The 131,632-nt window shown below is 48.5% G+C and overlaps 8 protein-coding genes, 1 long non-coding RNA gene and 1 pseudogene across 15 annotated transcripts in view; 5 read left to right on the top strand and 5 right to left on the bottom strand.

Moving 5' to 3' along the window:
• LOC306815637 (leucine-rich repeat-containing protein 14-like) overlaps window positions 1-4,359 on the top strand; it is a 21,324-nt gene extending 16,965 nt beyond the window's left edge. Inside the window, exon 5 of the mRNA XM_079332207.1 lies at window positions 3,654-4,359. Coding sequence (XP_079188333.1) covers window positions 3,654-4,212 — 559 coding nt within the window. The 3' untranslated portion in view covers window positions 4,213-4,359. The remainder of the gene's footprint in view (window positions 1-3,653) is intronic.
• A 5,391-nt stretch (window positions 4,360-9,750) lies between these two features.
• Window positions 9,751-23,366, top strand: LOC306815632 (leucine-rich repeat-containing protein 14-like). The gene is made up of 4 exons (XM_079332199.1): window positions 9,751-9,771; window positions 11,272-11,577; window positions 11,678-12,307; window positions 22,583-23,366. Exons 2-4 carry the CDS (start codon window positions 11,285-11,287, stop codon window positions 23,142-23,144), a joined length of 1,485 nt encoding a protein of 494 aa, XP_079188325.1. The 5' UTR covers window positions 9,751-9,771; window positions 11,272-11,284; the 3' UTR covers window positions 23,145-23,366.
• Window positions 23,367-33,517: 10,151 nt separating this feature from the next.
• On the top strand, window positions 33,518-37,600 carry LOC306815627 (leucine-rich repeat-containing protein 14 pseudogene; annotated as a pseudogene). Its single transcript, XR_013777872.1, has 3 exons — window positions 33,518-33,996; window positions 34,097-34,726; window positions 37,045-37,600. The product of XR_013777872.1 is annotated as a leucine-rich repeat-containing protein 14 pseudogene (transcript).
• A 3,615-nt stretch (window positions 37,601-41,215) lies between these two features.
• On the top strand, window positions 41,216-42,175 carry LOC306815644 (leucine-rich repeat-containing protein 14-like; the record flags this gene model as incomplete). The annotated part of the gene is made up of 3 exons (XM_079332215.1): window positions 41,216-41,508; window positions 41,589-42,092; window positions 42,169-42,175. The coding sequence occupies 3 exons, from the start codon at window positions 41,216-41,218 to the stop codon at window positions 42,173-42,175; spliced, it is 804 nt and encodes a 267-aa protein (XP_079188341.1).
• A 6,826-nt stretch (window positions 42,176-49,001) lies between these two features.
• Window positions 49,002-62,181, bottom strand: LOC306815631 (uncharacterized protein). The gene is made up of 8 exons (XM_079332198.1): window positions 62,030-62,181; window positions 61,145-61,481; window positions 60,433-61,065; window positions 58,762-59,313; window positions 57,224-57,299; window positions 51,732-52,030; window positions 51,032-51,652; window positions 49,002-49,960 (listed from the first exon to the last, which is right to left on the bottom strand). The coding sequence occupies exons 2-8, from the start codon at window positions 61,435-61,437 to the stop codon at window positions 49,396-49,398; spliced, it is 3,039 nt and encodes a 1,012-aa protein (XP_079188324.1). The 5' UTR covers window positions 61,438-61,481; window positions 62,030-62,181; the 3' UTR covers window positions 49,002-49,395.
• Window positions 62,182-65,828: 3,647 nt separating this feature from the next.
• On the bottom strand, window positions 65,829-68,640 carry LOC306815626 (leucine-rich repeat-containing protein 14-like). The gene is made up of 2 exons (XM_079332197.1): window positions 67,934-68,640; window positions 65,829-66,400 (listed from the first exon to the last, which is right to left on the bottom strand). The coding sequence occupies exons 1-2, from the start codon at window positions 68,623-68,625 to the stop codon at window positions 65,836-65,838; spliced, it is 1,257 nt and encodes a 418-aa protein (XP_079188323.1). The 5' UTR covers window positions 68,626-68,640; the 3' UTR covers window positions 65,829-65,835.
• A 4,228-nt stretch (window positions 68,641-72,868) lies between these two features.
• On the bottom strand, window positions 72,869-90,594 carry GPT (glutamic--pyruvic transaminase). Of its 4 annotated transcripts, none has more exons than XM_079332211.1 (12): window positions 90,539-90,594; window positions 86,672-86,840; window positions 82,918-83,007; window positions 82,727-82,835; window positions 82,521-82,654; window positions 80,965-81,208; window positions 79,595-79,674; window positions 79,385-79,521; window positions 77,515-77,689; window positions 75,838-75,993; window positions 74,111-74,223; window positions 72,869-73,094 (listed from the first exon to the last, which is right to left on the bottom strand). In XM_079332211.1, the coding sequence occupies exons 2-12, from the start codon at window positions 86,828-86,830 to the stop codon at window positions 73,004-73,006; spliced, it is 1,488 nt and encodes a 495-aa protein (XP_079188337.1). In that variant the 5' UTR covers window positions 86,831-86,840; window positions 90,539-90,594; the 3' UTR covers window positions 72,869-73,003. The 4 variants fall into 4 exon arrangements, with proteins under 4 accessions (XP_079188337.1, XP_079188336.1, XP_079188338.1 ...); XM_079332210.1 differs by lacking the exon at window positions 90,539-90,594 and adding an exon at window positions 88,710-88,732; XM_079332212.1 differs by lacking the exon at window positions 90,539-90,594 and adding an exon at window positions 87,001-87,024.
• A 1,324-nt stretch (window positions 90,595-91,918) lies between these two features.
• Window positions 91,919-115,385, bottom strand: PPP1R16A (protein phosphatase 1 regulatory subunit 16A). Of its 2 annotated transcripts, none has more exons than XM_079332195.1 (11): window positions 115,262-115,385; window positions 110,650-111,155; window positions 108,302-108,372; window positions 104,325-104,470; window positions 102,083-102,186; window positions 100,119-100,243; window positions 99,411-99,536; window positions 97,779-97,854; window positions 95,529-95,658; window positions 93,686-93,818; window positions 91,919-92,355 (listed from the first exon to the last, which is right to left on the bottom strand). In XM_079332195.1, the coding sequence occupies exons 2-11, from the start codon at window positions 110,918-110,920 to the stop codon at window positions 91,984-91,986; spliced, it is 1,554 nt and encodes a 517-aa protein (XP_079188321.1). In that variant the 5' UTR covers window positions 110,921-111,155; window positions 115,262-115,385; the 3' UTR covers window positions 91,919-91,983. The 2 variants fall into 2 exon arrangements, with proteins under 2 accessions (XP_079188321.1, XP_079188322.1); XM_079332196.1 differs by having other exon boundaries at window positions 115,297-115,384.
• A 6,845-nt stretch (window positions 115,386-122,230) lies between these two features.
• Window positions 122,231-122,962, top strand: LOC306815643. Of its 2 annotated transcripts, none has more exons than XR_013777432.1 (3): window positions 122,231-122,601; window positions 122,667-122,748; window positions 122,853-122,962. It is a non-coding gene; the product is annotated as an uncharacterized lncRNA (long non-coding RNA). The 2 variants fall into 2 exon arrangements; XR_013777433.1 differs by having other exon boundaries at window positions 122,832-122,962.
• Window positions 122,963-123,098: 136 nt separating this feature from the next.
• ZFTRAF1 (zinc finger TRAF-type containing 1) lies at window positions 123,099-131,470 on the bottom strand. The gene is made up of 2 exons (XM_079332214.1): window positions 131,254-131,470; window positions 123,099-123,506 (listed from the first exon to the last, which is right to left on the bottom strand). The coding sequence occupies exons 1-2, from the start codon at window positions 131,351-131,353 to the stop codon at window positions 123,115-123,117; spliced, it is 492 nt and encodes a 163-aa protein (XP_079188340.1). The 5' UTR covers window positions 131,354-131,470; the 3' UTR covers window positions 123,099-123,114.
• Window positions 131,471-131,632: the final 162 nt, after the last annotated feature.

The following is a 131,632-nucleotide window of genomic DNA, read 5'->3' as shown; positions in this document are numbered from 1 at the left end:
CCCCGTGTCCCCTCCTTTCACCTTCTGCCACCCAGGGACCGTCGGGAGTGTCCCCCTGGGCTCCAGATCCCCTCCTGTCCCCCTGTATTCTCTGGGAATGTTCCCTCGTGTCCCGCCCTGTCCCCCCGTGTCCCCAACCCCGGATCCGTGTCCCCGTTCCCAGATTTTGGCCGCCTGCGCTTTTCCCGAACTTTTGGACTCTCCCTCCCAGCGCTCCAGCAGCACCTTCAGCTCCTGCTGCCGCTCCATGGCCGCGGGAACCGGGATCGGGGATCAGAGATCGGGATCAGGGATGAGGGATCGGGATCGACATGGAGGGAGACTCGGCGGGGACCGCAGAGTCACCTCAGAGCGAAACTCTCGCACCCGCCCAGCGCCAACCAATAGGAAAGCAGGGACTGGTGATTGACAGAGGAAAGAACCAATGGAAAGGCTGAAATCAAAGCGCTTGCCCACGCCGCTTCTGCGCCAATGAGAATTAAATGAAACAATGACAGACAGCTGTAAGATCCAAGTAATTCGCCTCCAGGGTGTGACTCGTTCAATAATTAGTTGCGACAAAAAGCAGAAACGAACGTGACGGTTCCGTACGGGCGCCATTTGGGGCTGCGGGCGGTGAGTGGGGGGCGCCGTGTTTGGGGGAAGGGAGCAGGGCCGGTTTTGGGGATCCCTGAGGGGACTTTGGGATAATATTGGGATGCCTGGGGGAATTTCGAGCTTCTAGGAGGGGTTTGGAATCCTTGGGGGAATTTGGGGGTGGCCCTGGAGGAGTGGGGGGTACTCCGGGACCCTCTTTTTAGGAGCATCGCTGGGGGCACCCTCACAACACCGCCCTCACCTTCTCCCACAGCTTCCCTTTTCTTCGGGATATCCCTGGATTCCGAATTTCTCTGGAATTCTCCGGGGTGCTTTGTCATTCTAGGACTGAAGCACAGAAAACTCTCTATAACCAACCCACAAAAGAAGTTATAAGAGTAGGTATGTATTTATTCAGTGCTGAGGTGCATGGGGGATGGCTCCTCCAAAACCATGCACACCTTTGGCAACCTGCGCCTCTCTTTTTATTCTCTACAAACTGGACTACATAATACACCGAATACACACATTCACTTTGTCTCCTTGCCCATGCTTTTTCGTCTTTTGGTCATCATTTGGACTTTGACACCAGTTTTCCTGGTTTCAGAGTTTTGTGCCTTTTTCCATACATTCTGTTTGTGCACTCCAGCTCTTGACCTCACCTTGTAGCCTTGCTGTGCTTCTGTTCTTGTCAGCACTGTAAATTACAGTAAACACACAGTTCCAGCAGCCCCGTTCTAGTCAAAGCATTTCTTGATGCTTGTTTCTTAATTCTCAATTTCTCTGTCTCAGGGGTCACCTCTATTTCTCCTATCTCCCACAGCCCCCAGAATCCATGGATTCTGTCTGTTTCCTCTGCGTCCGCCGTGTCATCGCCCAGCGCCCTCTTCCTGCCCTTGCCCCCTATCTCTATCCTGAACTTTTCAAAGTAGCATTCCAGGATGGAAGAGCCCTGGCCCTGCAGGAGTTGGTGGCTGCTTGGCCATTCCCTGAGCTCAACTTCCAGCAGCTTGTGAAAGACCTGAAGCTGCCCTCGGATCATCCTGCCATCGAGTGTAACCTGGCCATCATCCAGGGCGTGGTATCGCAGCTCCGACAGCAGCTGGAAGAGCCCGGCCGCCAATCCAGGTGGGTTTTAGGAATTCCAGCATGGCCACAGCCTCCAATATCTCCAGGTATTTTGAAGGTTTCTTCCTATTTTTTTTCCAGTGGGTGCCAGCTGCGTGTGCTGGATATGACTGGACTCTATGATTACATGTCCAGCTGCACTCCTAACGGGTGGACCTCCTGGTCCAGAACCAAGGGTTTGGCTGAGGCTTGTGTGGAGGTGTCCAGGTACCAGCAGCAATTCCAGAGGCGCGGATCCAAGCGGCACAAAGGATGCCTGGAGCCACCACGGCCGAGGCTGCTCCACAGCACCCGGGCGTGGATGTCCACGCTGACCTGGTTGTCTATAAAGAGTCCTATCAGATCCTTCGTGAGGCGCTCCAGATCGGAGCCGCCGGCCTGCTGCGCCTCAAGTGCCGTGAATTCAAAGTTGAATACACCTTTTCACACGAGCTTGTGCCTTTGTTGGAGTCTCTGGATCCATCCTGTCTGCAGAGGGTGGAACTGTGCAGTTTGGGATTGACCGGGTTCTTGGAGATCTGCCACACCGCTCACGCGCCCCCCCCCCTTCCCGGAAGCTTGAGGCCGGCTGCGCCTAGCCTCAAGCTCTGGCCACTCTCCAGCAAGGGCAGCACCCGACACCTGAATCGGCCATGAGAATCAGTTGTGTGGCCGGGCAGCTGGGAATGCTGCCCAGCCTCCAGGAGCTGAACCTGAAATCCGCCTGGCTGCCTGGCAATCTGAGCCAGATCCTCTGGTGAGTTCCCCATGGAGCGGAACCTTCTTTACTCTGGGGGGATTCTCAAGGATCTGAGGGGTCATTTCCAAGCTGAGTGATCCTATGGTTACAGGATTTAATTATTCTGATGTTCCCATGATCCTGTTATCCCATCAGTTCATTACTCCATTGTCCCAAAAATCCACAATCCCAGAATTCTGTGATTCCAGGATTCTGAAGGGCTGAACTTCAGGATCTTGAGGTCTTTTCCAACCTTAGTGACCCCATGATTCCAGGATTTCATTTTGCCTATGTTCCCATGATCCCATGATTCTGTTATCCCAGTAGTTCATGACTCAATGTTTCTATTTTCCCCTAAACTCATGATCCTATAATTCCTTGATTCCAGGCTTCCCAAAGTTGTTGTTCACTGGTCTTGAGGATCCTTTCAGCATGAAGGATCCATTGATTCCAGGAATTCATTATCCCAGTGTTCCCATGATCCCATGATTCCGTTATACAAATGCCTCATGACCCTATGATTCCATCATCCCATAAATTCCATGATCCCAAAATTCCGTAATTCCAGGATTCCCAAAGTTCAGGATCTTGGAGATCTTCTCCAATCTTAGTGACCCCCTGAATCCAGGATCTCATTATCCCAATATTCCCATGATTCCAGTATCCTAATCCTTAATTCTACAATTCCCAAAGTTTGGGCTTGAGGGTTCCTGAGATCTTTTCCATCCTGAGTGATCTTTGGTTCCCATGATCCCATTATGCCAATAGTCCAGTACTCCATGATCCCTTAATTCCTTGATTCCAGGATTTCCAAAGGTTGGATTTGATGATCTTGAACCTTTTCCAACTTTACTGGCTCTGTGACCTTGTAATTCCATGATCCCATAATTCCATAACTCTGTGATCCCAAGAGCCCATAACTCCACAGTTCCACATTTCCTGAGCTCCCTGATCCAATAATTCCAGGATTCTCAAAGGCTGAGCATGGATGTGTTTCCCAACCTCAGATACGCCATTAATTCTTGACCCTGTAATTCCAAAATCCAAGGATTTACAGGAGTCAAACTCTATCATCTTGAAGCTCTTTCCCATTCTCACCCATTCCACAATCCTGTGATTCCACAGGTGCAGTCCCAGCTTTCATACCCTTTGCTTCCCCCCAAGATCCCGACATTCCCTGCTCCCACCAATCCTTCCTTGGGCCTCACCTCTTCCTTTTCCCTCCCACCAGCGACCTGCAGGCTCCGTTGGAAAGCTTGGATTTGAGCTACTGCTCCCTCCTTCCCCCCGACCTCGCCTTCCTCTCCCAAAGTATCCACGCTCCAGCTCTCAAAAGGTTGGATCTGAGTGGCCACAACATCTCCCAAGGCCTCCTGGAGCCGATCCAGCTGCTCCTGGAGAAAACCTCGGCCTCGCTGCTGCACCTGGATCTCGGGTATTGCCGCATGGCCGATTCCCACCTGGCCGTGCTGCTCCCGACGCTCCTGCGCTGCTCCCGCCTGCGCTTCCTGGGACTCTACCGCAATCCCCTGTCCAAGGCTGCAATCAAGGATCTGCTCCAGAAAACCTTGGAGCTGCCAGATCTCCAGCTGGTCATGTATCCCACCCCCCTGGATCACCACGTGGAGGACCCGTCAGAATTTGATAATTATTATTTTGATGTGAATGAGGAGTTTTTGTCGGCAGCTAGAGCAGAGATTTCCCAGCTGCTGGTGGATTCTGGGAGAAGCGACCTCATCTGGACTGACAAACCCTACAGCCACAAAGCCCCAGACTACTTCTCCTTGTGATTTGGGAAAAGCTCGAAGCCTCCGTTGGGAAAAAGTGCTGCCACCTCTTTCGCAAAATCTGCGTGTATTCTGCCTTATCCTGATGCCTCATTCCAGTGGATTTTTCCTTTCATTTAAGTTCTTTTATATTGACGATTGAGAGAGACACAAGGATTACTGACACTACTGTGCTCAGAATCCCAATTTTACTGTGAGCTACATATGCATATATACAATTTTCAGGAAAAACAGTAAGTTTTTAATACATTTATTGGGTAAACTTCACACAGATAAACTTTACATTTCTTTACATTTCTATTTAGTTAAATTGTCTTTCCTGTCTCCAGTCTTGATCCGATCATCTTGTAATTTTCAAAGCTCTGTTAGCTTTTGCCAAGATATCTTGATTATCAAATTGCATTGACTAATTAAATTTACAGTGCTATCAGTCTCAGTCTCCACACTGCCTGGTTTTGTTAGTTTTCCACCTCATCCTGATGTTTTTCCTACCCATCCCGAGATTTTTCCCTGGTTTTGTAGCTTTACTGCCAGGTTTTGAGGTTTCTTTCTCACCATCCCGATGCTTTCCCTCTCATCCCAATATTTTCCCCCTCATCCAAATATTTTGCTACCACATCCCAGTATTTTCCCCCATATTTAATTATTTTTCAGCCCATCCTGGTACTTTTCTGCCTCATCCCTTCTGGAGGGATTGAGGGAAAGCTCAGAGAGTGAATTGGGGGAGGGAAATTTGGATTTAAGGTCTGGTTATCCTGCTCTGATCCTGTTGGAAAGAAACTCATCCTATTCCAGATCCTGAGTCTGTCGTGCCCAGATGGGATTTCCTGAAGGATCTTTCCTGATCCTTATCCTGATCTATGAATCCTCCACAATTTCCTTCCTTTCCACCTTACCTTGGAGTTTTCCATCTAGTTCTGGTGGTTTTCCACCTCATTCCAGAGTTTTCCCTCCCCATTCTAGTGTTTTTGCATCTCATTTTTCTGTTTTCTACCTTGTTTTAGGATTTCCCCTCATCCCATTCTTTTTCCCCTCATTCTGATGTTTTCCCCCCTTCTTTTTGGCTGTTTTCACCCCGTTTTGAATTTTTTTTTCTCTTCTTCCAATATTTTCCCTCTCATTCTGGTGTTTTTCCACCTCATTGTGGTATTTTGGGCCTTATTCTGCTGTTTTCCACCTTTTTTCATTTTGCTATTTTCCACTCATTCCAGTGTTTTCCTCCAAGTCCTGGTGGTTTTCTGCCTCACTTTTCTGTGTTTTTTCATCATGTCAGTGCCATTCCCTTCATCCTGGTGGTTTTTCCCCTCGTGTTCATATTTTACCACCTCAACCCAGTGATTTCCCACTGAATATTAGTATTATGGACCTTAATTCTGTTGGGGTTTTGCCTCATTTTTGGTGTTTTTACATCAGACTTCTCTTTTCATCCTCATTCTGATGTTATCCAGCTCACTTTGGTGTTTTCCCCCCTCATCGCGATATTTTCCCACATAATTTTCTTGGTTTTTCTCCGTCATTTAATGTTTTTTCCCCCTCATTAGTTTACTTTTTCCCTCATTCCGCTGGTTTTCCAACCCATCCCAGAGTTTTTCTAACTCTTCGTGATATGTTCCCACCTCATTTTACAACGTTTTTCCTAATCCCACTGCTTCTCCTGGTTACTGTGGGGCCTGGAGGGCGTAGAGAGGAAAATGGTGAGAAAGTGAGGGTGGGGAATCTCTAAGGAATCAGTGAGGGCATGCAGAACCAGGATCCCATATGGTGGATTTCTAGGGGTTTGCGAAGTCCCTTCAGAGGTCTGAGACCCTGTAGGGAAGCCCTGGGGGGTCTATTGGGCAGTCTGGGGAGTTCCATAGGGTACCCATATAGTGGCACACGTCTCCCCCAGCCCCTCTCCTTCCACTTCTCCTTCCCCCAGACCCTTTTCCCCCCGCAGCACCCGAGGTGTGCACACATTCCGCTCCCCATTGGCCACATCCGGGTGGCGCCGGTGGCGCTGCTGTCACTGTCGCCTGTCGCGACAGGGAGGTGGCCCGGCCGTGCCGGGGGTCGCCGGTGGCTGTCGCCATCAGGGTGGGGGCGCTGCTGCTGCCAGGTCAGGCCCTGGAACCAGCGAGTATTTTTATTATGTGGATCACTATGGAAAGGACAGGAAGGATGGATAGATTCTTCTTTCTTTTTAGAGGTTCTGAAGCTCCAAAATGCACAAATTCTGCCCCAAACTCACTGTGGCTTTCCTGCATAGCCATCTCAATGTCGCCCTGGAAGAGAAAAATAGTCTGGAATTCGGGATTTGGGAAATACGGGACATGTGCAGTTTTTAGGATGTGGGTTTTTAGCAGAGACTTGGGGTTTTCACAGAGGAGTTGGGGGTTTTTGTGGATTTGTAGCGTGTTTGGTATTTAGGAGTTTTTGGAATATGGAATTTTCAGGGTTTGGGGCATTTTTGAGGTGGAATATGAGACTTAGGGTGTTTAGGAGAATTTGGGGTTTTTGATGGAAGAAGAGGTTTTTTGGGGATTTGGGATTTTTTGGGATTTGAGGGACTTTTCACAGAATTCACAGAATGTACAAGGCTGGATGAGAACTTAATGATCATTGAGTCTAACCCCTGACGTAACACTTAAACTAAGGCACTAAGTACCACATCCATCTTGTTTTAAACACCTCCAGGGATGCTGACACCACCACCTCCTTGGCCAGACAATTCACCACCTGATCATTCTCAATGAAAACTTTTTTCCTAATATCCAATCCAGTTTTTCCCTTGACTCAGTATGAGGCTGTGTCCTCTGGTTGTGTCAGTTGTTCCCTGGAGAAAGAGACCAACCCCACCTGAGCACAGCCACCTTTCAGGGAGCTGTAGAGAGTGAGAAGGTCACCCCTGAGTCTCCTTTTCTCCAGGCTCAACAAGCCCAGCTCCCTCAGCCGTTCCTCACAGGGTTTGTGTTCCAGCCCCTCACCAGCCTCGTTGCCTCCTCTGGACGCGCTCGAGCGTCTCAACGTCCTTCCTAAACTGAGGGGCCACAACTGGACACAGCACTCAAGGTGTGGCCTCAGCAGTGCTGAGTTCAGGGCAAGAATGACCTCCCTGCTCCTGCTGGCCACACCATTCCTGATCCAGGGGCCATTGGCCTTCTTGGCCACCAGGGCACTCTGCTGGCTCATGTCCAGCTGCTGTCCATCAGTGTCCCCAGTTTCTGCCTGGGCACTGTCCAGCCACATGACAGATGTTATCATTCGTGCCATGAGGATCAGAAGGCAACTATTTCCTAATTACAATCCATGAGAAACGTTTCTTGGCCTATCAGCTTTTGTTACATCCTGCTGTCAAATGCCTTAAAGACAATTATCTGAAATCACCCCTTGTGGGTTCCATGACAATGCATCTTTCATAGTTCTGTTTCTCCAAAGTGTCCACTCTGATTTGCAATGCCAGTCATTGAAATATTTTTCTATCTCCATTTCTCTCTCAACAATCTGTCCAATTCTGTGGCATTTCTAATTCAGCATTTCTTATCTCCAAGTTTGCACACACATGCACACAGTCTGAACCTACAGGCAGGCCCTGAGAACTCTCTACAAATCCATTTCCCACATTCCCCCCTCTCTGTGTCGAACAGAAAAAGCTTCGTGGATGGTTTTGTTAATTTTTCACCATGCACAGTGACGTGCACAAGGCACTATCACTAACATTGCCACTATAACAATCCTTGCATATAAACCTATTTTGCAAAGCTCCTTTAGCCAAGGTGAAAAACTCCCTCCTTCCAACAAGTCATCCAACCACGATCCATTGTTTCTTTTAATTGGATTTGTTCAATCTGTCCATTTTTGAAGTTGATTGTGGATGGACACTGAATGGTCAGACAAGTTTATACAACAGAGTCTTTCTAAATCCTCCCAATCATGCCCATGTGCCAGTTAAAGAAAATCCATGGTGGCTCTGTGACATTTCATGTCTGACAGGACTGGCATCTATCATTATGTCCCCAATTGCAATGGAAGTAGCACTGGCTTCCTTACTCAGCCAACTCCCCACTTGGTAGAATTCAATTAATGTCTCTCCTGAGACAACTTGAGACAGAAATAAAGGTGCCATCACTTGTTTTGCATGGCCCCAGGGTTTGAAATTGCTATTCCAGTTTTTTTATAAAGATGGGCAAATCTTTTTTCTCTATTTCAAACCTACCCCATTCCAGCGACTCCCAAAACCAATCCCCTCAGACCCCAAAACCACCCCAAAGAGCCCCAACACCCCAAAAATCACTCTCAAGAACAACCCCTAAAGCCCCAGTACACCTCCAAACCAGTTCCCCCCATTGCAGGGATCCCCAAATCCCCCTAAAACCCCCTCAAGGACCCCCTCAATCACCCCAAGGACACCCCAAAAATCCGATTACACCACTAAACCAATTCCACTCATTCCTGGTATCCCCTACAACTCCAAAGACTCCCTCAGACCATCTAAAACACCTCCAGAAATCCCAAAAATGACCTCTCCCATTGAAGGGGTACCCCAAAAACATTCAGGACTCCCCTAAATCAAATCTGGCCCATTCCAGGAATTCCCTAAACCACGCTGAAGACCCCAGAATCAGCCCAAGAAACTCTAAAAAGCCCCAGGACTCCCCCAGACCAAATCCCCCAATTCCAGAACACCCCTCAACCACCAAAACCATCCCAGCACCACAAAAACCACTCCATGGAAACCCCCAAAACACCCAGTACCTCCCAAACCAATCGCTCTTATTGCAGGGATCCTGAAATCACCTCAAAAACTCCGCACGCACCCCAAAACCATCTCAAGGACACCCTCAACAATCCGAAGGACACCCCAAAAAGCTCCAGAACCCTCCTAAAACAATCCCCCTCACTCCACGGATCCTTAAAAAATCCCAAAGGCCTCCTCAGACCAGAAATGCTTCACGTCCCCACTGAACCAAATCTCATTATTTCAGGACATCCCTAAACAACCTCAAACATCCCCAGCATCCCAAAATCATCCCGAAAGCAGCACCCCCACTCCGACCCCCCCACATTCCAGGGATTCCCCTCAGGGATTTCCGCCTCACAAATCCCCGCCGCGGCCCCTCAGGAGCACCTGGCTGGGATCGGCCGCCGCTCCCGCAGGAATTCCGCTTCCCAGCGCTTCAGCAGCACCTTCAGCTCCTGCTGCCGCTCCATGGCTGCGAGAACCGGGATCGGGGATCAGGGATCGAAGATCTTGGATCGGGATGAGGGATCGGGATTTAGGGAGACTCGGTGGTGACCGCAGAGTCGCTTCAGAACGAACCTCCGGCTCGCTCTAAGCGCTAGCCAATAGGAAAGCAGGGACTAGTGATTGACAGCGAAACGAACCAATGGAATGGCAGACGTCAAAGCGTTTGCCCTCAACGCTGTTGATCCAATGAGAATGAAATAAAACAATGATTGACAGCTGTAAGATCGAATTAATTCGCCTCCAGGGCGGGTCTCGCGCACTGAGTGGTTGCGACAAAGCGCAGAAACGAAAGTGAAGGTTCCGCACGGGCTGGGGCGAGCTGGGGCTGCGGGCGGGCGGTGAGTGTGGGGGAGCCGCCTTGGGGGGGCGGCAGGGCCGGCTCAGGGGACTTTGGGATAATTTTGGGATCCCTGTGGGAATTTCTAGATTCTCGGATGGGTTTGGTGTCCTTGGGGAATTTGGGGGTGGCCCTGGTGAGGTAGGGGTACTAGGGCACCCTCTTTTTAGGGAGCAGCTCCGGGGGCACCCTCATAACACTGCCCCAGACCTTCTCCCACAGCTTCCCTTTTCTTCGGGATATCCCTGGATTCGGAGATTCCCGGGAATTCACCCCTGGTGGTTCTGCATCCTGAAGCTCGGAAAATTCCCTGTAATCCACAAAATACTTGTAAGAGTAGGTATGTGTTTATTCAGTGTTGAGGTGCATGGGGGATGGCTCCTCCAAAACCATGCACACCTTTGGCAACCTGCACCTCTTCTTTTATTCTCTACAAACTGGGACTACACAATACGCCTAATACACATTCATTGCCTGTCTGTGCTTCACATTAAAATTAACTCCACGTCTCTTTCTTTCTGTGCATTGTTCCTTTTTGTTCGCTCTGGTGTTCATATGGGGGTGTTTGGAATGAATTAAATAGAATTGCTCTATATCCATGATATGTTGTTGGCTCTTTGCAAGTATTTGGATAAATGCTATATGTATATGTAAAATAGCATTTCTATATGGATATAATCTTGGTTAATAGTGAAAGTTACACATAAGTTTTTTAGAGATAGTATGCTTAAACTAGTACTATTTTTTAGAGATCGTATGCTTAGTCAAAGATAACACCCTGTGAACATGTGATGGGGACCCCTGCAGCTGGCAAGACAATTATCAACATTTACCGGCTGGACCACCACCAAAATTAAAAGGGATGGGAAGAATAAAACCACAAGCCAAGAAACACACATGCTCTAAAAAGGGGGACCCAAGGAATGGCCATGCTAAACAGTTCCCAGAAATAGTTGACTATGCATGAGGGTCTATAAATATGCAACAAAGGGATGGGTTGTAAAACATATTTAAAGGGGTGTTCCCAAAGCAGCAGCGGTGTGCTCTTGGCAGCACGCCAAGCACATGCCTGTTTTAACCCTTTGCTTTATGTATGTCTCCTATTGTCTTTTTTATTAAACCTTTTAATTCTCCCAAAACAGTGAACCGTGTTTTTCACAGTATTCTTCTTAGATGGAATTTTCACTTTGCCTCTTTGCTCATGCTCTCTTTTTCTTCCTTTGGTTATCATCTGGACTTTGATACCAGTTTTCATGGTTTCAGGGGTCTGAGGACTCCCTTATCCTGTGGTGCCTTTGTCCTTGCATCCTGTCTGTGCACTCCAGCTCTTGACCTCACCTTGTAGCCTTGCTGTGCTTCTGTTCTTGTCAGCGCTGTAAATTACAGTAAACACACAGTTATGTCAGCCCCCTTTTAGTCAAAGCATTTCTTGATGCTTGATTCTTAATTCTCAATTTCTCTGTCTCAGGGCTCCCCCCCCAATTTCACCTAGTTCCCACAGCTCCCCAGAATCCATGGATTCCCTGGCTTTACTCTGCGCCCGCCGTGTTGTTGCCCAGCGCCCTCTTCCCGCCCTTCCTGCCCATCTCTATCCCGTCCTTTTCCAAGTGGCATTCCTGGATGGAAGACTTGGGGTCCTGCAGGATTTGGTGGCCACTTGGCCTTTCCCGGAGCTCCGCTTCCAGCGGCTCCTGGGGTGCCCAGAGATGCACCATTATGATACCGGCATCAAATGTGTCCAGGCTGTCATCCAGGGCGTGGTGGCGCAGCTCCGGCGGGAGCTGGAAGAGCCTGGCTGCGATTTCAGGTGGGTTCTGGGAATTCCAGCATGGCCACAACCTCCAATTCCTCCAGTTCTTCCATCCGCCCTTGTGGGTTTTCCTGATGGGTTATTCCTGTTTTCTCAGCCTGCGCGTGCTGGACATGACCAGACTCCGGCATTGCGAGTCCTGCCACATTCTCACCGCAATGGACCTCTGGTCCTCCAGCGAGGATTTGGCCAAGGCTTGCACGGAGGTGTTCAAGCACCAGCAGGAATTCCAGAGGCGCAGATCCAAGCACCATGAAGCCTGCACCGGAGATGACACGGCCACAGCAGCTCTGCAGTGTCTAGGTGTGGACATCTACACCGACCTGCGCGTCACTACATGGTCCTTTGGGATCCTGCGTGACACGCTCCAGACTGGAGCCGCCGGCCTGCTGCGTCTCAAATGCCGCGAACTCTACGCATACTGCATGTCGGTATCCGATATAGTGACTTTGTTGGAATATCTGGATCCATCCTGTCTGCGGAGGGTGGAACTGTGCTGGAATGATTTTGGATTGACCGGGCTCTCGATGATCCTGCCACACCTCTTGTGCCTCCCGGAGCTGCGCAGCCTCAAGTTCCAGTGCAGAAACGTGGACGTGTGGCACCTGACGCCGGAATCAGCAATGACAATCCGCTGTGTGGCCTGGCAGCTGGGAATGCTGCCCAGTCTCCAGGAGCTCAACCTGGAATTTTCCTGGCTCTCTGGGAATCTGCACCAAATTCTCTGGTGAGTTCCCCAGAGTGGGACCTTCACGCTCCAAGGGGATTCCCAGGGGTTGGGCTTGGAGATCTTGGGGTCTTTTCTAACCTGAGTGATCTCATGTTTCCAGGATTTCATTATCCCAACATTCCCACGATTCCGTTATTCCAATAGTTTTTGACTCCATTGTCCCATAGGTCCATGATCCCGCAATTCTGTGACTCTCAAAGGCTGAACTTCAGTATCTCAGAGGTCTTCTCCAACCTTAGTGATCCCATGATTTCAGGATTTCATTATCTTAATAATCCCATGATTCCATTATACTAATCCTGATTCCAGAATTCTCGCAGTTTGGGCTTGATGGTCCCTGAGATCTTTTCTAACCTTAGTAAACCCAGGTTCCCCCAATATCATTATTCCAATAGTCCAGAACTCCATGATTCCATGATCCCATAAGTCCTTCATTCCAGTATTACCAAAAGTAGGACTTGATGATCCTGAAACCTCTTCCAAACTTTAATGGTTCCACGATTGTGTAATTCCATGATTCCATAATTCCATGACTCCCTTATCCCAATATCCAATTATCCCGTTATTCTAAACCTCTGTGATTCTAAGACGCTGTAACTCAACAATTCCAGATTCTCAGGCTCCATGATCCATAATCCCAGGACTGTCAAAGCCTGAACGTCACGATCTCAGAGATTTTGCACAACCTCAGGAATTCCATTGATTCCATGATTCCATGACCACATCATTCCAAAATCCCAGGATTCTCAGGTGTCAAACTCGATGTTCTTGGAGCTCCTTCCCAATCTCACCCATGTCACAATGCCACGACTCCTGGGATGCAATCCCAGCTCTCATTCCCTGCTTTTCCCCCAGGAATCCCGACATTTCCAGCACCCACCAATCCTCCCTTGGGCCTCACCTCTCCCTTTTCCCTCCTGCCAGTGAACTCCAGGCTCCATTGGAAAGCTTGGATTTGAGCTACTGCTCCCTCCTTCCCCCCGACCCTCGCCTTCCTCTCCCAAAGCTTCCACGCTCCAGCTCTCAAAAGGTTGGATCTGAGTGGCAACGACATCTCCCAAGGCCTCCTGGAGCCGCTCCAGCTGCTCCTGGAGAAAACCTCGGCCATCGCTGCTGCACCTGGATCTCACGGATTGTGACATGGCCGATTCCCACCTGGAGGCGCTGCTTCCGACGCTCCTGCGCTGCTCCCGCCTGCGCTTCCTGGGACTCCGTGACAATCCCCTGTCCATGGCCACAATCAAGAATCTACTACAGAAAACCTTGGAGTTCCTGCATCTTGACTTGTTCCTGTATCCCCTCCCCCTGGATTGCTACATGTGGGACTGGCCAGAATTTGATTGGGATTTATTTGATGAGTCTGTGGATGAGGAGCTTTTGTCGGCAGCTGAGGCGGAGATTTCCCAGCTGCTGGTGGATTCTGGGAGAAGTGACCTCATCTGGACTGACAAACCCTACAGCCACGAAGCCCCAGACTACTTCTCCTTGTGATTAAGTAAAAGCTCGAAGCCTCCATTGTGAAAAAGCGCTGCTGCCTCTTTCCCGAAATCCACGTTTTCCACCTTATCCTGGTGCCTCATTCCAGTGGATTTTTCCTTTCATATTGGTGCTTTTCTATGACGATTGAGAGAGACACATGGACTACTGAGTTGTGCTCAGAATCCCAATTTTACTGTGAGCTACATATGCTCATATGCCCTTTTCAGGAAAGCCAGTAATTTTTTACTACATTTATTGGGTAAACTTCACACAGATAACTTCACATTTCTTTACATTTCTATTTAGTTAAATTCTCTTTCCTGTCGCCAGTCTTGATCCGATCATCTTGTAATTTTAAAAGCTCTGTTAGCTCTTGCCAAGATATCTTGGTTAACAAACTGCATTTGCTAATTAAATCTACAGTGCTATCAGTCTCAGTCACCACACTGCCTGGTTTCGTTTGTTTTCTACCTCATCCTGTTATTTTTCTCGACTATACCAAGATGTTGCCCTGGTTTTGTTCTTTTCTGCCAGGTTTTGAGGTTTTTCCTCCCCATCCTGAGAGTTTTCCTCTCATCATGATATTTTCCCCCCCATCCCAGTATTTTGCTGCCTCATCCCAGTATTTTTTCCTCCATTTCATTAGTTTTCAGCCCATCTTGGTATTTTTCTGCCACATCCGTGCTGGAGGGATTGAGGAAAAGCTGGGAAAGAGTGAATTGGGGGAGGGAAAGTTGGATTTGCGGTCCTGTGATCCTGCTGAGATCCCATTGGGAATAAACTCATTCTACTGCGAATCCTGAGGCGGTGGTGCCTGGATGGGATTTGCTGGGGGATCTTTCCCGATCCTTATCCCGATCCATGAATCCTCCATGATTTCCTTCATTTCCACCTCATTTTTGAGTTTTTCCATCTAATCCTAGTAGTTGTCCGCCTTATTCTGGGGTCTTTTCACTTTTTACCACTGTTTTTTTGCCTCAATTTGGCAGGTTTGGCATCCTGGTGCTTTTCCAACTTTTCCCAGTGTTTTTTCCACCTCATTTTTCCCTTTTCTATTTCTCTGATTTCTGTTTTCCACCTCATGTCAGGATTTCCCCCCATTTCATTTTCCATTTCCCTTCATTACCTCATTTTTGTTGTTTTCTATCTAATTTCTTTTTTTTTCCCCCTTCTCCCAATATTTTACCTCTTTCCTGGTGTTTTTCCTTTTAATTTTGGTATTTTGATCCTTCTTCCGTTGCTTTCCCACCTTTTTTCATTTTTGTATTTTCCTCCTCATCCCAGTGTTTTTCTGCCAAGTCCTGGTGCTTTCCCCCTCACTTTCATGGGGTTTTTCCTCATGTCAGTGGCTTTCCCTTCATCCTGGTATTTTTCCCCTCACTTTGGTCTTTTATCACCTCATTCCAGTGGTTTTCCACTGAAGTTTAGTATTTTGGGCCTTATTCTGTTGATTTTTTTCCCTCACCTCTGGTGCTTTTCCACCTCATTTCTCTTTTTTCATCCTCATTGAGAAGTTTTCCACCTCACTTTGGTGTTTTCCCCTCATTTTATAACACCCATATTTTCTCACCTCACTTTGTTGCTTTTTTCTGCCACATTTACATTTTTTTTCCCTTCATCGTGGTACATTTTCCCTCATCCCAATATTTTTTCACCCTTTCCTATGTGTTTTTGTAGCAGATCCTGGTGCTTTTTTCGTCATCCTGGTATTTTTCCAGCTCATTTCCCAACCTTTTCTCTCATCTCGCTGCTTCTCCCAGTGCCTCTGGGGCCCTAGAGAGAAAATGGTGGGAAACTGAGAGGGTGGAGGGGGGGCATCTATAGGGGATCTATGAGGGCACACAGCACCAAGAGCTGCCCATAGGGGAGTTTTACAGGGTTATTGAAGCTCTGTAGGACTGTGAGACTGTATAGGGAACCTGGGGGGTCTATAAGGCAATCTGAGGGGATCTATAGGCCTGGAGATCAGTAGGTGCCCCTATAGTGGTGGGACAGCCGACTTCCAGCCCCTCTCCTTCGTCTTCTCCTTCCCCTAGACCATTTTCCCCCCGCAGCACCCGAGGTGCGCACACATTCCGCTCCCCATTGGCCACATCCGGGTGGCGCCGGTGGCGCTGCTGTCGCTGTCGCCTGTCGCGACAGGGAGGTGGCCCGGCCGTGCCGGGGGTCGCCGGTGGCTGTCGCCATCAGGGTGGGGACCCCGGTACCTGCAGGGACATCGGCCGGGGCCTGGAACACGAGAGTGTTTTTATTACCTGGATCACAATGGACAGGTCAGGGGATATGGATAGGTTTATATTTGTTATGGAGGTTTTGAAGATTCAAAAATCCCTACATTTCCCCTAAAAGTCACTGTAGGTTTCCTGCGGACTCGCCTTGAGATCATCCTGGAAGAGAAAAATGGCCTGGAATTGAGGATTTAGGGATTATGGGGGATTTGGTGTGCTTTTGGGATTTGGGGTTTCAGGGCATGGGGTGTGTGGGAGTTGGGATTTTTTCAGGATTTGAGGATTTTTGGAATTTTGGGTATTTCTATTTTTTATGGTTTTTTATGCCAGTTGAATATGGGATTTGGGATTGTTGGTGGGGGTTTGTTTTTGACGGGATTAGAGGTTTTTGGGGGCTTTGGCTTTTTTGAAATTTTGGGTTTTTTGGGATTTGAGGGTGTTTTCACACAATCACTGGATTGGAAGAAACTTTCAAGATCATTTAGTCCAACCCCTTCCCTCGTACCTTAACAAAATCCTGCCACTGAGTGCCACATCCAGACGTTTTCTAAACATATCCAGGGATGGCGACACCACCACCTCTCCAGGCAGACCATTCCAGTACTTGATCACTTTCCGTGGAAAAGTTTTTCCTATTTCCTAACCTAATTTCCTCTTGACACAAGTTGAGACTGTGTCCTCTGCTTCCCTTAGTTGCTGCCTGGAGAAAGAGACCAACCCCACCTGAGCACAGCCACCTTTCAGGGAGCTGTAGAGAGTGAGAAGGTCACCCCTGAGTCTCCTTTTCTCCAGGCTCAACAAGCCCAGCTCCCTCAGCCGTTCCTCACAGGGTTTGTGTTCCAGCCCCTCACCAGCCTCGTTGCCTCCTCTGGACGCGCTCGAGCGTCTCAACGTCCTTCCCAAACTGAGGGGCCACAACTGGACACAGCACTCAAGGTGTGGCCTCACCAGTGCTGAGTCCAGGGCAAGAATGACCTCCCTGCTCCTGCTGGCCACACCATTCCTGATCCAGGGGCCATTGGCCTTCTTGGCCCCCAGGGCACTCTGCTGGCTCATGTCCAGCTGCTGTCCATCAGTGTCCCCAGTTTCTGCCTGGGCACTGTCCAGCCACATGATAGATGTTATCATTCACACCATCACAATCAGAAGCCAACTATTTCCTGATTACAGTTAACTGGAAGCGTTTTTTGGCCTATCAGCTTTTGTCACATCCTGCTGTCAAATGCCTTAAAGACAATCATCTGAAATCACCCTTCCTGGGTTCCATGGCAGTGCATCTTTCATAATTCTATTTCTCCAAAGTATCCACTCTGATTTGCAATTCTATCCTTTGAAACTTCTTTCTAGCTCCATTTCTCTCTCAACAATATCTGTCCTACTCCATGGCATGTCTAAATCAGCATTTCTTATCTCCAAGTTTGCACACAGATGCACACAGTGTGAGCATTCTGTCAGTCCCTGAGAACTCTCTATAAATCCATTTCCCGCATTTCCCTCTCTGTCTCAAACACAAAACACTTCTTGGATGCTATTGTTAATTATTCACCATGCACAATGAAGTGCACAAGCACTATCCCTATAATTGTCGCTATAACAATGCCTGCATATAAAGCTAATTTGCAAAGCTCCTTTAACCAAGCTGCAAAACGCCCTCCTTCAAACAAGTCCTGTAACCAGGATGCATAGTTTGTTTTAATTGTATTTGCTCACTCTCTTAGGTTTTGAAGTTGGTTGTGGATGGACACTGAATGGTCAGATAAGTTTATACAACACAATCTTTCTAAATCCTCACAACTACACCCATGTGCCAGTAAAAGAAAATCGATGCCAGCTCTGTTCTCAAAGATTTCATGTCTGACAGGACTGACATCTGTCATCCTGTCAACTAATTGCAATGGAAGCAGCATTGGCTTCCTCATTCAGCCAACTCCCCACTCTGTAGAATTAATTTTAATGCCTCACCTGAGGCAAGCTGAGGCAGCAATAAAGCTGATGTGAGTCGTTTTGTATGGCCCCAGGGTTTGAAATTCCTATTACGGTTTTCTTTATAAAGATGGGAAAATGTTTTTTCTTTATTTCAAACCTGCCCCATTTCAGCAACTCTCAAAACCAACCACTTCAGACCCCAAAACCACCCCAAAGACCCCCCAGTAACCCAAAAACCTCTCTCAAGAACAACCCAAAAATCCCCAGTACTTCCCCAAAGCAGTTTCCCTCATTGCAGGGATCCCCAAATCCCCCCTAAAACCCCCTTTGGTACCGCAAAAACAATTCAAGGATCCACTCAACCACCCCAAGCACAGCCCAAAAAATCCAAAGTCACCCCTAAACCCATTCCCCTCATTCCAGGTATCCCCTACAACTCCAAAGACTCCCTCAGACCCCCTAAAACATCTCAGAAAATCCCAAAAATGAGCTCTCCCATTGAAGGGACACCCCGAAAACGTCCAGGACCCCTCTAAACCAAATCTACCCATTCCAGGGACTCCTTAAACCACCCCAAAGACCCCAAAGCCAGCCTAAGGACACCCCGAAAAGCCCCAGGACTCCCCTAAAATAATTCCCCCAACTGCAGGACACCCCTAAATCACCAAAACCACCCCAGCACCACAAAAACCACTCCTTGCACACCCCAAAAACACCCAGTACCCCCCAAAACATTCCCTCTCATTGCGAGCATCCTGAAATCGCCTCAAAAACTCCTCACGCACCCCAAAAGCACCTCAAGGACACCAACAACAACCCCAAGGAAACCCCAAAATATCCTGGGTCGCCGTAAGTCAATCCCACTCATTCCAGGGATCGCCAAACTAACCCAAAGTTCTTCTCTGACCAAAAAATCACCCCAAAAGCACACAAGCACAGAAAAAAAAAAACCACTCTCAGGGACACCACAAAATCCTCAGGACCGCCGTGAACCAAATCTCCCCATTCCAGGGAGATTTAAAACCCTAAACCACCCCAAAGGCCCCCAGCACTCCACAATCATCCCGGGGTCCCGAAAACCAGCATCCCCCAATTCCGGGGATTGCCCTCAGGGATTTCCCCCCTCACAAATCCCCGCCGCGGCCCGTCAGGAGCACCTGGCTGGGATTTTTCCGCCGTTCCCGCAGGAATTCCGCTTCCCAGCGCTTCAGCAGCACCTTCAGCTCCTGCTGCCGCTCCATGGCGACGGGAACTGGGATCGGGGATCCGGGATCGGGATCAGGGTTCAGGATCGAAGACCTTGGATTGCAATGAGGGACCGGAGAGTCGGTGGGGAACCCAGAGTCAGCTCAGAGCGAAGCTCCGGCTCCGGCCGAGCGTTAGCCAATAGGAAAGCAGGGAATAGTGATTGACAGAGAAAGGATCCAATGGAAATGCGAAATGACAAAGCGTTTGCCCGCGACGCCATTGAGCCAATGACAATTCAATAAAACAATGACAGGCAGCTGTAAAATCGAATTAATTCGCCTCCAGGGTGGGACTCGCGCACTGAGTGGCTGCGACAACTCGCGAACACGAAAGTGAAAGTTCCGTACGGGCTGCGGCCGAGTTGGGGCTGCGGGCGGGCGGTGAGTGGGATAATTTTGGGATCCCTGTGGGAATTTCGAGATTCTCGGAGTGGCTTGAGATCCTTGGGGGATTTTGGGGTGGCCCTGGTGGGGTGGGGGTACTCCCGGACCCCCTTTTTAAGAAGCAGTTCTGGGGTACCCTGACAATACCGCCCCCACCTTCTCCCACAGCTTCCCTTTTCTTCGGGATTTCCTTGCTTTCGGAGTTTTCCTGGAATTCTCCCCTGGTGCTTTCGCATCCTGGGGCTGAAGCGTAGAAAAACCCATAAAAGAAATTATAAGAGTAGGTATGTATTTATTGAGCACTGAAGTGCATGGGGGATAGCTCCTCCAGAACCATGCACACCTTTGGCAACCTCTGGTTTTATTCTCTACAGACTGGGTCTACACAATGCGCCAAATACACATTCATTGCCTGTCTCTGCTACACAGTAAAATTAGCTGCACTCCTCTACACCGCTGAGCATTGCACCTTGTACGCTCTGGTGTTCACCTGAGGGTTTTGACATGAAATAAATACTCTTCCTCTCAGATGAACTTTACACCTTGCCTCCTTGTCCATGCTCTCTTTTTTGTCCTTTGGTCATCTTCAGAACGTTGATATCAGTTTTCCTGGTTCCAGGGTTTTGTGCCTTTTTCCTTGCATCCTGTCTGTGCACTACAGCTCTTGACCTCACCTTGTAGCCTTGCTGTGCTTCTGTTCTTGTCAGCACTGTAAATTACAGTAAAAACACACTTTTGCCAGCACCCTTTTAGTCAAAGCATTTCTTGATTCTTAATTCTCAATTTTTCTGTCTCAGGGGTCACCCCAATTTCACCTAATTCCTACAGAGCCCCAGAATCCATGGATTCTCTCCGTTTCCTCTGTGCCCGCCGCATCGTCGCCCAGCGCCCTCTTCCCGACATTCCTACCCGTCTCTATCCCATCCTTTTCCAAGTGGCATTCCTGGATGGAAGACCTCTGGCCCTGCATGATTTGGTGGCTGCTTGGCCATTCCCTGAGCTCAACCTCCAGCAGCTTGTGGGGCATCTGGAGATGCGCAGGGATCATCCCGGCACTGGCTGCGTCCAGGCCGTCATCGAGGCTGTGGTGGAGCAGCTCCGACAGCAGCTGGAAGAGCCCGGCCGCCAATCCAGGTGAGTTTTGTGAATTCCAGCATGGCCACAGCCTCCAATATCTCCAGGTATTTTGAAGGTTTCTTCCTATTTTTTGCAGCAGGTGCCAGCTGCGTGTGCTGGATATCACTGGACTCTCAGATTCCGTGTCCAGTGACACTGCTGAGGGGTTGACCTCCTGGTCCAGAACTCAGGGTTTGGCTGAGGCTTGTGTGGAGTTGTCCAGGCTCCAGCAGCAATTCCAGAGGTGTGGATCCAAGCAGCACAAAGGATGCTCTGGAGCCACCACAGCCGAGGCTGCTCCGCAGCACCCGGGCGTGGATGTCCACGCTGACCTGGTTGTTGATATAGGGTGCTATGGGATCCTGCGCGATGCGCTCCAGATCGGAGCCACCGGCCTGCTGCGCCTCAAGTGCCGCGAGTTCCAAACAAAGCTCATCTCAGCGTTGGAGATTGTGATTTTGTTGGAATCTCTGGATCCATCCTGTCTGCGGAGGGTGGATCTGTGCATTTTGGGCTTTGGTGATTTTGGGCTCTCGTTGATCCTGCCACACCTCTCACGCTTCCCAGAGCTGCGTGGCCTCAAGCTCTGGCACATGGACAGGCAGCACCTGATGACTGAATTGGCCATGCATCCCGGCCTCTGGGCGATCATCTGGGGACCTCCCCAGCTCCCTGGGAATCTGAGCCAAATCCTCTGGTAAGTTCCCCATGGACCGTCACCTTCTCTCCTATGGGGGCATTTCCAAGGGTTGGGCTCAAGGATCTTGGGGGTCTAGCTGAATGATCCTGTGATACCACGATTTCATTATCCCGATATTCCCATTATTCTGTTATCTGAACAGTTTGTGACTCCATTGTCCCAAAAATCCATGATCCCAGAATTCCGTGATTCCAGGATTCCCAAAGGCTGAACTTCAGGATCTTGGATGTCTTTTCCAATCTTAGTGACCTCATGATTCCACGGTTTTGTTATGCCAATATTCCCATGATCTCATGATTCTTTTATCCCAGTAGTTCGTGACTCAACATTTCCATTACCCCATAAACTCATTATCCCAAAATTCCTTATTTCCAGGATTCCCAAAGTTTGGGCTCAATGGGTCTTGAGGGACTTTTCCAGCCTGAAGGATCCATTGATTCTAGGAATTCATTATCCGATGTTCCCATGACCCTCTGATTCTGTGATCCCAATAGCTCATGACTCAATGATTCTGTCATCCCATAATTCCAGGATTCCCAAAGGCTGAACTTCATGATCTTGGAGATCTTCTCCAATCTTATTGACCCCATGATTCCCGGATATCATAAGCCTAATAGTCCCATGATTCCATTATCCCATTTCTTGATTCCAGAATTCCCAAAATTTGTGCTCGGTGGTCCTTGAGATATTTTCCAACCTTAGTGATTCCAGGTTCCCATGATCCCATTATCCCAATACCCCAGAACTCTGTGATTCCATGATCCCATAATTCCTTGATTCCAGGATTCTCAAAGGTTCCTGAAACTTTTTCCAGCGTTAATGGCTCTGTGATCCCATAACTCCATGGTCCCATAATTCCAAAACTCTATGATCCCAAGGTCCTGTAGGTCCACAATTCCCGAGCTCATTGATCCAATAGTCCCAGGATTCTCAAATCTTGGAGATTTTGCCCAACCTCAGTGATGCCATTATTTCATGATTCCATGACCCCATCATTCCAATACCCCAGGATTTTCAGGGGTCAAACTCAATGTTTTTGGAGCTCCTCCCCAACCTCACCCATCCCACAATCCCATGACTCCACAGAAGCAATCCCAGCTCTCATTGCCCATAATTCCCTCAGGACTTCTTACATTTCCAGCTCCCACTAATCCTCCCTTGGGCCTCACCTCTCCCTTTTCCCTCCCACCAGTGACCTGCAGGCTCCGTTAGAAAGCTTGGAATTGCCCTTCTGTGGCCTCCTTCCCGTCGACCTCACCTTCCTCTCCCAAAGCATCCACGCTCTGGCCCTCAAAAGGTTGGATCTGAGAGGCCTCAATGTCTCCCAAGGCCTCCTGGATCTGCTCCAGCTGCTCCTGGAGAAAACCTCGACCTCGCTGCTGCACCTGGATCTCGCGCATTGCTGCATGGGTGATTCCGACCTGGCCGTGCTGCTCCCGACGCTCCTGCGCTGCTCCCGCCTGCGCTTCCTGCGACTCTACCGCAATCCCCTGTCCAAGGCTGCGATCAAGGATCTGCTCCAGAAAACCTTGGAGCTGCCGGATCTCCAGCTGGTCGTGTATCCCACCCCCCTGGATTGCCACACGTTGGACCCATCAGAATTCGATTTGGATTTCTTTGATGAGCATGTGGATGAGGAGCTTTTGTCGGCAGCCAGGGCAGAGATTTCCCAGCTACTGGTGAATTCTGGGAGAACCGACCTCGTCTGGACTGACGATCCCAAACACAAAGCCCTGGACTACTTGTTCTTGTGATCTGGGAAAACCTCGGAGGAGGGAAAATCTCACAGCCATCATAAAAAAGCGCTGTCGCCTCCTTCGTTTACTCCAGGTATTTTCCGCCTTATCCTGGTGCTTTTCTGGCACATTCCAGTGGATTTTTTCCTTTTGTTTTGGTGCTTTTCTATTGATGACTGAGAGAGACACAGGGACTACTGACTCGTGCTCAGAATCCCAATTTTACTGTGAGCTACTTATGCTCATTTTCTAACTATGTTTTATTGGTTTGAACTTAACACAGATAAACTTTCTATTTCCTTATATTTCTACTTAGTTAAATTGTCTTTCCTGTCACAGTCTTGATCCAATCTTCATGTAATCTTCAAAGCTCTGTTAGCTCTTGCCAAGACATCTTGGTTATCAAACTGCATTTGCTAATTAAGTCTACAATGCTTTCAATCTAAGTCACTACAGGGCCTGGGTTTGTTTGTTTTCCACCCCAATGTTTTTCCGCCCCATCCCAAGATGTTTCCTTGGTTTTGTAGCTTTTCTGCCGCGTTTCCTTCCCATCCTGATAGTTTCCTCTCATCCTGATATTTTCCCCCTCATTTCAGGATTTTGCTGCCTCATCGCAGTATTTTTCCCTTCGTGTCATTATTTTTCTGCCTCATCCGTGCTGGGCGGATTGAGGGAAAGCCAGGAAAGAATGAATTAGGGAAGGGAAAAGTTGGATTTGGGGTCTTGTTATCCTGCTCTGATCCTGTTGGAAAGAAACTCATCCTATTCCAGATCCCGAGTCTGTCGTGCCCAGATGGGATTTCCTGAAGGATCTTTCCTGATCCTTATCCCGATCTATAAATCCTCCATGATTTTCTTCCTATCAACCTTACTTTGGAGTTTTCCACCTAGTCCTGGTGGTTTTCCACCTCATTCCAGTTTTTCAGTTCTTATTGCTGTTTTTCCATCTCATTTTGGAGCCTGTTGCCTCATCCCAGTGTTTCTCCACCTTTTCCCAGTGTTTTTCCCCCTCATCCGTGTTTCCCCTCCCCATCCCAGTGTTTTTCCACCTCATTTTCTGTTTTCCCCCTCGTCTCAGGATTTCCTCTCATCCCATTCTTTTGCCCCTCATTCCGGTGTTTTCCCCCTTCATTTTGGTTGTTTTCACCTCATTTTGGTGTTTTTTTTTCTCTTCTCCCAATATTTTCCCTCTCATCCTGATGTTTTTCCACCTCATTTGGGTATTTTGGGCCTTATTCCATTGCTTTTCTACCTTTTTTTCATTTTGGTATTTCCCCCCCATCCCAGTGTTGTCCTGCCAAGTCCTGGTGCTTTTCTGCCTCACTTTTGTGGGGTTTTCCTCGTGTCAGTGCCTTTCCCTTCATCCTGGCAGTTTTTCCCTTTAGTTCATATTTTACCACCTCATCCCAGTGATTTTTCACTGAATTGAAGTGTTTTGGACCTTATTCTATTGGTTTTTTGCCTCATTTTTGGTGGTTTTACATCTGATTTCTCTCTTTTCATCCTCATTTTGATGTTTTCCAGCACACTTTGTTGTTTTCCCCCTCATCCCGATATTTTCCCACCTCACTGTGTACTTTTTTCCTGCTCATTTAACCTTTTTTCCCCTCATTCTGGTACTTTTCCCCTTCATCCCACTATTTTTCCATCCCATCCCATGGGTGTTTCCACCTGTTCCTGATATTTTCCTGCCTCATTTTCCAAAATTTTCCAGCATCCCACTGCTTCTCCTGGTGCCTGAGTGTGAATCTTTCTGTCCTTCAATCCATTGGAATGTCAAACCATGCAAGTGTGGCAGCTTTCCCAGGACAATGAATTTCAAAGGCAGCTTGGGCTGGTAACTGTAAGCCTCCCTCACGACCAAAGCCTTCTGTGCTTTTTTGATTGCGGCTTTTGTCTCTGGGGTCAGTTCTCTGGGAGGAACCAGCTCTCTCTCCCCCTTCAATAATTTGACGAGGGGGTCTAGGTCTTCATTGATGAGGTCTAACCAGGGCCTGACCTAGTTCAAAGACCCACACAAGGCATGGAGATCTACTAGGGTTTTGCAATCACTATTGATTTCCAATTTCTGTGGAGCAATGGTCTGTGCAGTGATCTCCAAGCCCAGGTATTTCCAAGGTGGCACCTTTGGACTTGGTCTTCTGCAGTTGGAATCCACCAGAGGTTAAAACTTTAATCACTAGGTCAAGTGTGTGTTGGAGTACAGAGTCATTGGGGCACACAGAATCGTGTCATCCATGTAGTGAAGGATGACGACTTCCCTTTTTTGGCCGCACACCGGGGACAACAACAAGGCCACGTACCACTGGCAGATGGAAGCACTGAACTTCATTCCCTGCGGCAGTACTTTCCAGTGGTAGCGCTTCATTGGCCTTCTCAATTGACAGTAGGAACCGAGAAGGCAAACCATGGGGCATCTTCTGGGTGTAGGGGAATTTGGAAGAAAAAAACGGTCCTTGATGTCCAGGACAGCCAATTGCCAGTTTTGGGGGAGCATCGTTGGGGAAGGTATCCCAGGTTGGAGTGACCCCATGTCCTCAATTACTTTGTTCATTTCCCAGAGGCCATGTTGGAGCCGCCACTTATCCATCCCTGGCTTCTTTATTATGAAGACCGGGGAATTCCAAGGGCTGCTTGCCTCTTCTATGTGGCCTTTGGCCAATTGCTCCTTCACGAGCTCCTCGAGTGTCTTAAGTTTCGCCTTATTTAATGGCCATTGTCCTACCCAAACTGGGATGTCATCCAGAAACATTAACTTATGGGTAGGGCACTCTACAGTGGCTGCCTCTAAAAATACTGGGAAGTCTTAGGGATAACTAATTGGACGCCCCACTGGGACATGGGGTCTCTCCCCTATAGGGGGCACTTATAGTCTGTACCAAACGGATGGACACTGGCCGATTTTCCATCCGGCCCCTCAATTTGTACGATGCTCTTCGAGATTTTTGCCAATATGACCCCTCCTACACCCTGCATTTTGCCAGCCATGGGTTGCAAGTCCTAATGTGAAAGCCACATCTTCTCAGGTATGATGGTCATATTTGCCCCTATGTCAAGCAACCCTTCCATGTGGAGATGGTCTGTTCCACAGGTTAGGCTGCATCCCATAATGGGTTTGTCCTTGCTAACCACTTCTGCCCAGTAGATGCCAGGTGCTTTGTCATCTACTGGGACCTCCGGTGGAATGGCCTGGGTGAGGATTTGCCCCTTGGCCAAATAGAAGGGTGGCTAAGGGCAGCACACCAGGAGAAGGAGGTGAGTTATGTCTCCCTGGACGGTGATGGGAGCCACCTCAATCTCCAGAGGTGCGTGTGCGATGTCCCCAGTAACAAAATACTCGCTGTCCAGCCCTGTGTGATTTATCTTCATTTCTTGTGTGTCGTCCGGCAGTTTCACTCCAGTGGCTGTCCAATGGGTAGACCTGAAAAGAAAAGCTTTGGTAGTCACAAGCCTGAAACGCCCATGAGACTGCCAAACTTTGTCACTACAGTTTTCCTTTTTATTTTTTTTGCTGACCTGCACTCTGCTTCCCTTCCTCCCACTTTTTGTTAGGAAAGAGGCTTTCTCTTTTCTTCTTTGTTGAGTTTGCTGTATTTATATCATGGCGTGGGGCGGGTCCGTGCTCTGATCCTAGTTTTTTTGTTTGTTGGTTGCTTCTCCTTTTTGATTTTTCTTCTTCTGCTGCTGGCTTTGAGAACAGCCTCTGGCGAAGTGTCCTGGCTTCTTACACTGAAAGCAGATGACATGTTGAAGCTGCTCTGGTGACATCTGTTGTCTCTTTAGTCCTGGTGTTACAGTTGTGACAGTTTTTGAGTTTGTCAGTCCTAGCTTTTTCTATGGTTCACTGAACAGCTCTGCTTTCTTGGCAAATGCTTCTATCATCCCTGCTAGAGTAGGTGGAGGATCGATAAGCAGTCCTAGGTTCACCCTGCAGCAAGCTTCATTGGCATTCCTTGGAGCCATCTCCTTAATTAATTCTGTCTGTGCCACTGGGTCTTCTACTTGTCTCTCAATCTGTGCATGAAGCCAGTCAACAAACTGCAAAAAACTCTCTGAGGCAAACTGTTTAAGATTAATATAACTACCCTTAGTCTCAACTGTTGGCAACAGGTTAAAAACTGTTTCTGCAGCTCCACAGATTTTATCTAGAATGAATTTGGATAACAACAAGCTTGGTCCTCGGGGTTAGCCCGCTCCCCCCTCGCCTTATAGATGTTCATGTGATTTCCATCTGCATCTGAGTGCTTTGCTTAATTTCCCTTAGGAATCCCTTCAGAGATCTTTTCCAAGTGCTTTCCCACAGGTCAAACTCTGAGTGGGTTAGGACACATCGGAAGAGATCTTGGAGATTGGCTGGACTAATTCATGGCATGTTAGGGTCAATATCAGCATTCCTTTAAGATCTCACTGCCTTGGCCACACTCCCTTTGGGTTTTGCAAATTTTTTTTTGTTTTGTTTTGGTAAAAGAAAGGCTGATAGCTCCTAGTCCCATTACTCCTACCAGAATATATAACAGGAGAGGCTGAGCTTATGGCTTCCTCTTCCTGGTTCTGACCCCCAGGTTCCTGATCCCCAGGGTTCACCCCCCCACCTTCCCCCTGTGGGAACCGGAAGGCAGGATATTCCTCTCTGTCCTGGGGTGACATTTTGGTGCTTTGTATCCCCAGTCGTGTGTTCTGTTTATGCCTGGTGTCGTGTTCTGTGCTTTCATGACTGGCTCTGGGAGTGAGGGTTTGTTTTGTCTAGTTATCAGCTGGCACCCCTCTCCCGTTGTCCGGGCTTAGGGAGGCTAGGCTTGCTCGCTAGGCTCGCTGGCTTGCGTGCTTTTGCTCGCGTGCTTTTGCTGCTTGCTTGCTTTTGCTTATTAGTTAGTTTAACTTGGCATCCATTTTCTTTCCCTGGACTGTTTTTTTCTTTTTTCTTTCCTTTCCCTGATTACCACCTCACCTGTTCTGGACCGGGACCTGGGAAGCACCAAGGAACACGGGGAGTCTGCATTTTGTGATCTGCAGCAGTCACCCCCAGCGCCAGAGACCGATGACTGGCCGACCACTTGCAGAAGAGACTTTTTGAGTTTGTCATCCTCTCAGAGCGGTGGGGGAGGTTTTTGTCATCTGGGGCTGTTCATTTTTTTTTCCTTGTGTTGAGAAATAAACAGTTTTTTTCCACTTTCCTCTGAGGAAATTCTTCCCGAACCCGGTGGTGGGGAGAGGAGTTGTGGGGGTTTCTTTTCTGGGGGCTCCTTCCAGAGGTGCTCCCCAAATTTGCCCTAAACCAGGACACTCTGTTAGCTCTTGCCAAGACATCTTGTTGTAAATTGCATTTGCTAATTAAATCTACAGTGCTATCAGTCTCAGTCACCACACTGCCTGGTTTTGTTAGTTTTCCGCCTCCTCCTGATGTTTTTCTACCCCATCCCAAGATTTATCCCTGGTTTTGTAGCTCTTCTGCCTCGTTTTGAGGTTTTTCCTCACTATCCCAATGGCTTCCCTCTCATCCCATTATTTTCCCCCTCATCCCAGTATTTTGCTGCCTAATCCAAGTATTTAATTATTTTTCATCAAATCCTGGTACTTTTCTGCCTCATCCCTGCTGGAGGGATTGAGGGAAAGCCAGGGAAAAGTGAACTGGAGAGGAAAAAGTTGGATTTGGGGTCTTGTTACCCTGCTGTGATCCTGTTGGAAAGAAACTCATCCTATCCCAGATCCTGAGTCTATCGTGCCCAGATGGGATTTGCTGGGGGATGTTTCCCAATCCTTATTCCGATCTATGAATCCACCACTATTTTCTTCATTTCCACCTCATTTTTGAGTTTTTCCATCTAATCCTGGTATTTGTCCACCTCATTCTGGGGTCTTCTTACTTTTTACCACTGTTTTTCCACCTCATTTTGGCGGATTTGGCATACTGGTGTTTTTTCCACCTTCCCCAGTGTTTTTCTCCTCATCAAAGTTTTCTTCCCACTCATTTTTCTGTTTTCCACCTCATCTCAGGATTTCCCCCCCCCCCATCCCATTCTTCTTTCCCTCTTTCATTTTTTTTTGCCCTTTTATTTTTGCTATTTCCACCTCACTTTGAGGCTTTTTTTTCCCTTCTCACCGTATTTTCCCTCACATCCTGCTGTTTTTCCACCTCATTTTGGTATTTTGGACCTTATTCTGTTGCTTTCCACCCCTCATGCTACTGTTTTCCTGCCAAATCCTGGTGCTTTTCTGCCTCACTTTTTTGGGATTTTTGCTCATGTCAGTGAGTTTCCATTCATCCTGGGTTGTTTCCTCCTCATTTTAGTGTTTTTACCACCTGATTCCAGCAGTTTTCCACTGAATTTTAGTATTTTTGGGCCTTATTCTGTTGGGTTTTGCCTCATCCTTGGTGTTATTTCACCTCATTTCTCTTTTTTCATCCTCATTTTCATGTTTTCCAGCTCACTTGATTTTTTTCCCCTCATTTTGCTGCCTTTTCCCTTCATTTAACATTATTCTCCTAACCCTGCTACTTTTTTTCACTTACCCGCTGTTTTTTCACCCTCTCCCATGTGTTTTCTATCTCATCCTGGAGATTTTTCCCGAATCCTGATATTTTCCCACCTGATTTTATTGGTTATTTCCAGCTCATCTAACTTTTTTTCCCATCCTGCTACTTTTTTTCTTCATCCCACTGTTTTTCCAGCTCATCCTAGAGTTTTTGTACCTCATCCCAGATATTTCTCCCTCATCCTGATATTTTCCTGCTAATTTTCCAACTTTTTTCCTCATCTCGCTGCTTCTCCCGGTGCCTGTGGGGCCCTGAGGGTCTGGAGGGCAAAATGGTGGGAAATAGAGCTGGTGTGGGGGGGCATCTATAGGGGATCAATGAGGGCACACAGCGCCAGGAGCCGCCTATAGGGGATTTTTATGGGGTCGCTGAGGCTCTCAAGGGCCCTTAGACTCTATAGAGAAGCTCTGGGGGTTCTATAGGGTCTGGGGATCTATAGGTGCCCCCATAACAACAGGACACCTCCCCCAGCCCCTCTCCTTCCACTTCTCCTTCCCCCAGACCCTTTTCCCCCCGCAGCACCCGAGGTGCGCACACATTCCGCTCCCCATTGGCCACATCCGGGTGGCGCCGGTGGCGCTGCTGTCGCTGTCGCCTGTCGCGACAGGGAGGTGGCCCGGCCGTGTCAGGGGTCGCTGGTGGCTGTCACCATCAGGGTGGGGGCGCTGCTGCGGCCCCGGTACCTGCAGGGACAGTGGAAGGGGCCTGGAACCCTCAAATGTTTTTATTACGTGAATCAGAATGGACAGGTTAATGATGATCAATAGATTTTTACTTGTTTTGGCAGTTTTGAAAGTTTCATATCCCAAATTATTCCCCTAAACTCACTGTGCGTTTCCTGCGAAGCCTCCTCGATGTCAACTGGATGAGAAAAATTAGAGACGGAATTTAGGATTTAAGGATTATGGAGTCTTTGGGGCTTTTTTTGGATTTAGTGATTTCATAGATTTGGGGTTTTAGAGGAGGATTTGGGGGTTTTGAGAGTTCACTGCTTCTGGGGATTTGGGGCTTTCTGGTGAAGATTTGGATATTTTAGGGTTTGGGATTTTTTGGGTGGAATTCGGGACTTGGGGCTTTTGAGCGAATTTTGTGTTTTGGAAGATTAGAGGTTTTCAGGGGATTGAGGTTTTTTTTGGGATTTGGGTTATTTTTGGATTAGAAAGAGTACTCAAAGAATCCCGAGGTTGGAAGAGACCTTCAAGATAACCCAGCACAACCCTGCCCTAACACGTCAAGTGGACCATGACACTGAGTGCCACATCCTGTCTTTTTTAAACACATCCAAGGACGGTGACTCCACCACCTCCCCAGGCAGACCATTCTTGATCACTCCTACCGTGAAAAACATTTTTCAAATTTCAAAACTAAATTTCCCTTGCTGCAGCTTGAGGCTGTGATCTCTAGTTCTGTCAGTTGCTGCCTGGAGAAAGAGACCAACCCCACCTGAGCACAGCCACCTTTCAGGGAGCTGTAGAGAGTGAGAAGGTCACCCCTGAGTCTCCTTTTCTCCAGGCTCAACAAGCCCAGCTCCCTCAGCCGTTCCTCACAGGGTTTGTGTTCCAGCCCCTCACCAGCCTCGTTGCCTCCTCTGGACGCGCTCGAGCGTCTCAACGTCCTTCCCAAACTGAGGGGCCACAACTGGACACAGCACTCAAGGTGTGGCCTCAGCAGTGCTGAGTCCAGGGCAAGAATGACCTCCCTGCTCCTGCTGGCCACACCATTCCTGATCCAGGGGCCATTGGCCTTCCTGGTCCCCAGGGCACTCTGCTGGCTCATGTACAGCTGCTGCCCATCAGTGTCCCCAGGTCCCTTTCTGCCTGGGCACTGTCCAGCCACATGAGAGATGTTATCATTCACACCATCACAATTAGAAGTCAACTATTTCCTGATTATAATTCATGAGAAGCATTTCTTGGCCAATCAGGTTTTGTCACGTCCTGCTGTCAAATGCCTCACAGTCAATCATCTGAAATCATGCCCTGTTGGTCCTATGACAATCCATGTTTCACAGTTCTGTTTCTTGAAATTATCCAGTCTGCTTTGCAAGGTCATTCTTTGAAACTTTTTTCTAGCGCCATTTCTCTCTCAACAATATCTGTCCTATTCCATGGCATTTCTAAGTCAGCATTTCTTATCTCCAAGTTTGCACACAGATGCACACAGTGTGAGGTTTCTGTCAGGCCCTGAGAACTCTCTACAAATCCATTTCCCACAGGCAGCAGTGAAAGGAGATCGTTCAGCTGTTCACACCACAGAGCCCTGGAACCACTGATCAGCTCAAACACTGTGGGCAGGAATGGCTCTGCACAGACTCATCCTTTTCTCAGGGTTCCATTTGCTTGCACGCACTTGTACCATTCCCACTTATCCATGGCTTAAAAAACATCCCTATCAAAAACCCCAAAACCAAGCGGGTCATAGAAACCCAGCAAACAGCACACAGCAAACCTCACTAGTGTGCAAACCTGCAGCCCTGCCTGCCCGCTCTGGGTCACTGTGGGGCACCCCAAAAACACCAGGACCCCCAAAATAATCCTGCCCCATTCCAGGGACTCCCTAAAGCAACCAAAGGACGCTCTCACATGCAAAAGCCACACCCAGCACTCTAAAATCCACTCTTAAGGGCACTGGAAAAACTCCCAGTCCCTGCCCCAGATCAGTCCCCGTCATTGCAGGGATCCCCAAATCACCCTAAAGACCCCCCTGGTACTGCAAAACTACCCCAATGACAACCCAAAAAGCCCCAGGACCCTCCTAAGGAAATCCCACTCATTCCTCAGATGTCTTAACCGCAAAAACTCTCTCACACCCCCTAAAATACCGCAGCCCCCCAAACAGCCGCCCCCCTCCTTCCAGGGATAACTCAAAAACTATTAGTACCCCACCAGAACAAACCTGCCCCATCCCAGGGCCTACTAATCCCAGCCCAAAGACCCCAAAACCACCACAAGGACAGCACAAAAAACCTCAGGACTCCCCTATTCTAAATCCTGCATTCCAACACCACTCAAAATCATCATAAAGACCCCCTAGCATCTCAAAACCAGCCGAAGGACCCCTAAACAAATCCAGCTCATTCCAGGGAACCCTTAAATCACACCAAACAAACCCCAGCAAACTTAAACTACCTCTAGGACCTCCCCAGCCACCGCATTCACCCCTCGAACAGAACCCCAAACCAGCCTCCGCCCCCGCCCCCAATTTCAGGGATTCCCCTCAGGGATTTCCCCCCTCACAAATTCCCGCCGCGGCCCCTCAGGAGCCCCTGGCTGCGTTTCCGCCGCTGTTCCCGCAGGAATTCCTCGTCCCAGCGCTTCAGCAGCACCTTCAGCTCCTGCTGCCGCTCCATGGCCGCGGGAACCGGGATCGGGATCGGAATTGGGGTTCGGGAATCGGGATCGAGCTGGAGGGAGGCTCGGCAGGAACGGGAGCCGCCTCAGACAGACCTTCCCGCCCCCGCCAATCGCCAGCCAATAGAGAGGCAGTGATTATTGATTGACAGCAACGGCAGCAAATGGAAAGGCAGAATGTTAAAGCGTCTCCCCACATCGCTCTTGGGCTAATGAAAGTTAAATAAAACAATGACAGACTGTTTAAGATCCTATTAGATGTAAAAATCCACCTCCAGAGTGAATCTCTCACGCTGATTGGTTGCAACAACAAGTAAATAAGGAAGTGAAGCTTCCCTACAGCCCTGGGCGAGTTGGGGCTGCGGTCGGGTGGTGAGTGGGGGGGACACCATGCTGGGGGGGGCAGAGCCGCTTTTGGGGATCCCTGAGGGAACTTTGGGATCACTTGGGGATCCCTGTGAGAATTTCGGGATTTTGAGGTGGCCCTGGTAGGGTGGGGTTACCCTGAGACCCCCTTTTTAGGGAGCTGCGGTGGGGGCACCCTCACAACACCGCCCGCATCTTCTCCCACAGCTTCCCTTTTTTTCAGGATATGCTTGGATTCGGAGTTTCCCCGGAATTCTCCTCTGGTTCCTCCTCATCTTCGGGGGGTCCCCCCAATTTCACCTAATTCCTACAGAGCCCCAGAATCCATGGATTCTCTCCTTTTCCTCTGCGCCCGCCGCGTTGTCGCCCAGCGCCCTCTTCCTGCCCTTCCTGCTCATCTCTATCCCGTCCTTTTCCAAGTGGCATTCCTGGATGGAACAGCCCTGGTCCTGCGGGATTTGGTGGCCGCTTGGCCCTTCCCAGTGCTCCACCTCCAGCGGCTCGTGGGGCACCGAGAGCTGCTCCAGAATCATCCCGGCACACTCTGCGTTGAGACCGTCATCCAGGCCGTGGTGGCGCAGCTTCAGCGGGAGCTGGAACACCCTGGCTGCCATTCCAGGTGGGTATTGGGAATCCCAGCATGGTCACATCCTCCAATTTCTCCAATTCCTCATTCCATCCTCGCACATTTCCCTAAAGGTTTATTCTTGTTTTTCCAGCCTGCGCGTGCTGGACATGACCAGACTCTCAGACTGCGTGTCCGGTGACACTCCCGCTGGGTTGACTGTGTGGTTCATCAGTGAGGCTTTGGCCAAGGCTTGTGTGGAGGTGTCCAAGCAGCAGCAGGAATTCCAGAGGCACGGATCCAAGTGGCCCAAAGGCCACTCTGGAGACGCCGCGTCCGCAGCGGCTCTGGAGCCCCTGGGCGTGGATGTCCACACCGACCTGTTCGTCAACGGAACGTCCTATGGGATCCTGCGCGACGCGCTCCAGACCGGAGCCACCGGCCCCCTGCGCCTCAAGTGCCGCGAATTCCAAGCGGTGGACATCTCAGCATCCGAGATTGTGACTTTGTTGGAATCTCTGGATCCATCCTGTCTGCGGAGGGTGGAACTGTGCTTCAACAATTTGGGACTGACCGGGCTCTCGGTGATCCTGCCTCACCTCTCGCGCTTCCTAGAGCTGCGCAGCCTCAAGTGCCGGTACAGCAAGGTGGACGTGCAGAACCTGACACCAGAATCAGCAATGACAATCCGCAGCGTGGCCAGGCAGCTGGGAATGCTGCCCAGCCTCCGGGAGCTCAACCTGGCATCTTCACAGCTCTCTGGGAATCTGCACCAGATCCTCTGGTGAGTTCCTCACAGAGCGGGGCCTTCTCGCACTCCGGGGGGATTCCCAAGGCCTCAGGGATTGTGGGGGTCTTTTGCAATCTGAATGATCTTGTGGTTCCAGGTTTTCATTATCCTGATTTTCCCGAGATTCCGTTATCCCAATAGTTTTTGACTCCATTGTCCCATAATTCCATGATTCCAGGATTCTCAATGGCTGAACTTCAATATCTAGGAGGTCTTTGCCAACTTTAGTGATCCTGTGATTCTGGGGACTTCGTTATGCCAATATTCCCATGATCCTGTCATTCTGTTGTCCCAGTAGTTCATGAGTCAGCGTTTCCTTATCCCATAAATTGATGATCCCAAATTCCTTGTTTCCAGGATTCCTAAAGTTGGGGCTCAATGGGTTTTGCAGCCGGAAGGACCCATTGATTCCAGGAATTCATTATCCCAATGTTCCCATGATGCTGTGATTCCGTTATCCCAGTGGCTCATGACTCAATGATTCCATCATCCCATAATTCCACAATCCCAAAATTTCTTGTTTCCAGGATTCCCAAAGACAGGACTTCAGGATCGTGCAGATCTTCTCCAATCTTAGTGACCTCACAATTCCAGGATTTCATTAACTCAATATTCTCATGATTCCATTATCCCAATCCTCGATTTCAGAATTCCCAAAGTTTGGGCTCAATGGTCCCTGACAGCTTTTTCAACCTCAGTGATCCCAGGTTCCCACAATCTCATTATCCCAAAAGTCCAGGACTCTATGATCCCATCATTCCTCGATTGCAGGTTTTCCAATCATTTGCCTTGATGAACCAGAAGCCTTTTCCAACTTTAACTGCTCCACGATCCCGTAACTCCATGATTCTGTAACTCCATGATCCCGTAATTCCATGACACCCTGACCCCAATATCCCACGATCCTAATATTCCATCACTCTGTGATCCCAATACCCCGTAACTTCACAATTCCACAATGCCCTGGCTCCACGATCCCATAATTCCATGTTTCTCAAAGCTTGAACTTGATGGTCTTGGAGATTTTGCCCAACATCTGTGATTCCAAGGTTTCATCACCCCATAATTCCAAAATCCCGGGATTTTCAGAAGTCAAACTTGATGGTCTTGGTGACCTTTTCCAGCCACAGCTGTCCATCTTTCCACAATTCGATTTCACAACTCCATGATTCTTTGATCCCATAATTCCATGATTCTCAAAGCTTGAACTTGATGTTCTCAGAGGCCTTTCCCAACCTCACCCATTCCATAACTCCAAGACCCCATCATTTCAAAATCCCAGGATTCTCAGGGATCAAACTCAGTGAGTCTTGGAGATGTTCCCCAGCTTCAGTCATTCCATCATTCCATAGTTCCGTGATTGCATAATTCCATGATTCTCAGGCTTTGATGCGAGGTTGTGAGCCAGGTACCAGACACAGGGCACCAAATTGTGAGGTTACGAACCTCCGGCACTCTGGGCACCTACTCAGTTGGGTTATCTTAAATGAGCAAAGCAGCTAATAGTTGCTAAAAGGTTCTTTATTGCAGAAGCACATCAGTCTCAAAAGGCAAGCAGAAAATCAATGGCAAAAAGCAGTGGCAAAAAACCAAAGGCAAAAAGCAAAGGCAATGGCAAAGAGGAAAAAAGGCAATGGCAAAAAGCAGTGGAAAAGCACTAACTCTCCCCAATACATATTCCTATATATAATCCTCCCAACAAGCTAAACCACAAACTCGGACCACCACTTCTTAACCTATTAGAATTCTAGTTTCTTAACATGCCAGGTGATGTATAGACTACGCGTACAATCTGTCTTGTTCTATCTGAAAAATACAAGCAATATTCTTACTATAGCTCTGTTTTGTCTAAGTACTGTCTACAACTACAGTCCCAGAGCTTCTACTGAAAGTATCATTATGTTTTTCAACCTTCACTAGAACTTGCACTTCTAGTTTTGCATTTGAACTTTTCACTTACTAAAAGCACTAGAGCTCATACTAAAACTTTTTAATTGACTTACTTATCCTAAAAGGTAAACTTACACCTCTACCTTATGTGTGAGTGGCTTAATATATGTCAATCCATCCTCAGGCTTTAAGTCAATCCCTGCACTCGGATTTCTTTCTTAAGAATTCAGAGAGACCTCTGACTCACTGACTCCAACACCTTGAACTCGATGTTCTTAGAGCTCTTTCTCAATCTCACCCATCCCACAGTCCCATGATTCCATGGCTGCAATCCCAGCTCTGATTTCCCCCAGGAATCCCAACACTCCCATCTCCCACCAATGTTCCCTTGGGCCTCACCTGTCCTATTTTTCTCCTTCCAGCGACCTGCAGGCTCCGTTGGAAAGCTTGGAATTGGGTTACTGCTCCCTCCTTCCCACCGACCTCACCTTCCTCTCCAAAAGCATCCACGCTCCAGCCCTCAAAAGGTTGGATCTGAGTGGCCACAACATCTCCCAAGGCCTCCTGGAGCCGCTCCAGCTGCTCCTGGAAGAATCCTCGGCCTCGCTGCTGCACCTGGATCTCACGGATTGTGCCATGGCCGACTCCCACCTGGCCGTGCTGCTCCCGACGCTCCTGCGCTGCTCCCGCCTGCGCTTCCTGGGACTCCACGACAATTCCCTGTCCATGGCTGCAATCAAGGATTTGCTCCAGAAAACCTTGGAGCTGCTGGATCTCCAGCTGGTCGTGTATCCCATCCCTGAGGATTGCTACAAGCTGGAGTTGTGGGACTCCGTTTCAGATGTTGTAGAGGATGAGGAGCTTTTGGCAGCCAACACTGCAGAGATTTCACAGCTGCTGGAGAATTCTGGGACAACCAATGTTATCTGGACTTACAGTATATTTGCCTACAGAGGCCTGGACTACTTCTCCTTGTGATTTAGGAAAACCTCAGAGGCAGGAAACGCTCAAAGCCTCCATCTCAGGAAAGCACCTCCACCTCACTCCTGAAATCTGGGCTTTTTCCGCCTCATCCTGGTGCTTTTCCATCTCATTCCAGTGCATTTTTCCTTTCAGTTTCCATGCATCCTTTTTTTACTTTCTGCCTGCTTTTGTCAGTTTTCCACCTCATCCTGAAGTTTTTCAGCCCCATCCCAAGATTTTTCCCTGGTTTTGTAGCTTTTCTACCATGTTTTGAGGTTTTTCCCATTATCCGGATAGTTTTCCCTTCATCCCGATAGTTCCCCCCTCATCCCAGTATTTTTCTGCCTCACCCCGGTATTTTCCATCTCATTTCATGATTTTTCCAGCTTATCCCAATGTTTTTTCCATCAAGATTGGCTTTGCATGGTAACATTTTAGGAGGCTTTGGGGTGGATTCCACAGGAAGCTGCCGGAAGCTTCTCCTGTGTCCGACCAATCTTATTGGGAACAGCAGCGACACCTCTGGAATAAGAATGAAGTTGGAAGAAATCAAACATAGCACAGTTGGAATTCCGGATCAGTAATGTGGGAAAGGAAGGAGTCAGGAGATGATTTCAAGGTTCAAGTGGAAATTCCCAAAATTCCTTGGTGCATCCAAAGGGAAGCTCATCCTGGAGCTGCATCTTGGGAGGGACGTGCAGATCCATGGATCAGAGGTGCAGGATCATGGCAGGAATTGCACAGAGGAAAAACCCTTTGGAGCAGGATATTCCCGAAGTATTGCCCCTTTGAAAAGGGGAATTGTCTTCCATTGGAACAACACCCAGGAGAAATCCATGGAAAACTCTTGCCGTGAATTGGATTTGCATTAGTAAATGCTTTGAAAACTGATTTTGGGATGGATTCACTGAGAAATAAATGGAAAACTCCCCTGGGATGGTCCCAGCTCCCAGCACTGCTGGAGAAATTGAGGGAAAGCCAGGAAAGAGTGAATTGGGGGACCAAAAAGTTGGATTTCGGGTCTTGTTATTCTGCTCTGATCCTGTTGGAAAGAAACTCATCCTATCCCAGATCCTGAGTCTCTCGTGCCCAGACGGGATTTCCTGAGAGATCTTTCCCAATCCTGATACCGATCCATGAATCTTCCAGGTTTTCCTTCATTTCCACTTTATTTTGGGGATTTTCCACCTAATTGTGGTGGTTTTCCACCTCATTTCCAGGTTTTTTTTTCACTTTTGTTTTACTCTGGGAATCCTTAAAATCAGAGGGTTTTGGTAAAGCTGCAAAAAAGCAGGCTCCAGAGACAAATAGAACTGCAATTAGAGCTCAGTGGAAAGCATAAGGCACGTCAGCTGAGAAGTTCAATGAGATGTAGAAAGCAAGGACAAATAGAACAATGGTCTGTGTATTAACACTTGCCTAGAATAACTCTCTAAGCTGCAGGAAAGTATATCTAGGAAGATATTAGTAGTTCTAAGCTCAATAATGGAACTCAGTGCATTGTATTTTAAGGCTTACAAGCAGGTATTGTATTGGAAAGAAGCAAGCACTGATTTAACCAAAGACACAGGTACATACACTGATTGGATAGAACTAGTGTCAATATGCTTTTGCTTTTGTGATTGGTCAAAAAACTTTCAAAGTGCCTTGTAACATCACATTCTCTGGATGTGGCCAAGGACACGAGCTGCTGGCATCTTCCCTCTGTCTCATTCGTGTAATGAGTCTGATGTTTGGGTGGGAAAAACAAATAATAAAGCAGCTCGAGATGGGTTCCACAGCAGTACTGTCCCATTTGTGATTCTGTGCATATACCCGTGGCCGGCATTATTTCCCCACCACATTTTGGTGGGTTTTGCCTCATCCTGGTGGGTTTTTTTTGGCTTTTCCCAGTGATTTTCCACCTTTTGTCAGTGTTTTCCCTCTCAGCCTGGTGGTTTTAAGCCTCATTTTTCCATTTTGCCTTTATCCCAGTGTTTTCCTATTTCATGTCACTCTTTTCCGCCCCATTTAGGTGTTTTTCCAAATCAGTTAGAGATTTTTCCTCATCACATTCTTTTTCCCCCTGTTCTGGTGTTTTTCCCATTTATTTTGGTTGGTTTTAACTTTATTTTGGATTTTTTCTTTTGTGTTATCCCAGTTTTCTCCCCCGCAATACAGGTATTTTTCCAACTAATTTTTGGTGTTTTCCTCATTCTGTTGGTTTCCACATCATTTTTTCTCTTAGTCCTCATCCCATTATTTTTACACTCATTCAGGTGGTTTTCTCCTCACTCCCAAATTTTTCCCATCTCATTCTGGGTTTGTCTTTTTTTTTCTCGTGCCAATATTTTCTCTCCCATCCTGCTGTTTTTGCAACTAATTCCAGGGACTCCCCTCAGGGATTTCCCCCCTCACTAATTCCCGCCGCGGCCCCTCAGGAGCACCTGGCTGCGTTTCCGCCGCCGTTCCCGCAGGAATTCCGCTTCCCAGCGCTTCGGCAGCACCTTCAGCTCCTGCAGCCGCTCCGTGGCCGCGAGAACCGGGATCGGGGATCAGGGATCGGGATCAGGGATGAGGGATCGGGATCGACATGGAGGGAGACTCGGCGGGGACCGCAGAGTCACCTCAGAGCGAAACTCTCGCACCCGCCCGGCCCCAACCAATAGGAAAGCAGGGACTAGTGATTGACAGAGGAAAGAACCAATGGAAAGGCTGAAATCGAAGCGCTTGCCCACGCCGCTTCTGCGCCAATGAGAATTAAATGAAACAATGACAGACAGCTGTAAGATCCAAGTAATTCGCCTCCAGGGTGTGACTCGTTCAATAATTAGTTGCGAACAAGTGCAGAAACGAAAGTGAAGGTTCCGTACGGGCGCCATTTGGGGCTGCGGGCGGTGAGTGGGGGGCGCCGTGTTTGGGGGAGCGGGCAGGGCCGGTTTTGGGGATCCCTGAGGGGACTTTGGGATAATATTGGGATGCCTGGGGGAATTTCGAGCTTCTAGGAGGGGTTTGGAATCCTTGGGGGATTTTGGGGTGGCCCTGGAGGAGTGGGGGTACTCCGGGACCCTCTTTTTAGGGAGCATCGCTGGGGGCACCCTCACAACACCGCCCCCACCTTCTCCCACAGCTTCCCTTTTCTTCGGGATATCCCTGGATTCCGAATTTCCCTGGAATTCTCCGTGGTGCTTTGTCATTCTAGGACTGAAGCACAGAAAAACTCTCTATAACCAACCCACAAAAGAAGTTATGAGTAGGTATGTATTTATTCAGTGCTGAGGTGCATGGGGGATGGCTCCTCCAAAACCATGCACACCTTTGGCAACCTGTGCCTCTCTTTTTATTCTCTACAAACTGGACTACATAAGACACCGAATACACACATTCACTTTCTCTCCTTTGCTTTTTCGTCCTTTGGTCATCATTTGGACTTTGACACCAGTTTTCCTGTTTCAGAGTTTTGTGCTTTTTTCCATACATCCTGTTTGTGCACTCCAGCTCTTGACGTCACCTTGTAGCCTTGCTGTGCTTCTGTTCTTGTCAGCCCCCTTTTAGTCAAAGCATTTCTTGATGCTTGATTCTTAATTCTTAAATTTCTGTGTCTAACGGGTCACCTCTATTTCTCCTATCTCCCACAGCCCCCCAGAATCCATGGATTCTCTGCGCTTCCTCTGCACCCACCGTGTCATCGCCCAGTGCCCTCTTCCTGCCCTTCCCCCCCATCTCTATCCCGAACTTTTCAAAGCAGCATTCCAGGATGGAAGAGCCCTGGCCCTGCAGGAGTTGGTGGCTGCTTGGCCATTCCCTGAGCTCAAATTGCAGCAGCTTGTGAGGGACCTAAAGCTGCGCTGGGATCGTCCTGCAATCGAGTGTAACCAGGCCATCATCCAGGGCGTGGTATCGCAGCTCCGACAGCAGCTGGAAGAGCCCGGCCGCCAATCCAGGTGGGTTTTAGGAATTCCAGCATGGCCACAGCCTCCAATATCTCCAGGTATTTTGAAGGTTCCTTCCTATTTTTTTCCAGTGGGTGCCAGCTGCGTGTGCTGGATATGACCGGACTCTGTGATTACGTGTACAACCGCACTCCTAACGGGCAGACCTCCTGGTCCAGAACCAAGGGTTTGGCCGAGGCTTGTGTGGAGGTGTCCAGGTACCAGCAGCAATTCCAGAGGCGCGGATCCAAGCGGCACAAAAGATGCTCTGGAGCCACCACGGCCGAGGCTGCTCCACAGCACCCGGGCGTGGATGTCCACGCTGACCTGTTTGTCGATAAAGAGTCCAATCAGATCCTTCGTGAGGCGCTCCAGATCGGAGCCGCCGGCCTGCTGCGCCTCAAGTGCCGCGAATTCAAAGCTGTAGACATCTCGGCACATGAGATTGTGCCTTTGTTGGAGTCTCTGGATCCATCCTGTCTGCGGAGGGTGGAACTGTGCAGTTTGGGATTGACCGGGTTCTTGGAGATCCTGCCGCACCTCACGCGCTTCCCGGAGCTGCGCAGCCTCAAGCTCTGGCACATCTTCATGGACGGGCAGCACCCGACGCCTCAATGGGCCATGGGAATCCGTTGCCTGGCCGGGCTGCTGGGAATGCTGCACAGCCTCCAGGAGCTGAGCCTGCGATCCACCTGGCTGCCTGGCAGTCTGAGCCAGATCCTCTGGTGAGTTCCCCACGGAGCGGAACCTTCTTTACTCTGGGGGGATTCCCAAGGTTTCGGTTCAAGCATCTGAGGGGTCATTTCCAAGCTGAGTGATTCTGTGGTTACAGGATTTAATTATCCTGATGTTCTAATGATCCTGTTATCTCATCAGTTCATTACTCCATTGTCCCAAAACTCCATGATCCCAGAATTCTGTGATTCCAGGCTTCTCAAGGACTGAACTTCAGGATCTTGAGGTCTTTTCCAACCTTAGTGACCCCATGATTCCAGGATTTCATTTTGCCTATGTTCCCATGATCCCATGATTCTGTTATCCCAGTAGTTCATGACTCAATGTTTCTATTTTCCCCTAAACTCATGATCCTATAATTCCTTGATTCCAGGATTCCCAAAGTTGTTGTTCACTGGGTCTTGAGGATCCTTTTCAGCATGAAGGATCCATTGATTCCAGGAATTCATTATCCCAGTGTTCCCATGATCCCATGATTCCGTTATACAAATGCCTCATGACTCAATGATTCCATCATCCCATAAATTCCATGATCCCAAAATTCCGTAATTCCAGGATTCCCAAAGTTCAGGATCTTGGGGATCTTCTCCAATCTTAGTGACCCCCTGAATCCAGGATCTCATTATCCCAATATTCCCATGATACCATGATATTCTACAATTCCCAAAGTTTGGGCTTGATGGTTCCTGAGATCTTTTCCAACCTTAGTGATCTTTGGTTCCCATGATCCCATTATGCCAATAGTCCAGAACTCCATGATCCCTTAATTCCTTGATTCCAGGATTTCCAAAGGTTGGATTTGATGATCTTGAACCTTTTCCAACTTTACTGGCTCTGTGACCTTGTAATTCCATGATCCCATAATTCCATAACTCTGTGATCCCAAGAGCCCATAACTCCACAGTTCCACATTTCCTGAGCTCCCTGATCCAATAATTCCAGGATTCTCAAAGGCTCAGCATGGATGTGTTTCCCAACCTCAGTTATGCCATTAATTCTTGACCCCGTAATTCCAAAATCCCAGGATTTTCAGGAGTCAAACTCTATCATCTTGAAGCTCTTTCCCATCCTCACCCATTCCACAATCCTGTGATTCCACAGGTGCAGTCCCAGCTTTCATACCCTATGCTTCCTCCCAAGATCCCGACATTTCCAGCTCCCACCAATCCTTCCTTGGACATAATCTCTCCCTTTTCCCTCCCACCAGCAACCTGCAGGCTCCGTTGGAAAGCTTGGATTTGAGCTACTGCTCCCTCCTTCCCCCCGACCTCGCCTTCCTCTCCCAAAGCATCCACGCTCCAGCTCTCAAAAGGTTGGATCTGAGTGGCCACAACATCTCCCAAGGCCTCCTGGAGCCGCTCCAGCTGCTCCTGGAGAAAACCTCGGCCTCGCTGCTGCAGCTGGATCTCACTCATTGCGACATGGCCGATTCCCACCTGGCCGTGCTGCTCCCGACGCTCCTGCGCTGCTCCCGCCTGCGCTTCCTGCGACTCTTTGGCAATCCCCTGTCCAAGGCATTCAAGGATCAGCTCCAGAAAACCTTGGAGCTGCCAGATCTCCAGCTGGTTGTGTAGCCCACCCCCCTGGATTGCCACACGTTGGACCCGTCAGAATTCGATTTGGATTTCTTTTATGAGGATGTGGATGAGGAGCTTTTGTCAGCAGCCAAGGCAGAGATTTCCCAGCTACTGACGAATCCCGGGAGACCCAACCTCGTCTGGACTGATGATCCCGACCATGAAGACCTGGACTACTTCTCCTTGTGATTTGGGAAAACCTCCAAGGCGGGAAAATCTCAGAGCCATCATCACAAAAAAGTGCTGCCGTATCCTTCCCGAAATCCAGGTGTTTTCTGCCTCATCTTGGTGCTTTTCTGCCTCATTCCAGTGGACTTTTCATTTTGGTGCTTTTCTACTGATGATTGAGAGAGACACTGGGACTACTGACTCATGATCAGAATCCAAATTTTACTATGAGCCACATATGCTCATAGACCATTTCTAGGAAAACCAGTCATTTTGTACTTCGTTTATTGGGTTAAAGTGCACACAGATAAATTTTACATTTCTTTACATTTCTATTCTGTTAAATCGTATTTCCTGTTGCCAGGCTTGATCGAATCTTCTTCTAATCTTCAAAGCTCTGTTTGCTCTCGCTGAGGCATCTTGATTATCAAATTGCATTTGCTAATTAAACCAAAAGTGCTATCAGTCTCAGTCACCACATGGCCTGGTTTTGTTAGTTTTTTGCTTCATTATGATGTTATTCCACCCAATATCGAGATTTTTCCCTGGTTTTGTAGCTTTTCTGACACGTTTTGAGGTTTTTCCTCGTTATCCCAATGCTTTTCCTCTCATCCCGATATTTTCCCCCTCATTCCAGTGTTTTGCTGCCTCATCCCAGTATTTTTTCTCCCATTTCATTATTTTTCAGCCCATCTTCATATTTTTCTGCCTCATCCCTGCTGGAATGATTGAGAAAAAGTCGGGAAAGGGTCAATATGGGGAGGGAAAACATTGGATTTGGAGTCTTGCTATCCTGCTCTGACCCCATTGGAAAGAAACTCATCCTATGCCAGATCCTGAGTCTGTCATGTCCAGATGAGATTTTCTGGGGGATCTTTCCTGATCCATGAATCCCCCATTATTTCCTTCATTTCCACCTCATTTTGGAGTTTTCCCACCTAATACTGGTAGTTGTCCACCTCATTCTGGGCTTTTTTCCCTTTTCACCACTGTTTTTCCAGCTCATTTTGGCAGGTTTGGCATCCTGGTGTTTTTCCCCTGCATGCCAGTGTTCTTCCTTCTCATCTCACTGTTATCCCTCCTCATCCCAGTGTTTTCCCACCTCATTTTTCTGTTTTCCACCTCATTTTGGGATTTTCCCCTCATCCCATTATTTTCCCCCTCATTCTTGGATTTTCCTCCTCATTCTGGTTGTTTTCTACCTAATTCTGGGGTTTTATTTTGCCTAATCCCTTGGCTTCATTGTAAAATTAGCTCCAAGCCTCTTTATGGCTGTGCATTTTTCCTTTCTGGTTGCTCTGGTGTTCATATGGCGGTCTTTGGGATGAAGTAAATACTCTTCATCTCATATGAGCTTTTCACTTTGCCTCCTTGCCCTTGCTCTCTTTTTCCTCCTTTGACCATCCTCTGGTTTCAGGGGTCTGAGGATTCCCTTATCTTGTGGTTCTCAATATTTGGTGAAATCAGGAGGAACATCGATAAGACTTTTACATTGGATTTCTGGAGAGCAGACTTTGGCGTATTTAGGAGATTTATTTAGAGAGTTCTTGGGGAAGCTGTCCTGAAAAACAAAGGAGTTCTGGAAAGGTGGGTGTGCTTCAAAACAGGGATCTTGAGGGCACAGGAACAGACTGTCCCTGTGTGCTCAAAGAGGAGTTGACGAGGCAAACGTCCAGCCTGGATGGGCAAGGAGGTTTGGGAGAAACTCAGGAATCAAAAGAGGATGTATCATCTTTGGAAAGAGGGTCAGGTCTCTCAGGAGGTATTTAAGGGGGATGCTAGAGTGTTTAGGAAAAACATTATGGAGAGCAAAGCTTGGTTTGAACTTAACACTATAACTTCTGCAAAGGAGAATAAAAAATCTTTTTACAAATATATTAATTGTAAAGGCAAGGGTAAGACCAGCCTTTGTTCTATATTGGAGGAGGGAGGAAACTTGGTAGCTGCAGACGAGGAGAAAGAGGAAGTGCTTAACTCTTTTTTTGCTTCAGTTTTTAATGGAAAAACAGCTTTCCTTGAGGACAGCTGTGCTCTTGGTTTGGTTGATGGTGTCAGGGAGCAGAATGGTCCCCCTGTTATCCAGGAGGAGGCAGTCAGAGAACTGCTGAGCCAATTGGATGTTCATTAATCTACGGGACCAGATGGGATCCACCCCAGGCTGATGAGGGAGCTGGCAGATGAGCTGGAAAAGCCCCTCTCCATCATTGACCAACAGTCCTGGCTCACTGGGGAGGTTCCAGATGACTGGAAGCTGGCCAGTGTGACACCCATTCACAAAAAGGGTGGGAAGGAGTATCCTGGTAATTATAGAGCAGTCAGCCTGATCTCAGTGCCTGGAAAGGCAATGGAATAATTTATACTGATGCAATCACACAGCACTTACAGGATGGCCAGGGGATCAGACCCAGCCAGCACCAGGTTTAGGAGGGTAGGTCATGTTTGACCAACCTGATCTGCTTTTATGACCAGGTGAGCACCTGATGGATGCAGGAAAGGCTGTGGATATTGTGTACCTGGACTTCAGCAAGAGCTTTGACACTGCCTGCCACAGCATTCCCTGGAAAAGCTGCAGCCCACGGTTGGGACAGGAGCACTCTGCTGGGTTAAGAACTGGCTGGATGGGCAGGCCCAGAGAGTGCTGGTGAACGGAGCTGCATCCAGCTGGGATCAGTCACCAGTGGTGTCCCTCTGGGGTCTGTGCTGGGGCCAGTTCTGTTCAATATTTTTATTGATGGCATGGATGAGAGTAGCGAGCCTTTCATTACTAAATTTGCTAAGCTGGGAGCGTGTGTCCATCTGCTGGAGCAGGAGTGCTCTGCAGAGGGACCTGGAATGGCTGGATGGATGGGCAGAGTCCAATAGGATGGGGTTTCATAAGTCCAAGTGCTGAGTCCTGCATTTGGGCCAAAATAACCCCCTGAAACATTACAGGCTGAGGACAGTGAGGCTGGACAGTGCCCAGGCAGAAAGGGACCTGGGGCACTGATGGAGAGCAGCTGGACATGAGCCAGCAGAGTGCCCTGGTGGCCAGGAAGGCCAATGGCCCCTGGCCTGGATCAGGAATGGTGTGGCCAGCAGGAGCAGGGAGGTCATTCTTGCCCTGGACTCAGCACTGCTGAGGCCACACCTTGAGTGCTGTGTCCAGTTGTGGCCCCTCAGTTTGGGAAGGACGTTGAGACGCTCGAGCGCGTCCAGAGGAGGCAACGAGGCTGGTGAGGGGCTGGAACACAAACCCTGTGAGGAACGGCTGAGGGAGCTGGGCTTGTTGAGCCTGGAGAAAAGGAGACTCAGGGGTGACCTTCTCACTCTCTACAGCTCCCTGAAAGGTGGCTGTGCTCAGGTGGGGTTGGTCTCTTTCTCCAGGGAACAGCTGACACAACCAGAGGACACAGCCTCAAGCTGCGTCAAGGGAAAAACTGGATTGGATATTAGGAAAAAAGTTTTTCATTGAGAATGATCAGGTGGTGGAATTGTCTGGCCAAGGAGGTGGTGGTGTCAGCATCCCTGGAGGTGTTTAAAACAAGATGGATGTGGTACTTAGTGCCTTAGTTTAAGTGTTACGTCAGGGTTAGACTCAATGATCATTAAGTTCTCTTCCAGCCTTGTACAATTCTGTGAATTCTGTGAAAAGTCCCTCAAATCCCAAAAAATCCCAAATCCCCAAAAAACCTCTTCTTCCATCAAAAACCCCAAATTCTCCTAAACACCCTAAGTCCCATATTCCACCTCAAAAATACCCCAAACCCTGAAAATTCCATATTCCAAAAACTCCTAAATACCAAACATGCTAGAAATCCACAAAAACCCCCAACTCCTCTGTGAAAACCCCAAGTCTCTGCTGAAAAACCCACATCCTAAAAACTGCACATGTCCCATATTTCCCAAATCCCGAATTCCAGACTATTTTTCTCTTCCAGGGCAACATTGAGATGGCTATGCAGGAAACCCACAGTGAGTTTGGGGCAGAATTTGTGCATTTTGGAGCTTCAGAACCTCTAAAAAGAAAGAAGAATCTATCCATCCTTCCTGTCCTTTCCATAGTGATCCACATAATAAAAATACTCGCTGGTTCCAGGGCCTGACCTGGCAGCAGCAGCGCCCCCACCCTGATGGCGACAGCCACCGGCGACCCCCGGCACGGCCGGGCCACCTCCCTGTCGCGACAGGCGACAGCGACAGCAGCGCCACCGGCGCCACCCGGATGTGGCCAATGGGGAGCGGAATGTGTGCGCACCTCGGGTGCTGCGGGGGGAAAAGGGTCTGGGGGAAAGTGGAAGTGGATGGAAAAGGGCCAAGGGTGTGGTGTCCCATCACTGCAGTGGCACCTTTTGATCTTCAGACGCTCTAGAATCCCCCAGGCTGCTATACAGATCCTGCAGAGTTTCCCTATATTGCCTTGGGCCCTTTCAGGGTGTCAGCTGTCCCATAAAAATCCCCTATAGGCGGCTTCTGGCGCTGTGTGCCCTCATAAATCCCCTATAGATGCCCCTCCCCCTCTGTTTTCGGCCATTTTCCCCTCTAGGCCCTCAGGACCCCACAGGCGCCAGGAAAAGCAGTGGGATGAGGGAAATCTTTGGAAAATGAGTCAGGAAAATACCAGGAACAGGTAGAAAAACCTCTGGGGTGGGGTGGAAAAATAGCAGGATGAGGGAGAATGTACCAGAATAACGGGAAAAAATGTTAAATTAAAGAGGAAAAAAAAAACAAAGTGAAGGTGTGAAAATATTGGGATGTAGGGAAGAACACCAAAATGAGTAGGAAAACATGAAAATGAAGATGAAAAGAGAGAAATGAGGTGGGAAAAAACCAAAAATGAGGTAAAAAGACAACACAATAATGCCTGAAATTCCACTGGATGATTTGGACAAACCTCCAAATGAAGGGGGAAAAAACAGTATGAGAGGTAAAATAATGGGATAAGGCAAAAAAAGCCCCGAAATGAGGTGCAAAAAAAAAACGGAAGTAGGAGAAAAACACCAGAATGAGGAGAAAAAGATGGGATGTGAAGAAAACCCCAAAATGAGGTGGTAAACAGAAAAAATGAGGTAGAAAAACACTGAAATGAGGAGGAAAAACACTGGGAAAAGGTGGGAAAAGACCAGGATTCCAAACCCACCAAAATGAAGTGGAAAAACAGCAGTAAAAAGTGAAAAGACCCCAGAATGAGGTGGACAACTAGCAGGATTAGGTGGAAAATCTCCAAAGTAAGGTTGAAATAAAGGAAATTATGGAGGATTCATGGATTGGGAAAAGGATCGGGAAAGATCCCCCAGCAAATCCTGTCCTGGCACTACAGACTCAGCATCTGGGACAGGATGAATTTATTTCCAATGGAATCAGAACAGGATAAGAAGACCCCAAATCCAACTTTTCCCTCTGCAAATTCACTATCCCGACTTTCCCTCAAGGTTTTCCCAAATCACAAGGAGAAGTAGTCCAGGGGTTCTTGGCCCACATGATCCCAACTCCAGTCGAGGTCGGTTCTCCCGGAATTTGCCAGGAGCTGGGAAATCTCCTCCTCGGCTGCCCTCAAAAGTTGTTCATTCGCAAACACTCCATAAAAATCCCAAAGGAATTCTGACGGGTCCGTCTCACGGCAATCCATGGGGATGGGATACACGACCCGTTGGAGATCTGGCAGCTCCAAGGTTTTCAGAAGCAGATCCTTGATTGCAGCCTTGGACAGGGGATTGTGGTAAAGTCCCAGGAAGCGCAGGCGGGAGCAGCGCAGGAGCGTCGGGAGCAGCACGGCCAGGTCGGAATCACCCATGCAGCATCCCATGAGGTTCAGCTGCAGCAGCGAGGCCGAGGTTTTCTCCAGGAGCAGCCGGAGCGGCTCCAGGAGGCCTTCAGAAACATCGAGGCCTCTCAGATCCAACTTTTTGAGGGCAGGAGCGTGGAAGCTTTGGGAGAGGAAGGTGAGGTCAGCTGGAACGAGGAAGCAGGAGCGAAATCCCAAGCTTTCCAAGGGAGCCTGGAGGTCACTGGTGGAGGGAAAAGGGAGAGGTGAGGCCTAAGGGAGGACTGGAGGGAACTGGGAATGTCAAGATTCCTGGGAGAAAGGCAGGGAATGAGAGCTGGGATTGATTCTGTGGAGTCATGGGATTGTGGGATGGGTGAGGTTGGGAAAGAGCTCCAAGAGCATTGAGTTTGACCCCTGAAAATCCTGGGATTTTTGAATGATTGGGTCATGGAATCATGAAATAAGGGCATCATTGACATTGGGCAACATCTCGAAGTTCAAGATATGAGAATCCTGGGATTATGGGATCATGGAGCCAGGGACTTGTGGAATTGTGGAGTTGCGGGGTCTTGGGAACACAGATTTATGGAATGATGGGATCTTGGGATATTGGGATCAGAGAGCCATGGAATTACGGGATCATGGAGTTATGCAGTCATGGAGCCATTAACGCTGGAAAAAGTTTCAGCATCATCAAGTCCAACCTTTGAGAATCCTGGAATCAAGGAATTATGGGATCATGGAATCATGGGAACCTGGGATCACTCAGGTAGGAAAAGATCTCAGGGACCATCAAGCCCAAATATTGAAAATTCTGGAATTAAGGATTACGATAATCAGATCATGGGATTATGGGGATAATGAAATCCTGGAATCATGGGGTTACTAATATTGGAGAAGATCTCCAAGATTCTCAAGTTCAGCCTTTGGGAACCCTGGAATTATGCAATTCTGGGATCATGAAACTATGGGATGATGAAGTCATTGAGTCATGAGCTATTGGGGTATCGGAATCACAGGATCATGGGAACACTGGGATAATGAATTCCTGGAATCAATGGATCCTTCAGGCTGGAAAAGATCCTCAAGGCCAATAAAGCCTCAACTTTGGGAATCCTGCAAACATAGATTATAGAATTATGGGACAATGGAGACACCAACTACTGGGGTAAGGGAATCATGAGAGCATTGGGATGATGAAATCCTGGAATGACTGGATCACTCAGGATGGAAAAAACCCCCAAGATCCTCAAACCCAAACCTTGAGGATCCTCCCGGAGCACAGGAAGGCCCTGCTCTGTGGGGAACTCACCACAGGATCTCACGCAGATTCCCAGAGAGATGGGTGGATCTAAGGCTGAACTCCCGGAGGCCGGACAGCATTCCCAGCTGCCTGGCCACACGGCGGATTGTCACGGCTGATTCTGAAATCAGGTCCTGGACATCCTCCGTGCTGTTCTGGAGCTTGAGGCTGCGCAGCTCCGGGAAGCGCGAGAGGTGCGGCAGGATCACTGAAAGCTCAGCCAATCTCAGACTGAAGCACAGTTCCACCCTCCGCAAAAAGGACGGATCCAGAGATTCCAACAACGTCACGGTCTCAGATGCCGAAAGGTTCTGTGCTTCGAACTCGCGGCACTTGAGGCGCAGCAGACCGTCAGCTCCGGTCTGGAGCGCGTCCCGCAGGATCTCGTAGTTTGTTGTGTGGCCAAGCAGGTCGGCGTGGACGTCCACGCCAGGAGGCTGCGGAGCGGCCTCATCCCTGGTGGTTCCAGAGCATCCTTTGTGCCGCTTGGGTCTGTGCCTCTGGAATTGCTGCTGGTGCGTGGACACCTCCACACAAGCCCTGGCCAAAGCCTTGGTGCTGGAACAGAAATGCCGCTCATCTGGATCATCCAGAACTCCTGTCATGTCCAGCACGCGCAGCCGGCACCCGCTGGAAAAAATTGGAAGAAACCATCAAAATACCTGGAAGTATGGGAGGTTGTAGCCATGCTGGAATTCCCAAAACCCACCTGGAATGGTGACCAGGCTCTTCCAGCTCCCGCTGGAGTTTCACCACCACGCCCTGGATCACGGCCTGGACACACTCTTTGTAGGGATGATCCAAGTGCAGCTTCAGGTTCCCCACGAGCTGCTGGAAGTGAAGCTCTGGAAAAGGCCAAGTGGCCACCAAATCCCGCAGGACCATGTCTTTTCCATCCTGGAATGCCGCTTGGAAAATGACATGAGAGAGATGGGGGGGAAGGGCAGGAAGAGGGCGCTGGGTGACGACGCAGCGGGCGCAGAGGAAAGCCAGGGAATCCATGGAGGGCTGTGGGAATTAGGTGAAATTGGAGCGTGCCCTGAGACAGAGAAATTGAGAATTAAGAATCAAACATCAAGAAATGCTTTCACTAAAAGGGGACTGACAGAACTGTGTGTTTACTGTAATTTACAGTGCTGACAAGAACAGAAGCACAGCAAGGCTACAAGGTGAGGTCAAGAGCTGGAGTGAACAAACAGGATGCAAGGACAAAGGTACCACAGGATAAGGGAGTCCTCAGACCCTTGAAACCAGGAAAACTGGAATCGAAGTCCAGATAATGTCCAAAGGATGAAAAAGAGAGCATGGGCAAGGAGGCAATGTGAGAAGTTCATCTGAGAGGAAGAATATTTATTTAATTTCCAAGACCCTCGTATGAACACCAGAGTAACTAAAAAGGAGCATCGTGGAGCCAGAAAGAGGAGTGGAGCTAATTTTAATATGAAGTAGAGAAAGGCAATGAATGTATATTAGGTGTATTTTTAGTCCCAGTTTGAGGAGAATAAAAGGAGATGCGCAGGTTGCCAAAGGTGTGCATGGTTTTGGAGGAGATATCCCCCATGCACCTCAACTCTGAATAAACACATACTTACTCTTATATCTTCTTTTGTGAGTTATAGAGAATTTCTCCGAGCTTCCAGGATGTGGAACCAACAGGGGAGAATTTCAGGGAAACTCGGAATCCAGGGATATCCCGAAGAAAAGGAAAGCTGTGGGAGAAGGTGAGGGCAGGATTCTGAGGGTACCCACAGCGATGCTCCCTAAAAAGAGGGTCCCGGAGTACCTCCACTCCTCCAGAGCCACCCCAAAATCTCCCAAGGATGCCAAATCCCTCCCAGAATTTCGAAATTCCTACTGGTATCCCCAAATTATCCCAAAGTCTCCTCAGGGATCCCCAAAACCGGCCCTGCCGCCCCCACCCCAACACGGCGCCTTCCACTCACCGCCCGCAGCCCGTACTGAACCTTCACTTTCATTTCTGCACTTGTTCGCAACTAATCACTGCGTGAGTCACACTCTGGAGGTGAATTAATTAGACTTTTCAGCTGTCTGTCATAGTTTCATTTAATTCTCATTGGCTCGGCAGCGTCGTGGGAAGGTGCTTTGATTTCCGCCTTTCCATTGGTTCATTTCTCCGTCAATCACCAGTCCCTGCTTTCCTATTGGTTGGGGCCGGGCGGAGGCGGGAGTTTCGCTCTGAGGTGACTCTGCGGTCCCCGCCGAGTCTCCCTCCATGTCGATCCCGATCCCTCATCCCTGATCCCGATCTCTGATCCCCGATCCCGGTTCCCGCGGCCATGGAGCGGCAGCAGGAGCTGAAGGTGCTGCTGAAGCGCTGGGAAGCGGAATTCCTGCGGGAACGGCGGCGGAAACACAACCAGGTGCTCCTGAGGGGCCGCGGCGGGGATTTGTGAGGGGGGAAATCCCTGAGGGGAGTCCCTGGAATTAGGTGCAAAAACAGCAGGATGGGAGAGAAAATATTGGCACAAGAAAAAAAAGACAAACCCAGAATGAGATGGGAAAAATTTGGGAGTGAGGAGAAAACCACCTGAATGAGTGTAAAAATAATGGGATGAAAACTAAGATAACAAAATGATGTGGAAACCAACAGAATGAGGGGGAAAATACCAATAATTAGTTGGAAAAACACCTGTATGGGCGGGGGGGGGGGGGGGGGTGAAACTGGGATAGCACAAACGAAAAAAACCCAGAATAAAGTTAAAACCAACCAAAATAAAGGGGGAAAACACCAGAACAGGGGGAAAAAGAATGGGATGAGGAAAAATCTCTAACTGATTTGGAAAAACACCTAAATGAGGCAGAAAAGAGTGACATGAAATAGGAAAACACTGGGATAAAGGCAAAACGGAAAAATGAGGCTTAAAACCACCAGGCTGAGGGGGAAAACACTGACAAAAGGTGGAAAACACTGGGAAAAGTCGAAAAAACACCAAGATGAGGCAAAACCCACCAAAATGTGGTGGAGAAATAATTCTGGCCACGGGTTTATGCACAGAATCACAAATGGGACAGGACTGCTGTGGAACACATCTCGAGCTGCTTTATTATTTGTTTTTCCCACCCAAACATCAGACTCATTACACGAATGAGACAGAGGGAAGATGCCAGCAGCTCATGTCCTTGGCCACATCCAGGGAATGTGATGTTACAAGGCACTTTGAAAGTTTTTTGACCAATCACAAAAGCAAAAGCATATTGACACTAGTTCTATCCAATCAGTGTATGTACCTGTGTCTTTGGTTAAATCAGTGCTTGCTTCTTTCCAATACAATACCTGCTTGTAAGCCTTCAAATACAATGCACTGAGTTATTATTGAGCTTAGAACTACTAATATCTTCCTAGATATACTTTCCTGCAGCTTAGAGAGTTATTCTAGCCAAGCATAAATATACAGACCATTGTTCTATTTCTCCTTGCTTTCTCCATCTCCTGTAACTTGCATTTGACATGCCTTATGCTTTCCACTTAGCTCTAATTGCAGTTCTGTTCTCTCTGAGGCCTGCTGATTTGTAGCTTTCCCAAACCCCTCTGATTTTGAGGATTCCCACAATTCCCCCTCTCAGTACAACTACAAAGAAACTTTTATAACCTTGCCATTTACTAACTGCCTTGCATTTCATAGCTTGACTATAATATTTCTGCTTATTACTTACTTAAAGCAATCTTTTTGCTCTCATTAAGCATTGCTGTGTTACAGCACAGCAATTTTAATGCTGTGAAAATCCAGTCCATTTAAAGGATATAAGTAATTTCTCATAGTATTTACAAGCCATTGTTCAAAAAAGTGTCGCCTGTTCCAAGATCTTAGTTCAAAACCTTCCTCCAGGTCTATACCTTCATCTACTATGTTTATAAGGTTTTGAGAACTCTCTGCAACTCCATTTCCTACCTCTCTCTATTGTATGATAAGGACTTACTTGATAGTTTTGTCCATCATACATGACACACAGACCAGCGAAACATTTGATTTCCCTCCATCCTTTTTGAGAGCTAATTTTTGGCAAAAGATTTCCCAAATATTTCAGTTAATAAACTTTGCTTTGGATCTCTAATAAAAATTTTACCTTTCAAAATGCTATAGAAGGGATCTATAACATAACAAAATAAAAAACCACACTTTTTGCCAAAAAGAGCTCTACAAAACCAAGAGTTAACACATTTATAAATAACACAAAATCAGTTTGCAGGTTCCACCGATGAACAAGGAATGTCAGGGAAGACCTGTGGTCCTTCTGTTCAGCTCACGTCCACGTACTTGCTTCTAATGGTCTTCAACACGTCAACACATTTTCGTGGGTGCGATATGGTTTGACTTTTTTGCTGGGACCCACTTAACTCCTGCACCTGTAGAGACATAAACATACCCTTTGTCCCATGTTCTTAATGGGAAAGGACCTTCAATGTGTCCTGTCTCAGGATTTCCAATTTAAACAGGAGGATTTTCTTTCAATTTGGTATGTGTATTGTTTGAAAAATGTCTAAAAACTGGTGGATCAGGTTCTGCAGAAAATCTGTTCAAGAAATTAAAAACATATGAAGCTTTGTTCAACCTCATCTGTGGTGTGAAGTCTATTCCCTGCTTCTATTGATCAAGAATATGTTTTAATGTTTGATGTGTCCTCTTAATAATTGCTTGACTTGGGGGAGAATGAGGTACTCCAAGGATGTGGCGAACACCCCAATCTTTTAAAAATGTGGCCAATTTTTGAGATCTATGTAGGACCATTGTCAGTTTTTACTTCTTTGGGAACACCCAATGAAGCAAAAGCTTGCAAAAATTCTTGACAGGCATGATTACCTGTCTTCTGTGCACCTGTGTGGACAGAAGAAAACCTGCACCAGAGAACACATCTACTGAAATTGTTTCTCCGCTGTCACGTTTCCTTCTGCTAAATGTCCTGGAAGCGAAGAACGAGCCCTAATATGAGAAACAAAATATGGATTAGCTCGATATTGCAAAATTATATCAAGACATGAAAGCCAACAATATAAAATGTCATTACTAACGTCCTTTAAAACTGATCCTTCTATTCCTTAACCACATTGGGACCATGAGAAGAATCTGTAATCAAATTAAAAGGTTGTGGGAAGAGCCGAAAAACTCGAACCACAGCAGCACGCTGAACAATCTGAGGAGATCCTTCTACTATTTGAACATCTGATTCCCAAGCTTGAGTTGATTGGTTCAACCAAATGACTCGTTTTTGCCTTTTGCCAGATCCATCAGTAAAGAGAGTTACTGCATTTAAAACTTCTTCACTGAATATAGGTTTCTCTCTAAAACTCAATTTTGCTTGCAATGATTTGTGAGCTGAGTAATGAACTGAACAGATACCTGGAAAATTCAACAATGCATATTGCAAATCATCAGAATTTTGCATCGTCCAATCACGACAATCTTTTTGCAATGGTAAATAGATAACTGCAATTTCTTGATCTGCTAAACTTAACAATCTTGTTCACAATTACAATGTGTGCTATGATCTCTAAAAGTGTAAAGGTAGTCTTTGGAAACGTATAGGAAAGAAAAACCCATTCTATTATCAACAAAGGATCTCTCTTAGAAGGGTCCCATTGAAACACGAGACCATAAAGCTGCACTTTTCCCCCTAAAATTGCAAGGAAGAATGGCTTTTCTGGAATACAGCCATGAGCTTGTCCTCTTTGGAAAGCTTCTGTGACCTTCTTGAGGGCTATGTGACCTTCAAGTGTTAGAGTTCTAGGAGAGCTGGTGTTGCAGCTTCCTCTTAATAGATTAAAAAGTGGACTTACTTCATCGTTGGTAATTCCCAAAATAGGTCTGACTTGATTTCTCCTAGAAGCTGTTGTAGATCTTGCAGGTTGTTGACACTGGTCTGGAGCTCTATCTTCTGTGGTGCAATTGTTTTTTCAGTCATCTTCCATCCCAGATATTTCCAGGGTGGAAATTTTGAATTTTGGTTATAGAAATTTCAAGTCCAGCATTTTGGATTTCAGTCACAACAGTAGCACGAGTTTGCTCCATCTCTCTCTGTGTTGGACTGCAATGAGCAAATCATCCATGTAGTGCAGAATCATGGATCTTGGATGCTTCTGTCAAACTGGAGACAAAGCTTGTGCAACAAAATATTGGCAGATTGTAGGTGAATTCTTTATTCCTTGAGGCAATGATTTCCAGTGATATCTCTGCATGGGCTCACCTTGATTGATGACCGGAACTGGAAAAGCAAATCTTGGAGCATCATCAGGATGAAGTGGGATGTGGAAAAAACGGTCCTTTAAAACGATAACAATGAGAGGCCAGTGTTTTGGAATCATTGATAAGGAAGGAAGTCCAGGCTGAAGAGGTCCCATGTCTTCAATCACTTCATTGATGTTCCTCAGTTCATGAAGCAACCTCCAGGAGTCCGATGCCTTCTTGTGGATGACGACCACTGGTGAATTCCAGGGATTATTTGTGGTGTGATATGACCTTGTTGCAATTGCTCCTTTACCAATTTTTTAAGGATATTTAATTTTTTTCTCTGTTTAAGGCCATTGATCAATCCATACAGAACGCTCAGTTTTCCAGTTCAGTCTTAAAGTGGCAGGTTTTGACATGGTTTCCATCACAGGCCTAATTCCAGTCTTGCTCCCCATTGGGACAGCACGTCTCTCCCCTAGATTGTGAAAGGCCTCTGAACAACAGATGGACTTACTGTTGCAGTCTTTCCTTCAGGACCTGTAATGTTAATCATGGATGCACTTTGCAAACACACTGTAACACCTCCAACCCCTGTGAGGGAACCTGCAGGAGCTACCAAAACCCAATGGCTGGGCCAAAACGTGAGAAATTCCAGTGACATTGGTACTGGCATCCAGCATGCCTGTAATGAAATTGGTTTACCATGGCAAGTCAGGTTGCAAGTCAATTTTGGCTGGTTGTGGTCTAAATATTGTAACCAAAAGACCTCAGGGCCTGAGGTTCCAAACAGCACAGACATAACTGGATGCTCTGGAAAGTTGTTATGCTTGAGTGTAATCATGGGTAAAAGAAATGCAATAGCTTATTGGTGTTTTTGGTGGAATTACCATAGGAACATTAAATGCAAGCACTAAAATCATCAGCTCGTCCTGACAATTTACTGAAGCAACAGCTGGAAGGACTCAAAGTCCAAAAATTTTGTTGCTGGCCTTGGCTATAAGCAAAACATCTTGTCTTTGTTGAAAGGAACCAGTATTTCCAGTAGGAATGTTTTCATAACAAAATTTATTTTAAAGGTGCATCAATTTTGAGTAGGCCAATTCCAACCTTGCACATGAGAGGATTGAGCTGGAACCATCTGAGGAATGGTTGGCTGAGGGATGAGTGACTGAGGTACCAGAACCATTTGATTGGGTACCACTGCTTCTGTCGAGGCGCGGTGGCCCGGGCTCTATTTCGAGTTTAATAATAAAGGTTTGCCATCGATGTCAAATTGAAAACGACAGTACTTAAAGGAAAAAAACCTTAAAACATGGGAGAAAAGCTACAAAACCAGGGAAAAATCTCATGATGTGGCAGAAATAACATCGGCATAAGACAGAAAACTAACAAAACCAGCAGAAAAGTATTGAAATGAAAGGAATAAAACACTGGAATGAGACAGAAAAGCACTGGGATGAGGTGGAGTTGCCAGGATTTTGGGAAGGAGGCTGTGATGCTTTTCTGCGATAGAGGCTCAGAGAATTTCCCAGCTCTGAGCTTTTCCCAAATCACAAAGAGAAGTAGTCCAGGTCTTTGTGACCATAGGGATTGTAAGTCCAGACGAGGTCAGTTCTCAAAGAATTTGCCAGGATTTGTGAAAACTCCACTGTTGCCGCTGCCAAAAGCTCATCATCTGTTCCATAATCCCAATTGTTTTCTGGCAGGGGCTTCTTGTAGCAATCCCTGGGGTAAGGATACACAAGCAGCTGGAGATCCGGCAGCTCCAAAGTTTTCTGGAGCAGATCCTTGAGCACGACCGTGGACAGGGGATTGCCAAAGAGTCCCAGGAAGCGCAGGCGGGAGCAGCGCAGGAACGTCGGGAGCAGCACGGCCAGGTGGGAATCGGCCATGGCACAATTACTGAGATCCAGGTGCAGCAGCGAGGCCGAGGTTTTTTCCAGAAGCAGGTGGAGCAGCTCCAGGAGGCCTTGGGAGATGTTGTTGCCGGTCAGATCCAACTTTTTGAGGGCCGGAGCGTGGAAGCTTTGGGAGAGGAAGGCGAGGTCATCAGGAATGAGGGAGCAGTAGCCCAATTCCAGGCTTTCCAATGGAGCCTGAAGGTTGCTGGTGGGAGGGAAAAGGCAGAGGTGAGGCCCAAGGGAGGACGGTAGGAGCTGGGAATGTCAGGATTCCTGAGGGAAACATGGGGAATGAGAGCTGGAATTGCATCCCTGCAATCGCAGGATTGTGGCATGGGTGAGAGAGCTACAAGAACATCGAGTTCAACCCCTGAAAAACTCTGGAATTTTGGAATGATGGGATCATGGAGTTATGGAAAGACTGAGTTTGGGAAAAGTCTCCAATTCCATCAAAGTTTGAGAATCACAGAATTATGAGATCAAGAAATCCTGAAATTGTGAAATTTAATTGTGGAATTATGTAATGGCTGATGTTTGGAAAGAGCTCCAAGAAATCGAGTTCGATCCCTGATATCCCGGGGATTTTGAAATGTTGGGATCATGGAGTTATGGAATGGGTGAGCTTGGGAGAGGTCTCCAAAACCATCAAGTTTGATCTATGAAAATCCTGGGATTTTGAAATTATGGGATCATAAAATCATGGAATCACTGAAGTTGGGCAAAATCTCCAAGACCATCAAGTTCAAGTTTTGAGAATCCTGGGCTTATGGAATCATGATAATTGTGGAATTGTTGAGTTATGGGGTCATTGAACCATTAAATTTGGAAAAGCCTTCAGGATCATCACGTCCAACCTTTGGAATCCCTAGAACCAAGGAATTATGGGATTATGGAATCATGGAGTCCTGGACTGTTGTTTTAATGGGACCATGGGAACCTGCGATCACTATAGTTGGAAAAGATCTCAGGGACCATCGAGCCCAAGCTTTGGGATTTCTGGAATCAAGGGGAATCATAGGAATATTGAGGTAATGAAATCGTGGAATCATGGGATCATTAAGATTGGAGAAGATGTCCAAGATTGTGAAGTTCACCCTTTGACGATCCTAGAATTGTGAAGATTTGGGATCATGGAATTATGGGATGACAAAACAATTGAATCATGAACTATTGGGATAATGAAATCACAGATCATGGGAACATAGGGATAATAAAATCCTGGAACCCCTGGATCCCTCAGCTTGGAAAAGAGCCTGAGGATCCCTGTGCCCAACGCTTGGGAATTCCCCTAGAGCACGAGAAGGACCCCCTCTAAGGAACTCACCAGAGGATATGGCGCAGATTCCCGGAGAGCTGTGAAGATCCCAGGCTGAGCTCCCGGAGGCTGGGCAGCATTCCCAGATGCCTGGCCACGCAGCGGATTACTATGGCTAAGTCTGGCGTCAGGCGCCGCATGTTCATGCTGAAGTCCAGGAGCTTGAGGCTGCGCAGCTCCGGGAAGCGGGAGAGGTGTGGCAGGATCAGCAAGAGCTCCGTCAATCCAAAATTGTTGTACCACAGTTCCACCCTCCGAAGAAAAGATGGATACAGACATTCCAACAAAATCACAATCTTCAGTGCAGAGATGTTCTCCGCGTAGAATTCACGGCACTTGAGGCGTAGCGGGCTGGTGGCTCCGGTCTGGAGCGCGTTACACAGGATCCTGTAGGAATCTTTCCTGACATAAAGGTTGGCGTGGACATCCACGCCTGGGGGCTGTGGAAATGCCGTGGCAGCTCCAGAGGGGCCTTTGTGCCGCTTAGGCTCGCGCCTCTGGAATTCCTGCTGGTGCTTGGACACCTCCTCAAAAGCCTTGGCCAAAGCCACAGTGCTGGACCAGATGGTCACCCCGCTTGGAGAGCGGCCGCACAGGGAATCCGGGAGTCCGGTCATGTCCAGCACACGCAGCCGGCGCTTGCTGGAAAAAATAGGAAGAAATCATCAAAATACCTGGAAATATTAGAGGTTGTGGCCATGCTGGAATTCCCAAAACCCACCTGAAATCGTAGCCGGGCTCTTCCAGCTCCCGCCGGAGCTGTGCCACCACAGCCTGCATGATGGCCTTGATGTAGTCGATTAAGGGATGATCTCTGAGGAGCTCTCGGCGCCTCACAAGCTGCTGGAAGTCGAGTACTTGGATAGGCCAAGCGGCCACCAAATCCCGCAGGACTAAGTGTTTTCCATCCAGGAATGCCAATTGGAAAAGGACAGGATACAGACCAGGGAGAATGTGGGGAAGAGGGCGCTGGGCAAGGATGTGGCGGGCGCAGAGGAAAACGAGAGAATCCATGGATTCTGGGGGGCTGTGGGAATAAGGTGAAATTGGGGGGACCCCTGAGACAGAGAAATTGAGAATTAAGAATCAAGCATCCGTATGTTCTTTCACTTAAAGGGGGCTGGCAAAACCGTGTGCTCATTATAATTTACAGTGCTGACAAGAACAGGAGCACAGCAAGGCTCCAAGGTGAGGTCAAGAGCTGGAGTGCAGAAACAGGATGCAAGGAAAAATCACCACAGGATAAGGGAGTCCTCAGACCCCTGAAACCAGAAAAACTGGAACCAAAGTCCAGATGATGAGCAAAGGACTAAAAAAAAAGCATGGGCAAGGAGGCAAGGTGAAAAGTTCATCTGAGAGGAAGAGTATTTACTTCATCCCAAAGACCCTCAGAGGAATACAAGAGCAATCAGAAGGGAACAATGCGCAGCCATGAAGAGGGTGGGGGCAATTTTATTACAAAGCGGAGACAAGCAGTGAATGTGTATTGGGTGTATGGTGTAGTCCCAGTTCGTACAGCATAAAAGGAGAGGCGCAGGTCACCAAAGGTGCGCATGGTTTTGGAGGAGATATTCCCCATGCACCTCAACACTGAATAAACACATACCTACTCTTATAACTTTCTTTATGGATTATAGAGAGTTTTTCCGTGCTTCACCTTCAGGATCCGGAACCACCAGGGAGAATTCCAGGGAAACTCCCAATCCAAGGATATCCCAAAGAAAAGGGAAGCTGTGGGAGAAAGTGGGGGCGGTGTTGTGAGGGTAGCCCCAGCGCTACTCCCTAAAAGGAGGATCGCGGAGTACCCCTACCCCACCAGGGCCACCCCGAAATCCCTCAAGGATCTCAAGCCCCTGCGGAAATCTCCAAATTCCCACAGGGATCTGCAAATTATCCCACAGTCGCCACAGGAATCTACAAAATGGGTTTTGCCTCCCCCTCCAACACGGAGCGCCCCCGCTCGGCGTCCGCCTGCAGCCCCAACTCGCGCCCAGCCCGTTCAGAAGCTCAACTTCCGTGTCTGCGCTTTGTCGCAACCAATCAGCGAGCGAGACCCACCCGTGAGGCGAATTCTTAGATTTAATAGGGCTGCACACATGTCTGTCAGCATGGATTTAATCTCCATTGGCTAAAGCGCGACGTAGGCGGACGCTTTGATAAGGGTTTTTTCATTGGCTTATCCGCTGTCAAACACTAATCTCTGCCTTCATTTTGGTTGGCGCTGCACGGGAGCGGGAGGTTCACTCTGAGGCCACTCTGCTGTCCCTGCCTCAATCCAGATCCTGATCCCGGTTCCCGCGGCCATGGAGCGGCAGCAGGAGCTGAAGGTGCTGCTGAAGCGCTGGGACGAGGAATTCCTGCGGGAACGGCGGCGGAAACGCAGCCAGGGGCTCCTGAGGGGCCGCGGCGGGAATTTGTGAGGGGGAAAATCCCTGAGGGGAATCCCTGGAATTGGGAGCGGGGGGGGGGGGAGGCTGGTTTGGGGGTCTTTTCGAGGGGTGATTGCGGTGGCTGAGGAGGTCCTGGAGGTAGTTTAAGTTTGCTGGGGTTTGTTTGGGGTGATTTGGGGGTTCCCTGGAATGAGCTGGATTTGTTTAGGGGTCCTTCGGCTGGTTTTGGCATGCTAGGGGATCTTTATGGTGATTTTGAGTGGTGTTGGAATGCAGGATTTAGAGTAGGGGAGTCCTGGGGTTTTTTGTGCTGTCCTTGGGGTGGTTTGGGGGTCTTTGGGCTGGAATTAGAAGGCCCTGGAATGGGGTAGGTTTGGTTTGGTGGTGTACAGATAATTTTTGGGATTTCACTAGAAGGAGGGGGGCGGCTATTTGGGGGGGGCTGAGGTATTTTAGGGGGTGTGAGAGAGTTTTTGCGGTTGTTAAGACATCTGAGGAATGAGTGGGATTTCCTTAGGGGGATCCTGGGGCTTTTTGGGTTGTCATTGGGGTAGTTTTGCAGTACCAGGGGGGTCTTTAGGGTGATTTGGGGATCCCTGCAATGACGGGAACTGATCTGGGGCAGGGACTGGGGGTTTTTCCAGTACGCTTAAGAGTGGATTTTAGGGTGCTAGGTGTGGTATTTGAATGTGAGAGGGTGCTTAAAGTGGTTTAGGGAGTCTCCCCAATTCAGGCCATTTTTTTTTCCCAGGCTGACATGGATTAGGCTCCTCAGGAGACGCACAGTGAGTTTGGGCAGAAAAGTTGGGATCTTGAAGCTTCGAAACCCCTAAAACAAACAAAAACCTATCCATCCCCCCGGACCTACCCATGGTGATCCATATAATAAAAACACTCGTGGGTTCCAGGCCCCTTCCACTGTCCCTGCAGGTACCGGGGCAGCAGCAGCGCCCCCACCCTGATGGCGACAGCCACCGGCGACCCCCGACACGGCCGGGCCACCTCCCTGTCGCGACAGGCGACAGCGACAGCAGCGCCACCGGCGCCACCCGGATGTGGCCAATGGGGAGCGGAATGTGTGCGCACCTCGGGTGCTGCGGGGGGAAAAGGGTCTGGGGGATGTGGAAGGAGAGGGGCTGGGGGTGGGGTGTCCCACCAGTGTAGGGGCACCTATTGATCTCCAGGCCCTATAGAACCCTCCAGACCGCCCTGTAGACTCCGGAGCTTCCCTATAGAGTCTTGAGCCCTTACAGAGTGTCAGCTGTCCCATAAAAATCCCCTATAGGCAGCTCCTGGTGCTGTGTGCCCTCATAGATCCCCTGTAGTTGCTCCAGCCATTCTCAGTTTCTCACCATTTTCCCCTCTTGGCCTTCAGGACTCCACAGGCACTGGGAGAAGCAGTGGGATAAGGGAAAAAGGTGGACTATGAGGTGGGAAAATATCAGGATAAGGGAAATAAATGAAGTGGGAAAATATTAGGATGCGGGGGAAAACACCAAAGTGAGCTGGAAAACATCAAAGTAAGGATGAAAAGAGAGAGATCAGATGGAAAACAACCAAAAATGAGGCAAAAAACCAACAGAATAAGACCCAAAATACTAAAGTTCAGTGGAAAATCGCTGGGATGAGGTGGTGAAATACGAACATGAGGGGAAAAACCACCAGGATAATGGGAAAGGCAGTGACATGAGGAAAAACCCCATTAACGTGAGGCAGAAAAGCACCAGGACTTGGCAGAAAAACACTGGGATGAGGGTGGGAAATAGCAAAATGAAAAAAGGTGGAAAACAACAGAATAAGGTGCATAATTCCACAGTGAGGTGGAAAACCATCAGAATGAGAGGGAAAATATTGGGAGAAGATAAAAAAAATCCAAAACGAGATGAAAACAACCAAAATGAAGGGGGGAAACACCAGATTGAGGAGAAAATAAAGGGATGGGGGAAATTCTAACATAAGGTGGAAAACAGAAAAATGAGATGCAAAAACACTGGGGTGGAGAGGGAAAACACTGAGTTGAGTGGGGAAATCACTGGGAAAAGGTGGGGAAACACTGGAATGAGGCAACAGCTGCCAAAATGAGGTGGAAAAACAGCAATAAAAACTGAAAAAACTCTGGAATGAGGTGGAAAACCACCAGGACTAGATGGAAAACTCCAAGGTAAGGTGGAAAGGAAGGAATTCGTGGAGGATTCATAGATCAGGATAACGATCAGGAAAGATCCTTCAGGAAATCCCACCTGGGCACGACAGACTCAGGATTTGGGATAGGATGAGTTTCTTTCCAACAGGATCAGAGCAGGATAACCAGACCTAAATCCAAATTTCCCTACCCCAATTCACTCTCTCTGAGCTTTTCCTCAATCCTTCCAGCAGGGACGATGCAGAAAAATGGGCTGAAAAATAATGAAATGTGGGGAAAAATACGGGGATGTGGCAGCAAAATACTGTGATGAGGGGGAAAATATCTGGATGAGAGGAAAAGCATTGGAATAGCGAGGAAATCCTCAAAACCTGGCAGAAAATATTCAAAACCAGGGAAAAATCTCAGGGTGGGTGGGAAAAACATCAGGATGAGGTGGAAAAATGACAAAACCAGGCAGTGTGGAGACTGAGACTGATGCAGTTTGATGCAGTTTAATAACCAAGCTCCTGGCAAGAGCTAACAGAGCTTTGAAAATTACAAGATGATCCGGTCAAGACTGGTGACAGGAAAGAGAATTTAACTAAATAGAAATGTAAGGAAATTTAAAGTTAATCTTGTGAATAATGAAATGTGAAGTTTACCCAATAAATGTATTAAAAAATTACTGACTTTCCTGAAAATGGTGTATGTCCATATGTAGCTCACAGTAAAATTGGGATTCTGAGCACAAGTCAGTAGTCCCTGTGTGTGTCTAAATTGGCAGTAGAAAAGCACCAAAATGAAAGGAAAAATCCACAGTATGAGGCAGAAAACACGCAGATTTCAGGAAAGAGGTGGCAGCACTTTTTCCCAGTGGAGGCTCAAGCTTTTCCTAAATCATAAGGAGAAGTAGTCTGGGACTTCGTGGCTGTCGGGATCGTCAGTCCAGACGAGGTCGGTTCTCCCGGAATTTGCCAGCAGCTGGGAAATCTCCGCCTCGGCTGCCGACAAAAGCTCCTCATCCACATGCTCATCAAAGAAATCCGAATCGAATTCTGACGGGTCCAACGTGTGGCAATCCAGGGGGGTGGGATACACGACCAGCTGGAGATCCGGCAGCTCCAAGGTTTTCTGGAGCAGATCCTTGATTGCAGCCTTGGACAGGGGATTGTGGTAGAGTCCCAGGAAGCGCAGGCGGGAGCAGCGCAGGAGCGTCGGGAGCAGCACGGCCAGGTGGGAATCGGCCACGTGGCAATACCCGAGATCCAGCTGCAGCAGCGAGGCCGAGGTTTTCTCCAGGAGCAGCTGGAGCGGCTCCAGGAGGCCTTGGGAGATGTTGTTGCCACTCAGATCCAACCTTTTGAGGGCCGGAGCGTGGATGCTTTGGGAGAGGAAGGTGAGGTCAGCAGGAAAGAGGGAGCAGAAATCCAATTCCAAGCTTTCCAACGGAGCCTGCAGGTCACTGGCGGGAGGGAAAAGGGAGAGGTGAGGCCCAAGGGAGGATTGATGGCTGCTGGGAATGTCGAGATTCCTAGGGAAAATCCCGGGAATGAGAGCTGGGATTGCATCCCTGGAGTCACTGCATTGTTGGATGGATGAGGTTTGGAAAGACCCCCAAGAACACTGAGTTTGACCCCTGAGAATCCTGGGATTTTGGACAAATGGGGTCATGGAATCATGAAGTAATGGCCTCACTGAGGTTGGGCAAAATCTCCAAGATTTGAGAATCCTGGGATTATGGGATCATGGAGTTTGGGAATTGTGGAATTATGGAGTTATGGGATCTTGGGATCACAGCATTTTGGAATTATGTGACCATGGAGTTATCGGGTCACAGAGCCATTAACATTGGAAAAGGCTTCAGGATCATCAAGGCCAACCTTTGGGAATCCTGGAATCAAATGTGGCAGTCCAGGGTGTTCCCCTGACTTCCCTGGGTGTCTCAAAACCCCCCTGGCGAGGGTCTCAAAACCCCTGAGTGAGACCCAGGTGTCTCAGGCGCTGAATTCAAATCCTTGAGGGAAATTACCAACACAGAGGGAAGAGGTGCAAGCCACAAAAATTAGTAAAGTGCAAATTAGACTGTTTGAATGTAGATAAGTAGACTTTTGGGGATGCTTGTGATAAGGGACACATGGCCAGATGAAGAATTTGGGGGGTGGATACCTCTTCCTCCTTCTTCTCCGTGTCATCCATGCTGGGTGACATGCTGACACTTTCAGATTGGATGGGGACAAAGCTGGACAGTTTAACAAAGTTGTATTGTAGTGGAAAATAGTTGTAAATACCTAGTACGTAATTTAGACTATAAAAGAGAAGTCCTGCCTCTGCCAGGTAGATTCTGCCCTGGACGTCTAGCTAGACAGACCGTGTTAGCTGGACAAAGCATTCCTGAGATAAGAAACAATAAACAACCATGAAAACCTCTAAGAACAGCCTCCTGCAGCCTCTCATCGGCGGGCATCGGGAAGAACTGGGTTCCAGACCAGCTTTATGTCCTCCTGATGGGATCTCAACTCTAAAGAGACACCTCGGGCAGTGACATCAAGGATTTATGGGATCATGGAATCATAGAGTTCTGGTCAATTGGGATAATGGAATTATGAGAACCAGGGATGACTAAGGTTGGAAAATATGTCAGGGACCATCGAGCCCAAATTTTGGGAATTCTGCAATCAAGGATTTGGATACTGGAATCATGGCACTGTTACGATTATGAAATCCTGGAATCATGGGGTCACTAAGATGGGAGAAGATATCCAAGATCCTGAAGTTCAGCCTTTGGGAATCCTGGAATCACGAAATTCTGGGAACCATGGATTTTCGGGTCAATGGAGTCACAAACTGTTGGGGTAACAGAATCATGGGAACATCAGGATAATTAAATCCTGGTGTCACAGGATCACTCAGCTTGGAAATGACCCCTCAGATCCTTGAGCCCAACCCTTGGGAATCCCCCCAGAGTAAAGAAGGCGCCACTCCATGGGGAACTCACCAGAGGATCTGGCTCAGATTCCCAGGTAGCCAGGCGGATCCCAGTTTGAGCTCCCGGAGGCTGCGCAGCATTCCCAGCTGCCCGGCCACACAACGGATTTTCATGGCCGATTCAGGTGTTGGGTGCTGCCCGTCCAAGGAGATGTGCCGGAGCTTGAGGCTGCGCAGCTCCGGGAAGCGCGTGAGGTGCGGCAGGATGGCCAAGAGCCTGGTCAATCCCAAAGTGCACAGTTCCACCCTCCGCAGACAGGATGGATCCAGAGACTCCAACAAAGGCACAATCTCGTGTGCCGAGATGTATTCAGCTTTGAATTCACGGCACTTGAGGCGCAGCAGGCCGGCGGCTCCGATCTGGAGCGCCTCACGAAGGATCTGATTGGACTCTTTATCGACAACCAGGTCAGCGTGGACATCCACGCCCGGGTGCTGTGGAGCAGCCTCGGCCGTGGTGGCTCCAGAGCATCCTTTGTGCTGTTCGGATCTGCGCCTCTGGAATTGCTGCTGGTACCTGGACACCTCCACACAAGCCTCGGCCAAACCCTTGGTTCTGGACCAGGAGGTCCACCCGTTAGGAGTGCGGTTGGACACGGAATCATAGAGTCCGGTCATATCCAGCACACGCAGCTGGAACCCACTGGAAAAAAATAGGAAGAAACCTTCAAAATACCTGGAGATATTGGAGGCTGTGGCCATGCTGGAATTCCCAAAACCCACCTGGATTGGCGGCCGGGCTCTTCCAGCTGCTGTCGGAGCTGCGATACCACGCCCTGGATGATGGCCTGGTTACACTCGATGGCAGGACGATCCCAGTGCAGTTCCAGGTCTTTCACAAGCTGCTGGAAGTTGAGCTCAGGGAATGGCCAAGCAGCCACCAAATCCTGCAGGGCCAGGGCTCTTCCATCCTGGAATGCTGCTTTGAAAACTTCGGGATAGAGATCATCGGGAAGGGCAGGAAGAGGGTGCTGGGTGACGATACGACGGGCACAGAGTAAACGGAGAGAATCCATGGATTCTGGGGGGCTGTGGGAGATAGGAGAAATTGAGGTGACCCCTTAGACAGAGAAACTGAGAATTAAGAATCAAGCATCAGGAAATGTTTTGACTTAAAGGGCTTTGGAAAAAGTGTGTGTTTACTGTAATTTACAGTGCTGACAAGAACAGAAGCACAGCAAGGCTACAAGGTGAGGTCAAGAGCTGGAGTGCACAGACAGGATGCAAGGACAAAGGCACAACACTCTGAAACCAGGAAAACTGGTATCAAAGTCCAGAAGATGACCAAAGGATGAAAAAGAGAGCATGGTCAAGGAGGCAAAGTGAAAAGTTCATCTGAGAAGAGGAGTATTTATTTCATCCCAAAGATGCCCAGGTAAACACCAGAGCGACCAGAAAGGAACAATGCACAGCCGAAAAGAGGAGTGGAGCTAATTTTACTATGCAGCAGAGACAGGAAATGAATGTGTATTCGGTGTTTGTAGAGAATAAAAAGAGAGGCGCAGGTTGCCAAAGGTGTGCATGGTTTTGGAGGAGCGATCCCCCATGCACCTCAGCACTGAATAAATACATACTTACTCTTTTTACTTCTTTTGTGGGTTATAGAGAGTTTTTCTGTGCTTCAGTCCTAGAATGACAAAGCACCACGGAGAATTCCAGAGAAATTCGGAATCCAGGGATATCCCGAAGAAAAGAGAAGCTGTGGGAGAAGGTGAGGGCGGTGTTGTGAGGGTACCCCCAGCGATGCTCCCTAAAAAGAGGGTCCCCACTCCTCCAGGGCCACCCCAAAATCCCCCAAGGATTCCAAACCCCTCTTAGAAGCTCGAAATTCCCCCAGGCATCCCAATATTATCCCAAAGTCCCCTCAGGGATCCCCAAAACCGGCCCTGCCCCTTCCCCCAAACATGGCGCCCCCCACTCACCGCCCGCAGCCCCAAATGGCGCCCGTACGGAACCTTCACTTTCGTTTTTGCTTTTTGTCGCAACTAATTATTGAACGAGTCACACCCTGGAGGCGAATTAATTGGATAATTGTCTCCCCCGGAGTGGCAGGCACTTTGATTTCCGCCATTCCATTGGTTCATTTCTCTGTCAATCACCAGTCCCTGCTTTCCTATTGGTTGGCGCTGGGCGGGTGCGAGAGTTTCGCTCTGAGGTGACTCTGCGGTCCCCGCCGAGTCTCCCTCCATGTCGATCCCGATCCCTCATCCCTGATCCCGATCCCTGATCCCCGATCCCGGTTCCCGCGGCCATGGAGCGGCAGCAGGAGCTGAAGGTGCTGCTGAAGCGCTGGGAGGGAGAGTCCAAAAGTTCGGGAAAAGCGCAGGCGGCCAAAATTTGGGAACGGGGACACGGATCAGGGGTTGGGGACACGGAGGGACAGGACGGGACACGAGGGAACATTCCCAGAGAATACAGGGGGACAGGAGGGGACCTGGAGCCCTGGGGGACACTCCCGACGGTCCCTGGGTGGCAGAAGGTGAAAGGAGGGGACACGGGGGGACCTGGGATGACAGGAGGGGACGGCAGGGGACATTCCCAGAGAACATGGGGGGACAGGAGGGGACATTCCTTGTGATCCCCGGGGACAGGAGGTGACAGGGGTTGACAGGAGGGGACAATCCCGGGGATCCCTGGGGGACAGGAGAGGACAGGGGGTGACAGCAGGACACAGCAGTGGCAGCAGGACACAGCAGTGACAGCAGGACACAGCAGTGGCAGCAGCGACACTGGCGGTACCTGTCGCAGCACGGGCAGCGGCTCCCGGCCCATGGCCTGAGCGTCGGCACCGCTGCACTCCAGGGGTGGCACGAACGGCGACACCGGGGGTGACACCGAGGGTGACACCGGGGGTGGCCCTGGTGGCCCCGAGGGTGGCCCTGTCGCTGTTCCCTCGGTCCCCGCTGTCCCCTCGGCCGCCATGGCAGGGACGGCGGCGGTGGCGAAGCGCCAGGGGGAGGTGACACGGCGGGGACGGGACAAAGGGGGCGAGAATTTGGGATGGGAAAGGGAAAATTGAGGGAGTCTGGGGGAATCTGGGGAAATCTGGGGAAAGGATTTGGGGTTGGGAAAAAAAAATGGAGGAATTGGGGGAAATTGGGGGAAATGTGGGGGAAATGGGGAGTGGGAATGAGGACCCTAAACTGGGAATGGGTTTGCTTTGTTTTAAATTCATATTTTTAAAACCAGCTTTTTGCCAATATTTATATAAATACAAAATGTATAACGCAAAATAACTTTTTATTGACTTAATTAATTAATTAATTCAATTTATCCAATAAACATATAATTAAAGCAGTTTCTCCTTGAGGCTCAGCTTAAACCCATCCCTTGACTCAGTTTCCCTGAGGAAACCCGCTGGGTGCAGCAGGAACTGGATCCCATCCCAATCCCATTAATCCCATTAATCCCATTAACTTCATTAATTCCATTAATCCCATTAATGCCATCAATCCCAATAATCCCATTAATCCCAATACAATCCCATTAATCCCAATCCCATTACAATCCCATTAATCATTGGGGACACTGTGGGGTGGCGGCTGACGGGGGGGGGGTTGGGATTTGGGGATTTTGGGATTTGGGGATTTTGGGACGTTGCCTGTTGGGATTTTGGGTGTTGACTCTTGGATTTTGAGATGTTGAATGTTGGAATATCAGGATTTGGGGTTTGGGGATGTTGGGATTTGGAGACTCCGGGGTTTTGGGGTGTTGGGGTATTGGGATTTTGGACAGCTGAGATTTTGGGATTTTTGGACATTGGGATCTTGGGATGTAGGGATTGTTGGGATTTTTGGTGTTGATTCTTGGATTTTGGGATGTTAAATGTCAGGATTTGGGGATGTTGGGAATTTTGAATTTGGGGTTGTGGGATGTTGGAATTTTGGGGTGCTGGGATGTCGGGATTTTGAGATTCCAGGATGTTGTGTATCAGAGTTGAGGGCTGGATTTGGGATGTTGGGACCCCAAAATTCCCAAGTGAATTCCTGAGGGTTAGAGGAGCTGGAATTCCCAAAGATTGGAGCTGGAATTCCCAAATATTGGAGGACCTGGAATTCCCAAGGATTTAAGATGGAATTCCCAAAATTTGGAGGAACTGGAATTCCCAAGGACTGGAGGAACTGGAATTCCCAAAGATTGGAGGAGCTGGAATTCCCAACGATTGGAGGAACTAGAATTCCCAAAGATTGGAGGAGCTGGAATTCCCAAGGGTTGGAGAAACTGGAATTCCCAAATACTGGAGGAGCTGGAATTGCCAAGGATTTAAGATGGAATTCCCAAGGATTGGAGAAACTGGAATTCTCAAATATTGGAGAAACTGGAATTCCCAAGGATTGGAAGAACAGGAATTCCCAAATATTGGAGGACCTGGAATTCCCAAGGATTTAAGATGGAATTCCCAAAATTTGGAGGAACTGGAATTCCCAAATATTGGAGAAGCTGGAATTCCCAAAATTTGGAAGAACAGGAATTCCCAAATATTGGAGGACCTGGAATTCCCAAGGATTGGAAGAGCTGGAATTCCCAAGGGTTGAAGAAACTGAAATTTCCAAAATTTGGAGGAGCTGGATTTCCCAAGGATTGGAGAAACTGAAATTCCCAAATACTGGAGGAGCTGGAATTCCCAAGGACTGGAGGAACAGGAATTCCAAAGGATTGGAGAAGCTGGAATTCCCAAATATTGGAGCAGCTGGAATTCCCAAGGATTGGAGATGGAATTCCCAAGGATAGGAGGAATTGGAATTCCTAAGGATTTAAGCTGGAATTCTCAAAATTTGGAGGAGCTGGAATTCCCAAATATTGAAAGATCTGTAATTCCCAAGGATTGGAGTTGGAATTCCCAAATATTGGAGGATCTGAAATTCCCAACGTGGAAAAACCCGCTGCAATTCCCCAACCCCAAAATCCCCCCAAATTCCCTCCTATCCCAAAAAACCAATTCCAGTCACTGCTGGTCACTGTTCTTTATTTGGGGACACCTCCCTGAGGATGGGGGGACCTGCCCCAGAATTCCCAAAAAATAAAAAGTGCTGGATGCCCCCGGAATGGGGAGGTGACGTTAATTAGCGCCGCGCCCTCGTTACGAGAATTCCTTGACGAACTTGGTGTAGAAGGTGCTGAGCTTTTCCAGGAGGATCTTCAGCTTCTCCGTGGGGGGCAGGATCGTCATCCTGGGCAGGAAAATATTCCCAAATATTCCCAGATATTCCCCCAAATATTCCCCCAAAAAAATTTAAAAATTCCCCCATTGAGAGAAGAAACCAATCCAGAAATCCCAAAAGTTGTGGGCAAGCAATGGGTGAGGATTTGGGGATTTGAAGGGATTTGGGAATTTGGGATGTGGGGGATTTGGGAATATGGGATGAGGGATTTGGGGACTTGGGATGGGGAAATCCCAAGAACAGGGAATTTGGGGCAGGAGATGCCAAGAACAATAAATTTGGGATGGGGAGCCCTAAAACAGAGAATTTGGGATGGGGGATCCCAGGAATTTGTGAATTTGGGGTGCGGAATCCCAAACCTGAGTAATTTGGGGTGGGGACAGGGAATTTGGGATGGGATCTCCCAAGAACAGGGAATTTGGGATGGGGAATGCTTGGAATGGGGTATTTGGGATGGGGGATTCCAAACCCAAGGAATTTGAGGTGGATGATCCCAAAACCAGGGAATTGGGGGTTGGAGATCCTGGGAATGGGGAATTTGGGATGGGTGTTCCCAGGAATTTGAGAATTTGGGGTGGGGGATCCCAAACCCAGGGAATTTGTGAATTTGGGATCCCAAACCCGGGGAATTTGTGGACTTGAGGTGGGTGATCCCAAGAATTTGTGACTTCGGGGTGGGGGATCCCAAAACCAGGAAATTTGGGGGTGAGGGACAACAAGAACAGGGAATTCAGGGTGGGGAGATCCCAAACCCAGGGAATTTGTGAATTTGGGATGGGTGATCCCAAGAATTTGTGGATTTGGATGGGGGGGTCCCAAACCCAGGGAATTTGTGGATTTGGGATCCCAATCCCAAGGAATTTGTGAATTTGGGGTGGGGGATGCCAAGAATTTGTGAATTTGGGGTGGGGGGTCCCAAACCCAGGGAATTTGCGGATTTGGGATCCCAAACCCGGGGAATTTGCAAATTTGGGATGGGTGATCCCAATAATTTGGGAATTTGGGGTGGGGGTCCCCGGACCCACCGGAAGTGGAAGGTGCCCTCCCTCTGGCCGAAGCCGCTGCCCGGCACCACGCAGATCCCCGTCTCCTCCAGCAGCCGCATGCAGAAGAACATGTCCGGGGCCTGCTTCTTCTCCTGGGATTTGGGATTGGGAACGGGGTCAGGAAAACGGGATCCAACCCCACAGCGGGGCGGGGGGTGGGCACACACACCCCACATGGGATCGACCTCAAAAAGTCACAGAATTCCTGGGATCGATCTCAAAAAGTCGCAGAATTACTGGGATCGATCCCAAAAAGTCGCAGAATTCCTGGGATTGATCTCAAAAAGTCACAGAATTCCTGGGATCGACTCCCAAAAAGTCACAGAATTCCTGGGATCGACCCCAAAAAGTCACAGAATTCCTGGGATCGATCTCAAAAAGTCACAGAATTCCTGGGATCGATCCCCAAAAGTCACAGAATTCCTGGGATTGATCTCAAAAAGTCACAGAATTCCTGGGATCGACCCCAAAAAGTGGCAGAATTCCTGGGATCAATCCCAAAAAGTCACAGAATTCCTGGGATCGACCCCAAAAAGTCACAGAATTCCTGAGATCGACTCCCAAAAAGTCACAGAATTCCTTGGATCCATCCCAAAAAGTCTCATGCTTACTGGGATTGATCCCAATGAATCCCAAAATTCTTGGGATTGATCCCAATGAGTCCCAAAATTCTTGGGATTGATCCCAACGAATCCCAAAATTCCTGGGATTGATCCCAACGAATCCCCAGATTCCTGGGATAGATCCCAATGAGTCCCAAAATTCCTGGGATTGATCCCAATGAATTGCAGATTTCCTGCGATTAATCCCAGAAAATCCCACAATTCCTGGGATTGATTCCAGTGAATCCCACAATTCCTGGGATTGATCACAATAAAACCCATTGTTCCTGGGATTGAGTCCAAAAAATCCCACAAATCCTGGGATCAATCCCAATGAATCCCACACAGATCAGGATTGATCCCACCCATCCCAGTTTAGATCTCATCCCTTCCCAGTTTGGATCCAGTGTTCCCAGTTTGCATCCCAGTGTTCCCAGTTTGTATCCCATCCATTCCCAGTTCAGATCCCGGTGTTTGCTCCGGTACCTTTGCTGCCGCCACGGTGTGGGGCGGGAGCTCGATGCTCCCAGTTTGTATCCCAGTGTTCCCAGTTCAGATCCCATCCATTCCAAGTTCAGATCCCAGTGTTCCCAGTTCAGATCCCATCCATTCCAAGTTCAGATCCCAGTGTTCCCAGTTCAGATCCCATCCATTCCCAGTTTGTATCCCAGTGTTCCCAGTTCGTATCCCATCCATTTCCAGTTCCAATCCTGGTGTTTGTTCCATACGTTTGTGGCCACCACGGTGCGGGGTGGGAGGTTGATGCTCCCAGTTTGTATTTCATCCATTCCCAGCTTGTATCCCAGTGTTCCCAGTTTGCATCCCAGTGTTCCCAGTCTGTATCCCAGTGTTCCCAGTTTGCATCCCAGTGTTCCCAGTTTGTATCCCATCCATTCCCAGTTCAGATCCCGGTGTTTGCTCCGTACCTTTGCTGCCGCCACGGCGTGGGGCGGGAGCTCGATGCTCCGAGTTTGTATTTCATCCATTCCCAGTTCAGATCCCATCCATTCCCTGTTAGGCTCCCATCCATTCCCAGTTTGCATCCCAGTGTTCCCAGTCTGTATCCCAGTGTTCCCAGTCTGTATCCCGGCGTTTGCTCCGTACCTTTGCGGCCGCCACGGCGCGGGGCGGGAGCTCGATGCGGGGGAAGGAGTACATGGCGCCCTGCACGGGGTTGCAGTGGATTCCCGGCGTCTGGTTGAAAATCTCCTGCGTCAGCCGCGCCTTCTCGGCCAGCGCGCCCAGCACCGCCTCCTTCTCCTGAAACAGGGTGGGAATCGTGTTCTAGGGCATCCCAGTTCATCCCAGTTCATCCCAGTTCATCCCAGCTCAGCCCAGTTCATCCCAGTTCATCCCAGTTCATCCCAATCCCATCCCATCTCACAGCGCGCCCAGCACCGCCTCCTTCTCCTGAAACAGGGTGGCAATTGTGTTCTAGGGCATCCCAGTTCATCCCAGTTCATCCCAGCTCAGCCCAGTTCAGCCCAGTTCATCCCAGTTCATCCCAGCTCAGCCCAGCTCAGCCCAGTTCATCCCAGTTCATCCTAGCTCAGCCCAGTTCATCCCAGCTCAGCCCAGTTCATCCCATCCCATCTCACAGCACGCCCAGCACCGCCTCCTTCTCCTGAAACAGGGACAGGAACTGTGTTCTAGGGCATCCCAGTTCATCCCAGTTCATCCCAGCTCAGCCCAGTTCATCCCAGTTCATCCCAGTTCATCCCAGTCCAGCTCTCGTAGGACGGCTCTCCGGGTTTGGGCAGGTCCATGACCATGGATCCCGTTATCCCATTGATCCCATTATCCCAATCCTATGGATCCCATTATCTCAATCCCATGGATCCCAGTCCCATTATCCCAATCCCATGGATCCCATTATCCCATGGATCCCACTGATCCCAGTCCCATGGATCCCAATTCCATTGATCCCAATCCCATGGATCCCAATCCCATGGATCCCAATCCCATTGATCCCAATCCCACGGATCCCAATCCCATGGATCCCACTCTGTACAGCCTGGAATCTCTCGTAGGACGGCTCTCTGGGTTTGGGCGGGTCCATGACCATGGATCCCATTATCCCATCAATCCCATTATCCCATGAATCCCAATCCAAATGGATCCCAATCCCATTGATCCCATTATCCCATGGATCCCAATCCCATGGATCCCACTCCATACAGCCTGGAATCGCTTATAGGACGGCTCTCCGGGTTTGGGCAGGTCCATGACCATGGATCCCGTTATCCCATTGATCCCATTATCCCAATCCCATGGATCCCATTATCTCAATCCCATGGATCCCAGTCCCATTAGCCCAATCCCATGGATCCCATTATCTCAATCCCATGGATCCCAGTCCCATTATCCCAATCCCATGGATCCCATTATCCCATGGATCCCACTGATCCCAATCCCATGGATCCCAGTTCCATTGATCCCAATCCCATGGATCCCAATCCCATGGATCCCAATTCCATTGATCCCAATCCCATGGATCCCAATCCCATGGATCCCAATCCCATTGATCCCAATCCCATGGATCCCAATCCCATGGATCCCACTCTGTACAGCCTGGAATCTCTCGTAGGACGGCTCTCTGGGTTTGGGCGGGTCCATGACCATGGATCCCATTATCCCATCAATCCCATTATCCCATGAATCCCAATCCCATGGATCCCAATCCCATGGATCCCAATCCCACTGATCCCAATCCCATTATCCCAATCCCACGGATCCCAATCCCATTATCCCAATCCCACGGATCCCAATCCCGCTCCGTACAGCCTGGAATCTCTCGTAGGACGGCTCTCCGGGTTTGGGCGGGTCCACCACCGTGTCCAGGATCATCTGTCCGAGCACGGGCGGGCACAGGCGCACCGACACCAGCTTGGAGAGCTGGGCCTGCACCTCGGGGTGCATGTTCACCACCTCCACGTAGCCGCCCCGCAGGCCGCACCTGCCGCACACCCGCAACGCGTCGGGAACGGCGCTCGGGAGGGAGCAGGGGTGGGGCTTGGGATGGGAGCAGGGGTGGGGCTTGGGATGGGATCCGTGGGTGGAAATCCATGGATGGAACTCTTGGATGGAGCCCATGGATGAGGGTTTGTGTTGGGAATCCATGGATGGAGAGGGAGCCATGGATGGGTTCATGGATGGGATCCATGGATGGGGTTTGGGATGGAATCCATGGATGGGAACCTATGGATGGGATCCATGACATTCATGACAATCCATGACAATCCACGTCCCCAGTCCATGACATCCATGACCCAATCCATGACATCCATGCCAATCCATGACATCCATGACCAATCCATGACACCCATGCCAATCCATGACACCCATGCCAATCCATGACATCCATGCCAATCCATGACATCCATGACCAATCCATGACACCCATGCCAATCCATGACATCCATGCCAATCCATGACATCCATGACCAATCCATGACACCCATGCCAATCCATGCCAATCCATAACCAATCCATGACATCCATGCCAATCCATGACATCCATGACCAATCCATGACACCCATGCCAATCCATGCCAATCCATAACCAATCCATGACACCCATGCCAATCCATGCCAATCCATAACCAATCCATGACATCCATGCCAATCCATGACCAATCCATGACATCCATGCCAATCCATGCCAATCCATAACCAATCCATGACATCCATGCCAATCCATGACCAATCCATGACATCCATGCCAATCCATGCCAATCCATAACCAATCCATGACATCCATGCCAATCCATGACATCCATGACATCCATGCCAATCCATGACATCCGTGACCCAATCCATGATATCCATGACATCCATGACATCCATGCCAATCCATGACATCCATGACCCAATCCATGACATCCATGCCAATCCATGCCAATCCATAACCAATCCATGACATCCATGCCAATCCATGACATCCATGACATCCATGCCAATCCATGACATCCGTGACCCAATCCATGATATCCATGACATCCATGACATCCATGACAATCCATGTCAATCCATCACCCCAATCCATGACATCCATGACATCCATGACCCAATCCATGACATCCATGACAATCCATGACATCCATGACAATCCATGACACTCATGACATCCATGACATCCGTGACAATCCACCACCACAATCCATGACCACAATCCATGACATCCATGACCCAATCCATGACATCCATGACAATCCATAACATCCATGACCCAATCCATGACATTCATGATAATCCATGACCCAATCCATGACATCCATGACAATCCATGACATTCATGACAATCCATGACCCAATCCATGACATCCATGACAATCCATGACATCCATGACAATCCATGACATCCATGACATCCATGACATCCATGACATCCATGACCTAACCCATGACATCCATGACCCAATCCATGACCAAATCCATGACATCCATGACCCAATCCATGACATCTCTGACAATCCATGACCCAATCCATGACAATGCATGACATCCATGACTCCAATCCCACCCTGGAACACCCGTGTGCTGGTGCCATCTCCATCTCTCCACTCTCCCCACTCCACCCTGACCTCCCGTGGGACCCAGGAGGTGCCAATCCTGGAATCCCCAGGAATCCCCAGGAATTCCCAGCACTCACTCTCCCATGAATCCCTTGGAGATGGAGTGGAACGAGGCCAGCTCCACCTCCTCAGCGTAGGGCGGCCCCATCTCCTTCAGCACCTTCTTGAATGAGTAGAAGGCCGAGCCCTCGGCGTAGACGTTGTCCTGGTACACCTGGGGGGGACATCCCGGGAATTCCAGCCTTTTTCTGGGAATGGGGGACACCCCCAGGTCACCTCCCACTCACCTCATCAGCCATGAGGAAAAGCTTCTCCTCGAAGGCGAACTTGATGACGGCCTCGATGCACTCGCGGCTCTGCACCTGGCCTGGGGACACCAGAGGGGACATGGGACACTGGAAATGGGGGAGGGGGTCCCAATCCAGTTTTGGGGTCCCAACTCTGGGGTCCCAATCCAGTCCTGGGGCTCCAGTCAAGTTTTGGGGTCGCAGTCCAGCCCAGAGGTCCCAGTCCAATTTTGGAGTCCCCATCCCAGTCTATGGATCCCAGCTCAGTTTTGGGGTCCCAGTCCAGTTTTGGGGTCCCCATCCCACCCCAGAATCCCATTCCAGGTCTTCTCCCATGGATTCTATCCCACTCCAGGTGCCACATCCCATGGATCCCACACCATCCCATGGATCCCATTTTAAGGATCCCATCCCATCCCATGAATCTCATCCCAGCCCACAGATCCCATCCCACAAATCCCATCCAACGGATCCCATCTCATCCTATTCCATGGGTCCCATTTCAAGGATCCCATCCCATCCCACCCCATGGATCCCATCCCATGGATCCCACCTCACAGATCCCATCCAATGAATCCCATGAATCCCACCCCATGGAATCCATCCCATCCCATCCCATGGATCCCACCCCATGGATCCCATCTCATCCCCTGGATCCCATCCCATGGATCTCATCCCATCCCCTGGATCCCATCCCCTGGATCCCATCCCACCCCATGGATCCCATCCCATCCCCTGGATCCCATCCCACCCCATGGATCCCATCCCATCCCCTGGATCCCATCCCACCCCATGGATCCCATCCCATCCCATGGATCCCATCCCATGGATCCCATCCCATCCCATGGATCCCATCTCACATCTCATCCCCTGGATCCCATCCCATGTATCCCATTCCATCCCCTGGATCCCATCCCATCCTCTGGATCCCATCCCATGGATCCCATCCCATCCCATCTCATAGACCCCACCCCATCAATCCCATCCCGTCCCATAGACCCCACCCACCCCGCACCCCCGTTCCGTTCCCCGTTCCCCATTCCCTGTTCCCGTTCCCCATTCCCCGTTCCCCGTTCCCCGTTCCCCGTCCCCGTTCCCGTTCCCCGTTCCCGTTCCCCGTTCCCTATTCCCCGTTCCCGTTCCCCATTCCCCGTTCCCCATTCCCCGTTCCCCATTCCCCGTTCCCCGTTCCCGTTCCCCGTTCCCGTTCCCCATTCCCTATTCCCCGTCCCCGTTCCCCATTCCCTGTTCCCGTTCCCCATTCCCCATTCCCCGTTCCCGTTCCCCGTTCCCCGTTCCCGTTCCCGCTCCCCATTCCCCGTTCCCCGTTCCCCGTTCCCGTTCCCCGTTCCCGTTCCCGTTCCCGGTACCGGTGGGGTTCCCGGGGTTGATGATGCAGAGCACGCGGGGGCAGCAGCGCTGGCGGGCCTCGGTCACCGCCCGGCGCAGCTCGGCCACGTCCAGCGCCCAGCAGCGCTCCTCGGCCAGGTAATAATTGACCTGCACGGCCTCCAGCTCGGCCAGCGCCGCCGAGTACAGCGGGTACTGCGGGATCGGGATCAGCACCCCCGTGCGCGACACGCCCGCGCCCGCCACCAGCAGCTTCAGCACGTTCTGGGGACAGAGCGGGACAGTCAGGGGACAGCGAGGGGACAGGGAAGGGACAGGATGGGATGGGGATCGGGATCAGCCTGAGCCGCCAGCAGCAGCTTCAGCACGTTCTGGGGACACAGGGGGGACAATCAGGGGACAGCGAGGGGACAGGGAAGGGACAGGATGGGATGGGGATCGGGATCAGCCTGAGCCGCCACCAGCAGCTTCAGCACGTTCTGGGGACACAGGGGGGACCAGGGAAGGGACAGGGAAGGGACAGCGCGGGGACGGGGAATCGGGATCAGCCTGAGCTTCAGCATGTTTTGGGGACAGAGAGGGACAGTGAGGGGACATCGTGGGGACAGTGAGGGGATCAGTCACTGGGGACAGTGAGGGGACAAGATGGGATGGGGATCAAGACATTGTGGGGACAGTGAAGGGACAGGATAGGCTGGACATCAGGAGATTGTGAGGACTATCATGGGGACAGTGAGGGGACAGTATGGGATGGGAATCAGGGACATCATGGGGACATCACGAGGACATCATGGGGATGATGAGGGGACAGGTTAGGGTGGGAATCAGGAGATTGTGGGGACATTGTGGGGACAGCGTGTGGGTGGGAATGGGGACAGGATGGGCACAAGGAGGGGACGGGATGCTGGGGGCACAGGGACATCTTGGGGACTCTATGAGGACACGGGGACATCACGGGGACATGGCTGGGGTGGGAATGAGGACACGACGGGGACATCACGGGGACATCAGGGGACATGCTGGGGACAGGGGACAGTGAGAACAATGCAGGCACAGCAACTTGGGGACAGCCCGGGGACAGCCAGACGGTGACGAGCGGACACAGGGACAGGGAGGGGACAACGCGGGGACAACGCGGGACAACGAGGGGACAACGAGGGGACAACCCAGCGCCACCATCACCACGGCAACCCCTCGGCCTTGGTGACAACGAAGGAGCTGGCACTGTCCCCAAACCGGAGCTGGCACTGTCCCCAAGGAGGGAGCTGGCACTGTCCCCAAACCGGAGCTGGCACTGTCCCCAAACCGGAGCTGGCACTGTCCCCAAGGAGAGAGCTGGCACTGTCCCCAAGGAGGGAGCTGGCACTGTCCCCAAACCGGAGCTGGCGCTGTCCCCAGCGAGCCGTGGGGACACCAAGGACACGCCACCTCCCCCGGGGACCGGCGCCAGCAGCACCACAAAGGTCCCTTTGTCACCGAGCACCGTGGGAACGGCCGGAAGGTGGCACCGCGCCCGGGATGGGGGTGGTGTCCCCGATGCCACCCGTGTCACCGGTGCCACCCGGTGTCGCCGTACCACGATGGCGTCGCTGGCGCCCGTGGACAGGAAGATGTCGTCGGCGCGGGAGGGGATGCCACCGTCGCGGCGCTCGATGTAGCGCGCCACGTTCTCCCGCACCCTCTGTATCCCGGGGCTGGCGCTGTAGGACCCTGAGGGGACAGCCGGGTGTCACCTCCAGGCCGGTGCCACCTCCCCCGGGTGTCGCCAGAGGTGACACCCACCCGCGCTCTGGCCGCCGCACGCCTCCAGCAGCCGCTGCGCTCGCTCCTTGGCGTCGCTGGGGACGGACGGGTCCTTCATGAGCTCCGGGCAGAGGCAGAGCGCGGTCACCTGCGGGGACAGGGCGGTGACAGGGAGGGGACAGCCCGGGGACAGCCCGGGGACAGCCCGGGGACAGCTGGGGTGGCCGTACCTGGCGCAGGAAGGTGATGGGCTGCTGGCCCATGGCGTGCGCGTCACCGATGTTGGCCTTGATCACCTCTTTGAAGGGTTTGGGGACACCCTGAAGGACAGAGGGGACAGCGGTGGGGATAGTGGGGACAGGGACAGGGTGGGGACAGCAATGGGGACAAGGGACACGGACAGCAATGGGGACAGGGTCAGGAATGAGGTGGGGACAGGGACAGAGAGTGGGAGAGGGACAAGCACAGGGATGGGGACAAAGGACAAGAATGGGGACAGGGGTGGGGACAAGAGATGGGGACAGGAATAGGGACAAGGACAGGGAAAGCAGGGACAGGGATAGGAACAAGGGACAGAGTTGGGGACAGGGATTGTGACAAAGGGAAAGCAAGGACAGGGACAGGAATAGGGACAAGGGGACAGGACAGGGACAGGGATGGGAATAGGGACAGGGACGGGGGACAAGGGACAGAAACTGGGATAAGGGCAGGGACAACGGATGGGGACAAGGACAAGGGGACAGGAATGAAGGAAGGGACAACGGATGGGGACAAGGAAAAGGGGACAGGGACACGGTGACAGCAAGAGGGGACAGGGTTGGGAATGGGAAGGGACAGGGATAAGAGAAAAGTGACAAGAATGGGGACAGGGACAGGGACAAGAGCAGGGACGGGGGGACAGGAACGGGGACAGGGACAGGGATAAGGGACAGCAAGGACAGGGATGGGGACAAAGGCACAGGGACAAGGGATGTGGACGGGGACAGTGACAGTGACACAGTGACAATGACAGTGACACAGAAACAGTGACAGTGACACAGAAACAGTGACAGTGACACAGTGACACAGTGACAGTGACAGTGACACAGTGACAGTGACAGTGACACAGTGACAGTGACAGGTGACAGTGACACAGTGACAGTGACACAGTGACAGTGACAATTAGGAGTCACGACCCACCCAGGGCCACCCCCGAGTGTCCCCTGAGTGCCACCAGCCAAGTGACGTCACGCCCGTGTCCCTTCCCTGGGGACATCGACAACACCTTGGGGACACTTTGGGACACTTTGGGGCCACTTGGGGACACTTTGGGGCCACCTGGCACGGTGACAGCGCTGTCCCCACCCCCACAGCGCCACCGCCCGCCGGACTTTGGCCACCTCGGGCGCACTTTGGCCACCGCGGGTGGCACCGCCCCCAGCGTGTCCCCTGTGTCACCCTGTGTCACCCCTGTGCCACCCCTGCCACCACCGCGTGTCCCCAAACCCCTCTTCCTTGGTTTGGGTGAAAAAATTCCCTTTTTTAGGGTAAAATCCGTTTTTAGGGGAAAAATCGCTTTTTTGGGGAGGGTAAAATCCATTTTTGGGGGAGCAAAATCAATTTTTGGAGGGTAATATTCCATTTTGTGGAAAAAAATCCCGTTTTGGGGCACAAAATCAATTTTGGCGGGGGGAAATCTCCTTTTTTGGGATAAAACTCCTTTTTTGGAGATAAAACCCCTTTTTGGGGGAAGAAACATTTTTTGGGAAAATGAAATCCAGTTTGGGGGGTAAAAACCTTTTAGGGATAAATTCTCTTTTATGGGGGATTTTTTTTTTTAAAAAATAAAACCTCTTTTTGGGGTAAAAAACCCCAATTTTGGGGGAAAATCCCTTTTTTAGGTAAAACTCCTTTTTAGGGAATAAAAACTATTTTGGGGGGAGGTAAAATTCTTTTTTTTGGGGAAAAAAATCTCTTTTTCTGGGGTAAAATCCCTTTTATTGAGGAAAAAATCGGGTTTTTTGGGAAAAATTTTTTTTTTTTTTGTCATCCCGATTTTGGGGGGGTTATCCCGATTTTGGGGGCGGTTTCCCCGATTTTGGGAAATTCTCCCAATTTTTAGGGGATTATCCAGATTTTGGGGGGGATTATCCCGATTTTGGGGGTGGTTGTCCCGATTTTTGGGGGAGTTATCCCGATCTTAGGAGGATTATCCCGATTTTGAGTGGGTTTATCCCGATTTTTGGGGTTTTATCCCGATTTTAGGGGATTATCCTGATTTTGATGTTGATATCCCGTTTTTTGGGTGATTATCCCGATTTTGGGTGAATTATCCCGGTTTGGGGGTGATTTATCCCAATTTTGAGGGGTTTTATCCCGATTTTGAGGGGTATTCCCCCGATTTTGGGGGAGTTATCCCGATTTTTGGGAGTTTATCCCGGTTTTGGGAGGTTTATCCTGGTATTGGGGGGATTATCCCCATTTGGGGGGGGGGGGGGGTTATCCCGATTTTGAGGAATTTCCCCGATTTTGTGGAAGGTTTTCCCGATTTTTGGGAGGATTATCCCGGTTTTGGGAGGATTATCCCGATTTTCGGGGGTTTATCCCGGTTTTGGGGGGTTTATCCCGGTTTTGGGGGGTTTATCCCGATTTTCGGGGGCTTATCCCGGTTTTGGGGGGCTTATCCCGGTTTTGGGGGGTTTATCCCGGTTTTGGGGAGTTTATCCCGGTTCTAGAGGTTTTATCCCGATTCCCGGCTGTTATTCCCAGTTTAGGATCACATTTCCCGGTTCAGGGTCGGATTATCCCAGTCCGGGACAGTTTGTCCCCGTTCGGGGGTTGCTTTTCCAGGTCCGGGACAAGTTGTCCCGGTTTTCGGGGGCTGTTCCCGGTTCGGGATCGCGTTTCCCGGTTCAGGGTCGGATTATCCCAGTCCGGGACAAGCTGTCCCAGTTCCCGGGTGTTTTTCCCAGTTCAGGGTCACGTTCTCCCGCTCCAGGACAAGTTTTCCCGGTTCCCGGGTGTTATTCCCGCTTCGGGATCGCGTTTCCCGGTTCAGGACAAGTTGTCCCGGTTTTGGGGGGCTGTTCCCAGTTCGGGATCGCTTTTCCCGGTTCGGGATCGCGTTTCCCGGTTCGGGATCGCGTTTCCCGGTTCACACCCGGGTTCTCCCAGTCCGGGACTGAGTGTCCCGGTTCCCGGGGGCTGTTCCCGCTTCGGGATCGTATTTCCCGGTCCAGGACCGGTTTTCCCAGTCCGGGACAACTTGTCCCGGTTTTCGGGGGCTGTTCCCGGTTCGGGATCACTGTTCCCGCTTCAGGGTCGGATTATCCCAGTCCGGGACAAGTTGTCCCAGTTCCCGGGGCTGTTCCCGGTTCGGGATCGTATTTCCCGGTCCGGGACAAGTTGTCCCGGTTGCCGGGTGTTATTCCCCGTTCGGGATCGCGTTTCCCGGTTCACACCCGAGTTCTCCCAGTCCGAGACAACTTGTCCCGGTTCTCGGGGGCTGTTCCCGGTTTGGGATCGCGTTTCCCGCTCCGGGACGACTTGTCCCGGTTCCCGGGGGCTGTTCCCTGTTCCCGCAGACTATTCCCGGTTCGGGAAAAGTTGTCCCTATTTTGGGGGGCTGTTCCCAGTTCAGGGCGGGTTTTCCCAGTCCGGGACAACTTGTCCCGGTTCCCGGGTGCTGTTCCCAGCTCGGGATCGCATTTCTCAGTCCGGGACAACTTGTCCCCGTTTTCGGGGGCTGTTCCCGGTTCGGGATCGCGTTTCTCAGTCCGGGACAACTTGTCCCGGTTCCCGGGTGTTATTCCCGGTTCTCGGGTGCTGTTCCCGGTTCCCGCGGACTATTCCCGGTTCGGGATCTCTTTTCCCACTTCACCCCCGCCTTCTCCCGGTCCGGTCCGTGCTGTTCCCGCTCCCCTGCGCCGCTTTTCCCCGGGGTTCCCCCGCTCCGCTATCATCATTACCGTTATTAATTATAATTTTGGGGGTGTTTGCCGGTACCTTTCGCAGCTCCTGCTCGATCTCCAGGGCCCGGGTGACGATGGGGCCGCGCACCGCGTACTCCACGCGGCGGATGGCGGGGTTCATGGTGTCGGAGGTCAGCACCCGGCCCCGCCGGGCGCCCCCGGCCGCCGCCGCCGCCGCCGCCGCCGCCGCCATCGCCAGGAGCCTGCGGGGCCGCAGCGCCCTCAGCGCCCGCATCGCGACAGCGCCGCTATCGCGACAGCGCCGGCACCACCCCCCCCACCCCCCAACACTCCTTCACCCCAGGAAAAATAGGAGTGATGAGAAGAATAAACCCGGAGAAATCCAAAGAGTTGTTCTCACACCCAACACGCAAAAGTTCGGAGGGAGAGGAGCGGCGGATCCGCGAGGGGTAACGGGCAACGGGCAACGGGCAACCGGGGGGGGCGAGCGGCAACGGGCAGAGGGCAACGGGCACGGGGGGGAGGGGACAGGGACAACGGGCACCGGGGGCAAAAAGCACCCGGGACAGTGGGGACAGGGACAGGGGTGACAGCGGGGGCAAAAAGCACCCGGGACAGTGGGGACAGGGACAGGGGTGGCACCGGGGGCAAAAAGCACCCGGGACAGCGGGGACAGGGACAGGGGTGGCAGCGGGACGTGGAGGGGGGACAAAAGGCACCCGGGATGGGACATCGGGGATAACGGGGACAGGGAAAGGGGTGACATCGGGACATTGGGTGTTGTGGTGGCACCGGGAAAGGGAGGGACAAATCACACCGGGGATGGGACACGCGGGATGGGCAGGTGGCAGCGGGGACAGTGAGAGGGGTGGCATGGGGACACTGGGAAAGGGGTGGCACCGGGACGGGGTGAGAAAAGGCAGCGGGGAGGGGACAGCGGGGACAATGGGGACAGGGAAAAGGAAAGGGGTGGCACCGGCAGCAAAAAGCACCGAGGGCAAAAGGCACTGGGGACAGCGGGGTCAGGGACAGGGGTGGCACCGGGGACAAAAGGCACCGGGGGTGTGACACCGAGAATGGGACACGGGGGATGGGCAGGTGGCAGCGGGGACAGTGGGGACACTGGGAAAGGGGTGGCACCGGGAATGAGACACCAGGAATGGGATGGGACACCGCGAATAGGGGGGACAAACGACACTGGGGATGGGACAGCGGGGGTCGGGACACTGGGGACAGCGGGGACAGGGAAAGAGGTGGCACCGGGACACTGGGAAAGGGGTGGCACCGGGGATGGGACAGCGGGGACAGCGGGGACAGGGAAAGGGGTGGCACCGGGACACTAGGAAAGGGGTGGCACCGGGGATGGGACAGCGGGGACAGCGGGGACAGGGAAAAGGGTGGCACGGGGAAAGGCGGGGGCAAAGCACACCAGGAATGGGACACTGGGGATGGGACACCGGGGATGGGCAGATGGCACCGGGGACAGGGAAAGGAGTGGCACCGGGACAGGGACGCAGGGAATGGGGGTGACACCAGGGACAGGGACAAACCGGGATCGGCCACTGGCACCGGCACTGGGGAGCGGTGACAACTGGCACTGGGAAAGGCGGTGACACCGGGACAGGGGACACCGGGACAGGGAACACCGGGAATGGGGGGTGACACGAGGGACAAGGGGACACTGAGAATGGGGGTGGCACCGGGGACAGGGGACACCGGGAATGGGGACACCGGGAATGGGGGTGACACCAGGGACAAGGGACACCGGGAATGGGGACACCGGGAATGGGGGTGACACCGGGAATGGGGGTGACACCGGGGACAGGGGACACCGGGACAGGGGACACCGGGAATGGGGACACCGGGGACAAGGGACACCGGGCACGAGGGTGGCACCGGGCAATGGCGGGGGGGTCGTTGGGGACAACGGGCACCGGCGACAACGGGCACCGGGCAGGGGGTGGCACCGGGGCCGTGTCACCCCTCGAGTGACAGGCGACACTGGGGGGAGAGGGACAGGGGGATGCGGGAATTGGGGACCACAGACCCACCCCCCAAAATATCCCCAAATGTCCCAAAATGTCCCAAAATGTCCCCAATTCCCCGCTCACATGGCGCCCCCAGCGGCGCCAACCGCCACGCCCGCGCTGGCCACGCCCCCGAGCTGCCAATCATTGTAGAGGCCACACCCACTCGGCGCTGATTGGCTGTGGGCAGAGGGGGCGTGACCGGAAGAATCCAAATGGGCCCGGGGGGGGGAGCTCGGTGTGGGACACCCCCCCCAATATTGGGGTGACGATGGATTCTCCCATTTAGGGACGGAATTGGGGGGCCCCAAAAATCCCCAAAACTCGTTTGGGGACCCCAAAAATCCACAACGCTCATTTAGGGACCCCAAATATCCCCCCCAAAATCCACAAACCGCATTTGGGGACCCCAGAAATCCCCAGCCCTAATTTAAGGACCCCCCCAAATTTTCCTCATTTAGGATCCTCTAAATTCCTTTTAGGATCTCCCAAATCCCATTTCCCCCTAAATTAACCTTATAAGATCCCCCAAATCCAATTTAGGATTTCCCAAATTCCATTTTCCGCCTAAATTCCCCATTTATGATTCCTCAAATTCCATTTCCCCCTTTTAGGATCCCCTAAATTTCCCCTTTTAGGAACCCCCAAATCCCATTTTAGGATCCCCTAAATCCCATTTATCCCCTAAATTCCCCATTTAGGATCCCCTAAATCCCATTTAGGATTTCCCAAATCCCATTTCCCCCCTTTTAGGATCCCCAAAATCCCATTTTTCCCTTTTGGATTCAATAAATTCCCCTTATAGGATCCCCTAAATCAAATCTAGGATTTCCCAAATCCCATTTTCCCCCCTTTTAGGATCCCCCAAATCCCATTTCTCCCATTTAAGATCCCCCAAATCCCATTTGAGATCCCCCAAATCCCATTTGAGATCCCCCAAATCCCTATTCCCCCTAAATTCCCCTTTTGGGACCCCCCCAAATCCCACTTAGGATCTCCCAAATTCCCCTTCTAAGATCTCCCAAATCCCTTTTAGGATCCCCCAAATCCCAATTCCCCCTTTTAGGATCCCCCAAATCCCAAGTTCCCCCTTTTAGGATCCCCCAAATCTCATTTAGGATCCCTGAAATTCTAAATTTCCCCATTTAGGATCCCCCAAATCCCATTTAGGATCCCCCAAATCCCTTTTAGGATCCCCCAAATCCCAAATTCCCCATTTAGGATCCCCCAAATCCCTTTTAGGATCCCCCAAATCCCAAATTCCCCATTTAGGATCCCCCAAATCCCAATTTCCCCCTTTTAGGATCCCCTAAATCCCATTTAGGATCCCCTAAATCCTATTTAGGATTCCCCAAATCCCATTTAGGATCCCCCAAATCTCATTTAGGATCCCCCAAATTCCAAATTCCCCAATTTAGGATCCCCCAAACCCCACTTAGGATTCCCCAAATCCCATTTAGGATCCCCCAAATCCCAAATTCCCGCATTTAGGATCCCCTAAATCCCATTTCGGATCCCCCAAATCCCAATTTCCCCCTTTTAGGATCCCCCAAATCCCAATTTCCCCTTTTAGGATCCCCCAAATCCCTTTTAGGATCCCCCAAATCCCAATTCCCCCTTTTAGGATCCCCCAAATCCCAATTTCCCCCTTTTAGGATTCCCTAAATCCCATTTAGGATTCCCCAAATCCCAAATTCCCCTTTTAGGATCCCCCAAATCCTCCCCCACCCCCTTCCCGCCCTCGGGGATTTTTTAGGACCGCCCCCCTCTCCCTTATCACCCCCTTCCAGCACCCCAAAAAAAACCCCAAAAAAACCCCAAAACCAGCCCCGCCCCTTCCCCCTCCCCCTCCCGGGGCCCCTTTTGGGGTTTTTTTGGGGTTTTTTTTGGGGTCGCCCTGAACGGGCTCTGACCTTCGCCTGCAGCTGCCGCGGGACCCGAAATAGAAACGGGATTGGGGGCGGGGAGGGTTTGGGATTTTGGGGGGCCCCGCCCCCATAAAGGGCCACCCCAAAAAATGAAAAAATTTTAAAAGTTTTGGGGTGGGGCGGGGCTTGGGGTGGGGTGGGGGTTTGGGATTTTTTGGGGGGTTTTAAAGGTCCCAGTTTGGGGTTTTGGGGGTTCCAAAATGTTCCATGTGGGGTTTGGGGGTCCTGAAATCCCAAATGTGAATTTAGGGGATCCCCAAAATTTCCCTGTGTGGATTTGGGGTCCTAAAACCCCAAATATGAATTTGGGGTCCCCAAAATTTCTTAATAGGATTTTGGGGGTTCTGGAGACCCCATTTAAAATTTGGGGGATCTCAAAACCCCAAATCTGGATTTAGGGGGAATTTGGGAATTTGTGAACTTGGGGGATCCCCAAAATTTCCCTGAGTGGATTTGGGGGTCCTAAAACCCCAAATATGAATTTAGGGGTACCCAAAATCCCAAATGTGAATTTGGGGGGCCCTAAAACGTTCCTGGGGGATTTGGGGGATCCCCAAAACCCCAGATGTGGATTTAGGGGAACCCCAAAATTTCCCTGTGAGATTTTGGGATCTCAAAACCCCAAATTAAAATTTGGGGTCCCCAAAAGTTCTCAATGGGATTTTGGGAGTCCTGGAAACCCCAATTAAAATTTGGGGGATCCCAAATACGAATTTAGGGGTTCCCAAAACCCCAAATGTGAATTTGGGGGATCCCCAAAATTTCCCTGTGTGGATTTGGGGTCCTAAAACCCCAAATATGAATTTTGGGGGTCCCAAAACCCCAAATATGGATTTAGGGGATCCCCAATTTTTTTTCAGTGAGATTTAGGGACCCCAAAACCCCAAATATGAACTTGGGGTCCCCAAAATTTCTCAATGGGATTTTGGGGGTCCTGGAGACCCCATTTAAATTTGGGGGATCCCAAAATCCTCAAATGTGGATTTGGGGTCCCCAAAATTTCTCAATGGGAATTTGGGGATCCTGGAAACCCCAATTAAAATTTGGGGGAACCCAAAAACCCCAAATATGGATTTAGGGGATCCCCAAAATTTCCCAGTGAGATTTGAGGATCCCAAAACCCCAAATCCAATTTTGGGGTGTCCCTACCCTCCCCAAAGTGACTTTTTGATGTCCCCCCTCCCCTCCCCCCATTTTAAACCCCCCAAAAAAATTTTTGGGGTGACCCCAAAACCCATTTTACCCCAAAAAAACAAAACCACAACCAGACCAAACCTGCTGCAAAAACCCGACCCCGTTTTTTGGTTTTTTGGGGTTTTTTTTTTGGGGACAAAATGACAAATTCCAAGAGAGGGGACAGGGGGTGACAAAAAAATTTGGGGTGACCCCAAAATATTTGGGGTGACCCCAAAAACTTTTTGGGGGGGGGGTCACATGAGGCGACAGCAGCGCTGCTTTTCGGGGGGGGCGTCGTCGAGCGGCGCCGTGAGGCGCAGCAGGGGCGGGTCCCCAATGTCCCCAATGTCCCCAGGGGTGGCCCCAGGGGTGTCCCCCGTGTCCCCCAGGCGGGTTTTGGGGTTTTTTTGGGGGTTTTTGGGGTCGCTGTTGTGGGATTTGGCGGCCGCCCGGAGCCGTTTGAGGTCGGCCAAGGTGTGGGGGTGGCTTTTGTCACCGTGAGGGGACGTTGGGGACGTTGTTGGGGACGTTGTTGGGGACGTTGTTGGGGACATGGGGGAGGTGGCAGAGCCGTTGGGGTGAGGGGACAGCGAGGAGGCGTCCAGGGGTGGCAGCGGGGAGGGGACCTGAGGGGACACAAAAAAAGGGGAGGGGACAATGGGGACAGTCAGGGTGATGTCACCAGTGTCACCTCCCAGTGTCACATTTGTCATTTTTGTCACCTCCCAGTGTCACCAGTGTCCCCAAACCTGATGTCCCCAGTGTCCCTCACCCCCAATGTCCCCAAGTTCCCACATTGTCCCCAATGTCCCATGTCCCCAATGTTCCCTCCCCCTGTCACCTCCAATGTCCCCAAGGTCCCCCATGTCCCCAGTGTCCCTCCCCCCAATGTCACCCTGATGTCACCCTCGATGCCACCCCCACTGATGTCCCCAGTGTCCCACATTGTCCCCAGTGTTCCTCCCTTCAATGTCACCCCCAATATCACTCCCAGTGTCCTTCACCCCAATGTCCCCAGTGTCCCACAATGTCCCCAGTGTCCCATGATATCCCCAAGGTCCCTCATCCCTGATGTCTCAATGTCTCCAATGTCCACAGTGTCCCCTGAGGTGTCCCTGATGTCCCCAATGTCCCCAGTATCCCCCAATGTCCTCAACCCCCACAATGTCCCCACTGTCCCCAACGTCCTGAGGTGTCCCTGTCCTCAATGTCCCCAATGGCCCTTGATGTCCCCAATATCCCAAACCCCCAATGTCCCCAGCAGTGTCCCCAGTGTCCCCTGCAGTGTCCCCAGTGTCCCATGCAGTGTCCCAGCAGTGTCCCCTGCACTGTCCCCAGTGTCCCATGCAGTGTCCCAGCAGTGTCCCCTGCACTGTCCCCAGTGTCCCTGCAGTGTCCCCTGCAGTGTCCCAGCAGTGTCCCCAATGTCCCCAGCAGTGTCCCCAGCAGTGTCCCCAGTGTCCCTGCAGTGTCCCCACTGTCCCCTGCAGTGTCCCAGCAGTGTCCCCACTGTCCCCTGCAGTGTCCCCACTGTCCCCTGCAGTGTCCCCACTGTCCCCTGCAGTGTCCCCAGCAGTGTCCCCAGTGTCCCAGCAGTGTCCCTAGTGTCCCCACTGTCTCCTGCAGTGTCCCCTGCAGTGTCCCAGCAGTGTCCCCAATGTCCCCAGCAGTGTCCCCAGTGTCCCCCAGTGTCCCCTGCAGTGTCCCCTGCAGTGTCCCTGCAGTGTCCCCAGCAGTGTCCCCAGTGTCCCCAGTGTCCCCAGCAGTGTCCCCAGCAGTGTCCCTGCAGTGTCCCCAGCAGTGTCCCCTGCAGTGTCCCTGCAGTGTCCCCAGCAGTGTCCCTGCAGTGTCCCCAGTGTCCCCAGTGTCCCCAGCAGTATCCCTGCAGTGTCCCCATTGTCCCCAGTGTCCCCAGTGTCCCCAGTGTCCCCAGCAGTGTCCCTGCAGTGTCCTGACCCCGCTGCTCTCGGCTGTCCCCTCGTCCTCGCTGTCCCCGTGTCCCCCTCTCTGCCACACCAGCGCCTCTCGCTGCTGCTGCCGCCGGTACAGGCTGGAGCGCTCCGACAGGCTGGCCCTGCGCACCACCTTCCTGCAATTCACGGGTAATTAATGGGCTTAATTAACGATTATTAACGATTATTGATGGGGATTAATGGGGATTAATGGGGAATTGGGGAGTTACAGGGATCTCCGACAGGCTGGCCCTGCGCACCACCTTCCTGCAATTCACGGGTAATTAATGGGCTTAATTAACGATTATTAACGATTATTAAAGATTATTAATGGTTATTGACAGAGATTAATGGGGATCAATGGGGATTAATGGGGATTAATGAGGATTTGGGGGATTTCTAGGGATCTCTGACAGGCTGGCCCTGCGCACCACCTTCCTGCAATTAACCGCAATTAACGGGGTTAATTAATGGAATTAATTAATGGGAATGAATGGGGATTTGGGATAATGGGGATTATTGGGGTTTTTGGGATGTTGGGATCATGGGGATTTCAGGAGTGACAGGGATTTTGGACACTCCCAGTGTCACCAGGGCCATGGGGACCCAACCCCTGATCCCCACCAGTGTCACCAGTGTCACCCAAACCCCTCCCAGTGTCACTCAGTGTCACCTAAATCCCTCCCAGTGTCACCCAGTGTCACCCCAAACCTCTCCCAATGACTCCCAGTGTCACCCTGATCCCCTCCCCAGTGTCACCACGGCCATGGGGACCCTCACCCAGTGTCCCCCAGTGTCACCCCACTCACCTCCCAGTGACCCCCAGTGTCACCATGGCCATGGGGACCCTCACCCAGTGTCCCCCAGTGTCACCCCAATCCCCTCCCAGTGTCACCAGTGTCACCCCAAACCCCTCCCAGTGTCACCCCAAACTTCTCCCAGTGTCACCCCAATCCCCTCCCAGTGACACCCCAGTGTCCCCCAATCCTCTCCCAGTGTCACCAGTGTCACCCAATCCCCTCCCAATGTCACCAGTGCCACCCAAACCCCTCCCACTGTCACCAGTGTCACCCCAAACCCCTCCCAGTGTCACTCAGTGCTCCCCAATCCCCTCCCAGTGCCACCCAAACCCCTCCCAGTGTCCCCAGTGTCCCCAATCCCCTTTCAGTGTCCCCGATGTCCCCAGTGTCCCCAGTTCCCTCCCAGTGTCTCCGGTGTCCCCGGTGTCCCCGGTATCCCCAGTATCCCCAATCCCCCTGGTGTCCCCAGTATCCCCAATGTCCCCGGTGTCCCCAATCCCCTTCCAGTGTCCCCACTGTCCCCAGTGTCCCCGGTGTCCCCAATCCCCCCAGTGTCCCCAATGTCCCCAGTGTCCCCAGTGTCTCCAGTATCCCCAGTGCTCCCGGTGTCCCCAGTGTCCCCAATCCCCCCAGCGTCCCCAGTGTCCCCAATGTCTCCGGTATCCCCAGTGTCCCCAGCAGTGTCCCCAATGCCCCCAGTGTCCCCAGCAGCGTCCCCAGTCCCCCCAGTGTCCCCAGTGTCCCCAGTGTCTCCAATGTCCCCAGTGTCCCCAATCCCCCCAGTGTCCCCAGTCCCCCCAGTGTCCCCAGCAGTGTCCCCAGTCCCCCCAGTGTCCCCAGTGTCTCCAATGTCCCCAGTGTCCCCAATCCCCCCAGTGTCCCCAGTCCCCCCAGTGTCCCCCTGTCCCCAGTCCCCCCAGTGTCCCCAGTGTCCCCAATCCCCCCAGTGTCCCCAATCCCCCCAGTGTCCCCAGTGTCCCCAGTCCCCCCAGTGTCCCCAGCAGTGTCCCCAGTGCCCCCAGTGTCCCCAGTGCCCCGGTGTCCCACCCGCGGCTGCCGGCGCTGGACGTTCTCCGCTGCAGCAGGGATTTCTGCTTCTCCTGTGAGCGCAGCACGGCCGCGCGACGCTGCTTCAGCTCCTGCAGCTTGGCCCGCACCTCCTCGTGGCCACACACGTCTGGGACAGCAGGGGAACCCACAGAAAGGGACAAAATGGCACCAAAATGAACCAAAATGGAACAAAATGCAACAAAACTGCACCGAAATGGCACCAAAACGGCAGCAAAATGGAACAAAATGGAACAAAATGCAACAAAATGGAACAAAACGGCACTGAAGTGGTGCCAAAATGGCACCGAAACGAAACAAAATGAAACAAAATGGAACAAAATAGAACAAAATGGAACAAACTAGAACAAAAGGGAACAAAATGGAACGAAATGGAATAAACTAGAACAAAAGGAAACAAAATAGAACAAAATGGAACAAACTAGAACAAAAGGGAACAAAATGAAACGAAATGGAACAAAATTAAACAAAATTAAACAAAATGACAGCAAAATGGCACGAAAATGAAAGAAAATGGAACAAAATGGAACCAAAATGGAACAAAATTTGAACAAAATGGAACCAAAATAGAACAAAATGGAACAAACTAGAACAAAATGAAACAAAATGGAACAAAATGAAATAAAATTAAACAAAATGACAGCAAAATGGTGCCAAAATGGTACCAAATGGAACAAAATGGAACCAAAATGGAACAAAATGGCACCAAATGGAACAAAATGGAACCAAAATGGTGCCAAAATGGAACAAAATGGCACCGAAGTGGCACCAAAATGGCACCGAAACAGCACCTAAATGAAACAAAATGGAACAAAATGGCAGCAAAATGGTGCCAAAATGGCAACTGAACCTCACCAAAATGGCACTGAAATGTCACTGAAATGGCACTAAAATGGCACCAAAATGTCACAAAAACGTCATCAAAATGGCACCAATGTGGCTCCAAAATGCACCAAAATGTCACGAAAACGTCACCAAAATGCACCGAAACGTCATCAAAATGTCACCAAAGTGGTACCAAAATGTCACAAAATTGTCACTAAAATGGCACCAAAATGGCACCAAAATGGCACAAAAATGCACCACAACAGCACCAAAATGGTACCAAAGTGGAACCAAAATGTTACAAAAATGTCACCAAAACGTCATCAAAATGTCACCAATGTGGCACCAAAGTGGCACCGAAATGGCACCAAAATGCACTGAGATGTCACTGAAATGGTATAGAAATGGCACCAAAATGACACCAAAATGTCACAAAAACGTCACCAAAATGTCACCAATGTGGCACCAAAGTGGCACAAAAATGGCAAACAAATGTCACAAAACCAGCACCAAAATGTCACCAAAGTGGCACCAAAATGCACTGGAACATCATCAAAATGTCACCAAAACAGCATCAAAACCTCACCAAAATGACACTGAAATGGCACCAAAATGTCACTGAAACATCATCGAAATGTCACTGAAATGGCACCAAAATGTTACTGAAACATCATCAAAATGTCACCAAAGTGGCACCAAAATGTCACAAGAACCTCACTGAAACAGCACCGGAATGTCACTAAAATGGCACAGAAATGGCACCAAAATGTCACCAAAAAACCACTGAAATGTCACAAAAACCTCACTGAAACAGCACTGGAATGTCACTAAAATGGCAACTGAACCTCACCAAAATGGCACCGAAATGTCACTGAAATGGCACTAAAATGTCACAAAAATGTCACCAAAATGGCACAGAAACAGCATTGAAATGGAACCAAAATGTCAGAAAAATGGAACCAAAATGTCACTGAAATGGCTCCGAAATGGCACCAAAACATCAACAAAATGTCACCAAGATGTCACCAAAATGGCAGCAAATGGCACCGAAACAGCATCGAAATGGCACCAAAATGTCAGAAAAATGGAACCAAAATGTCACCGAAATGTCATTGGAACGTCACCAAAATGGCACCAAAAGGGCACCAAAACCTCAACTAAATGGCTCCGAAACTTCAACAAAATGTCACTGAAATGGCACCAAAATGTCACCAAAATGTCACTGGAACGTCACCAAAGTGGCATCGAAATGTCACTGAAATGGCACCAAAACATCACTGAAATGGCACCAAAACCGCAGCAAAATGGCTCCAAATGTCATCAAAATGTCACCGAAGCGTCCCTGCGATGTCCCCAGTGTCCCCAGACCCTCCCCTGTCCCCTGTCCCATCCCCCCTGTCTCACCCAGAGGGGTCTCATCCAGCCGGGATCGGGCGCTCAGGTCGGCGCCGTGCGCCACCAGCAGCTCTGCCAGCGCCACCTGGGGGACACGGTGCCACCAACCCCCAGTGTCACCCTGACCCCATCCCAGTGTCACCCTGACCCCATCCCAGTGTCACCAGAGTCACCCTGATCCCATCCTAGTGTCACCCTGATCCCATCCCAGTGTCACCAGTGTCACCCTGATCCACTCCCAGTGTCACCCTGACCCCATCCCAGTGTCACCCTGACCCCAACCCAGTGTCACCAGAGTCACCCTGATCCCATCCCAGTGTCATCAGTGTCACCCTGACCCCATCCCAGTGTCACCCTGACCCCATCCCAGTGTCACCAGTGTCACCCTGATCCCATCCCAGTGTCACCAGTGTCACCCTGATCCACTCCCAGTGTCACCCTGATCCCATCCCAGTGTCACCCTGATCCCATCTCAGTGTCACCCTGATTCCCTCCCAGTATCACCAGTGTCATCCTGATCCCCTCCCAGTGTCACCCTGATACCAACCCAGTGTCACCAGTGTCACCCTAACCCTCCCAGCCACCAGCAGCTCCACCAGCAGCACCTGGGGGGACACGGTGCCACCAACCCCCAGAGTCACTCTGACCTCAACCCAGTGTCACCAGTGTCACCCTGATCCCAACCCAGTATCACCCTGATCCCATCCCAGTGTCACTAGTGTCACCCTGATCCCATCTCAGTGTCACCAGTGTCACCCTGATCCCAACCCAGTGTCACCTTGATCCCATCCCAGTGTCACCAGTGCCACCCTGATCCACTCCCAGTATCACCAACGTCATACTGATCCTATCCCAGTGTCACCAGTGTCACCCTAATCCCCTCCCAGTGTCACCCTGATCCCCTCCCAGTATCACCAGTGTCACCCCAATCACCTCCCAGTGTCACCAGTGCCATCCCAAATCCCTCCAGTGACTCCCGGCGCCACCCTGACCCTTAGAGTGTCACCATGGCCATGGGGACCCTCCCCAGTATCACCAGTGCCTCCTCCTCCCCCTCCCAGTGCCCCCCAGTGCCCCCCAGTCCCTCCCAGTGTCCTCAGTTTGTGTCACCTGTCCCCAGCAGGCAGCAGCATGCAGTGGCTCCCACCCCTCCCAGTCCCTCCCAGTGCCCCCAGTCCCCCCAGTGTCCCCCAGTCCCTCCCAGTGCTCCCAGTTTGTCACCTGTCCCCAGCAGGCAGTAGCATGCAGTGGCTCCCACCCCTCCCAGTCCCTCCCAGTGCCCCCAGTCTCCCCAGTGTCCCCCAGTCCCTCCCAGTGCTCCCAGTTTGTCACCTGTCCCCAGCAGGCAGCAGCATGCAGTGGCTCCCACCCCTCCCAGTGCTCCCAGTTTGTCACCTGTCCCCAGCAGGCAGCTGCATGCAGTGGCTCCCACCCCTCCCAGTGCTCCCAGTCCCTCCCAGTGCTCCCAGTTTGTCACCTGTCCCCAGCAGGCAGCAGCATGCAGTGGCTCCCACCCCTCCCAGTGCTCCCAGTCCCTCCCAGTGCTCCCAGTTTGTCACCTGTCCCCAGCAGGCAGCAGCATGCAGTGGCTCCCACCCCTCCCAGTGCTCCCAGTCCCTCCCAGTGCTCCCAGTTTGTCACCTGTCCCCAGCAGGCAGCTGCATGCAGTGGCTCCCACCCGTCCTGGTCCCTGCAGTCGGTTCGTGCTCGGTGCTGCAGCAGCAGCTCGGCCGCAGCCTGGAACCCGTGAGCAGCGGCCACGTGCAGCTGGGACAGGGGACATTGGGGACATTGGGGACATTGGGGACACTCAGGGGGATTGGGGACATTGGGGACACTGGGGACATTGGGGACACTGGGGACATTGGGGGACATTTGGAGACATTGGGGGGATTGGGGACAGGTTTGGAGACATGTTTGGGGACAGGTTTGGAGACATGTTTGGGGACAGATTTGGAGACATTTGGGGACAGGACCACAAAGCTCTCCCAGTGACCCCCCAGTGTCACCCTGACCCTCCCAGTGTCACCAGTGCCACCCCAATCCCCTCCCAGTGACCCCCCAGTGTCACCCTGACTCTCCCACTGTCACCAGTGTCACCCCAATCCCCTCCCAGTGACCCCCAGTGTCACCCTGACCCTCCCAGTGTCACCAGTGCCACCCCAATCCCCTCCCAGTGTCCCCCAGTGCCACCCTGACCCTCCCACTATCATCCCAATCCCCTCCCATTGTCACCAGTGTCACCCCAATCCCTCCAGTGTCACCCCAACCACAATCCCTCCCCCTGCATTGTCCCCAACCCCAGTGCCACCCCCCAGTGTCCCCAGTGTCCCCAGTGTCCCCACACACCAGGGTGGCCCCGTGTGCCCCGGGCAGGTCCAGGTCGGTTCCGTCCCGGATCCGATCCTGAATTTCCTGGATCATGCAGCGCTCGGGGGCCGCGCGCGCCGCCTCGATCTGCTCCTGGGTGATCCCTGGTTATGGGATTATTATGGGATTATTGTGGGATTATTGTGGGATTATGGGGCTATAGGGTTAATGGGGTTATGAGGTTTATGGGATTATGGAGTGTATGGGATTTATGGGATCCCAAATTTCCTGGATCATGCAGCGCTCGGGGGCCGCGCGCGCCGCCTCAATCTGCTCCTGGGTGATGCCTGATTGTGGGATTATTGTGGGATTATTATGGGATTATTATGGGATTATGGGATTATGGGGTGTATGGGATTTATGGGATCCTGAATTTCCTGGATCACGTGCCATCTCCCTGCATTTATCATTTCAATCCCATAAATCCAATAATAGGATAATCCTATAATCCCATAAACCACATAATCCTATATTCCCATAATCCCAAATCTCTGACCGTCCCCTATCTCCATAATCCCAAATCCCTGACCATCCCATAATCCCATAAAGCCCAATGGAGAGGATTTGGAATAATGGGATTATTAGATTTATGGGATTACTGATGTTTTGGGATTTATTGGATTACGGGGTTATTTGGTTTGGGGAGTTACAAGGATTTTGGACACACTGGAACTGTGTACCACCTTCCTGGCAATTAACAGGATTCTGGCCAATTAATGGGATTAATTAATGAGAATTAACAGGAAATAACACAAACTTGGGATTATGGGGTTACCAGGAATTTGGGATTTATGGGATTTCCAGGTTATGGGATTACCTGATTTATGAGATGATGGTGTTATGGGATTATCAGGTTATGGGATTATGGGATTTATGGGATTATGGCATTTTGAGGTTTATGGGATTCTACTTTCACAATCCAAATCCTACCCATCCTAATCCCACCCATCACTATCCCTCCAATCATAACCCCATCCATCATAATCCCATCAATCACATAAATCATAAACCCACCAATCAAAATCCCATCAATTACACCAACCCTAATCCTTCCAATCACACCAGTCATAATCCCAGCAGTCATAATCCCATCCATCATATCACCCATCATAATCCCATCAATCATAATGAAACATAACCCCACCAATCAATTATGTTAATCATAATCCCATCCATCATAATCCCACCAATCCTAATGCCACCAATCACAACCCCCAATCATAAACCCATCAATCTTAATCCCAGCCAATGACAATCCATTCAATCATAATCCCATCACTCTTAATCCCAGCAATTATAAACCCATCAATCATAATCCCAACAATCCTAATCCCATCAATCATAAACCCATCAATCCTAATGCTACCAATAATAAACCCATCAATCATCATTCCACCAATCCTAAACCCATCAATCATCAACCCACCAATCCTAAACCCATCAATCATCATCCCACCAATCCTAAACCCATCAATCAATCCCACCAATTCTAAACCCATCAATCATCATTCCACCAATCCTAAACCCATCAATCATCATCCCACCAATCCTAAACCCATCAATCATCATCCCACCAATCCTAAACCCATCAATCAATCCCACCAATCCTAAACCCATCAATCAATCCCACCAATCCTAAACCCATCAATCAATCCCACCAATCCCAATCCCATCAATCATCAACCCACCAATCCTAAACCCATCAATCATCCCACCAATCCTAAACCCATCAATCAATCCCACCAATTCTAAACCCATCAATCAATCCCACCAATCCCAATCCCATCAATCATCATCCCACAATCCTAAACCCATCAATCAATCCCACCAATTCTAAACCCATCAATTATAATCCCACCAATCCTAATCCCACCAATCCTAATCCCATAAATCCTAATCCCACCAATCCTAATCCCATGCCTGCCAATCCCAGGAGGGCTCACCCAGCCCGGCCATGGCGCTCTCCAGGCAGTCCAGCGTGGCCTCGTCCTCGCACAGGTCGTACGGCATGTTCCCGTCAGAGTTCAGCGCCAGCACGTCGGCGCCGCTGCAGACATTAATCAACTCGTTAATTGATCCGTTAGGTAATTAATTAATTCAGGGATTGTGGGAGTATCGGGTTTATGGGATTGCCAGAGATTTGGGATTATGGGATTAATGGTATTCTGGCATTTATGGCATTTTGGGATTTATGCGATCGTTGAATTTATGGGATTGTGGAGTTTATGGGATTGATGGAATTATGGTACTTATAGGATTATTGGGTTTATGGGATTATGGTGAATATGGAATTTATGGGATTAATGTGATTATGGGATAACTGGGATTTTGGGATTTATGCTGTTTAAAGGATTTGCTGCATTAGGAGATTATTGGATTTATGGGATTATGGGGTTTATGGGATTGAATGGGTTTGTAGAATTGGTGTTTTTGGGACAATGAAATTGTGGGATTAATGGTATTATGGGATTATTGGGGGTATGGGATTATTGGGAGTATGTCTTTGTGGGATTAATGGGATTAATGAGATTATGGGATTTTTGGATTTGTGGGATTATGAGATTAATATGATTACAGTGATTGTGGCATTTATGGGGTTATGGGATTTTTGAAAGAATGGGATTAATAGGATTATTTGGATTATGAGGTTTATTGGGATAATGTGTTTATGGAATTTATGGGATTATAGTATTTATGGGATTGCCAGGGATTTGGGATTATGGGAATAATGGTATTTTTTCATTTATGGGATTGTGGGTTTTTGGGATTAATGGAATTATGGTATTTATGGGATTATAAGGTTTTTGAGATTATGGTGAACATGGAATTTATGGTATTAATGTGATTATGTGGTTATGGGATTACTGGGATTATGGGATTTATGCTGTTTAAAGGATTTGTGAGATTATGGGGTTTATGGGATTTAATGGGTATATTGGGACTATGAAATGGGATTAATGGCATTATGGGATTATTGGGACTATGGGTTTGTGGGATTGATGGTATTATGGGATAATGGTATTATGGGCTTCATGGGATTATTTGGACTATGGAATTTTTAGGAGAAATTTGAATATGGTATTATTGGATTTATGGGATTATGATAATGAGATTATCGGGATAGTGGGATATAAGGGATTATGGGGTTTGTGGGATTATTTGGACTGGGATTGTGGGATTAATTGGATTAATTATATTATTGGATTTGTGGGATTATTATGTTAATGAGATTAATTTGATTATTACATTTATGGGGTTTACAGGATTATGGAGTTTATGGGATTATGGGGTTTATGGGACTACCAGGAATTTAAGATTTATGGGATTATGGGATTACCTGAAATTGGAGATTTAGGGAATTTATGGGATTACCAGGAATTTGAGATTTATGGGATTCATGGGATTACTTGGGGAGTTACAGAAATTTTGGACGTGCTGGAACCGTGCACCCCCTACCCACCAATTAACGGGACTATTAACAGGATTAATTAACGGGAAATAATGGGAAATAACAAGAATTTGGGATTTAACGGGTTTGTAGAATTTATGATATTATTGGGACTCTGAGATTGTGGGATTAATGGTATTATGGAATAATGGTATTATGGGTTTCATGGGATTATTTGGACTATGGAATTTTTAGTAGAAATTTGAATATGGTATTATTGGAATTATGAGATTACGATATTAATGGGATTTGGGATATAATGGGATATTGTGGGGTTTGTGGGATTATGGGATTATTTGAATTATGGAATTATTGGATTAATAGGATTAATTGGATCGTGATATTATTGTATTTGTGGGATTATTGGGTTAATGAGATTAATGGGATTATGAAGTTTATGGGGTTTGTGGTATTATGGGATTTATGGGATTACCAGGAATTTGAGACTTATGGGATTATGGGATTACCTGAAGTTTAAGATTTAGGGAATTTATGGGACTACCAGGAATTTGAGATTTAGGGAATTTATGGGATTATCAGGAATTTGAGATTTATGGGATTCATGGGATTACTTGGGGAGTTACAGGAATTTTGGACGCGCTGGAACCGTGCACCACCTTCCTGCCAATTAACAGGTCTATTAACGGGATTAATTAACAGGAATTAATGGGCAACACCAGGGATTTGGGGTTCTGGGATTTGGGATCAGTGACACGGTGTTTTTGGGGAGGGATTACCGCTGGATGAGCAGCTGCACCAGCGGCAGGTGGCCGCAGGTGGCGGCGGCGTGCAGCGGCGTCCAGAGCTCGGCGTCACGCGCGTTGGCGTCGGCGCCGCCGTCCAGCAGCAGCCGCACCAGCGGCACCGAGTCATCGATGCAGCACTGGGAATGGCAGTGGGAATGGTGGGAATGGGAATGGTGGGAATGGTGGGGATGGTAGGAATGGTAGGATTGGGAATGGTGGGAATAGTTTTGGGAATGATGGGAATAATGGGAATAGTGCCAATAATGGGAATAATGGGATTGCGAATGGTGAGAATGGTGGGGATGGTGGGAATGGTGGGGATGATGGGGATGGTAGGATTGGGAATGGTGGGAATAGGATTGGGAATGATAGGAATAGGATTGGGAATGATGGGATTGGGAATGGTGCCAATAATGGGAATAATGGGATTGTGAATGGTGGGAATGGTGGGAATGGTGGGAATGGTGGGGATGGTGGTGATGATGAGAATGGTGGGAATGGGGGGAATGGTGGGAATGGTGGTGATGATGGGAATGGTGGGAATGGTGGTGATGATGGGAATGGTGGGAATAATGGGAATGGGAATGGTGGGAATGGGGAGAATGGTGGGAATAATGGAATTGGGAATCGTGCGGACAGTGGGAATGGTGGGAATAATGGAAATGGGAATGGTGGGGATGGTGGGGATGGTGGGGATGGTGGGATTTGGAATGATGGGAATGGTGGAAATGGGAATGGTGGGGATGGTGGGAATGGGAATGGCGGGGATGGTGGGAATGGTGGAAATGGTGGAGATGATGGGAATGGTGAGGATGGTGGGAATGGTGGGAATAATGGGAATGGTGGGAATGATGAGATTGGGAATGATGCGAATGATGGGGATGATGGGAATAGGATTGGGAATGGTGGGAACAATGGGAATAATGGGATTGGGAATTGTGGGAATGGTGGGATTGGGAACAGTGGGAATGGGAATGGTGGGAATGATGAGATTGGGAACGATGGGAATGATGGGAATGATGGGAATGGTGGCAATAGGATTAGGAATGGTGGGATTGGGAATGGTGGGAATAATGGGATTAGGCATGGTGGGAATGGTGAAAATGATGGGAATGGTGGGAATAATGGGATTGGGAATGATGGGAATGGTGGGAATGGTGGGAATAGGATTTGGAATGATGAGATTGGGAATGATGGGAATAGGATTGGGAATGATGGGATTGTGAATACTGGGAATGGTGGGAATAGTGAGAATGGTGAGAATGATGGGATTGGGAATGCTGAGAATGGTGAGAATGGTGAGAATAATGGGATTGGGAAAGCTGGGAATGGTGGGATTGGGAATGGTGGGGATGGTGGGATTGGTGGGATTGAGAATGGGAATGATGGGAATGGTGGGAATAGGATTGGAAATGGTGAGAATAGGATTGGGAATGGTGGAATTGGGAATGGTGGGAATGATGGAATTGCGAATGGTAGGAATTGGAATGGTGGAATGGTGGGGATGGTGGGAATGGTGGGGATGGTGGGAATGATGGGGATAATGGGAATAATGGGAACTATGAGATTGGGAATGATGAGAATGATGAGAATGGTGGGAATAGGATTGGGAATGGTGGGATTGGGAATGATGGGAACGATAGGAATGATGTAAATGATGGCAGTGGGAATGATGGGGATGGTGGGAATGGTGGGATTTGGAATGGTGGGAATGGGATTGGTGGGAATTGTAGGAATGGTGAGAATGATGAGATTGGGAATGATGGGAATGTTGGTAATGGTGGGAATAGTGGGAATGATGGGAATGGTGGGGATGATGGGAATGGTGGGGATGATGGGATTGGGAATGATGAGAATGATGGGAATGATGGGATTATGGGAATAATGGGATCACTGGGGTTGGGAATGGGATTTCAGGGTCCAGGAGCAGCTGGACCAGGGGCAGGGAGTCATCGATGCAGCACTGGGAATGGTGGGAATTGTGGGAAAAATGGGAATGATGGGAATGGGACTGGGAATGATGAGAATGATGGCAATGATGCCATTGGGAATGGGAATAATGAGAATAATGGGAATGGGAATGTGGTGGGAATGATTGGAACAATGGGATTGGAAATAATGGGAATGGTGGGAACGATGGGAATAATGGGGAAAATGGGATAGGGAATGGGATTGGGAATTTTAATAATGGGAATTATGAGATTGGGAATGGTGGGGAAAAGGGCAATGATGGGAATGATGGGGTTTGGAATGATGAGAATGATGGGATTATGGAATTGGGAATAATGGGGTTGGGAATGGGGATAATGGGAGTGATGGGAATAATGGGAATAATGGGAATGGGAATAATGGATTCAGAATAATGACAATAGGAATAATGGGAATCATGGGAACCATGGGAAAATGGTAATGATGGGAATGGGAATAATGGAAATTATGGGAATACTAAGAATAATGGGAATAATGGGATTGGGAATGATGGGATTGGGAATACTGGGAATAATGGGAAGGGGAATACTGGGAATAATGGGATAGGAAATGAGAATAATGGGAATGATGGGAATGATTGAAATTATGAAAGTAATAATGGGAATAATGGCAATTGGGAAAATGGGAAGAATTGGAATAATGGTATTCAGAATGGGAATGATGGGAATAATGGGACTGGGAATACTGGGAATAATGGGATAAGGAATGTGACTGGGAATGAGAATAAAGGGAATGATGGGAACAATGGGATTGGAAATAAGTGAATAATGGAATTGGGAATGTGAATAATGGGAATAATGGGATTGGGGTGCAAATATGGGAATGATGGGATCAGGAATTATGGGAATAATGGGAACAACAGGAGTACTGGGAATAATGGGATTGGGTTTACCAGTCAACAGGATGGGAAAGGCCTGGATTTGGGATCACTGGGATGTGGGATCACTGGGATGTGGGATCACCAATTAACGGGATGGGAAAGATGTGGAGATGGGATATTGGGATTTGGGATCAATGGATGGAGATGGGATGGAAAAAACCTGGAATTACCAACTAATTAATGGGATGGGTCTGGATTTGGGATCTCTGGGATTGGGATCACTGGGATTTGGGATCACCAATTCACAGGATGAGAAGGGCCTGGATCTGGGATCACTGAAATTTGGGATCACTGGGATTGGGATCACTGGGATCTGGGATTACCAATTAATGGGATGGGGATGGACTGGATCTAGGATCACTGGGATTTGGGACCTCTGGGATTTGGGATCACTGGGATCTGGGATTAGCAATTAATGGGATGGGAAGAACCTGGATTTGGGATCTCTGGGATTTGGGATCACTGGGATTAACAATTAATGGGATGGGAATGGACTGGATTTGGGATCTCTAGGATTTGGGATCACCAGTTAACAGGATGGGAAGAACTTGGATGTGGGATCTCTGGAATTTGGGATCACTGGGATTTGGGATCACTGGGATTTGGGACCTCTGGGATTAGGGACCTCTGGATTTGGGACCTCTGGGATTTGGGATCACCAATTAACAGGATGGGGAAAACCTGGATTTTGGATCACCGGGATTTGGGATCACTGAGATTTGGGATCACTGGGATTGGGGATCTCTGGGATTTGGGCCTCTGGGATTTGGGATCACCAATTAATGGGATGGGAGGAACCTGGATTTGGGATCACTGGGATCTAGGATCACTAGGATCTGGGATTACTAATTAATGGGATGGGAATGGACTGGATTTGGGATCTCTGGGATTTGGGATCACCAATTAATGGGATGGGAATGGACTGGATGTAGGATCACTGGGATTTGGGACCTCTGGGATTTGGGACCCCTGGGATTTGGGATCACTGGGGGATATCTCAATCAGTTCATGGGACAGAAAGGACCCAGATGCTCCGGGATCCCAGGAATTCTGGGATCTGGGAATTCTGGGATCTGGGAATTCTGGGTGCTGGGAATACCTGATGCAGCGCCGTCAGCCCGTCCTCGTTGCACAGGTCGGGGCTGATCCCACTCTCCAGGAACTGCCGGACTGCGGAGGAACGGGAACGGCATCGGAATTCCGGGATTGGGAATTCCAGGATTGGAATTCTGGGGTTGGGAATTCCAGAATGGGAACTCCAGGATGGGAATTCCAGGATGGGAATTCCAGGATTGGCAATGGAAGCGTGGAACATTCCCATGGAACCACGAGTGGAAGCACCAGGGAACCCAACGGATCCATGGAGCATCCCAATGGTGCTTCCAAGGATTCCAATAGGAATTCCAAGGATTCCAATGGAACCACCAGGGATCCCAGTGGCAATTCCAAGGATCCCAAAGGAAATTCCAAGGTTTTCAGTGGAAGCACCAGGAATCCCAGTGGATCCAAGGAGAATCCCAACGGCAATCCCAAAGATCCTGATGGAATCTCCAGGAGTCCCAGTGGCAATTCCAAAGATTCCACTGGCATTCCCATGGATGCCAATGGAACCATCTGGAATCTCAGTGGCTCTTCCAAGGATCCCAGTGGCAATTCCAAGGATTCCAATGGAAATCCCAAAGATTCCAATGGCAATCCCAAGGATCCCAATGGCAATTCCAAGGTTTCCAATGGAACTGCCAGGAATCTCAATGGTAATTCCAAGGATCTCAATGGTCATTCCAAGGATTTCAGTGGAATCACCAGAAATTCCAATGATGCTTCCAAGAATCCCAATGGCAATTCCAAGGATCCTAATGCAAATTCTAAGGATCCCAATGGCAATTCCAAGGATTCCAAAAGCATTCCCAAGGATTCCAATGGCACCATGAGAATCCCAGTGGAACCACCAGGAACTCCAACGGCAATTCCAAAGATTCCAATGGAATCTCCAGGAATCCCAAGGGCAATTCCAAGGATCCCAATGGCAATTCCAAGGATTCCAATGGAATCACCAAGAATCCCAGTGGCAATTCCAAGGATCCTAAAGGGAATTCCAAGGTTTTTCAGTAGAAGCACCAGGAATCCAAATGGATCCAAGGAGCATTCCAGTGGCAATTCCAAGGATCCCAATGAGAATTCCAAGGATACCACTGGCATTCCCAATGATTCCAATGGAAATACCAAGAATCCCAATGGCATTTCCAAGGATTTCAATGGAAGCATCAGGAATCCCAGTGGCAATTCCAAGGATCCCAGTGGCAATTCCAAGGATTCCAATGGTAATTCCAAGGATTCAAATGGCACCATGAGCATCCCAATGGAACCACCAGGAATTCCAATGGATCCAAGGGCAATTCCAAGGATTCCACTGGTGCTTCCAAGGATATCAATGGCAATCCCAAGGGTTCCAATGGTGCTTCAAGGGATCCCAATGGCAATCCCAAGGATCCCAATGGCAATTCCAAGGGTATCAATGGCACCATGAGCATCCCAATAGAACCACCAGGAATCCCAATGGATCCAAGGGCAATTCCAAGGATTCCAATGGTGCTTCCAAGGATCCCAATGGAAGCACCCACCAGGAATGCCAATGGATCCAAGGAGAGTCCCAGAGGCAATTCCAAGGATCCCAGTGGTGCTTCCAAGGCTTCCAATGGGAATTCCAAGGATTCCAATGGAACTACCAGGAATCCCAATGGCTAATCCAAGGATCCCAATGGAATCACCAAGGATCCCAATGAGAATTCCCAAGGTTTCCAATGGCAATTCCAAGGATCCCAATGGCAATTCCAAGGATACCAGTGGAAGCACCAGGAATCTCAATGGATCCAAGGAGCATTCCAGTGGCAATTCCAAGGATCCCAATGAGAATTTCAAGGATACCACTGGCATTCCCAATGATTCCAATGGAACTACCAAGAATCCCAATGGCAATTCCAAGGATTCCAATGAGAATTCCTAGGATTCCAATGGCAATTCCAAGAATGCCAATGGCAATTGCAATGATCTAAATGGCACCATGAGCATCCCAATGAAACCACCAGGAATCCCAACGGATCCAAGGGCAATTCCAAGGATTCCACTGGCATTTCCAGTGATTCCAATGGAACTACCAAGGGAAATTCCAAGGATTCCAATGGTGTTTCCAAGGATATCAATGGCATTCCCAAGGATCCCAATGGCAATTCCAAGGGTATCAATGGCACCATGAGCATCCCAATGAAACCACCAGGAATCCCAATGGATCCATGGATCATCCCAATGGCGCTCCCAAAAATCCCAACGCCCCTTCCAAGAATTTCAACAGAACCCCTCCAATTATCCCAAACCAATTCCACCACCACATTCCCCCAAAATATCAGAATTCCCCCCCAAAAAACCCAAGGAATTCCAACACCCACCCACCTTCCTCGGCGTCGTGCCGCGCGGCCGCTTCCAGCAGCCGGACGCTGGCCGGGAACGTCACTCGCTTCCCGTGGCTGCCACTCTTCCTCCTCCTCCTCTTCCTCTCTCCTCCTCCTCCTCCTCCCTTGGGAATTCCTGGGATTTCCTTCTCTGCCTGGGCCCATTTCTTCAGCTGCTGAGCCCGGCGTTTCTGGGCGTGCCGGAGTCGCTCCGGCGTGCTGAGCCGGCAAACTGCCGGCATCTCCGCCAGCAGCTCCTGGTGCTCCGCCATCTTCCGGAATCCCCACGGAAAAATTTGGGAATGAGGGCTGGGAGTTGCAGCATCACCCTATCCTTAGGGTTTTCCCAAATTTTGGGGGTGGTTGGAGTTTGGGGAGCATCTCCTGGTTTTTGCCGAGGTGAATTCCCGGTGTCGGAATTCCTGTTTTCCTGCTCGATTCTCCTGTTTTTCCACCTTCTGGAAGAGCTTCCAGTGGGAATGTTGGGAAGATCCCGTGGGATGAATTCTGTGGAAGGGGAAAACAAGGGATTGGTAAATTCAGGGAGGAGCTGGTGCCCAACCCGGTTTTCCCAGTTTGCCTAATCCAGGATTGACCTGGAATCAAACCAAAATAAAAAAACAAAAAAAACCAAGGAATTTTTATTGTTGTTGTTGTTTTTATGGGAATGGATCAGCAGAAATTTTTATCCAAAGGGGGATCCAGGAGAATTTTGGGTGTGGAAAAGGAAAAAAAAAAAATTGTTAAATCCAGGAAGAGGCTGGAGCCCAACCCAGTTTTCCCAGTTTGTCTAATCCGTCATTGACCTGGAATAAAAAAAAAAAAAAAAGGAATTTTTGTTGTTGGGGTTTTTTTTTTGGGAATGGATCAGCAGGAATTTTGATCCAAAGGGAGAATTTTGGGTGTGGAAGAGGAAAAAAAAATTAAAAATAAAAAAATTGTTAAATCCAGGGAGAGGCTGGAGCCCAACCCGGTTTTCCTAAGTCGGGATTGACCTCGAATCAAACCAAAAAATAAAAAAAGGAATTTTATTTTTGTTTCTGTTTGATTTTTTTTTGGGAATGGATCAGCAGGAATTTTGATTCAAAGGGGGATCCAGCAGAATTTTGGGTGTGGAAGAGGAAAAAAAAAGCAATTAAAAATAAAAATTGTTAAATCCAGGGAGAGGCTGGAGCCCAACCCGGTTTTCCTAATTCGGGATTGACCTCGAATCCAATGGAAAAAAAAAACCAAAGAAATTGGAATTTTTGTTGTTGTTGTTGAGATTTTTTTTTGGGAATGGATCAGCAGGAATTTTGATCCAAAGGGAGAATTTTGGGTGTGGAAGAGGGAAAAAAAATTAAATTAATTAATTGTGAAATCCAGGGAGAGGCTGGAGCCCAACCCGGTTCTCCCAGTTTGCCTAATCCAGGATTGACCTGGAATCCCAAAAAAAAAAAAAAAAAAAATCTAAAAAAATGGGTTTTTTTTGGTTTTTTGGGAGTGGATCAGCAGGAATTTTGATCCAAAGGGGGATCCAGGGTGTGGGAAAAGAAAAAAAAACAAATAAAAAAATCTGGGAGCGGCTCCGCCCCGCGGAGGATTCCGGCGGAACCAGATTCCCAAGCTCCTTCCCCTCCCTGATCTGGGCAAAGTCCAAACAGGGAAGGAGGAAAAAATTCCCTTAATCCCAAGGTAAATCCCTTTGGAATGCTGAGGAGAAAAATCCACAGAGAGAGGGGGTGGAAAAGGGGAAAACTGGGACCCCAGCAGAGCCAAATTTGGGAATTCTTGTGGGAAAAGAGATGGAATTTTCAATGATTAAAAAAAAAATATTTAGGAGTCTGAAATGTCATGAGACAGCACCAAGATTCTGAAAAATAACCCAAAATTACTCAAAATAACCCAAAATTACTCAAAATAACCCAAAATTCTGCAAAAATAACCCCAAATTACTCAAAATAACCCAAAATTCTGAAAATAACCCGAAATTCTGAAAAATAACCCAAAATTACTCAAAATAACCCAAAATCCTGAAAAATAACCCAAAATTCTGAAAAATAACCCAAAATTACTCAAAATAACCCCAAATCCTGAAAAATAACCCAAAATTCTGAAAAATAACCCAAAATTACTCAAAATAACCCAAAATTCTTGAACACAGCCCCAAAATTCTTCAAAATGGCCCAAAAATTCTTCAAAGCAGCCCCGAAATTCTTGAAAATTCCTCCAAATTCCTCAAAATAGCCCAAAATTCCTCAAAATTTCCCAAAATTGTTGAAAACAGCCCCAAAATCCTTCAAAATGACCCCAAAATTCCTCAAAATTCCCCAAAATTTCTTGAAAAAGCTCCAAAATTATTGAAAACAGCCCAAAAATTTTTGAAAACAGCCCCAAAAATCCTCAAAATAACCCACAATTCCTCAAAACAGACTGAAAAATTTTCAAATCCCCAAAAATCTTGAAAACAGCCTCAAAATTTCTCAAAATAACCCAAAATTTCTTGAAAAAACCCTCTAAATTCTTCAGAATAACTCCAAAATTCCTCAAAATTCCCCAAAATAGCCCAAAATTCCTCAAAACAGCCCCAAAATTCCTCCAAATTTCCCCAAATTCTTCAAAACAGCCCCAAATTCCTCAAAATAACCCAAAATTCCTCAAAATTCCACAAAATTTCTCAAATTTCCCCAAAATTCTTCAAAAGAGCCTCAAAATTTTTCAAAACAGCCCCAAAATTCCTCAAAATCCCCCAAATTCTTCAAAACAGCCTCAAAATTCCTCAAAATAACCAAAAAATTCCTCAAAATTCCCCAAAAATTCTTCAAAAGAGCCTCAAAATTTTTCAAAACAACCCCAAAATTCTTGAAAACAGCCCCCAAATTCCCCAAAATAACCCAAATTTTCCTCAAAATAACCAAAAATTCCTCAAAATTCGTCAAAATTTCTCAAATTTCCCCAAAATTCTTCAAAAGAGCCTCAAAATTTTCCAAAACAACCCCAAAATTCTTGAAAACAGCCCCCAAATTCCCCAAAATAACCCAAATTTTCCTCAAATAGCTCCAAAATCCCACAAAACAGGCTCAAAATTTTTCTTAACAGGCTCAAAAATTCCTCAAAACAGCCTCAAAATTCCCCAAAATTCCTCAAAATTGCCCCAGTTTTCCCTCAAAATTCCCCAAAATTCCTCAAAATTGCCCCAAAATTCCCTCAAAATCCCCCAAAATTTGGAGATTTGACCCATCCAGGATCTCAGGGTGGGGAATTTGTCACCAGATCCCGGCAGGAAAATTTCCCTTTCAAATTTTTTTTTCTTTCCAAAACCCAACTCCTGATCTTTTATTGATCAGCACCGACGTCACTCCGGGCTCAGGAGGGATTTGGTGTCACCAAGGTGCCACCCTGATGTCCCCAAAATGGGGAACTGTCACCTCTGGGGGGGCTTTAAATGGCTGAATTGGGAGGGGAGGGAGAGGGATCCTGGTGACAGCTGGGGGGTGTCACCAAGGGGACACCAATGTCCCCTCAAATCCCTGAATTTGTCCCCAAAACCCTCCCTGAAGTGACCCCAATGTCCCCTCAAATCCCTGAATTTGTCCCCAAGGTCCCCCTGAGGAGATCCCAATGTCCCCAATGTCCCCAATGTCCCCTCAAATCCCTGAACTTGTCCCCAAAACCCTCCTGAGGGGACCCCAGTGTCCCCAAGGTCCCCCTGAGGAGAACCCAGTGTCCCCAATGTCCCCTCAAATCCCTGAATTTGTCCCCAAGGTCCCCCTGAAGTAACCCCAATGTCCCCAATGTTGCCTCAAATCCCTGACCTTGTCCCCAAATCCCTGAATTTGACCTCAAGACCCTTCCAAGGGGACCCCAATGTCCCCAAGGTCCCCTCAAGTCCTTGAATTTGTCCCCAAGACCCTCCCTGAGGGGACCCCAATGTCCCCAAATCCCTGACGTTGTCACCAGGGTTCCCCTGAGTCCCTGAACTTGTCCCCAAGGTCCCCTCAAATCCCTGAATTCGTCCCCAAGACCCCCCTGAAGTGACCCCAATGTCCCCAAGGTCCCCCCAAGTCCCTGAACTTGTCCCCAAGACCCTTCCAAGGGGATCTCAATGTCCCCAGTGTCCTCTCAAGTCCTTGAATTTGTCCCCAAATTCCTCCCTGAAGGGACCCCAATGTCCCCAAGTCCCTCCCTGAGGGGACCCCAATGTCCCTCCAAATCCCTGACCTTGTCCCCAAGTCCATGAACTTGTCCCCAAGACCCTTCCAAAGGGACCCCAATGTCCCCAATGTCCCCCCAAATCCCTGAATTTGTCCCCAAGGTCCCCCCTAGGGGGACCCCAGTGTCCCCTCAATCCCTCACTTGTCCCCAAGACTCCCCTGAGGGGACCCCAAACCACCCCCAGACCCCAAAACCCGCCCCCACCCCCTGTCCCCAACCCCCTCCTCACTCCAGAACCCCCCAAAAACCCCCCAATGTCCCCAAAATCCCCTCGCGATTCCCTCCACGTCCCCTCACTCCCCTCACCATTCCCGCCATGTCCCCTCACTCCCCTCACGTCACCGCCATTTTACCCGGCCCCCCTCTAGCGCCCCCTTCCCCCTCCGCGGGGTCACCGCGCCGCCGCCACTCCCCGTTACCGGCCGCTGTCGCCTCGCTGTCCCCTCTTCGTCACCTCCTTGTCGCCTCCTTGTCGCCTCCTCGTCCCCGCCGCGGCCTCGGGCCCTGCTCGGCGCCGCCGCTGCCCCGAGGCGGGGCTGTCGCCATGGCGACGCCGCCGCTTCCGGTGACGCCGGAAGTGAGTGGAGGGAAACCCGGAAGTGTCCGGAGGTGCCGCCACACTCAAGATGGCGGGCGAGGCGTGGCGCCCCCTAGCGGACGGGCGGACAAGGGGGGGAACCCCAAAATTTGGGGATTTTTTGGGATTTTTTTGGGTATTTTGAGATATTTTTGGGGTGTTTTTGGATATTTCGAGATACTTGGGGTGTTTTGAGTGTGTTTTGGGGTATTTTGAGATTTTTTGGGCTATTTTAGGTGGTTTTGGGGGTGTTTTAGGTGGTTTTTTGGGAGTATTTGAGATGATTTTGGGGGATTTTTGGAGATTTTTTTTGAGTGTATTTTGGGGTATTTTGGATATTTTTGGAGGGGTATTTTTGGGTGTATTTTGGGATGTTTTGGGTGTATTTTGAGATATTTTAGGGTGTTTTAGGGGTTTGGGGGTTTTTTTAATATTTTTTGGGGGTGTGTTTTGGGGATATTTGAGATGCACTTTGGGGGTATTTTTGGGGGTATTTTGAATGTTTTTTGGGGGGTATTTTTAGGCATTTCAGGTGTATTTTTAGGATTTTTTTTGGCATTTCAGGTGTATTTTTAGGAGTATTTTTTAGGTATTTTGGGGAATATTTTTTAGATCTTTTTGGGTGTATTTTGGGGATATTTTGAGTGTATTTTCAGGGGGTATTTTTGGATAATTGAGGTTTATTTTGGGGTGTCCTTTGGGGATATTTTAAGATATTTAGGGTTTATTTTGGGGGGTTTTTTAAATGTATTTTGTGAGTATTTTGGGGGTGTTTGAGTCGTATTTTGGGGATATTTTGGGGTATTTGAGATGTATTTTGGAGGTATTTGAGGTTCATTTTGGGGTGTATTTGAAGGATATTTTAAGATATTTGGGGAATTTTGAGGTTTATTTTGGGGTGTATTTGGGGGATATTTTGGGTGTATTTGGGGGATATTTGAGTTGTATTTTGGGGATATTTTTGATGTGGTTTGGGTGTATTTAGGGGGTATTGGGGTGAAGTTTCGGATATTTTGGGGTATTTCGGGTGTGTTTTGGGGGCATTTTGAGGTTTGTTTTGGGGGGTCTTTTGGGGATATTTTGGGGATTTTGAGATTTATTTTTGGGGTGTATTTGGGGGATATTTTGCGTGTATTTGGGGGGAAATTGAGTTGTATTCTGGGTGTATTTTGAGGCTATTATTAGATATTTTGGGTGTATTTTGGGGCTATTTTATGGGGGATTTTGGGATACTCGCGGAGGATTTTGGGGTTATTCCGAAGACATTTTGGTGTATTTCGAGGGGATTTTGGGGATATTTTGCCCCGAGGGATTTGGGGTCCCCCCAAACCCTCAGGGTATGAAAGGGACCCCCCCAAATTCCCAGAGCCCCCCAGTAAGGGGAACCCCCCCGCTCAGTGTTCGGGTCCGGTTCGGGTCCTTTCGGCTCCGCTCGGGTCAGTTCGGGTTCACTCGGGTCTGTTCGGGTCTTTTCGGCTCCGCTCCGGTCAGTTCGGGTTCACTCGGGTCTGTTCGGGTCTTTTCGGCTCCGCTCGGGTCTGTTCGGGTTCACTCGGGTCCTTTCGGCTCCGCTCGGGTCAGTTCGGTTTCACTCGGGTCTGTTCGGGTCCCTCCGGCTCCGCTCGGGTCTGTTCGGGTTCACTCGGGTCCTTTCGGCTCCGCTCGGGTCAGTTCGGGTTCACTCGGGTCTGTTCGGGTCCCTCCGGCTCCGCTCGGGTCAGTTCGGGTTCACTCGGGTCTGTTCGGGTCCCTCCGGCTCCGCTCGGTCTGTTCGGGTTCACTCGGGTCTGTTCGGGTCCACTCGGTCAGTTCGGGTTCACTCGGGTCCTTTCGGCTCCGCTCGGGTCAGTTCGGGTTCACTCGGTCAGTTCGGGTTCACTCGGGTCTGTTCGGGTCCCTCCGGCTCCGCTCGGTTCTGTTCGGCTTCACTCGGTCGAATCCGGCTCAGGTTCGGTTCCGCCCGCTCCCAGTCGCTCCCAGTCGCTCCCAGTTTGGTCCCCACCAGCGCCACCAGTGCTCCCAGTATTCCCATCCCAGTAACTCCCAGATCGTTCCCAGGAAATCCCAGCTCACTCCCAGTAGCTCCCAGTACATCCCAGTTCACTCCCAGTAAATCCCAGTAACTCCCAGTATCCCCATCCCAGTGACCCCCTTAAACTCATCCCAGTAAATCCCAGTTCATTCCCAGCAACTCCCAGTATCCCAAAAATTTTCCTTCAAATTCCACCTTTGACCCAAAATCTTCCAATTTTGCATTAAAAAACCCCAAAACCTCAAATTTTCAATTAAAAAAAAAATTAAAAAAAAAAAAATCAAATTTTGGTTCAAAAAATCTCAAATCTGAAATTTTGGGTCCAAAAAACCTGATTTTGGTAAAAAAATGAAATTTAAAATTTTGGGTTAAAACCATCGAATTTTGGGTTAAAATCCATCGAAAGGTTTAAATCTTGTTTTTAAAAAATTCAAATTTTGAGGTGAAAAAAAATCTGATTTGGAAGAAAAAACAAATTCATCCAGTTCTGGTAAAAAAAAAAAAAAAAAAAAAAAATCCAAATTTTGGGTGAAAAAAAAACAATTATGGTTAAAAAACCATCAAAATATTTGAGTTTCAAAACCCCAAAACCTCCAAATTTGGATTTAAAAAACGAATTTTTATTAAACCCCAAATTTATTTAATTTTGGTAAAAAAACAAAGGAAAAAAATCCAAATTTTGGGTGAAAAAAACCCAATTTTGGTTAAAAATCCATCAAAACCTTCCAGTTTTCGTTAAAACAAGCAAACAAAAAAATCCCTCAATTATTGAGATTAATAAATGGAATTTTGGTTAAAAACAGAAAATCATCAAACCCAAATTTTATTTAAAACCACCAAAATTCAATTTCAATTTAAAAAATTCCGATTTTTGTTTGAAAAAAATTGAATTTTCGTTCAAAACCTCAAACTCCTCAAATTTTGGGTTACAAAAAAAATTTTCTAATTTTGGGTTCAAATTGTCAAATTTTGGATTAAAAAAAAACATAAATTCCAATTTTGGTCTAAAAACAAAATATCAGATTTTAGTGAACAAACTCAAATTTGTTAAAAAAAATCTGAATTTTGGTTTTAAAACCAAAGCTCTGAAAGTTCAGCTCAAAATCCACAAAAATTCCAATTTTTGGGTTTAAACCATCGAATTTTAGTAAATAAACTCAAATCCTACAAATTTAATTAAAGAAACCGAAAATAATTCCGATTTTGGGTACAAAAAATTCCAGTTTCGATTAAAAACTTTGGTTTAAAACCCAATAAATTCAAATTTTGGGTTCAAAAACCAAATTTTGGTTAAAAATCCACAAAGTTTCAAATTTTGGTGATAACCCGCCAAGAATCCCAAATTTTGGGTTTAAAACATCAACTTTTGGTTCAAAGTATCACAAAAAAAATCCCAATTTTGGGCTAAAATAATCCCAAAATCCCCAATTTTGGGTCAAACCCACCCCAGGAATCTCAAATTTTAATCAAAATCTCAGAATTTGTCAAAACGCCTCAATTCCCTCAATTTTTGGTTAAAACCCCAAAATTTTGATCAAAATCATCCCAAAAACATCAAATTTTCATCAAATTCACCTAAAATCCTCAAATTTTGGTTAAATCCCCCAAATTTTGGTCAAACCCATCTCAAAGTCCAGAAATTCTGGAAAAATTTTTCCAATTTTGGTCAAAATCGCCCCAAATCCATCAAATTTTGGTCAAATCCCTTAAATTTTTATAAAAATCATCCCAAAACCATCAAATTTTCATCAAATCCACCCCAAATCCTCAATTTTCATTAAAATCCCTCAAATTTTGGTCAAACCCATCTCAAAATACTCAAATTTTGGGTCAAAACCACCTCAAGAGTCTCAAATTTTGTTCAAAATCACAAATTTTGGTCAAACCCATCCCAAAATCCTCCAATTTTGGCAAAATTCTTCCAATTTTGGTCAAAATCGCCCCAAGAATCTCAATTTTTGTCCAAACCCTTTAAATTTTGGCCAAAATCACCCCAAATCCCTCAAATATCGGTCAAAACTTTCAAATTTTGGCCAAAATCGCCCCAAATCCCTCAAATTTTGGCTGAAAGCATCAAATTTGGGTCAAAATCAGCAAATTTTGGTCAAAACCATCCCAAGAACTTTAAAATTTCACCAAATCCACCCTAAAACTTCAAATTTTGGTCCGAACCTCCCCAAAATTTCAACTTTTCTCCAAACCCATCCCAAAACTTCAAATTTTGGGTCAAACCCATCCAAATTCTCCCCAAACTCTCCCAAATTTGGCGAAACCACCCCCGCCCCAAAAAACCCCCCAAAAATTGGAAAACTCCCCAAATTTTTATTCTCTAATAAAATGAGCGGCCGCCCCTCCCCCGCTCCACCGACTTCCCCTCCCCCCCACCCCAAAATCCATCCCAAAATCCCCCAAAATCCTCCCGGGCGCCGCCGAATTCCGTCGATTCTGGGATTTTTTTTTTTTTCCGTCGTTTTCGGGCGTTCCCAAAGTTTCTCCGTCGCTTTTCGGGGATTTTGGGGTTGGGTTGGGGCGGGGTCCAGGCGGTTTTGGGTGGGCTTGGGAAATTTTGGGTGGGTTTGGAGCAATTTTGGGTGGTTTGGGAAATTTTGGGTGATTCCGAACTATTTTTGACGGTTTTCGTCCATTTTTGGTGGTTCCAAACCAATTTTTGATGTTTTAAAACCGATTTCTATTGGTTTCAAGACCTTTCCACCAGGTTTGGAAATTTTGGCGGTTTCAACCAAATTTTGGTGTTTTCAAGATGTTTCCTTTGGGTTTTGACCAAATTTTGACATTTTCAAACCAAGTTTGATAGTCTTAAACAATTTCTGACGGTTCCACCAATTTTGACAGTTTCATCCATTTTTTGGTGGTTTAAACCAATTTCTGATGTTTTTAAACCGATTTCTGATGGTTTCAAGACTTTTCCATTGGGCTTGGAAGAATTTTTGGGGGGTTTTTAACCAAATTTTGGAGTTTTCAGCCAATTTTAGTTGGCTTCAAGACCTTCCAGTTGGGGTTCAACCAAATTTGGACATTTTCAAACAAAGTTTTGATGGTTTAAAGAATTTCTGTAGGTTCCACCAATTTTTCCATGGTTTTACCCATTTTTGAAGGTTTCAAAACAATTTTTGGTGGTTTCAAGTCTTTTCCGTTGGGTTTTGACCAATTTTTGGCGTTTTCCAACCAATTTCTGACAAATTCAAACAATTTCTGAAGGTTCCACCAATTTTTTTGGTGGTTTAAACCAATTTTGGATGGTTTTAAACCAATTTTTGGTGGTTTCAAGACCTTTCCATTGGGTTTGGAAGAATTTTTGGGGGTTTCAACCAAATTTTGGAGTTTTCAGCCAATTTTAGTTGGTTTCAAGACTTTCCAGTTGGGGTTCAACCAAATTTGGACATTTTCAAACCAAGTTTTGATGGTTAAAAGAATTTCTGTAGATTCCACCAATTTTTTAATGGTTTCACCCATTTTTGGTCATTTAAACCAATTTCTGTTGGTTTCAAGACCTTTCCATTGGGTTTGGAAGAACTTTGGGAGGTTTCAAACCAAATTTTGGTGGTTTCAAGCCAATTTCTGAAGATTTCAAGACTTTTCATTGGGTTTTGACCGATTTTCGATGGTTTCAAAGAATTTCTGAAGGTTCCACCAATTTTTCAATGGTTTCACCCATTTTTGGTTGTTTCAAACCAATTTTTTGTTGGGTTTAGGCCAATTTTTGATGGTTTCAAGACCTTTCCGTTGGGTTTGGAAGAATTTTTGGTGGTTTCAAACCATTTTTGGTGGTTTCAAGACCTTCCAGTTGGGTTTTTTACCAATTTTTGTTGGTTTCAAGACTTTTCTGTTGGTTTTCCAACAAATTTTGGCATTTTCAGGCCATTTTTTCCGATTTCCAACCAATTTTTGGTTGGTTTCGAGGAATTTCTGAAGGTCCCACCAATTTTTCAATAATTTCACCCATTTTGGGGGGTTTTAAATCAATTTTTGTGGGGTTTAATAAAATCTTTTTCTTTTCAAGACTTTTCCACCACATTTTGTCATTTTCAGGCCATTTTTGGTGATTTCCAACCAAGTTTTGATGGTTTCAAAGTATTCCTGAAAGTTTCACCGATTTTTTTAATTTTACCCATTTTTGGTGGTTTTAAACCAATTTTGGTGGGTTTTAACCAATTTTTTATGTTTTCTAGACCTTTCTGTTGGCTTTTGACCAATTTTTGTTGGTTTCAACGAAGTTGTGTTGGTTTCCAGACTTTTCCACTGGATTTCCAACAAATTTTGTCATTTTCAGGCCATTTTTGGTGATTTCCAACCAATTTTCGATGGTTTCAAAGCACTTCTGAAGGCTCTAACCAATTTTTCGATGGTTTCACCCATTTTTGGTTTGGTTTCAAACCAACTTTTGATGAGTTCAAGTCGCCTTTGGATGGTTTCAATCAACTTTTGATGGTTTTCAAACCAATTTTGGATTGTTTCAAACCAACTTTGGTGGCATTGGACCAATCTTTGATGGTTTCAAACCAACTTTGGATGGGTTCAAGTCAATTTTGGATGGGTTCAGCCAACTTTTTGGTGCATTTGGATAAATTTTGGTCGCTTTCAAGCCAAATTTTTGATGGGTTCAAACCAACTTTGGATGGTTTTATGGTTTCAAGCCAATTTTTGACGGGTTCAAGTCAACTTTGGAAGAGTTCACCCAACTTTTGATGGTTTCAAACCAACTTTTGATGGTTTCAAACCAACTCCTGGTGTGTCTGGATCAGTTTTTGATGGTTTTAAACTGACTTTGGATCGGTACAAACCAAGCTTGGATGGTTCCAAATAAACATTTTATGGTTTCAGGCCGATTTTTGATGGTTTGAAGCCAATTTTTGATGGGTTCAAGTCAACTCTGGGTTCTTTCAAACCAACTTTGGGTGGTTTCAAGCCCATTTTTGATGGGTTGAAGTCAATTTTGGATGGGTTCACCCAAAATTTGGGGAGCTGGGACCGATTTTTGTCACTTTCAAGCCAATTTTTGGTAGTCTCAAACCAACCTTTGACGCATTTGGACCAACTTTTGATGGGTTCAAAGCAATTTTGGATGGTTTCAAGCGAAATTCTGATGGGTTCAAACCAACTTCTGGTAGGTTTGGACCAATTTTTGAGGGGTTCAAACCAACTTTGGATGGTTTCAAAGCAACTTCTGGTGCATTTGGACTGATTTTTTTGATAGTTTCAAACCAACTTTTGATGGGTTCAAACCAATTTTTGATGGTTTAAACCAACTTTTGATAGGTTCAAACCAATTTTTGATGGTTTAAATCAACTTTTGAAAGGTTCACCCAACTTTAGATGGGTTCAAACCAATCCTGGAATGCTTCAAACCAATCTTGGATAGGTTCAAACCAATCTTGGATAGGTTTGAGCCAATTTTTGATGGATTCAAGCCAACTTTGATGGTTTCACTCCCTTCCTGTCAGATCTTAACCAATTCTTGATGATTCCACCCATTTCTCTCACTTCCAAACCACTTTTTTCTCTCTTCCAAACCGCTCTTGACAACCACCCACCGCTTCCACCCAACCCAACCGCACCGCCAAACCTCATCCCCACACCCTCAAAAAAACCCAAAAAAACCCCCAAAAAAAGAAATAAAACCCCCCAAAAAAGTCGTTCTTTTATTATTTTTGGATCTGGAATATAAAAAGCCGCAGGTTGATGTTCTTGGCCGCCAGCAGTTTGTTGCACTCCACCGAGTCGACGATGGGCAGCGCCATGTAGTCGGTCTCGTTGCTCTCGTTGCTGAAGACGAAGTGGTAGATGACGGGGTTGATCTTGACGTCGTCGTAGGGCCCCTCGAGCAGCAGGAAGGAGCATTCCATGGGGGACTGGACCTTGCTCTTGAGGATCAGCTGGAAGCTCAGCGTGCGCTTGCACGACAGGTTGGGGTTGCGCTCCGAGTCGTTGACGCGCGCCTTGAGCACCCAGGTCTGGTTGAGCACGGTGAGGCGCGGCGTCTCGTAGTACAGGCGCGTGATGAAGTCGTCGGTGCGGTACGGGCGGAACTGAACCTCTGCAGGGGGGAGAGAAACAGTTGGGAGAAGGTCAGGAAAGTTTGGGAGAAGGTCAGGAAAGTTTGGGAGAAGGTCAGAGAAATTTGGGATGACGTGGTCGGGAATTCTCCATGTTGGTCCTAATTGACGGTACCAGGATCCCACAAAATTTCCAAAATTATCATCGGATCCTAAACTGGATTCACCAGGATGCTCCAAAGCCAGGATCTCAATCCCATCCCAGTCCATCCCAATCCCATCCCAGTTCCATCCCAGTCCATCCCAATGAAGTCGTCGGTGCGGTACGGGCAGAACTGAACCTCTACAGGGGGGAGAGAAACAGTTGGGGGAAGGTCTGGAAAATTTGGGAAAGGTGAGAGAAATTTGGGATGACATGGTCGGGAATTCTCCATGTTGGTCCTAATTGACAGTACCAGGATCCCACAAAATTTCCAAAATTATCATCGGATCCTAAAATGGATTCACCAGGATTCTCCAAAGCCAGGATCTCAATCCCATCCCAGTCCATCCCAGTTCATCCCAGTCACTCCCAATCCCATCCCAGTCCATCCCAATCCCATCCCAGTCCATCCCAATGAAGTCGTCGGTGCGGTACGGGCGGAACTGAACCTCTGCAGGGGGGAGAGAAACAGTTGGGAGAAGGTCAGGAAAGTTTGGGAGAAGGTCAGAGAAATTTGGGATGACATGGTTGGGAATTCTTGATGTTGGTCCTAATTGACGCCACCAGGATCCCAAAAAATTTCCAAGATTATCATTGGATCTTAAACCGGATTCACCATGATTCTCCAAAGCCAGGATCTCAATCCCATACCAGTCCATCCCAGTTCATCCCAGTCACTCCCAATCCCATCCCAGTCCATCCCAGTCCATCCCAATGAAGTCGTCGGTGCGGTACGGGCGGAACTGAACCTCTGCAGGGGGGAGAGAAACAGTTGGGAGAAGGTCAGAGAAATTTGGGATGACGTAGTCAGGAATTTTCCATGTTGGTCCTAATTGACGGTACCAGGATCCCACAAAATTTCCAAAATTATCATCGGATCCTAAACTGGATTCACCAGGATGCTCCAAAGCTGAGATACCAAATCCCATCCCATTATCCCATCCCAGTTAATCCCAATCCCATCCCAGTCCATCCCATTATCCCATCCCAGTCCATCCCAATGAAGTCATCAGTGCGGTATGGGCGGAACTGAACCTCTGCAGTGGGGAAAAACAATTTGGGGGAGGTCAGGAAAGTTTGGGAAAAGTCAGGAAAATTTGGAATTGCATGGTTGGGAATTCTCCATGTTGGTCCTAATTGAAATCATCCGAATTCTACGCAATTCCCAAAATTATCATCGGATCCAATCAGGATTCACCAAGATCCCACAAAATTCCCAAAATTATCATCGGATCCTAAACTGGATTCACCAGGATGCTCCAAAGCCAAGGTACCAATCCCATCCCAGTTCATCCCATTATCCCATCCCAGTCCATCCCAATCTCTCCCAGTCCATCCCAATGAAGTCGTCGGTGCGGTACGGGCGGAACTGAACCTCTGCAGGGAGGAGAGAAACAATTTGGGGAAAGGTCAAGAAAATTTGGGAGAAGATCAGAAAAATTTGGGATGATGTGGTCGGGAACTGCCAAAGTTGTCATGAGTTGTCACCATTATCTATGGAATTCCCAAAATTCTCACTGAATCTCCACCAGGTTTCACCAAGATCCTACAGAATTCTTAAAATTATCCTTGGATCCTGCAAGGATTCATCATTATCCTACAAAATTCCCCAAATTCTCACTGAATCCTAATAGGATTCACCAGAATCCTACAAAATTCCTGGAATCATCATCAGATCCTAAAAGAATTTTGTTATCCTACAAAATTCCCAAAATTCCCATTGAAGTCTAACTGGGTGCACCAGAATCCTACAAAATTCCTGGAATTATCAAGAGATCCCAACAGGATTCATCAGGATCCTATAAAATTCCCAGAATTTCCACCAGATCCCAACTGGCTTCCCCATTTTCCTTCAGAATTCCCAAATTCTGGCCAACCTTTCCCATCCCAAATTCCCTGGTCAGATCCAACCCCAATCCCAGAAATTCCTTCCAGAATTCCGTGAGAAATTCCAAATTTCAACTCCCTGCCTGGAAAACATCGGGGAAAAATCCTGGAAAAACCTTTGGGAAATTCTGGGAAACCTTCAGAAAATTAAAAAAAAAAAAAAAAAAATAAAGCAGAAAATCCTGAAAAACCTCAAGAAACTTTTGGAAAACCCAAAAAAACCCTTTGGAAAACTTTTGGAAAACCCAGGAAAACTCTGGGAAAAACGTTCAGAAAACCCAAAAAACCTTCTGAAAACTTTTGGAAAATCTCAGGAAACCTTTGGAAAACCTTTGGAAAACCCAAGAAAATCCCAGAAAATCCTTGGAAAACCCCAAAACACTCATGGAAAACCCCAAGAATTCTTTGGAAAACCTCAGAAAAACTTTGGAAAACCCAAGAAAACCTTTGGAAAATGCAAAAAAACTTGGAAAAACCCCAGAAAACTTCCAGAAAACTCCATAAAACATTCAGAAATCTCAAAAAAAAAAAACCACCAGAAAACCTCTGGAAAATCCCAAAAATCTTTGGGAAAACACCACAAAACCTTCAGAAAACCCAAAAAAAACTTTGGAAAACTCAGGAAAATCTTGACAAAACTCCAGAAAACTTTGGCAAAACCTCAAAAATTCCCCAGAAAACCTTTGGAAAACCATGAATTCCATTTTTGGGGATTTTGTGGGATTTTTTGGAATTTTGGGGATTTGGAATTTTTGGGATTTGGGGAATTTCTCGTACCGGTGTATCCGATCTTCTCGAAGCTGAGCAGGCTGAAAAAACCTTTGGGAAAACATGAATTTTTGAGGATTTTTGGGATTTTTGTGACTTTGGGATTTGTGGAATTGAGATTTTTGTGATTCTGGAGATTTTTAGAATTTTTGTGACTTTGGGATTTGGAGTTTTTGGGATTTTTTGGGGATTCCCGTTCCGATGTATCCGATCTTCTCCAAACTGAGCAGACTGAAAAAAACCCCATAAAACCTTTGGGAAAACCACAAATTCTATGGGATTTTTTGTGATTTGGAGACTTTTTGGGATCTGTAGATTTAGGATTTGGGGACTTTTGGAATTTTGGGATTTTTTTGGGGATTCCCCCATACCTGTGTATCTGATCTTCTCAAAGCTGAGCAGGCTGAAAAAAACCCCATAAAACTTTGGGAAAACAGCGAATTTAATGGGATTTTGGTGATTTTTGGGACTTTGTGGATTTAGGATTTTTGGAATTTTGGGATTTTTGGGATTTTCCAATATCAGTGTATCCAATCTTCTCTAGCCTGAGCAGGCTGAAAACACCCCCATAAAACCTTGGGGAAAACCATGAATTCCATGGGATTTTCTGTGATTTTTGTGATTTTTGGTGTTTAGGGTTTAGCATTTTTGGGATTTTTTGGGGATTCCCGTTCCGATGTATCCGATCTTCTCCAAACTGAGCAGGCTGAAAAAAATCCCCAGAAAACCTTTGGGAAAACCATGAATTCTATGGGATTTTCTGTGATTTTGGGATTTTTGGGATCTGTAGATTTAGGAATTTTGGGACTTGGGATTTTTGGGATTGTTTTTGGATTTTCCCATACCTGTGTATCCGATCTTATCGAAACTGAGTAGGTTGAAAAACCCCCATAAAACCTTGGTAAAAAAATGAATTCTATGGGATTTTTTGTGATTTTTGGGATTTGTGGATTTTTGGATTTTGGGATTTGGGATTTTTGGGATTTTTTGGGGATTCCCATTCCGATGTATCCGATCTTCTCGAATCTGAGCAGGCTGAAAAAAAACCCCATAAAACTTTGGGAAAACCACGAATTCAATGGGATTTTTGTGATTTTTGTGATTTTGGGGATTTGGAATTTTGGGATTTTTTGGGGATTCCCATTCCGATGTATCCGATCTTCTCCAACTGAGCAGGCTGAAAAAACCTCCATAAAACCTTTGGGAAAACCACGAATTCCATGGGATTTTCTGTGATTTGGGGGTTTTTTTGGGATCTGTAGAATTAGGAATTTGGGATTTGGGATTTTTGGGATTTTTTTGGGATTTTCCCATACGTGTGTATCTAATCTTCTCCAAGCTGAGCAAGCTGAAAAGCCCTCATAAAATCTTGGTAAAAACACGAATTCTATGGGATTTTTCCATGATTTTTGGGATTTGTGGATTTAGGATTTTGGGATTTTTGGAATTTTGGGATTTTTTGGGATTTTCCTGTACCAGTGTATTCGATCTTCTCCAAAATGAGCAGGTTGAAAAACCCCCATAAAACCTTGGTAAAAAAATGAATTCTATGGGATTTTTTGTGATTTTGGGATTTGTGGATTTTTGGATTTTGGGATTGGGATTTTTGGGATTTTTTTGGGATTTTCCCATACCTGTGTATCCGATCTTCTCGAATCTGAGCAGGCTGAAAAAAACCCCATAAAACTTTGGGAAAACCACGAATTCCATGGGATTTTCTGTGATTTTTGGTGTTTAGGGTTTAGCATTTTGGGGATTTTTTTTGGGATCCCCATGCCTGTGTATCCGATCTTCTCCAAGCTGAGCAGGCTGAAAAAACCCCCATAAAACCTTTGGGAAAACCACAAATTCAATGGGATTTTTTGTAATTTTGGGGACTTTTTGGGATCTGTAGCTTTAGGATTTTTGGGATTTTGGGATTTTTTTGGGATTCTCATACCAGTGTACCCGATCTTCTCCAAGCTGAGCAGGCTGAAAAACCCCCAGAAGACCTTGGTTAAAAACCGAATTCTATGGGATTTTTGTGATTTTTGTGATTAGTGATTTTGGGATTTTTGTGATTTTGGGATTTTTGGGATTTTTTTGGGATTTTCCCATACCTGTGTATCCGATCTTCTAGAATCTGAGCAGGCTGAAAAAAACCCCATAAAACTTTGGGAAAACCACGAATTCAATGGGATTTTTGTGATTTTTGTGATTTTGGGATTTGGATTTTGGGATTTTAGGATTCCCCACACCTGTGTATCCGATATTCTCCAAGCTGAGAAGGCTGAAAAAAACCCCCATAAAACTTTGGGAAACCACAAATTCCATCAGATTTTTGGGATTTTTGGGATTTTGTGGATTTAGGATTTTTGGATTTTGGGATTTTTTGGATTTCCCCATACCTGTGTATCTGATCTTCTCCAAGCTGAGCAAGATGAAAAACCCCCATAAAACCTTTGGGAAAACGACGAATTCCATGGGATTTTTCCAATTTTGTGGATTTAGGATTTTTGTGATTTTAGGATGTTCCCATACCTGTGTATCTGATCTTCTCCAAGCTGAGCAAGATGAAAAACCCCCATAAAACTTTTGGGAAAACCATGAATTCTATGGGATTTTTGCAATTTTGTGGATTTAGGATTTTGGGGATTTTTAGGATTTTCCCATACCTGTGTATCCGATCTTCTCGAATCTGAGCAGGCTGAAAAAACCTCCATAAAACCTTTGGGAAAACCATGAATTCTATGGGATTTTCTGTGATTTTGGGATTTTTTGGGATCTGTAGATTTAGGAATTTTGGGACTTGGGATTTTTGGGATTGTTTTTGGATTTTCCCATACCTGTGTATCCGATCTTATCGAAACTGAGTAGGTTGAAAAACCCCCATAAAACCTTGGTAAAAAAATGAATTCTATGGGATTTTTTGTGATTTTTGGGATTTGTGGATTTTTGGATTTTGGGATTTGGGATTTTTGGGATTTTTTTGGGATTTTCCCATACCTGTGTATCCGATCTTCTCGAATCTGAGCAGGCTGAAAAAAACCCCATAAAACTTTGGGAAAACCACGAATTCAATGGGATTTTTGTGATTTTTGTGATTTTGGGGATTTGGAATTTTGGGATTTTTTGGGGATTCCCATTCCGATGTATCCGATCTTCTCAAACTGAGCAGGCTGAAAAAACCTCCATAAAACCTTTGGGAAAACCACGAATTCCATGGGATTTTCTGTGATTTGGGGTTTTTTGGGATCTGTAGAATTAGGAATTTGGGATTGGGATTTTTGGGATTTTTTTGGGATTTTCCATACGTGTGTATCTAATCTTCTCCAAGCTGAGCAAGCTGAAAAGCCCTCATAAAATCTTGGTAAAAACACGAATTCTATGGGATTTTTTCCATGATTTTTGGGATTTGTGGATTTAGGATTTTGGGAATTTGGAATTTTGGGATTTTTTGGGATTTTCCTGTACCAGTGTATTCGATCTTCTCCAAAATGAGCAGGTTGAAAAACCCCCATAAAACCTTGGTAAAAAAATGAATTCTATGGGATTTTTTGTGATTTTTGGGATTTGTGGATTTTTGGATTTTGGGATTTGGGATTTTTGGGATTTTTTTGGGATTTTCCCATACCTGTGTATCCGATCTTCTCGAATCTGAGCAGGCTGAAAAAAACCCCATAAAACTTTGGGAAAACCACGAATTCCATGGGATTTTCTGTGATTTTTGGTGTTTAGGGTTTAGCATTTTGGGGATTTTTTTGGGATCCCCATGCCTGTGTATCCGATCTTCTCCAAGCTGAGCAGGCTGAAAAACCCCCATAAAACCTTTGGGAAAACCACAAATTCAATGGGATTTTTTGTAATTTTGGGGACTTTTTGGGATCTGTAGCTTTAGGATTTTTGGGATTTTGGGATTTTTTTGGGATTCTCATACCAGTGTACCCGATCTTCTCCAAGCTGAGCAGGCTGAAAAACCCCCAGAAAACCTTGGTTAAAAACCGAATTCTATGGGATTTTTTGTGATTTTTGTGATTTGTGGATTTTTGGATTTTGGGATTTTTGGGATTTTTTTGGGATTTTCCCATACCTGTGTATCCGATCTTCTAGAATCTGAGCAGGCTGAAAAAAACCCCATAAAACTTTGGGAAAACCACGAATTCAATGGGATTTTTGTGATTTTTGTGATTTTGGGATTTGGATTTTGGGATTTTAGGATTCCCCCACACCTGTGTATCCGATATTCTCCAAGCTGAGAAGGCTGAAAAAACCCCCATAAAACTTTGGGAAAACCACAAATTCCATCAGATTTTTGGGATTTTTGGGATTTTGTGGATTTAGGATTTTTGGATTTTGGGATTTTTTGGATTTCCCCATACCTGTGTATCTGATCTTCTCCAAGCTGAGCAAGATGAAAAACCCCCATAAAACCTTTGGGAAAACGACGAATTCCATGGGATTTTTCCAATTTTGTGGATTTAGGATTTTTGTGATTTTAGGATGTTCCCATACCTGTGTATCTGATCTTCTCCAAGCTGAGCAAGATGAAAAACCCCCATAAAACTTTTGGGAAAACCATGAATTCTATGGGATTTTTGCAATTTTGTGGATTTAGGATTTTGGGGATTTTTAGGATTTTCCCATACCTGTGTATCCGATCTTCTCGAATCTGAGCAGGCTGAAAAAACCTCCATAAAACCTTTGGGAAAACCATGAATTATATGGGATTTTCTGCGATTTTGGAGTTTTTTGGGATCTGTAGATTTAGGAATTTTGGGACTTGGGATTTTTGGGATTGTTTTTTGGATTTTCCCATACCTGTGTATCCGATCTTCTCCAAGCTGAGCAAGATAAAAAACCCCCATAAAACCTTTGGGAAAACGGCGACGTCCATGGGATTTTTGCGATTTTGTGGATTTTTGGATTTTGGGATTTTTTGGATTTGCCCATACCTGTGTACCCGATCTTCTCGAAGCTGAGCAGGCTGAAGATGCTGTTGTAGAGCTGCATCTCCTTGTGGCGGCTCTGGTCCATCTCGTCCAGGATGTCCATCAGCTCGTTGCCCGTCTTGGTGGGGTGCGAGCACTCGGCCTCGTGCACCGACAGCTCGTGGAACGGGCCCTGCCAGGGGCAGCCGATGCGCTTGTACCGGCACTGCGTCACCCTGCGGGGAAATGGGGAGAGTGGGGAGATTTGGGGAGATTTGGGGAGATTTTGGGGAGATTTTGGGGGTTGGGAGGAGGAGGGAAGGTGAAAATTGGGGGGAAAATGGGGGATTCGAGGGGAAAAAATGAGGGGAAAAATGGGGTTTGGGGGGAATAATGGGGAACT

This window comes from Erithacus rubecula, assembly GCF_903797595.1.
Source record: "Erithacus rubecula genome assembly, contig: scaffold_176_arrow_ctg1, whole genome shotgun sequence".
NCBI classification, from domain to species: Eukaryota; Metazoa; Chordata; class Aves; order Passeriformes; family Muscicapidae; genus Erithacus; species Erithacus rubecula.
This window is presented reverse-complemented; position numbering and strand designations above follow the sequence as displayed.

Coding starts and splice junctions, on each gene's coding strand:
- LOC306815631 (XM_079332198.1), bottom strand. CDS start 61,437: ATGGATTCTCTCGTTTTCCTCTGCGCCCGCCACATCCTTGCCCAGCGC. Junction 61,066..61,144: donor GAGCCCGGCTACGATTTCAG/GTGGGTTTTGGG, acceptor TATTTTTTCCAG/CAAGCGCCGGCTGCGTGTGC. Junction 51,653..51,731: donor GAGCCTGGTCACCATTCCAG/GTGGGTTTTGGG, acceptor AATTTTTTCCAG/CGGGTGCCGGCTGCGCGTGC.
- ZFTRAF1 (XM_079332214.1), bottom strand. CDS start 131,353: ATGGACATCCTGGACGAGATGGACCAGAGCCGCCACAAGGAGATGCAG. Junction 123,507..131,253: donor CGAGAAGATCGGGTACACAG/GTATGGGCAAAT, acceptor TCCCCCCTGCAG/AGGTTCAGTTCCGCCCGTAC.
- PPP1R16A (XM_079332195.1), bottom strand. CDS start 110,920: ATGGCGGAGCACCAGGAGCTGCTGGCGGAGATGCCGGCAGTTTGCCGG. Junction 100,244..102,082: donor GAGCGCCATGGCCGGGCTGG/GTGAGCCCTCCT, acceptor TCCCATAACCAG/GGATCACCCAGGAGCAGATC. Junction 93,819..95,528: donor TCCAGCGCCGGCAGCCGCGG/GTGGGACACCGG, acceptor CGTGAATTGCAG/GAAGGTGGTGCGCAGGGCCA.
- GPT (XM_079332210.1), bottom strand. Junction 83,008..86,671: donor TCGAGCAGGAGCTGCGAAAG/GTACCGGCAAAC, acceptor TCTGTCCTTCAG/GGTGTCCCCAAACCCTTCAA. Junction 75,994..77,514: donor CCTACGAGAGATTCCAGGCT/GTACGGAGCGGG, acceptor ACCCTGTTTCAG/GAGAAGGAGGCGGTGCTGGG.
- LOC306815626 (XM_079332197.1), bottom strand. CDS start 68,625: ATGGCCACAGCCTCCAATATCTCCAGGTATTTTGAAGGTTTCTTCCTA. Junction 66,401..67,933: donor AATCTGAGCCAGATCCTCTG/GTGAGTTCCCCA, acceptor CCCTCCCGCCAG/TGACCTGCAGGCTCCGTTGG.
- LOC306815632 (XM_079332199.1), top strand. CDS start 11,285: ATGGATTCCCTGGCTTTACTCTGCGCCCGCCGTGTTGTTGCCCAGCGC. Junction 11,578..11,677: donor GAGCCTGGCTGCGATTTCAG/GTGGGTTCTGGG, acceptor CTGTTTTCTCAG/CCTGCGCGTGCTGGACATGA. Junction 12,308..22,582: donor AATCTGCACCAAATTCTCTG/GTGAGTTCCCCA, acceptor CCCTCCCACCAG/TGACCTGCAGGCTCCGTTAG.